The 124,191-nt window shown below is 47.0% G+C and overlaps 1 protein-coding gene across 1 annotated transcript; it reads left to right on the top strand.

Annotated features, from left to right (window-relative positions):
• The first annotated feature begins 12,051 nt into the window (after positions 1–12,051).
• Glt1d1 (glycosyltransferase 1 domain containing 1) lies at positions 12,052–85,740 on the top strand. The gene is made up of 12 exons (XM_051161424.1): positions 12,052–12,290; positions 21,610–21,758; positions 30,601–30,706; positions 36,533–36,584; positions 44,788–44,824; positions 46,787–46,843; positions 56,794–56,889; positions 57,871–57,920; positions 69,290–69,333; positions 70,280–70,400; positions 75,245–75,343; positions 85,548–85,740. The coding sequence occupies exons 1-12, from the start codon at positions 12,223–12,225 to the stop codon at positions 85,707–85,709; spliced, it is 1,041 nt and encodes a 346-aa protein (XP_051017381.1). The 5' UTR covers positions 12,052–12,222; the 3' UTR covers positions 85,710–85,740.
• The last annotated feature ends 38,451 nt before the right edge of the window (positions 85,741–124,191 follow it).

The following is a 124,191-nucleotide window of genomic DNA, read 5'->3' as shown; positions in this document are numbered from 1 at the left end:
AACAAAACAAAAGCACTCACTGGCTGCTTTTCCAGAGGTTCTGGTTTCGATTCCTAGCACTCCCAACTACCTGTAACTCCAGTCCGTTCCAGAGGCATCTTCTGATCTCCCTCGGCACTGCACACACACGGAGCACAAACCTACATGAAAACAAAACATACATACACATAAAATAAATCTCGTTATGCATGCCTTTAAGCCCAGCTCTTGGGAGGCAGAGGCAGGTGGAGCTCTTATGAGTTCTATGGCATCTGGTCTATGTAATGAGTTCCGCCACAGCTACATAGTGAGACCCTGTCTCAAAAAAGAAACTAAAAAATCCTTTTTAAAAAGAGTATAACTGATTCTTAGACCTGCTGCTAAGTGGGGCTGAATCTTGGAGTGTTTGTTAAAAGACTGCTAAGCATAAGCCAGGCATCTCGCCGGCCCACCAAGTAAAGGTGCTTGCTGCCAAGCCTGAGTTCTTTTTAGATTTTTTTATGACAGGGTAGCCTTGGTGTGCCCGTGCACGCACATGCACATGCGCGCGCGCGCACACACACATTTGTTCATGCAATGACCTCAGAGGCAAGAAGACATCAGAGCCCTTGAAGCTAGTTACAGGTGGTTGTGAGCCATTGATGTGGGTCCTGGGAACTGAAGTTAGGTTCTCTGAAAGACCAGCAAATGACCTTAATGGCTGAGTAGTCACCTTACAACCCTCAGCAAGATCCCATTTCTTTTCTTCTTCCTTTCTCTCTCTCTCTCTCTCTCTCTCTCTCTCTCTCTCTCTCTCTCTCTCTCTCTCTCTCGGTGTTTTTTGAGACAGGGTTTCTCTGTGTAGCCTTGGCTGTCCTAAACTCACTTTGTAGACCAGGCTGGCCTCAAACTCACAGCCACCTGCCTGCCTCTGCCTCCCTCGTGCTGGGATTAAAGGCGTGCGCCACCACTGCCCGGCCCACAAGATCCCATTTCTTTGGAATATCTGAAGGTAAGTGTCAGTACCCGTTAGTCAAGGGTTCTCAGTCAAGGCCAGTGTGATGGTACAACCAGAGAGCGACTGCTAGAATGTCAGGTTTCAGGGGAGAGAGGCGTGCCTTAAAACTGGTTGTGTGGCTCTATGGACAAAATAACTACGTTTTGTTCACTTTAAGTAGGAAAATTGTATGATCTGTTGACCGTGTCTTGGTAAAGCTGTTAGCGGATAGAAGTGAAGCAGTGATTAAAGAGAAAGAGGCTGATGTTGGAGAGATGGTTCCGCAGTGAAGAGTACATATTGTTCTTGCAGAGGACCTGAGCTAGGTTCCCAACACCCATGTAGGGCGGCTCGCAAACACTCATAACGCCCCTTCCAGGGCATCTGATGTCCTGTTTTGGCTCCTGAGGTGAGAGCACTGCACTCAGGTATACAAACCCACACTCAGACATATACACACCATTAAATTTTTTTTTTTTTTTTTTTTTTTTTTTTTTTTGGTTTTTGGTTTTTCGAGACATGGTTTCTCTGTGTAGCCTTGGCTGTCCTAGACTCACTTTGTAGACCAGGCTGGCCTCGAACTCACAGTGATCCGCCTGCCTCTGCCTCCCAAGTGCTGGGATTAAAGGCGTGCGCCACCACCGCCCGGCTAAAATATATTTTTCTAGTGGAGAGGTTTCACATGCAAATCTGGATGTCTTGCTGCACGAGGATGAGTTAAATGGAAGCTTAGGCAATCCTTCCTCCCACTCATTCCCCTAAAGCAAGAGTTACAGCACATTAGCCTGGGTGCAGTCTTCCCACATTCCATTGGCCCATACCTGGGCGCCACAATATGCTTTGACTAAGAATGCAACAAGAGCTGGGCTCCCTGTGGCTCATGCCAGTAATCCCAACACTCAGGTAGCAGTGACAGGCAGATCACTGTGAGTTGGAGGCCAGCCTGGTCTACAAATAGAGTCCAGGACAGGCAAGGGTACACAGAGAAACACCCCTGCCCCCACCAAAAAAGAATGCCACAGAGAGTCTTGGGCCTTGTCTGAGACTAAGACTTTAGAAGTTCAGACAGCTTCCCCTGATATGCTTCAGGTCCTTGAGCTACGCTGTCAATAATGCAGCAGCCATGCCTGTTGATTTTGGTTTTTGTTTGTTTATTTGTTTGTTTTGTTTGTTTTTTGAGACAGGGTTTCTCCGTGTAATAGCCCTGGCTGTCCTAGACTCACTTTGTAGACCAGGCTGGCCTCGAACTCACAACAATCTGCCTGTTTCTGCCTCCTCCTCTTCTTCTTCCTCCTCCTCCTCCTTCTTCTTCTCCTTCTTTTGTAGTCCTGGCTGTCCTGGACTTGCTTTGTAGACCAGGCTAGACTCCAAACTCACTGAGATCTGCCTGCCTCAGTCTCCCTAGTGCTGGGATTAAAGGCAGGCACCACCATGAGGCCATGAATTTGAAAGAAAGCAAGGTGGGAAGAGAGTACACAATGGGGGCGTGGCTTCTGGCATTCCCTCACAGTGGGAGTGGGTGAGAAGAGGCATGGAACCCTCCCCTGAGACTCCAACAGCTCTGCTTTGCACCTCCCAGGTAGCTATGTGCAGTTCTGGCCTGGCTGCCTGTGGCCATGTGATCTTGGGGAGCTGCTACAATGTACAGACGGTAGGACACCTCTGTCTATGCTATGAGAAGTTGTCAGCCATGCGAGGCTGCTTTGCTTAGCCCACACTCTTGTCAACAAACCCTCACTCATGTCCTGTGAGTAAGCCCAAATCTCACTGATTCCCCAAGTTGGATTTTGGTTTGTCATCGGTGCCCTCTACAAGGAAGGGGGTAGGCATTTAAGTCCCTCCAGGTAAACAGTCCCAGAAACAGGATGTGATAGCTGCTCAGCCTTGGCACTCAGGCCACTTCTGCATTTCTAGACTTCTCTAGTTCCCCAGAGAGTGACACTGGCAGGGCTGCTGCGCATCCCCTATAGCAAGCCACATTGTGGTCAGGGACTGTGCTCTTGTCCTCTGACTCCCCTTAGGTGCGGACAGTTGTCACGACTTCAGTTTATTCCAGGGTAGTTGTAGCAACTAAGATTCCAGACAACCTGAAAGGAAGCTGAAGACATAAATTAAAAAAAATAAAATAAACAGAGACCAGTAGTCTGGGCTCTGGTGTATTAATCCTGCTCTCAAGAGGGCTCAGGTTTCTTTTTGTTTGTTTGTTTGTTTGTTTTTGTTTTTGTTTTTCGAGACGAGGTTTCTCTGTGTAGCCTTGGCCATCCTGGACTCACTTTGTAGACCAGGCTGGCCTCGAACTCACAGCGATCTGCCTGCCTCTGCCTCCCAAGTACTGGTATTAAAGGCGTGCACCACCACGCCCAGCTCAGGTTTCTTTCTATAGAGGATGTGAAACTGTCTGCTTAGAGAGATGAGGGGGGTTTTTTGTTTTGTTTTTTGGGTTTTTACTTTCTTTCTTTCTTTCTTTCTTTTTTTTTTTTTTTTTTTTTTTTTTTTTTTTTTTTTTGGTTTTTCAAGACTGGGTTTCTCTGTGTAGCCTTAGCTGGCCTAGACTCACTTTGTAGTCCAGGCTGGCCTTGAACTCACAGCGATCCAGCAGCCTCTGCCTCCCAAGTGCTAGGATTAAAGGTGGGCGCCACCACCACCCAGCTTGGGTTTTTTTTTTTTTTTCAAGCTCTCATTCTTTTTTTTTCCTTCTGGAGAGAAATCTATGCTTCTTGGTTGCTTTTTCTCCCATGATTTAAAGTCTGGCAGTGGGTGGCCTTTAATCAGCACTCAGGAGGCAGAGGCAGGTGGATCTCTGTGAGTTCAAGGCCAGCCTGGTCTACAAAGCAAGTTCCAGGACAGCCAGGGCTACCCACAGAGAAACCCTGACTCAAAGAAAAGCAAAAACAGCAAATAAATAAATAATAAATAAAAACCTACAGGATGTGTATGAACATAAATCAGGGAAAAGGGCAGGAGGGGAGACTAGGGATAAGTGAAAGAAAAGCAACTTCCACTTCTGCTCATCACAAGCCATTCAAGATGTCAACAGATGTGCCTGATGTCATGCCCACCTGTCCTCTGCTGATCAGCACTTTTTAATCACCAGATAGATGAGGGTGGCATCAAGTTCACAGAGATCCACCTGCCTCTGCCTCTACCTCCAGTGTGCCAGGATTAAAGGTGTGTGTGTGTGTGTGTGTGTGTGTGTGTGTGTGTGTGTGTGTGTGTGTGGTGTATAAGTGCCCGTGGAGGCCAGAAGTAGGTGTTACCTCTTCTAAAGGTGAAGTCATAGGCAGCCATTGGCATCCAGAGAGTAGCAAGTGCTCTCATTGCTGAGCCATCTCTCCAGGCCCTAGTTATCCCCTTATAATTTCATAAGCAAAATTTTAGTCTTGACTGGTGTGGTGCCACACACCAGTAAGTCTAGCACTTGGAGGGCAGAGGCAGGAAAGTCAATGTCATTCTCAGCTACAGAGAGGATTTACGGGCATGGTAGGCCACATGAGAGGTCCTCTCAAAAAAAATTTTTTTTATCCTTTTTTGGTTTTTTGAGACAGGCTTTTTCTGTGTAGCCTTGGCTGTCCTAGACTCACTTTGTAGACCAGGCTGACTTTGAACTCACAGCAATCTGCCTGCCTCTGCCTCCCAAGGTTTTTTCAATCTTATTTCTATATTGAAATGAAAACCCCAGATAATTTGCAGCTAAAATGCATGCATGTGCATTTAAGTTAGACTGCTCGGAAAACATTAATGGGGACGAAGACAATGAGTAAGACTTGAAACACAGATATAAAAATAACTCAGCCCAGGCCTAGCAAGATGACTCAGTGCCTAAAGGGACTTGCCACCAGACTTGATCTCCTGAGTGGGACCTTGGGACCCATGGGGTGGAGGGAGAAAACTGACGCACACAAGTTGTTCTCTGACCTGCACACATGAACTGTGGCATGTGCCGGCCTACACACACACACACACACACACACACACACACACACACTCACACACACACACACAAGATTTAAAAGTGAAAGGAAAAAAAACTGAGCCCACACCTATAAAGAGATTTGAGACCCAGTGGGAAAGGGACAATTGTTTAATTCTGCTGGGAAAAGCTACTGAACACAGGAAAAGCAATGTCACATTTTGTGCCACTACATTCTTAGTAGAGGCAATATTAAAATGAAGGAGCCGAAATACTTTTTAAAATGAAAAGAGGTTGGCGATTTTTTTTTTAAGCCTGATGCCAGCAGAAGCCATATTACACAACTGCTTTTGAGGAGACGAAACAGGCGTCTATTCACCCCAAATAAGACATTCCCAGGGTTCATGGTGGTGGCGCACCCTTATAATCCTAACACTCAGGAGGCAGAGGCAGGTGGATCTCTGTGAGTTCGAGGCCAGCCTATTCTACATAGCGAGTTCCTATATCTAAAAAACAATCCAATAAATACAAACTTTCCAACTCATACAAATAATGCATACACAGTACACGGAGAGGGGAAAAAAGGAAACGTGAAAGCCTGGCACGGTGTCACACACCTGTAATCCCAGTACTCTGGGAGGCAGAGGCAGGTGGGTCTCTATGTGTTTGAGGACAGCCTGGTCTACAAAGTGAGTCGAGGACACAGCCAGGGCTATACAAAGAAACCCTGTCTCAAAAAAAGAAAAAGAAAGGAAGAAAGAGAAATGAGCCTTTCATAAAATATTAAGTGAAACAATAAATTTAAAATTCAAAACGAGGGTACTTTTTGTAATTTCACCTGGAAAAATGCCAGGCATTGGTAATGGAGACGCTTTGGCAGCTGGTGCAGATAGAACTCTCCTGGGGAGATTTGGCATCAGCCCTCTCTGCCCGGTTACAGGTTATGAACTGCAGACCTGGAGCAGACTTGGCTCTAAACTGTTTATTACAGTGTTGCTCAAGCAGCCCCAAGGCTTGGAAACAGCTTTGGGTACAAGTAGGTACTGATACAATGAATTCAAGCTGGGATACTTAGTAGTCAAGTCTTGGAGGGGTGAGAGGGGAGGTAAAAGCATCCATTATACCTTTTCTTTTCTTTTTTCTTTTTTTCGTGTGTGTGTGTGTGTGTGTGTGTGTGTGTGTGTGTGTGTGTGTGTGTGTGTGTGGCTTTTCGAGACAAGGTTCTCTGTGTAGCCTTGGCTATCCTGGTCTCACTTTATAGATCAGGCTGGGCTCAAACTCACAGCAATCTACCTGCCTCTACCTCCTGAGTGCTGGAATTATAGGCGTGCGGGCACCATGCCCAGCATATTCTTTTTTTGTTTGGTTTGTTTGGTTTTTGTTTTTTTTGGGGGGGGGGTTGTTTGTTTGTTCGTTTTTTGAGACAGTGTTTCTCTGTGCAGCCTTGGCTGTCTTGGACTTTGTAGGCCAGGCTGACCTCAAATTCACAAAAATCTGCCTGCCTCTGCCTCCCCCGTGCTAGGATTAAAGGCATGTGCCACCATGCCCTGCCATTATATGTGGTCTTATGTTTCTATCCTTAGCTAACAAATTGAGGAATCTTGGACGCTGATAAACAATGGGACCTATCAACACGCAGTTCTTGGTAGGCTCAGGATCTAAAGTTATAATTCCAAAGTTATAGTTTCAGTCCGCCTTGTCTATTTTTTATTAGAATTGTAAAGATTTGTTTTTATGTTTAATTATGCTGTACGTCTGTGTAGGGTTATGTGCACATGAATGCAGTTTCCCTGGAGGCCATAGATGTGGCAGGATATTTGATCCCATTGTGAACCTTGGAATTGTGAACCATTAAAAACAAAACAAACACACGCACAAAAAAACTGGCCTGCACAGGCCAGAGGTGTCAGACCTCCTGCAGCTGGAGTGCGATGTAGCAGTGAGTCACCTGATGTGTGTGCTGGGAATTGAACTCAGGTCCTCTGGAAGAGCAGTATGTACTCTTAAGTACCGAGTCAGCTCCCCAGGTCTAAACATTTTTAAAAAAGATTTACTTATTTATTTATTATGTATACAGTGCTCTGCCTGCATGTACACCTGTAGCCAGAGGAAGGCGTCAGATCACATTATAGATGATTGTGAGTCACCATGTGGGTGCTGGGAATTGAACTCAGGTCCTCTGGAAGAGCAGTCAGTGCTCTTAACCTCTGAGCCATCTCTCCAGCCCCTAAACATTTTTTTAAAGATTATTTTATTCTATTGAATTATGTGTCTCTGTGTGCATATGTACATGAGTGAGGGTGCCGCAGGAGCACAATGGCCTCACAGGCCCGTGAGCTGGATTTACAGGAGGTTGTGAACTATCTAAGGTGAGTGCTTGGAACTAAACTTGGATCCTCTGCAAGAGCGGCTTAACTACTGAGCCATCCCTCCAGCCACCACCACCTCCGCCCCCACCCAACCTTTTTGAGATTTTTTTTTTTTTTTTTTGGTTTTTCGAGACAAGGTTTCTCTGTGTAGCCTTGACTGTCCTGGACTCGCTTTGTAGACCAGGTTGGCCTCGAACTCACAGCGATCCGCCTGCCTCTGCCTCCCAAGTGCTGGGATTAAAGGCGTGCGCCCACCATTGCCCAGCTCATTTTTTAAAATTTATTGTGTATACAGTGTTCCGCCTGCATGTACACCTGCAGGCCAGAAGAGGGCACCATATCTCATTATAGATGGTTGTGAGCCACTTTGTGGTTGCTGGGAACTGAACTCAAAACCTCTGAACGAGCAGCCAGTGCTCTTAACCTCTGAACCATCTTTCCAATCTCCTCCAGCCCCTATTTTAAAGCTTTAAATTACATTTATTTATTTATTTATTTATTTTCCTGGGGGGTGTGGTGCGTGTGTGTATCAGGACATACATGAGGAGGGCAGGGGATAACTCATAGGAGCCTGTCCTCTCTATCATGTGTGTCCTGGGGATTGAATTCAGATGGTCAGGCTTGGTGGTAGGCGCTTTCACACACTGAGACATCCTGTCAGACCACCCACCACCTACAGTGCTTACCAAAAACAAACAAAACACCTACAGCCCTCCTTCTTTCATAGCAAGGATGAATGCAAAGCAAAGCAAGACAAAGATCATCACGGAAAAGGATGCTCTGGGGCCGGGGTTGGGGCTGGGGCTCAGTGGGTGGCACGCTTGCCGAGTGTGCTCAAAGTCTTGGGTTGAATCCACAGCACCACAGAAAATCATGCACCTGTACCCATAATCCCAGTGCTTTGAAGGTGGGGGCAGGAGAATCACAAGTTCAAGGCCATCCCTTGGATGCATAATAAGTGTCTTTATTTGATGACACAAGCTAGAATCACTGGAGAGGAGGAAGCCTCAATTGAGAAAATGCCACAATAAGGTCAGGCTATAGGCAGGCCTGAAGGGACTCTGGCCAGCTCAAGTGTGGCGAGCAGGGCTCTGAAAGGCACTGCCCTTCTCCCTCATCCCCTCTGTCTTGCCTAAAACCATTAAGTTACATTTCTTCCTTTTTTCTTGTTTGGTTTTTGAGACAGGGTTTCTCTTTGTATCCTTGGATGTCCTGGACTCACTTGTAGACCAGGCTGGCCTTGAACTCACAGAGATCCACCTGCCTCTGCCTCCCACATCAATCATTAATGAAGAAAGTGCCATACAGACCTGCCTACTGGCCAATCTGATGGAAGTATTTTCTCGGGTAAGGTTCCTCTTCCTAGATGACCCTAGTACATGCAGGTTGACAACAAAACAAAAACAAAAATAAAAAACCTAACCAGCACAGTGAGCTTGAAGACAGCCTGGATGACATGAGGCCCTGTCTACAAAATATACACACAAACACATGTTTTAATAGAGAAGCCAGCCGGGCGTGGTGGCGCATGCCTTTAATCCCAGCACTCGGGAGGCAGAGGCAGGCGGATCACTGTGAGTTCGAAGCCAGCCTGGTCTACAAAGTGAGTCCAGGATGGCCAAGGCTACACAGAGAAACCCTGTCTCGAAAAAACCAAAAAAAAAAAAAAAAAAAAAAAAAAAAAAAAAAAGAAGCCAGAGAAACGGAGTGTGTGAGTTCCCCAGATATGTTAATGGGAGACTCCAGGCCTTCCTGATTCTCAGAGTCCTGGGTAGAGGGTACAGAGAGTAGAACCTACCATGGCTGAGGGATGCTGGGGACAGACTACAGAGCCTGAAACAATGTCCACACAGTCATTACCCTGTGACCATCTGGATTACTGGGAACATGCTCTAAGGTCTCGAAAACATGAAAACACCAACAGAGTTCTGGTCAGCCACTGTGCTGGTCACTGTGCTAAAAATACATAAAACAAGCAGCATGAAGGATGGAAGAACCCATCATGACCTGGAAGGTATCCGGTGGGGAGGCATTGCAGTGGGAGCCTGCTGATACCGGGACAGGTCAGCAAGCACAGACTGACAGGAAAAAGGAGCAAGTTATCAAACCCATCGCCCTCCGCACCGCATACCCTTACCCCTCCAGTGGCTCACTTCTTCCACCGAGACTCCACTTTCTAAATATTCCACAACCGTTCAAAATGGCAACAGTGCTGCCAGCTGGGCATCAAGCACACCAGCCTTTGCAGGACCTTTCTCATCCAACACAGCACAGTGCTTTTCTCAGGGCAATTGGGATTGTATGTGATTTTGACTCACGAAAGGAGAATATGCTGGACAGTGGTGGCACATGTCCTTAATTCTGGCAGAGGTAGCTGGGAGTGGTAGCGCACGTCTTTAATCCCAGCACTTGGGAGGCAGAGGCAGATGGAGCTCTGTGGGTTCGAGGCCAGCCTGGTCTACAAAACAAGTCCAGGACAGCCAGGGCTGATACACAGAGAAACCATGTCTCAAAAACCAACCAACCAAACAAACAAACCCCCAAAACAAAACAAAACAAAACAAAAAGTCCAGGCATGGTGTTGAAGGCCGGTAATCTAATCCCAGCACTCTGGGAGGCAGAGGCAGGCAGATCTTTGTGAGTTGGAGGCCAACCTTGGCTACAAAGTGAGTTCAGGATAGCCAGGGCTACACAGAGAAAACCTGTCTTGGAGCCAGGCGGTGATGGCACATGCCTTTAATCCCACCACTCAGGAGGCAGAAGCAGGTGGATCGCTGTGAGTTCGAGGCCAGCCTGGTCTACAAAGCAAGTCCAGGACAGCCAAGGCTACACAGAGAGAGACCTTGTCTCAAAAAACCAAAAAACAAAACAAAACAAACAAACAAAAAAGAAAATCTGTCTCAGAAAAAGAAGAAGGGGGAGAGGAAGAAGAAGGGGAAGAAGAGGAGGAGGAGGAGGAAGAAGAAGAAGAGTGAGCATGAATGTGTTAAAACAAAAACAAAAACAAAAACCCTACTCCCTACTCTTCAGCCTCTTCCCCTCATTTATCTCTTCTCTGGTCTATCAACCTTTCCTTTTCTCTGACACACTACTGCACACCCATGCGTGCATGCGCACAGCAACCCACAGCCTGCAGCAGCACCGAGAAGAACAGTGACACAAGGACTCAAAGGTCCCATAGCAACAGAGCCATGGCTAGCTGGCCTATGAAGAGCAGGAAAGAAAAGGGACAACAGTTCAAATGTTGATTTTGACAACTGAGTCATTTCTAAAGGCGGCAGCAGCAGGCCCTCAGCTCTTCTTAAAACATCTTATCATCTTTTCAGAGTTGGTGATAAAATGTTTCGTTCTCGCCGTGCGTGGTGGCGCACGCCTTTAGTCCCAGCACTTGGGAGGCAGAGGCAGGCGGATCGCTGTGAGTTCGAGGCCAGCCTGGTCTACAAAGTGAGTCCAGGCCAGCCAATGATACACACAGAAACCCTGTCTCCATAAACCAAAAATAAAATGTTCTCCCTCATACTAGGAACCAAGAAATGATCTGAGCAAGCACTGCGATCAAAGAAGAAAACCAGATTTTTTTCTTTGCATATATTTTAAGACCCTTATGTTAGGAGCAGTACCAGCAGGCCCCCTTCCCCCGTAACCATCTCTGCATTTCCCACCGTAACATATCTGCTCCCGTGCTCTTTTCTATTGCCTACTTGAGACAATCATGAAGGACTCGACGAAAACCAAGCTAGTTAGCCACGATACTGTTTATCGTTTTCTTCTCACTTTACAAATGAATAAAATGAAGCAGCGGGCATGTCAAAGTAATGAGTTTCAAAAGATATGTCAGCCTCTCCCACCTGATGGAACACTCATATTCCAGAAACATCCAATGTAAGCTTGAGCCTAGCCAACCCTCTTGTAGTAGCACTGCCTCCCAGGTGGCACACATCTATATAATATATACACACACATATGTAATATTGGTTCTGTGATATTGCTCTGCTTTCAGTGCTGCACATATCTTTGTAAAACACCATCAGTTCACCCCGATGTCGTGTTGCCTGCTCAGGTGCACTTAGTGCAAGAGGCCCTGGGTTCCCCACCAACCTGGCCTCCCAGCTTCACACCATAGTCCTCAGGAGATGTCTTTCTCGGGCTGCAGACGTGGCTCAGTGCATGGAAGCTAGCAAGCAAGAAATCCTGGACTTGCTGGAAGCTCCCTCTTTCCCTCCCTTCCTTGGAATCTTGTGGCTGGTCTTCAACTTACAGCAATCCCCCTGCCTCGGTCTCTGTATGCTTGAATTGCAAACCTGCACCTCTGAACCTAGCTCTCCAACAGCTGTCTCTATTATGGTTTTGTTCCCCCATTCTCCGTCTCTGGAAGTTCAGGGAGTTAGTCCAGGGATGAACTGCGTGCCCTATGCCCTATATTCAGGGCATCCTAGGATCCAGGGTCTCCTTATAAATAAGGTTGTGCAGAGTGAGGCTCAAATCCCCTCTCTTCTCTCTTTGTGGGCTTGTATCCCATACCTGACTCGGTCCTGGTCTGTCAGGGAGCAGTCTCAGTCTCATAGCCACCATGTTGCATGTAGGAGCCCTTTCGAAGCCATCATGGGAGGACATACAGGGCCACCTGTGTTCTGGGCCCCCGGAACAGTGGACACCGCCCCCTTTCTGAGCTCGTGGCTGCCTGACACATGGGCTCGTGACCCTTCCCACCCGCTTGTCTCCTTTGGTCCCCAGCTCCACCCTCTCCCCCTCTCCCTTCTCCCTTCCCTCCTCCTTTCCTTTCGTGTAGTCCCCCCTCCTTCCCTTCCCGTCCCGTCCCTTCCCTTCCTTTCCCCTCCTCTCCTCTCCTCGTCCCTCCTTTCCTTCCCGCCCCTGCCCCCTCCCTGTTCCTGAACCTGTAAGCTCCGCCTGGGAGCGGCAGGCGGGACCGAATCCACCCCTACCCCGCCGCCCAGGGCCTGTGGCCCAGTTGTTGGCGGTATAGCGACATGCGGCTCCTGTTCCTGGCGGTGCTGCGGCCTCACACCGGCAACGCGGTCACGGCTGGGCGCCTGCGGTATGTTGCGGGGGCCCTGAGCATCCCTCGCCTGGGGATGCCGGGCTGGGCTGGGCGACGGAGCCGCGCGTGCACAAACGGCCGGGGCCAAGGGCGCAGGTGCTGCGCGAGGGGCCGCAGCTTTGATTCCAGCTGCCTGCCGCCCTGTCTGCCTACTGTGAGTGCCCTAGGATGCGGCAAAGGAGCAGCCCTGACCAGAGCTAGGGGCGACTGGAGGGTCAGCAAAGGCCTCGCTGCAGAGTGGCCTGGGTTGCAAAGGGGGACCCACGTGGCTGGAGAGAGGAAGAGAGTCCGGGTGCGTTGGATGGTCCAGCACGTGCGGAAATCCAGGGTCCGTGTTCTGTCCCTCGGCGTCCCGTACTTTCCATCTGGTTCTCTTTTGAATGCTCAGTTTATCTTATTTAATTAGGCCTTTTTGCTTTGTGTTTATCCGGGATGGAAGCCTGGAGCCAGGACAAGGTAGAGAAGGTGGGTCTATTCACGTCTGGCCATCTGGTTGTCTGGATCAAGCCGGGCTGCTCTGTTTCAGTGGGAGGCAGATGCTTATGTGCCCCGTCCTCGCTGGTTCCCCGCCCCCCTCCTCTATCTTTCTCTCCCCTTCCACTTGCTTCGTGAAATTTCCCAACGGCTTCCCCCTCTGTGGGTCTGTTTCTTCATCTTGGGAAAGGGCCGTTGAGGCTACTCTAGCTTTCACAGGCCACTTTCAGCTACAAAAATGTGACAGTTCCTCTCGAGATCACAGTGAACAGCCGGGCGGTGGTGGCGCACGCCTTTAATCCCAGCACTCGGGAGCAGAGGCGGGTGGATTGCTATGAGTTCGAGGCCAGCCTGGTCTACAATGCGAGTCCAGGACAGCCAGGGCTACACAGAGAAACCCTGCCTCAAAAAACCAAAAAAAAAAAAAAAAAAAAAAAATCACAGTGAACAACCAATGGAGGGTGGACGCTTTCCTGAAGTTTCTGAGGAAGAACTGGGCTTTTGACTGCGTGAGTTTCCCCTCTCTCTTATCAGTCACTCATTGGAGCTCTCTGTGGGCCAAGCTCTTTGCCTCCAAAGAAGAGAGTCAAGGAGAGTAAACAGAGAGGTAAATCATTCCAAAGTGATTGGCGCTATCAAGCAAACAAAAAGAGGCTGAGGGTGTGGCCAAGTCAGTAAAAGTGTTTGCCAAGCAGTGCATAAAACCAGGTGTGGTGATACACGCCCATTACCCCAGCTTTGGGAGGTGATGCAGGGAGGGTCAAAAGTTTAAGGTCACTCTCTGCCGCTATCAAGTTCCATGTCAGACTGCGACTTGAGATTCTATCTCAAAAGTAAGCATAGCCCAAAACAATATAACCTTCCGCGTTGGAGGGGCTCCTTCTGGCAATGCGTCCAGGCTGTGCTCTCTGCAGAAATAGCTAGCATGTAAGCAGAGACCACAGAGGAAGCCTCCAGATCTGGGAGGAGAGGTCTGGAAGGGCTAGCAATAACACAGGTCCTGAGGCCAGTGCTAACTTGAGCTCTTCAAGGGTGGTGAGAGTCAGCCAGCTGTCTTGTGTACATGATAAGAGATTTATTTAAGATTAGCATTTAAACATTAAGCACTTGTTAGCTAACATTTGACTCCGTGGGAGGGAAAGGTCCAAGAGTCCCTGGAACGAACTGATCACGGGTGAATGAAATAGTAGAAAACATGCCCGCATTTATTACGTACAAGGAGGACTTCACATAGTATAATTGCTCATTTGCCCAGAACACTGTATGCCCTTCTCCAAAGTGGAGGTGCTCGGAGGATGGGTGCCATTCCTAAGGGGAGAGTAACTGATTCAGGTGAGGCCTTAGTGTGCTTAGTGAAGCTCACGTTGCCTTGGAATGAAGTTGTAGACCCACAGAACAGCAATTGGCTGTAACTGACTCCTATGTAATATTGGACGGTATCAAAGTCAGACACATTGGGATATGACAAAGATCTGCCCATCCCTCGCGAGGTTATGGGACTTGGGGGATCACAGTGTGAGTCCCCCATAAGTGACTGCCTGCCCTCACTAAGCCAACTAAAAGAGTTATAGTCACTAATATCTAATTATTTAGCCCCAGAGAAGCCTTAATGTGTGACTTTAATATATGTAATATTTTGTTTGTTTTTCAAGACAGGGTTTCTCCATGTAACCCTGGCTGTCTTGAAACTCACTCTTGTAGTCCAGGCTGGCCTCAGATTCTGAAATCTGCCTGCCTCTGCCTTGCAAGTGCTGGGATTAAAGGAACATGCCACTGTGCCCTGCTAAAAACATGTATTTTAATGTTTAAAATATTGTGTACTTATATGTGTCTTGTGTAGGGTATGTGTGAGTGTAGAGTCACAAAGGGCCAGAAGGGGACATTGGGTCCCCTAGATCTGGTTTACAGGTGGTTGTGAGCCTTTGGTCACTGGTGCTGTAAAAACTGTGCTTTTTAAGCCTTTTCTCCATGCCTGAACCCCTCTTTTTGACATGGGTGCCAGGGATTTGAACTCAGGTCCATATCACAAACACCCTTCTCCACTGATTCATTTCCCAGGCTCCCGAGGTGACTGAGAATTTCAGTTTGTATACTAAAGGCAGAGAGTTTCTTTTTTGGGATGGCGGGGTAGGGGGAGGTTCGAGACAGGGTTTCTCTTATGTTATCATGCCTGTCCTGGACTCACTTTATAGACCAGGCTGGCCTCAGACTCACAGTGATCCAGCTGCCTCTGCCTCCCGAGTGGTGGGATTAAAGGGGTGTACCACCACCACCCCTGGCTCGCCAGAGAGTTTCTTAATAGACAGTTCTAAGAGAAGAAAGGTGTGTGTGTGTGTGTGTGTGTGTGTGTGTGATTTCCAGGTTTAATTTCATGATTGGTCTCAGGAAAAGAAGGCTCTGATTTCTAGGACTACCCTGGGGAAGAGAAATTCTGTCAGTATTTTGTTACTGTTCCTTACTCGCTTTGCACAAGAAAGGGAACAGGAAACTAGAGCATAGGAGGTCAGCTTTAGAGCTCTCGCATGGGGGGTGTCATTTTCTGAGGCCCAACATCAAGGTATTAGTAGTGCCAAGGCAGGTAACCTGTTTGTAGTCAGGGCTGGGGATGAGGCTGGGGATGTGGGCAAGACTCTTTTTACAAAAGGCTAAGGATGGTGGCAGGTAAGAGAGACTGAATCTGGAAGTCTGTGGGTATAAGAAGCAATTGGGGGGGGGGGCTGCAGATGTAGCTATGTTGGTACAGTGCTATGGCTGAGTCGATAGAGTGCTGTTGCCCAGTTGGTAGAGTGCTATTGCTCATTTGGTAGAGTGCTGTTGCCCAATTGGTAGAGTGCTTGTGGTTCAGTTGGTAGAAAGCTGTGGCTCAGTTGATAGAGTGTAGTGTGCTGTGGCTCAGTTTGTAGAGAGTAGCTCAGATGCTAGAGTGTTTGTGGCTTAGTTGGTAGAGTGTTTGTGGCTCAGTGGGTAGAGTGCTTGTGGCTCAGTGGGTAGAGTGCTTGTGGCTCAGTGGGTAGAGTGCTTGTGGCTCAGTGGGTAGAGTGCTTGTGGCTCAGTGGGTAGAGTGCTTGTGGCTCAGTGGGTAGAGTGCTTGTGGCTCAGTGGGTAGAGTGCTTGTGGCTCAGTGGGTAGAGTGCTTGTGGCTCAGTGGGTAGAGTGCTGTGGCTCAGTGGGTAGAGTGCTTGTGGCTCAGTGGGTAGAGTGCTGTGGCTCAGCTGCTAGAGTGCTGTGGCTCAGTGGGTAGAGTGCTCTGAACGGAGTGGCTTCCTCACGGCAGTGGTTGAATTGAGCAGCTGAGACATAGACTATCCACCCTTCTCGAATAGGTTTTTCTGCTGTTTTAAAATTTGTTATTATTCATATAATTTTATCTTTTGGGTATGTCTATATGCATGTATGTCTGTGTACCCCATGTGTGCCTGGTACCCATGGAGGATCCTCTGGAGCTGGAGTTACAGATGATTGCGAGCCCCTGTTTGGGTGTTGGGAACTGAATCTGTGTCCTAGAAGACCATCCAGTGCCATTTCTCTAGTCACCACCGTCACCATAGTCATCATTATTGAGGCCATGTAACTGAGGATGACCTTGAACACCTTCCCCACCCCACCATGGGAATAGGTCTGGGCTATGCTAGGCAAGACCTTGAACTTCTGATCCTCTGTCTACCTGCTGAGTGCTCGGATGGCAGGCGCCTGTGCCACCACACACCCTACCACGAAAAGTTCCCTGACTGGTGTTTCAAATCTTAATGTGACGCACCCCTCCCACAACTGGGTTCCCCAGGGATCGCAGGGCTTGCAGCAAGTGCCAGGGTATCCTCAGCTCCCAAGACCGCACACTGTCAGGGTCAGGTTGGCTTAGGGCAGAGCGTGTTGCACCAGAAGTGCCCCGGGGAGAGCTGGACTTTGTGCGGTGGGTGGCAGCTGCTCTTATGTCACCACCCAGAGCAAGCTAGTGGGCAAACATGTTTTCAGCTGAACAGTTGGGAGGGGGAGGAGGTACCTCAGGGAAAGGAGCCAATCTAAAGCCTCAGGAGAAGTGGGGGGTGGGGGTGGGGGGCAGGGAGAATGTCATTTGCAGCCAGCAGTCACTTTTCCCTTTTCTCACCACAGCTCTGCCGCTTCCCTCCTGAGGTCTGAGGCCCTTGCCAGGACTTTAGGTAGGGAGGCTTTTCCAAGAATTGATAACGGGAATTTTTTTTCAAGTTTTCTGGGTTTTTCTTTAGAGCAGTGGTTGTCAACACTGTGACCCTTTAATACAGTTCCTCATGTTGTGGTGACCACCCCAACCATAAAATTATTTTCGTTGCTACTTCATAGTTGTAATTTTGCTACTGTTGTGAGTCATAATATAAATGTGTGTTTTTTCCATAGTCTTAGGTGAATCCTGTGAAAGGGTTGTTTAACTCCCAAAGGGGTAGAGACCCACAGGTTGAGAGCTGATTTTATTTATTTATTTATTTATTTGATTTTTTTTTAATGACAGGGTTTCTCAGTGTAGCCTTGGCTATCCTGGACTCACTTTGTAGACCAGGCTGCCCTCAGATTCACAGAGATCCCCTCGTTTCTGCCTTCCTTGAGTTGCTGGGATTACAGGTGTGTGAGGTGTGTGCCACCACACCCAGCTGAGAGCTGATGTTTTATAAGAACCAACTAACTAACTAAGCAATCGACTAGCCAATTGTGACAAGCCTGGCAGTGGTGGTACATGCCTTTAATCCCAGCAGAGACAGGCAGAGCTCCGAGGGTTCAAGGCCAGCCTGGTCTACAGAGCTGGCCAAGACAGCCAGGGTTACACAGAGAAACCCTGTCTCCACAAACAAACACAGACTAAACTAAATAAAATTGCCATGACACATATATATAAGGGAGGCCAGAGAAAGAAAGGAGAATTTTGGATAAAGGTTTCGGCTCTCCGAGTGTGGAGGGCGTGGCCTTCCTCCAAACCCATGAAACTAGAACTCATCCATAGATTGATTTATCAATGGCATCAGTGCTTTTATGAGTGAGTCACCACCCAATGACTATACAGCAGTGCAACACACACACACACACACACACACCCCGACCCCTTCAACGCATGCATGAACTTCTGGTAGCTATCTCACACCCAAACCCTAATGAGGACTCGAAGGGCATCATGGGTGCCTGGGAAAGTGCAAGGAAAGAGAATGTTTTTCTTTCTGCCATAAGGGGAACGATAATAATAATAATAATAATAATAATAATAATAATAATAATAATAATAGTAATAATAATAATAATAATAATAATAATAATAAAATAAAAGAAATAGCTGCTCCTAGGTACGGTGGAAGAGAAGGCTTATTTAAGATCTGTGGGAGAGCAGGGCCAGAGTCTGAGACATCTGGGAGAGTTCAGAGTGGACAGGACCAGACTGAGCTGGGCCTTGTAGGGATAGGAAGGGGGAAGGGGTGGAGGGGGAGGGGAATCAGCAGCAAGGAGGCCAAAGGAACAAAAGGGGCGGGTAACAACTTATTAAAGTCTCTCTCTGTGTGTGTGTGTGTGTGTGTGTGTGTGTGTGTGTGTGTATCAGCTCCTTTCGTTAAAAATCTTTTGCCAGGAAACAAAAGACATAATTCCTTAATTATTCCTCAGTTAACCGTTGAATTGAGTTATGTTTTGAGAGAAGGAATGAAGGACAAAGCAACTTAAAAATGTTGTAAGTCGCCGGGCGCGGTGGTGCAAGCCTTTTATCTCCAGCCCTGGGGAGGTAGAGACAGGCGAATCACTGTGAGTTGGAGGCCAGCCTGGTCTACAAAGCAAGTCCGTCTAGGACAGCCAAGGCTATACAGGGAAACCTTGTCTGAAAAAGAACTTAAAAAAAAAAAAGTATAAGTCAGCTAGGCACCAGGGTAAAATTTCAGTCCACAGGTTACGAAGATTAAACTTATTTGTATATTTAGAATGTTTATGAGCTTGTGCAGTGAGTGTCAAGGTGCGGTTTAAAGGACACTTAGTAGAAGAAGAGCAACGGGTCATCATGACTCTTATTATCTGCGACAACGGCCTCCTTTCCCTTTCTCCTGTGTGGATTCAGCAGAGGTCACGGGTCTCCTGGGCACTCGTTCCCCGGTAGAATTCAGACTCCGCTGTCAACAGCATCTCATTTCCTCGAGCTCTCAGGAAATGGGATAGCAGTGACTCACACCTGCTCAGAGCACGTAGACTTCTGGGGGGGGTGTGGATGGGCGGGGGTGGATGGGCGGGGGGGGCGGGGCTTCCGCTCTTTGCAGGGTTGACAGGCTTCTTCCTGGTGTGCCGGGGGTGGGGTGGGGGGGGGGTTGGGGGCGGGGAAGAGGGAGCCGCCAGTGCTTCCAGGGAGAGTTGAGGATGGGGAGAACAGCACCACTGACCTACAGTGATTGCTTGGGATTGAAGAATGAAAAGGTTCTGTCCAAGTTTGTACAACGTGAGCTAGCTGTATCGTCAGTCACACCGCTTTGTAATCCCAGTTACTTGGGATGTTGAGGCAGGAGGATTGCAGGTTCGAGGTCTGCCTGGGTTACAGACTGAGTTCAAGGCCAGCCTGGCAACCTGGTAGACCCTAGGAATGCAATTTAATGACAAAATCTTGCCTCGCTTGCTTGTGTCAAGCCATAGGTTGAATCTTCTATGCTAAACAATAAGTAAATACCTAGTTCTAGCTGGGCATGTTGGCCCACAACTTTAATCCCAGCACTTGGGAGGCAGAGGCAGGCGGATCTCTGTGAGTTCGAAGCCAGTCTAGTCTACTAAGGGAGTCCAGGACAGCTAAGATAACAGAAACCCTGTCTCAGAAAACAAAACAAAACAAAGCATAACAAACAAACAAACAAACAAACAAACCAAAAAAAAAAAAACCAAACAAACTTATGTCAATAAAAATATAGAAATAATACAATGTATTTCAGTAGGTAAGCCACTTAAATCCTCAGACCTAAGTCGTGCTTCTATTTATTTATTTTTAAACACACTTTTTAAAAATTAGAACTTTTACACACACATACACACACACACACACACACACACACACACACACACACACACTATGTGTGCAGTTCCCACAGTGGCCAGAAAGGGCATTAGATTCCCCTGGAACTGGAGTTACAGATGGTTGAGAGCTGTAGATAGATGCTGGGAATCGAACCCTGGGTCCTCTGCAAGAGCAGCTAGAGTTCTCACTTCTGAGACATCTTTCCAGCTCCAGGATTTGCTTAATTTGCACAGTGCCATTAGCATGTTATGTAATGTATGTCTTTACTTTGTACAAAGAGATGCTGCTGTTCACATGTTAGTGTGGTGGACGAGTCCCACCCTGTGCCCCAGAGTGAGCATAGGAGTGTGTACTCAGCCTGATGCGTCTTCCCAAGGCATTTTTGTTTACACAGCACATTTGGATACCAGATGACCCATGCTAGTCCAGTCTTGCTTATGTTAACAAAATACTTGAGGCTGAGTAACTTTATAAAGAAAACAAGGTTTATTGTGTCCCTACTTCTGGAGGCTCATATTGGAAGACAGTCTTTAAAACTTTTCATATTGCACAGTGGCACACTCCTGTAATCCCAGCACTCTGGAGGCAGATCTCTGTGAGTCTAAGGCCAGCCTGGTCTACAATGCGAGTCCAGGACAGCCAAGGCTACACAGAGAAATCCTGCCTGGAAAAACAAAAGCAAAAAACAAACAAAAAATGTTTAATAGCCGGGAGTGGTGGTGCACGCTTTTAATCCCAGCACTCGGGAGGCAGAAGCAATTGGATCTTTGTGAGTTTGAGGCCAGCTTGTTCTACAAAGAGTCTAGGACAGCCAAGGCTACACAGAGAAATCCTGTCTTGAAAAACCAAAAAAAAAAAAAAAAAAAAAAAAAACCAAGCATGGGGGCGCGGGGGGGACACAGGCGGAGAGGTGACTTCACGTGCCGTTATCCATGGCATATCTGTGGAAGTAAGAGGACAACTTGGGGGCATAGAATTAAATTGGATTTACACCATGGAGCCATCATGCCTGCCTCTTGAAATCTTTTTTAAACAAGTGAGTGATGGGCTGGGCAGATGATTTGTGGTTAAGAGCACTGGCGCCTCTTACAGAGGACCTGGGCTTGGGTCCCAGCACCCACACGGCAGCTTAACATCATCTAGGACCCCAGTGCTGGTGGATCTGACACCTTCTGACCTCTGCAGGCACCAGCCTTACATGTGGTGCACAGACATGCGTGTAGGCAAAACACTCACAAGCATAAAATGAAAGAAATGTAAAAGAAATTGTAAATATAACTGACGGGGGAGGAGGGCTGGAGAGATGGCTCAGGGGTTAAGGGCACTGTCTGCTCTTTCAGAGGTCCTGAGTTCAATTCCTAGCAACCACATGGTGGCTCACAACCATCTATAATGTGATCTGGTGCCCTCTTCTGGCCTGCAGGCGTACATGCAGGCAGAAGACTTTATAAATAATAAATAAATACACCTTTTTAAAAAAATGACTGACAGTGACTAGAAGATGCACCTTGGCACCATCTGGAGCAAAGGGACAGTGAGCAAAGGAAACCGAATTAGAGAGCTGCAGACGGAGCCCTGAGGTAGACCCATGCCTCGGAATGTGGCGTGAGGCTCTCTGTCTTAAAGCTGTGATTCCCTTGGCCTTGATCCCCAGCCACCATGCCAGGTCCTGCAGGCTGGAGAAATGGATGGTCACTGCCACCATCTTTAAGTTTCCATCTGTGTGTTAGGTTAGACGGCCTCCAAAATAAGTGTTGATAAGCTTATAATTGGAACTGACTTAAAGCCTTAAGCAAAGTGGCTGCTCTAACTTTTCCTGTCTTTTTTTTTTTTTTTTTTTAAATAAAGGGACCACCTAGAAGCTGCAGGCCACGTGTGTGTTCTGAGAGATGCCTTTGACTTTGAAAGCCCATCTGAAATTGCCAACCTCATCGCAGCTGAGAAGCTGGACGCAGCGCTAGCCCTTCACCTCTACCGAGGAGGCCGCCTTCTGCAAGGTAACCCTCTCACGCTTCCAAAGTCACACAGGAGAAGTGCTGAAAAACACACCCAAGGACACGCAAAGACAAACTGAAGGATTAGACAAGCCCTTCTTTTTTTTTGTTTTCCTTCTGTTCAACAGTTTTCTATATTTGGTAACCTTGCCAGTTCAGAACAGATCGATACGGATGGTGTCTTTACCGTATAGATATTTGAGTGTCACCCCGAGGCCAGACGTGGTTGGGGACATGCCTGTGTTCACAGAACAGAGTCTTTCATAAAGCCGCGAAAGCCGTTGGTCAGAGCGTTTGTGTCTATGGTGGTCCCCTCACTCACCGTGGATGAGAGGCCTCTCTCTTTCTTCCCTACCTGGGTTTCTCTGTGGGCGGTGGTCTAGTTTATTTTCCTGTTGCTATGATAAAATACTCTGGCAGAAGGAACGTTAAGAGAGGATGGGTTTGCTTTTATGGCTTACTGGTCCGGGTTACACAGTTCCGGGTTACGGTCAGCCAGGCACTTCACATCTGAAGCCAAGAGAAATGAATGCACGCGCATTGTCTACAAATACTCCCTATTTACACAGTACAGGACCCCTCCCTGCCTAGGCAGTGTTAACACCTACAGTGGGCTGGGTCTTTCCGCATCATCTCAACTAAGACAGTCTCCACCCAGACGTGCCCACAGGCCAAGCTGACCTAGACCAACCCTCGCTGAGACTCTCTTCCCAGGTCATTCTAGACTGTGTCAAGTTGACGATTAAAATGAATCATCACAGGGCGTGGTGGCGCACGCCTTTAATCCCAGCACTCGGGAGGCAGAGGCAGGCGGATAGCTGTGAGTTCGAGGCCAGCCTGGTCTACAAAGCGAGTCCAGGACGGCCAAGGCTACACAGAGAAACCCTGTCTCGAAAAACCAAAACCAAAAACAAACAAACAAAAAAAAAACAAAAGAAAGAAAGAAAAAGAAACATCCCCAGTAGTTTTAGACATAGTGGCCCGCTTCTCCTGTAAAGAACATTCTAGAGAGACAAAAATCAGAAGTCACTTTTCCTTCTATGACTCAGCCTCTTAAACCACCTTAATGTCAGGCATAGGGACATGTGTCTATGGTTCCCATCACTCAGAAAGTAGAGGCAGGAGGATTCCAATTTTGAAGCCAACTTAGGCAAGTACAAAGTAAGTTTTAGGACAATCTAATAACACCCTGTCTCAAGAAAGAAAGAAAGAAAGAAAGAAAAGAAAGAAAGAAGAAAGTCTTTCAGTGAATTCAGTGTCTTGTCAACATCCAGGTAGCAGCTACTAGGCAGGACATCAAGACAAGGAGGCGACCATCCCGGAGTGTGGCCATGGCTTGTACTCACACCTCTGTTTATGGTCATCTCCAGCTGTACATGGCATAACCGAGGGCACACACATACCTATTCTTCATCCTGACTGTTACACGTGACACATCTGAGGCCTCCCTTCCCACAGCACAAGTGCACATCCACCTCACCCCTCCATTTCTCCTTTTTTCTTTTTCTTAGTGTGTGCATCATGGTGTGTGCATGTAGGTGTATATTTGGCTCTCTATGTACCCACAATGAGGTTGGTGTCTTTCCTCGACGGCTTCTCTGCATTGCTTTTATTTTTATTTTTTATTTTTTGGCTTTTTTGAGACACAGAGGGTTTCTCTGTGTATCCCTTGACTCACTTTGTAGACCAGAGTGGCCTCAAACTCACAGTGATGCACTTGCCTTTGCCTCCTGAGTGCTGGGATTAAAGGGGGTGCGCCACCACACCCGGCTCTACATTATTTTATTAATTTCTTTCATTAACTTATGGATCTTTTGTGATGGTGGGAGTGGCCACAGTGCATATGGAGGCAAGAGGGCAACTTATGGGAGTTGGTTCTCTGTTCCTACCATGTGGGTCTCAGGGATTGAACTCAGGTCAAAAGGCTTGGCACCAGGTGCCTGAACTACCCAAAGCCATCTTGCCAGTCCCTCTGCCTTATGCTTTTAGACAGAGACTCTTTATTTTTTTTTTAATTTATTTTTATTTTTTATGTGCGTTGGTGTTTCGCCTGCATGCATGTCTGTGTGAGGGTGTCAGATCATGGAGTTACAGACAGTTGTGAACTGCCATATAGGTGCTGGGAATTGAACCCAGGTCCTCTGGAATAGCAGTCAGTGCTCTTAACCGCTGAGCCATCTCTCCAGCCCCAAGACAGAGACTCTTAACTGAACACAAAGGTCACCAGTTTGGTTAGGCTGACTGGGCAGTGGGTTTGAGGATCTGCCTATATACACCCTATACCCCCTGCCTGCCAAGGCTGGGGTTACAGGGATGCATTGCCATGCCTGGGTTTCTGTAGAGGTTCAGGTCACAATCTCACATGGCAGAAACTTTACCAACTCAGTCAACTCCTTGGCTAGCCTCCTTTTTTGTTGCTGCCTTAGTCCTGCATATCTCAGGCTGGCCTCATTCCCACTATGTAGTTGAGGTTAGCTTTGAACTCTGATCTCTTGCCTCCACCCCCCAGAATGCTGGGGTCACTTGTGTACCTTACCGTACCCGGCTCCCCCAAAGTCATCTGGAGACTTCAGTGAACAGACATTTAAGTTTTCTTGTAACTCTCACAGTGAGGAGTCTGCACAGACACTCAGCATATGCCTGTTGAGCAGGACAATTGCTGTCCCACTGTTGTGACCCTGCCTGACCTCCAGAAGCCACTGTGTCCCAGGAATAAGGACAGCGCTCCCAAAGGACTTATTTCAAGGGTCTCCGGAGATGGCTCAGCATGCAAAGCATTTGCCCTGTGAGTCTGATGACCCAATTTTAGGTCCTTAGCACCCATGTAACGCCAGGTGACCTCAATGGTCCACAGCAGTAATCCCAGTATACAAGAGGCAGAGACCAGCTCTCCGCATCAAGCTGGCTAGTGCCACTAGTTGAATGGGATTAAGGGAAAGACCCTGCCTCGGTGTATACAATGGAGAGTGATTGAAGAAGACATCTGACTCAGCAGTCAGGAGCGCTGACTACTCTTCTGCAAGTCCTGAGTTCAATTCCCAGCAACCACACAGCAGCTTACAAACATCTATATCTACACCTGTAGTCCCACGTGATCAAGATGCCCTCCTTCTGATATGCAGACATAATCCAGACAAAACATTTGTATGCATAAAACATAAATAAATAAAACTTTTAAAAACATTTATTTATTTATTTATTATGTACACAGTACTTGGTCAGCATGTACGGGCACCAGATCTTATTATAGATGGTTGTGAGCCACCATATGGTTGCTGGGAATTGAACTCAGGCCCTTTGGAAGAGCAAGCAGTGCTCTTAACCTCTGAGCCATCTCTCCAGCCCCAAATAAATAGATCTTTAAAAAGATTACTGGCTCAATTCCTACCTTTCTTTGTGGTTCATACTATATGAACCCTGAACTAACTCAAGGGATTTGTTCTTCCCTCCTGGGGATGTGCGTAAAATACTCCCCCCCGTGTACATCAATCAAGTTTTCAAGTGTTTTATGACAGACTTTTATAGCTGTTCTTACTAAAGACGGAATACAGCCAGGGCACTGTTCAGGGTGCATTCTGGGAACTCTCATACGATTTAACTAGGCTATAAAACATACAACTTGGGAGTTAATTTGGGGCAGGTGGTAGTGCTTTAATGGAGTCTTAAGAATATGCACTAGGGGCCTGGAGTGATGCCTCAGCAGTTAAGAGCACTGGCTGCTCTTCCAGAGTACCAGGGTTCAATTCTCAGCACCCACACAGTGGCTCAGAATTATCTGTAACTCCAGTTCTAGGGGATCCAATATTCTCATACAAACATACATTTAGGCAAACTACCACTGCACACAAAATAATAATATATAAAAAATATGATCTAGGCTGGAACATAATAAAGAAGCACATAGGGTCACGTGGCTAAGATTAACTAGCCTGTGAGGACATCCCATGACCGGGCACTGTTTGTTCTCTTCTTCTCTCATGTTAGTCCCAAGAATCGAACTCAGGTCTTCAGGCTTGGTGGCAAGTCCCTCAACCTCATGAGCTATCTCACTGGCCCATGGTTGACTGTCGTGTGTGTGTGTGTGTGTGTGTGTGTGTGTGTCCCCTGCTTCTACCCCCAACAAGGTTTCTCTGTGTAGCCCTGGCTGTCCTGGAACTTGCTTATAGAGCAGGCTGGCCTTGAACTCATATTCACAAGTGTCTGCCTCCTGAATGCTGGGATTAAAGGTGTGTACCACCTCTGCCTGGCTTGTCTAGCCCAGGTAGGCCTTGAACTCAGGATGTAGGTAAGGTTGACCTTGACTTTTGGTTCTCTTTCCTCTTCCCAAATGCTGGAGTTATAAGGGACAACACAACACTCAGGCTTTTGAGATAAGCTCTTACAGTTTTATAGCCCAGGCTGGCCTAGAACTCATTATTTAGCCCAGGCTGGCCTTGAACTCCTGACAATTCCCCTACCTTGGCTCACAGTGTGCGCCAGCCCACCCAGCTTCAGTTTTCTTACTTGAAATAAAGTAAAAACACCTTCCATCTTTGCCAGGTCTTCCACAGCAATCAGTTATAAGTGATGACTTTTTTTTTTTTTTTTTAGTTTTTCCAGACAAGGTTTCTCTGTGTATCCTTGGCTGTCCTGGACTCACTTTGTAGACCAGGTTAGTCTTGAACTCACAGAGACCTACCTGCCTCTGCCTCCCAAGTTCTGGGATTAAAGGCACACACCACCACGCCTGGCAGATTTTTTTTTTTTTTTTTTTTTAGGGAGTGATGGTTTGAGACAGGATTTCTCTATGTAGCGTTGGCTAATGTTTTTGTTTTTGTTTTTACGTGTCAGGATGTTTTGTCTGCATGCATGCATGGATGTTTACCACATGCATTCCAGGTATCCATAGACTCTATAAGAGGGTATCAGATCCCCTGGAGATGGAGTAACATACAGCTGTGAGCTGTCATGGGGGTGCTGGGAATAGAACCTGGGTTCTCTGCAAGTGCAGCCAGTGCTGTTTGCTGATGAGCCATCTCCAGCCGCATTATTATTCTTACGTGTGGGTGTTTTGTCTGCGTGTCTGTGTAGCCTGTGTGCATGTCATGCCTGCAGATGCCAGAAGAGGGCACTGGAGTTCCTGAACCTGGAGCTATAGACAGTTGAGTCCATATGGGTGTTAGGAATCCTGGGTCCTCTGGACGTACGCCTGATGCTCTTAACCACTGGCCCATCTATCCAGCCCTGAATGATGACATCTTATTCTCATGTTTTGTCTCTGTCTTAGTTTGGGTCTCTTGTTGTGAAGAGACACCATGACTACAGCAACTCCTGTAAAGGAAAACATTTAACTGGGCCTGGCCTATACTTTCAGAGGTTTAGTCCATTATTGTCATGGCAGGAAACGTGGCAGCGTGCAGGTGGACATGGTGCTGGGAGAGCTGGAGTTGATCCTAAGGCATCCAGGAGGAGACTGTGTGCCACACTGGGCGGAGCCTGAGCATAGGAGACCTCAAAGCCCACCTCCACAGTGACACACTTCCTCCAATAAGGCCACACCTCCTAATAGTGCCACTCACTATAGCCAAGCATTCAAACATATGAATCTATGGGGGCCGAACTTGTTCAAACCACCACAGCCTCATACACAGTATGTGATGACCTGTTTTGGTTTTTGTTTTTTAAGATTAATTTATTATGTATACAGTGCTCTGCCTGCATGTACCCCTGTAGGCCAGAAGAGGGCATCAGATCCCATTATAGATGGTTGTGAGCCACCATGTGGTTGCTGGGAATTGAACTCAGGACTTCTGGAAGAGCAGTCAGTGCTCTTAACTGCTGAGCCATCTCTCCAGGCCTAGTTTTGTTTTTCAGACAGGGTCTCACTATGTAACCTTGGCTGACCTGGAACTTACCCCACTATGTGGACCAGGCTGACATTAGACTCACAGAGGATGCTGGGATTAAAGACATGTGCCACCATGTGCCTATGTGTGATGAGCTGAATTCTTTTAGGCTGAATGTGATCCAGAGGCCAGGAGGATCTGAGTTCGAGGCCGGCCAGGTCTGTGTGGCAATTTCAAGTTGGAATTTCGCATTTGCATCCAGATTCTGTTTAGAGTCCTAGAGTTTCAAAGACTTTTTTTAGCCAGGTGGTGGTGGCACATGCCTTTAATCCTGGCACTCTGGAGGCAGAGGCAGGCAGATCTCTGAGTTCAAGGCCAGCCTGCTCTACAAAGACTGACTTTAGAAGCTGGTGATCATGAGGGAGGGGCCATTGCCTGGTGTCTTAGTTAGGGTTTTATTGCTGTGAAGAGACACCCTGACCACAGCAACCTTTATAAAGGAAAATGTTTAACTGGGGCCGCCTTACAGTTCCAGAGGTTTTAGTTCATTATCATCATGGCAGAAACATAGCAGCATCTAGGCAGACATGGTGCTGGAGAAACCAAGAGTTTTACACCCGCAGGCAGCTGAAGGAGACTGGGTAACACACTGGGCATAGCTTGAGCAAGTAAGACCTCAAAGCCCACCTCCACAGTGACACACTTCCTCCAATAAGGCCACACCCACTCCAACAAGGCCCCACCTCCTAATAATGCCACTTCCTATGGGCCAAGTGTTCAAACACATGACTGTATGGGGGCCATACCTATTCAAATCCCCACATCTGGTGACCTCTAGATGCCAGGATCTAACAGCTTGGGCTACATAGTGCTGCCCACTCCTGTAGACTTTGAGTGCTCTGAGCTGCAGGTGAGAGGGTGACAAATAGGGTCCTGTCCTGTCATCAGCCACTGCAGCTTCATTGGAGTTTCTTGGTCACCTTCCAGGATTGGTGAGCTTGGCTCTGATAGATGACGATGGGCAAAACTAAAAGCAAATGGATGTGAAAAATAGTCCCGGTGATGCTGGGCATGGAGGTGCACGCCTTTAATCCCAGCACTCAGGAGGCAGAGGCAAGCAGATCACTGTGAGTTCGAGGCCAGGCTGGTCTACAAAGTGAGTCCAGGACAGCCAAGGAGACACAGAGAAACCCTACCTCAAAAAACAAAAAACAAAACAAAACAAAAAAAAGTCTTAGTGATGACAAGTGGAACTTGGCATGATTAATCTCAGCATCAGTATTTGTTTGTACATATATTTACTTGTGTATGTATGTGTGGGGGGCTGATAATGATGATAATGCTGGGGAGAGATCTTTGTGGATGGCAGAGGACAACTTGTAAGAAATTGGTTCTCTCCTTCCCACCATGTGGGTTCCAGAGATGGGACTGAGATCTTCAGGCTTGGTGACAATAGCCTTTATCTGCTTGCTAACCCATCTGGCCAGCCCTCAGTTCAGGTTTTTAATAGTGACCCCTGCTCTCCCTCTGGAGAGTGAACAGAATGAAACTGACACCAACCAGCCTGATCTACAAAGTGAGTCAGGACAGCCCAAGGCTACACAGAGAAACCCTGTCTTGAAAAACAAACAAACAACTGACAGCAAAACACATCACCCCTAGGAGCTGGGGCTGTACCTCAGCAGGCAGAGTGCTCGTCAAGCATGTGTAAAAGTCTTGCTTTCAGCCTCCACAGAGAAGTGAACTGGGTGTGGCAGCACTAGTGGGAAATCTCAGCCCTCTGGCCAATCCTAGGTGGAAGCCTGAGGATCAAGAGTTCAAGGTCATCCTCAGGGTAATGACAAGTTCAAGACCACCCTGCCTGAAAAACGTTGAGCCAGTGAAATGACCTACAGGGGGGATGCAGTTTTCTCTCCAAGCCTGGCCACTTTGATTCCCAGAACACACAAAGGTGAAAAGAGAGCTGACACCATAAAGTTGCCCTCTGGGCTCCACACCAGCACTGTGGCAAAAGCAGGTTGTCACACATCACACACACACACACACACACACACACACACACACACACACCTCTCTCCCTCCCTCCCTCTTTCTCTCTTGCTTGTTGGGAGTTGGTCTGGTGCTATGTATTCTGATGTTAACTACTGGCTCCCAAGATCTAGTTGCTGCTCAGAGGAGCAGAGTCTCACATACATACACCTGGCCTTGTTCTGTAAACCTTGCCTAAGATTATTCCTGTTTGACCACTAAAAAAACTGATACCTAGGCAGGGCCAGAAGAAGGTAGGCATGGCCTAGGTTCTCGGGCTTTGAGGGAAGAGTAAGATCTTGGAAAGGAGCAGACTGGTATTGGAGGAAGAAGGAAGCAGAACCACCACCGAGATGGCTTAGGTGGAGGGAAACACATGGCCGATCGGCATGGATGCAGGAAAGCAGCCCAGAATTAGCAAGTATTTTGGAATTATGGGTGGATGGTAGCTCAGATAGAATTTATTAGAGCAGATGATGTGATATGGGGGCTTGGAGGAAGGTGAGGATAGCTCTGGAGGTAACATCTGCCATGCTCCAGGTGAAATAAGGCTATTCTAAAATCTATCAGGTGTCTGTGTCTTTATTGATTGTGATAGCGGGTTAGGTATCTACAATATCTGTTCAGTATAGCTGTATAATATCTATAATAGCTTTAATAATTATAAGGCTAATAATAACCATTAGCCATATTTTATATTAACTAGATCTCTCTCTCTCTCTCTCTCTCTCTCTCTCTCACACACACACACACACACACACACACACACCACATCTGGGAGTGGTGGTGCATACCTGTAATTACAGCAGCCCTGGGAGTGCTGAGGCAGAATTGAGAGTCCCAGGCCAGCTTTGGCTACAGAGCTGCCTTTCAGACAGACAAGCCACACAGTCCTGTGGTACAGGAACCTCTGCTTTTGCCTCATGGCTGAGGCCCAGCTGTCAGGGACGCCTCCTGTTGCGCAGTCTGTTCCATGTGTCATCATTTTGCAGGTCACGGCATTCCTTTCGGGGTCATCTTTGGTGGGACTGATTTAAATGAAGATGCCAATCACAAAGAAAAAAATGAAATCATGGGAAAGGTTCTGGAGGAAGCCAGGTAAGGCCGTGGGTGCTCTTCTGTGGGAAGGTTTTCATCTTACCAGGGAAAACAACCTCACACTCTCAGTCATGAGGCCTTTGCCAGGCACGGTGGCTCACGCCTTTAATTCCAAAAACTTCGGAGACAGAGGTAGGTTGATATCTGAAAGTTAAGGCAAGCCTGATCTACATAGCAAGTTCCTGGATAGCCAGGGCTACATAAAGAGACCCTGTCTCAAAACAACAACAAAATGAAACTGGCCCTTAGTATAGTTTTGTTTTGCTAAAAATTCTCATTGTAACCAAACAAGGTTACAATGCACCTGGCCTACTGTTAATATCACACGAGCATTCCAGAAGGTTCTGTATAGAGCTGGTGTGTGTGTGTGTGTGTGTGTGTGTGTGTGTGTGTGTGTGTGTGTGTGTGTGTATGCTGAAATAGGCTCTTTTGTAAACTCAGGCTAGGTCTTGACCTCTGGGTAGCTGAAGATGACCTTGAATTCTGCTCTTGCCTGACCTCCTAAGCATTGGGACTATGGAAATGTAGCATGGTTCAGGGCTGAATAGATGATTTAAAAGAGCAAAGGAAGCCAGGCGCGGTGGAGTATACCTTTAATCCTAGTACTCGAAAGGCAGAGGCGGGTGGATCTCTGTGAGTTCGAGGCCAGCCTGGTCTACAAATAGAGAGTCCAGGACAGTCAGAGCTGTTACACAGAGAAACCTTGTCTCAAAAAAAAAAAAAAAAAAAAAAAAAAAAAAAAAAGAAAAAAGAAAAAAAAGAAAACAGAAAAAGAAACCCAACCCCCCCAAAACCACAAAGAAACCCTGTCTCGGAAAACAAAAAACAAAACAAAAAAGAACAAAGCAGGCCTAAGCTAGGTTTCTCAGTCCAAAGGTCACCCTTGTAACTGTTCTGCAGTATGGCTGTTCACTATTTGGTATGCCTCCTGTCTGTGCTGCCTTGTGAGTTCTATAAAGCATTGGAGAGACAGTTACCAGTGGGGTTCTGTATCTTGGCTTAACCATCCAGGACCAGAGAGCCTCCAAGAGCATGGCTCTGTTGGATGCAGTGTGCTTCTATGGGATAAAGCACCCGATGGTTCTGTGGGGATAGTATGGGACCAGCACCTCCTGACCTATGTGAGCACTGTGTGAATGTGGAAAAACACTCATACATAGAAAATCAAAATAAGTATATCTTCAAAAACAAAACAAAACCAAGAAACCAAATACAACAATGACAACAACAACAACAACAACAACAACAACAACAACAACAACAGTACTTAGGACCAGAGTTCCCTTCCCTGTACCCACATTAAGGTAGTTCCTGACATAACTGCAGTATAACTCTAGCTCCAGTGAATAGGCGCCCTCTTCTGGCCTCCATAGGCACTGCACTCACATGGTGCAAACACACACACACACACACACACACACACACACACACACACACACACACACATCCCTTAAAAATAAAAATGACCCACTAGTGCAGATTTCTTACTACTATTTGCACATTCTAAAAACACATTACCTTTCTGCTTACATAGTTCATGCTGCACAGCCTTGTGGAAGAAAAGTAATTCTATTTACTGAAAACATTATTGAACAAATCCATCTTGCAGTGTTATCATTGGGGTTATTTATTGCATTGTTATTAAAACAAATATTGCCTTTTTTATTGGGGGGTTATTGATTGAGGCCAGTGGGCAAGAGAGACACATGAATCATGAATGTCTTGCTGATACCACATGACTCATGTGTCTATAAATGAGAGGGTATTGGGCTTGTCTGGCTTTATAGTGAGCATTTAATTTTTAATTAATTAATTTATTTACTTATTTTTTTATTTTGGTTTTTTTGAGACAGGGTTTCTCTATGTATCCTTGAGTGTCCTGGACTCACTCTGTAGACCAGGCTGTCCTCGAACTCACAGCAATCCGCCTGTCTCTGATTCCCAAGTGCTGGAATTAATGGCATGTGCTACCACTACCTGGCTGAGCATTTCATTTTTAATCAAACACTTTTTAAATAGGTGGGGTTTTTTTTTCTATAGGGGCTATGCGAATTTTTTTATTATTATAAACTTTCATCCTATACAGTATAGTTTTTTGGTTTTTCTTTTCTTTCCTTTTTTTTTTTTTTAAGATTTATTTATTTAAGTATACAGTGTTTCACCTTCATGTATGCCTGTCTACCAGAAGAGGGCGCCAGACCTCACTGTAGATGGTTGTGAGCCACCATGTGGTTGCTGGGAATTGAACTCAGGACTTTTGGAAGAGTGGGCAGTGCTCTTAACCACTGAGCCATCTCTCCAGCCCCTGTTTTGCTTTGTTTTTTTCAAGACAGAGATTCTCTGTAACAGCTCTAGCTGTCCTGGAATTCACTCTGTAGACAAGGCTGGCCTTGAACTCATAGAGACCCGCCTGCCTCTGCCTCCCAAGTGCTTGGATTAAAGGCGTGCGCCACCATCACCTGACCTATACAGTATAGGGTATTTTTTATTTAAAGATTTATTTATTTATTATTTGTACAGTAAGTATTCTGCCTGCATGTATGCCTGTACACCAGAAGAGGGCACCAGATCTCGTTTTAGATGGTTGTGAGCCACCTGTGGTTGCTGGGAATTGAACTCAGGACCTTTGGAAGAACAGACAGTGCTCTTAACCTCTAAGCCATCTCTCCAGCCCTACAGTAGAGCTTTAAATCGTAATTTTGGATTAGGTTTCCAGCTTCTAAGAATTATGATGTAATAAGTGCCTAAAAATTATATCATAAATATCAAAATTAAATGACATGTATCTGAAAACTGGGATCAATTACTTTCCAGGTACATTTCTGAAAAATAATGCCTATCCCTTACTGTTTATTTAAAAAGGTGTGTATGGGTGTTTTCCTGCATATGTATCCGGCATTATATGTGTGTCGTGTTCTTGGAGGCCAGAAGAGGGCACCAGGTCAAAAGGAACTAGAGTTACAAATGGTTTTAGCTATCATGTGGGTACTGGAAACTGAACTAAAGTCCTCCGAAAGAGCAGCCAGCGCTCTAACCACTGAGCAATCTTTCCATCTTGGCCCCAGTTTTATCATTACATGTTTTAAGATACATCCCGTGTAGGAGGGTGGGAACCTTTTCTACCTATTTAACCCCTTCTGTGACTTTGTGCTGTGCTGTTCGCAGGTGTGTCTGAGTCTGACCTTGGCCTTTTGTTCACATTAGATCTCTCGTTCTTTTCCTCATTGCCAATACTGGTTCAATCTTTGCGTGTACTTTGTACTTGGCATGGATGTCAGTTTGTCCTGCAAGTCTCATTTCTGCATTCTTTTCTAGAATGGTTGTTACTCAGTGACATGCGTAGGTTTTTTTTTTTTTTTTTTTTTTTTTTTTGAGACAGGGTCTCTTTGTATAGCCTTGGCTATCCTGATCCAGGCTGGCTGCTCAAACTTACAGAGATCCTCCTGCCTCTGCCTCCCGAGTCCTGGGATTAAAGGTGTGCGTCACCACGCTGGGCCCTGCATGTTTGATTTTTGTCTTAGTTGGGATTACTATGGCTGAGATCAAACACCATGATCAAACACAAGCTGGGGAGGAAAGGGTTTATTTGGCTTGTGCTTCCACATCATGGTTCATCATCAAATCAAGTCAGGGCAGGAACCTGGAGGCAGGAGCTGATGCAGCCAGAGGCCATGGAGGGATGCTGCTTATTGGCTTGCTCCTCATGGCTTGCCCAGCCTGCTTTCTTTCTTTCTTTCTTTTTTTATTTTTTATTTTATTTTATTTTATTTTTTTGGTTTTTCGAGACAGGGTTTCTCTGTGTAGCCCTTGGCCATCCTGGATTCACTTTGTAGACCAGGCTGGCCTTGAACTCACAGCGATCTGCCTGCCTCTGCCTCCCGAGTGCTGGGATTAAAGGCATGCGCCACCACGCCCGGCTTCTTTTTTTTAAAAAAAATATTTTATTTATTTCATGTACATGAATGCTCTATCTGCCTGTACCCCTTTATGACAGAGGAGGGCATTAGAAGGTGTAGATGGTTGTGAGCCACCATGTGGTTTCTAGGAATTGAACTCACGACCTCTGGAAGAGCAAACAGTCTCTTAACCACTGAGCCATCTCTCCATCCCCGTCCAGCCTGCTTTCTTATAGAACCCTGGACCACCTGCCCAGGGATGGCACCGCCCACAGTGGTCTCTGCCTTCCTCCATAAATGACTAATTAAGAAAACGCCCTACAGGCCTGGCCACGGCTTGATCTTAGGGAGACATTTTTTTTTTTTTTTACCTGAGGCTCTTTCCTCTGTGATGACTCTAGCTCAGGTCAAGATGACATAAAATCAGTCAGGACAGTATCTCTATCAGTTACTCTTCTCACTGCTGTGACAAAGCACTTGACGAAACACTTGACAAAAGCATCTGAAGGAAGGAAGGACCCAGGTGCAGTGCACACTTTTCACCCCAGCACCCAGGCAGATGTCTTTAAGTTCAAGGTTAGCCTGTTCTACATAGGGAGTCTCAGGCCAGTCAGGACTACACAGAGAAAACCTGTCTCAAAGCAACAACAACAACAACAAACAAAGGAAGGATTAATTCTGTTGTTTTGTTTTTTATGGTTTTTCGAGACAGGGTTTCTCTATGTTATCTTGACTGTCCTGGACTTGCTTTGTAGACCAGGCTGGCCTTGAACTCACAATGATCCACCTGCCTCTGCCTCCCGAGTGCTGGGATTAAAGGCTGCGCCACCACGCCCGGCTGGAAGGATTAATTCTGGCTCACTGTTTGAGGGTACACAGTCCACTCCAGTCCAGTAGTGTGAGGCAGGTATGGTAGTAGGCATATGAGGCTGCCGGTTACGTAGTATCCCCAACTCAGGAAGCAGAGAACAATGCTGCTCTGGCACTCAGCTCACTTCCTTTTATTGGGCGCCTCAGTTCCACTCCTCCTTGGCGTGGTGGTGCTCATAGTGTGGGCTTTCCCAACTTAGGTTTTCTAATCTAGAAACCCCCTCAGAGACATGTCCAGAGACTTGTCTTTTAGATGACGCTAGTTCCTGAGGGTATGCATGCGCGCCGCGTGATTTTTAACAGGTAGGCGTTCTCAATACCAGATCTGGGCGCTGCAGCACACAGCGTTCCCTGGTCAAGCTCCTGGAGGACTCATAGTATTATCAGCTATGCCATCTATTGAATTGTCATTTTCTGATCTTTTTGGAGGGGGGAGGTGGAGTTCAAGACAGGGTTTCTCTGTGTAGCCTCGGTTGTCCTGGACTCGCATTGTAGACCAGGCTGGCCTCGAACTCACAGAGATCTGCCTGCCTCTGCCTCCTTCAGCGCTGGGATTACAGGTGTGTGCTACCACAACCAGCTCTGGCCTTTGATTATTTATTTATTTATTTATTCGTCCATTTATTTATCTATGTGCGTTGGTGTTTCACCTGCATGTCTGTCTGTGTGAGGGTGTTGGATCCCCTGGAACTGGAGGCACAGACAGTTGGGAATTGAACCTGGGTCTTCTGGAAGAACAGCAGCCAGTGCTCTTCTTCACCTCTGAGCCATCTTCCCCAGTCCTGGCCTTTGATTTTTCATCTCTGCTTCCCCAGTACTTTTTTTTTTTTTTTTTTAAGAATAAGCGGCTTTGAGCATCACTGAGTTTATTCCCACACACACCTTTCTCTGCTGTGGGTGGAGATGGGGCCTAATGGGCAGTGGCCAGGAATAATGACAACGGATGGAGCCGAGAGCAGCATCCTCCCCGTCTCATGAGCGGCTGGGCAGTGAGTGCTGTTCCACAGCTGTGCTAATTGAATTCCAGCCTAATTGGCTGTTATCTCTACCCATTGACCAGGTTTGCCGTGGCTTTCACAGAGGCGATGAAGGACACAGCACAGGTGCAGTGGGTACGTGCTCTTCCCTTGTCATTTCAGTGGGGTTTGGGGACAGGGAAGAAGTCTAGTGGACCACGGTGGCACGTCACAGGTGTGTGCTGCACTTCTCCAGTGTGGGTGCCCTACAAAGACACAGGGTCTCTCTGTGTTAGCCTTGGCTTTCCTGGACTAGCTTTGTAGACCAGGCTGACCTTGAACTCACAGCGATCCACCTGCCTCTGCTTCCCGAGTGCTGGGATTAAAGGCATGAGCCACCATGCCTGGCAAGGAATAATTTTTTTTAATCAATTCTTTGCAAATTTCATACAATGTATGACAAACTTTTTAAAGTTGAAAAGACAGTGTGTTTGGGTATTTTTTGCCTGCACGTGTATCTAACTACCACAATGCATGTTTGTTGGGTGCCTGAGCTTCCTGGAGCTGGAATTACAGACAGCTGGGAGCCATCATGTTGGTGCTGGGAATTGAACCCCGGCCCTCTGCAAGAACTGTCGGTGTTATTGGCCAGTGAACCACCTCTCCCACCCCATACAATGTATATTGATCACGTTCATCCCTCTCAACTCCCCTTCCCAGGGCTACCTTCCTTCCCAACCCACCTAGCGTTGCATCCTCTTTTGCCTTTTAAAGCCTTGGAGTCCAGTTGGCTGCCCATGTACTCTTTCATGCCGGAACTGCTCCGAAGTGTGCTCAGCCTACCAGGGACCACATGTCAAGAGAAAGCCGACTCGCCTTTCCCCAGCAGCCCTCCGTTTGCCAAAAAAGCTCCTCAGCAAGGAGTAGGACTTTGTGCCTTCCTCTCCCTCCTCCATGCTGGGTTCTTTGTTTGTTTTTGTTTGTTTTTTTGAGACAGGGTCTTTCTGTGTAGCCTTGGCTGTCCTAGACTCACTTTGTAGACCAGGCTGGCCTTGAACTCACAGTGATCTGTCTGCCTCTGCCTCCCCAGTGCGTGGGATTAAAGGCGTGCGCCACCACGCCTGGCTCCAGTCTCTCATACACACACACACACACACACACACACACACACACGCATATATATAATATTCTCTGTGTGTGCTCTGGCTTTACAAACACCAGAAGAGGGAATCAGGTCCCATTACAGATGGTTGTGAGCCACCATGTGGTTGCTGGGAATTGAACTCAGGACCTCTGGAAGAGCAGCCAGTGCTCTTATCCTCTGAGCCATCTCTCCAGCCCCTCTCCAGTCTCTTAGTACAGCTTCGAAATGGTCTGAGTCCGACTGGTACATTCATACACGTGGAAGACACTTCTGTGCTCACTAAACAAAGTGTCGTGGCTATCTCTACGATACCCTGGTATGAAATTTGAGTAGCGCATTGACCGGGCCACAGTTTAATAGCGATCTGTTTGCTATGTATAGATGTTTTGCCCGTGCGTGTGTCTGTGCACACCACATGCGTGCCTGGTGCCAGTGGATGTGAGAAGACAGTGTACAGGGTGTTAGATCCTCTGGGATTGGAGTTACAAATGGTTGTAAGCCACCATGTGGGTGCAAGGACTCAAACCCAGATTCAGTGGAGGAGAAGCCAGGGCTCTTAAACACTGACTGAGTCATCTCTCCAGGGTCTCTCTGTGTAGCCTTGGCTGTCCTAGACTCGCTTTGTAGACCAGGCTGGCCTCGAACTCACAGAGATCCATCTGCCTCCGCTTCCCAAGTGCTGGGATTAAAGGTGTGCGCCACCACCTTTGGAAAGCCATATTATTTTATTATTTTTTTAAATTAATTTATTCTTGTTACATCTCAATGTTTATCCCATCCCTTGTATCCTCCCATTCCTCCCCCCCCCCATTTTCCCATTATTCCCCTCCCCTATGACTGTTCCTGAGGGGGATTACGTCCCCCTATATTTTCTCATAGGGTATCAAGTCTCTTCTTGGCTACCTGCTGTCCTTCCTCTGAGTGCCACCAGGGAAAGCCATATTATTAATAAATCATTTTTGGAACAGTCTTATGTTGTGGTCCTGATTATTCTGCTTCCGCCTCACAAGTGCCAGGGTCACAAGTGTGCAAAACAAGCCTTTTTGTTTGTTTGTCTGTTTGTTTCTTTGTTTTGTTTTTCAAGACAGGGTCTCTCTGTGTAGCCTTGGCTGTCCTGAACTTGCTTTGTCAACCAGGCTGGCTTCAAACTCACAGCGATCCACCTGCCTCTGCCTCCCGAGTGCTGGGATTAAAGGCGTGTGCCACCACCACCCGGTTTACCATTTTCATTTTAATCTCATGGGTGAAGTTGCAGGCATGTTGCCTGTTCAGCTGTTTGTCGGGCATTCACTTAAATCCCAGTGGAGGCTGGTGAGATGCATTGCTCAGCAGGTGATAGGTGCCCTTTCAGCTTGATGACCTGAGTTCAGTCCCTAGATCCCCCATGGTAGAAGGAGAGAACTGACTACCTCACGTTATCTTCAGCCTCCACACATGGCCCGCAGCACATGCACACAAAGGCCCTCCCAAAACAAATACATACATATGGCTAAAAACAAAAAAACCCCAAACCCAGTGAACTGTGGCAAGGCGCTTCAAGAAAAACAACTTATTGATTACCAGCAATAAAGTCAAAATTTGAAGCCAGAGAGAGAGAGAGAGAGGGAGAGAGAATTTTAGCAAGCTGTGGTAAGACCGCTCAGGGGCAGAAGAGTGAGGCAGGCAGGGTGCCAGCTCAGTTTCCCATACTACCCGGCTTCAGCCAGATCTGTGCTCTGGCCGCCTTCTTCCAAGAATAGTAACCAGGCATTTGAGAAAACAAGCAAACACTGAAAGGCTGGATACAGCTCAGGGCTTAAGAGTACTGCACGGCTTTAATTCCAGCACTCAGGAGGATGAGGCAGGTGGATCTCTGTGAGTTCGAGGCCAGCCTGGTCTACAAAGCGAGTCTAGGACAGCCAAGATAACATAGAGAAACCCTGTCTCGGAAAAAACAAACAAACAAGAAGAGTACTGACTCGCCTTACCGGAAGCCCAGCTTTGATTCCCAGCACACAGGTGGCAGCTCACAACCATCTTTAACTCCAGTTCCAGGAGGTTGAAGGCTCTGTTAAGATGTCTGCAGGCCCCAAGCATGAATGTGGTATACATACATACAACCAGGCAAAACCTCTCATGTGCATAAAATAAAATAATTAAAACAAATGTGTTTAAAAAAAAAAAAAGAGGACTGCAGAGATAGGTCAGCAATAAAGAACACATACTGCTCTCGAAGACCTGAGTTCGTGTCCCAGTTACCAGCATTAAGTAGCTCACAACTGCCTGTTAAGTCCCCATCCAGGAGATCTGACGCCCTCTTCTGGCCTCCATAGGCACCTGCACTCATGTTGCACAGACACTCACACCCACAAATGTTCTATAATTTAAAATAAATCTCTACTCCTGCCTTTAATCCCAGCACTTGGGAGGCAGAGGCAGGCAGATCGCTGTGAGTTTGAGGCCAGCCTGATCTACAAAGTGAGTCCAGGACAGCCAAGGCTAACACAGAGAAACCCTGTTTCATAAAAAACAAAAACAACAAACAAACAAAACTAAAAAAGCAAACCCAAAAACAAATCTTTAATTAAAAAAAACAAAAAACAAAAACAAACCAATAAGGAAGGAAAAACTGTAAAGTAGCCAAGATGACTTGGTCCCGAATGAGGATGTAAGAAGTACTGACACAAACCTAATAAAAGAGGAGATTAACTTGTTTTCATAGCTTAAAGGCTGGGGGACAGTTATTAAATTTGAAAGTGAAGCTTTTTTTAATACGCATTTTTGTACAGGATTGGTGGGTGGATTTTGCAATAAAGTTCAGCCCAATACCTTTATCTGATTCAATTTCTCTCAAATACAAATATGTATAAATAACATAAAGATTTCTTTCCCCGCTGCGTTTATGGAGTTCTCTTGGATAGATTTTTGAGGAGAGACTTTGATTCGTGTACCGTGAACGGGAATAATGTGTTTTGAACAACTCGGTCCTTAATCTTCCTGGAGGAAAAGCCAGCTTTGGTTTTTAATTTTATGTTGTCTGTTTTGAAGGCAGGCTTGACTCAGGCTGTAGTTTTGTTAATCTTATCTAAGTATTACCAAAACATGACCAGATATCAGCAATCCTAGTTTAGAAAGATTTTTTTGTTTCTAGTGCTCTGTGCTTTCTTTCCTCCTCCTCCACTTTTTTTTTTTTTTTTTTTTTTTGAGGGAGGGTCTCACCATGTATCTCTGGCTGACCTGAAATTCCCTATGTAGACCAGGCTGACCTTGAACTCAAAGAGATGGGCCTGCCTCTGCCTCCTGAGTGCTAGGATTAAGAGTTTTGGAGCCACTACCATGTCTAGCACTTTGTGACTTCAAAAGAGAGAATATGGAGGCTGCAGAGATGGCTCAGTGGTTAGGAGCACTAGCTGCTCTTGCAGAGGACTCAGGTTCAATTCCCATTGTCCATAAGGCTGCTTAACTGTCTGTACGTCCAGTCCCAGGAGATCCTATGCCCTCTTCTGGCCTCTGTGGGTACTGCATGTGCATGGTTTCTCTTCCCTCCCCTCCCTCCCTCTACCCCGTCTCTGCCCACCCCTTTCCTTCTCCTCCCCTCCCCTTCTCTGGCATTTTTAAAAAGAGAATATGCATATATACAGATATCATGTATATAAATGTAGTTTTAAGCAGAAAATCCAGTTCAAAACTTAAACCTGTATTTTCTCCACCTTCATTTAGAAAGGTGATTAAGTTGGGTGTGGTGACATGCTAAACCCAGAACTCCTACTATTCTCATTAGAAGTCCACTTTCTGAGCTGGGCACTCTTTCCTTCTGTCTTTCTTTCTTTTTTGGGTGGTGGTGGTGGTGAGACAGGGTTTCTCTGTGTAGCCTTGGCTGCCCTGGACTCTCTTTGTAGACCAGGCTGGCCTCAACCTCACAGACATCCGCCTGCCTCTCTGCCTCTGCCTCCCCGAGTGCTGAGATTAAAGGTGTGTACCACGGTGCCCGGCTAAGAAATAAACTTTCTGATACACGTATAAAAAGTCAAGATGTCCCCTTTAGGTCCCTTTTCTACTCAGAATTAATCAAGCTGGCTACTGAACCCTGCAGTGGGAAGAAATAGCTGCTGCACTAGCACCCTTGTGAATTTGTCTATTCACTCATCTCTCAGGGCTACTTCTCTGGGATCTAATGAAAGCCTAAAATGCTAAGAACGGAGGCTGCCTTATGTGCTATTTTAAGAAGAAGGGGGAGAGCATTAAGAATCCATTTTAATGCCCATGGGAACTTATTGCTTAATTTGACTAATCAGTTGATATGAAAAGGCAATATCCCGTTAGGTACATGTTCTGAAAAGAAAAAGTGTGGCTTTGTAAGAGACTCGTTTTATAGAAAGAATAAAACTAACACCGGGGCAGGAGGGGGAGTGGCAATCTTGGGGGCGGGGCTCTCCGCTGTACAGCGCCTGCCTAGAACCCACCGGGGAGGGGCTGGGGCTTAGTTTGGTGGATGAGGGATGGAGGCGTGGCTCAATTATAGCACTTGTCTCTGACACCCCCCCCCCCCCCCGAGTACCACAAGATAAAGGAGAAGTCAGAGGAAAAGAAAGATTAGGCTACAGCTACGAAAAGACCTCCCGGTCTCCAGTTAGTATAATAAAAAAAAAAGCCAAATCTTCTGATATTAAACGTCCTGCACGTGGGAACTACATTAAAAGTTCTTGTAATATAGATGCCGTGTCTAAGGCTCAACAGGCGGCAAAAATAATAACTTCGGCTTGAAATTACAAAAATGACTCCCGCTCCGTAGCTCTCTTAAAAGAACGTGTATATAATGGTTACAAATTGCTCCGAGGAAATCACCATCCATCCACACAGTGTTCACATGTTGTATCAATGCAGATCACACACAGACTGGCACTTCTGTGAGAGGCTATTTACTCGCTTACATATAAATCTCTTACAAAGCAAGGAGAGAAGCTAACACAGGAAAACAAGGCGGGGTCTCACCATGAAAACATACGCGGGCGGGGGGGGGGGGGCGGGAGATTCGTAACGCATTTTTATAACTGGCCTGGGGGTATAACTCAGTAGGTAGTGTGCCCCTTAGCATGTGCAACCCCTCCCTGCCCCCCAGTTCCATCCCCTAGCCCCACACTCTTGGTGGTGTGCCTCTGTAATATTACTCAGGAGTGGAGAATCTGAAATTAAAGGGCACCCTCAGCTACCTAGCTTGTTTGAGGCCAGCCCCAGCTACAGGAGGCCCCATTTTAAATACATAGGGTGGGGGTGGGGGTGGGGCAGGGAAGACCTAGGATGTGAATATGGTCCCAAGTATGGAATCTAACAGTGGAGAGGCTTCGAGCCTGAAGATGAGTGGTTTGGAACCCTGGCAAAAGCTGGGCTCGGGGCATGGCACACAGTCTACGGAGACATGTCAGTTCAGGCACAGGGCCACTGGAGGTCCTGAGAGAGTCCTGCTCCGAAGCAGTAAGGCCCTGAAGACCACAGCCCACCTTGCAGGTTGACCTAGCATGCCTTTTGAGCTTGTTACTGTTTTCTAATTTATGTGCTAGTGAGGGCTAGGGTACCACAGGATAACTTGCCTGTCTCCATTCCTCATTTTGTGTTTCATTTTGCAGATGGCCTCAATTACTTTAAGTGGGAGATTTTCGTCTTGTTTTGTTTTGAGGCAGGGTCCCTCTTATAGCCCAGGCTAGCCTCAAACTCAAAGCAATCCTCCTGCTTTCATCTCCGAAGTGAGGAAACTATAGGCCCATGCCACTGTGCCTAGCTGAGAAATTTTTGAATTATTTCCTTGTTAAAGGCTTGGGGCGAAGGTGGTTCAAGGGATTCCCTCAGGGACAGCTGTGCCTGCTGGATGATGCCTTGAGTAGGACAGGGAAGGCAACCCCCAAATGCAGCGAACCTCAGTGTTCTGGAATGGAAGCTACTCTTCCTCTTACCAGTGGCTGGTTCCGCATCTTACCATGGAGTGTCTGCCTGTCCAGGCTGTGTTACCACAGCTTGCTCCCCCACCTGGCAAATTAGTTTGAGGACCAGTGTACGTACCCCTTACGTGTCAGGCCTTGCTTTGTTAGCGGTGCGCATGCATATGTGTACACGCTCCACACACGCATGTGCTTCATCTGGCTTCATCAGACTAATTAGATCACAAGATAAGCAATGTTGGTCCCAGCTGCTCACCTCCATCCCCTCCTCTCACCTCCAGAGGTCTGTGTTTTGACTACAAGCATCCGCCGTGGGACAGAGGATTTCCTGCCCCTCTGCAGCTCCCACCTCTGTGTCAAATGTGACATTTAAGGATTTCTGTTTTTTTTTTTTCTTTTGGTCTATTTATTTATTATTATACAGTGCTCTGCTTGTGTGTACATCTGCAGACCAGAAGGCATTGTAGATGGTTGTGTGCCACCATGTGGTTGCTGGGAATCGAACTCAGGACCCCAGGAAGAGTACAGTTAGTGCTCTTAACCTCTGAGCCATCTCTCTAGGCCCGACCCCCCCCCCCCTTTTTTTTTTTTCATTTAAGCATTTCTAGGACCTGGAGAAACAAACTCTGCCACTTGGTGGCTCTGTACACTTTTCACCAGGAAATGCCACGATGAATAAGAAGTTGGTATCTAGGTACAAAAGGGGAAAAGGAGAAAGGGGAGGAAGGATAGGATTGAAGGAGGGGAAGAGGACAGACGGAGGGAGGAGTGGAGGAGGGAGAGTGCAAAAGTGGGGACCTCTGCCTCTGCCTGGATTCTGGAAACACTGAGGGCGCTGCCAAGTCTTGAGGTCAACCTATCTTTCCCATTGGCCAACTCTTGTGGTCTTTGGCTCCTCCCTCTCCTCCTCCCCTCTCCCTCCCTGTCCCTCTCCCTTTTCTTTCCCTCTCTCCCTCCTCTCTCCTTCCTCCTCGGACCTGAAACAAAGTTACTGACTGCCACTTCCCACCCACCTCTGCTGCAGCGCAGGTGCAGGCGCAGATGCACTCCTGGGCTTTGGGACTTTCCTGCTGACAGCCCCATGAGGCTGCATTGAGATGGATTTCTTTCTTTGTTCTTCTTAGAGACTCTGTGTTATTAACAACAAAGCCCATTAGGAGTGGAAGTAACTCTATTCTCCTTACAGGCCCTTGTGGGTGGCTTAGAGATGTTTCCAAGAGGATATTTATCTTAATCTCTAAAATGTATAGAATGCTTTGGACCATCAGATTAACTCTCCCCATTTTTCTTCCCCTTTCAAAAGCCACATGCTACTGGGAAGATCTTTGTCCAGAGTCAAGGTAAGAAATGATACATATATACATACATACACACATACATACACACACACAAATATTTATATATATATTCTATAGTACATTTAATACATATACAACTTATTACATTTTGGTTTTTTGAGACAGGCTTTATCTGTGTAGCCTTGACAATACTGGACTCACTTTGTAGACCAAGCAGGCCTCGAACTCACAGCAATCCTCCTGCTTCTGCCTCCTGAGTGCTGAGATTAAAGGCGTGAGCCACCACCACCTGTCAATTTATTACATTTATTTTTCTCATTTGTGTTCACATATACAACACACATATGAAAGAGGACAACTTTCAGTATTCAGTTCTCTCTCTCTCTCTCTCTGAGACAGGGTTTCTCAGTGTAGCCTTGTCTGCCCTGGACTCTCTCTGTCTCTCTGTAGACCAGGCTGGTCACAGTGATCCACCTGCCTCTGCCTCCTGAGTGCTGGCATTACAGGCATGCACCACCACGCCCAGCTTCTTCCTCTTTGTTTGAGACAGGGCTACCACCACCTGACTTGGCTGTCTCTTTCCACTATGTCAGTCCCAAGGATTGAAGTCAGGCTTGGTGGCAAGTGCCTTCACTTCAGCTATGGAGGCATTTTGCTAGCCCCCAGACACTCCAAACTTGAAGAGACTGTTGGCTGATGAGATAATATAGTTTCTGAGATGTACTTAGAACAAGTAGGAGAGGATACATTTCTATTGTTTTCTAACATTAGAAGAAAAGACAGGGCCAGGCATGTTGGTGCACGCCTTTAATCCCAACACTCTGGAGGCAGAGGCAGGTGGATCGCTCTGAGTTCGAGGCCAGCCTGGTCTACAAAGCGAGTCCAGGACAGCCAAGGCTACACAGAGAGACCCTGTCTTGGAAAACAAAAGCAAAACAAGACAAAAACAGAAACAAACAAACAAACAAAAGTGGGATGGTGCGAGTGAGACAGGTTGGTACAAGTGGGATGGTGCCAGCGGGACCGGATGGTTGTGAGTGGGGATGATGTGCGCGGGATGGTTGCGAAAGGATGGCAAGCAAGAGGGATAGGATAGTGCTGGTGGGATGGTGCTGGTGGGATGGTGTTGGTGGGATGGTGTTGGTGGGATGGTGCTGGTGGGATGGTGTCGGTGGGATGGTGTCGGTGGGATGGTGCTGGTGGGATGGTGTTGGTGGGATGGTGTTGGTGGGATGGTGTCGGTGGGATGGTGTCGGTGGGATGGTGCTGGTGGGATGGTGTTGGTGGGATGGTGCTGGTGGGATGGTGTCGGTGGGATGGTGTCGGTGGGATGGTGCTGGTGGGATGGTGTCGGTGGGATGGTGTCGGTGGGATGGTGCTGGTGGGATGGTGTTGGTGGGATGGTGCTGGTGGGATGGTGCTGGTGGGATGGTGCTGGTGGGATGGTGCTGGTGGGATGGTGTTGGTGGGATGGTGCTGGTGGGATGGTGTTGGTGGGATGGTGCTGGTGGGATGGTGTTGGTGGGATGGTGTTGGTGGGATGGTGCTGGTGGGATGGTGCTGGTGGGATGGTGTTGGTGGGATGATGTGACCAGGGTGGTGCAAGAAGGGGGGATGGTGCTAGTGGAATCCACAGGTTCATTCAACCTCTGAGCTTAGGGGCCCATGAAACTCCGTTGTCGTGCTCGGGAAATTGGAATGATTTTGTAAGAACCAAAACCTCGGGCTGGAGAGATGGCTCAGAGGTTAAGAGCACCGGCTGCTCTTCCAAAGGTCCTGAGTTCAATTCCCAGCAACCACATGGTGGCTCACAACCATCTATGATGTGTTCGGATAGATGCCCTCTTGTGTTTCGCCGGTGTATATGCAGGCAGAGCACTGTATACATAATAATAAATAAACAAATCTTTAAAAAAAAAAAAAAAAAAGAACCAAAACCTCATTTCTCTCTCTCTCTCTCTCTCTCTCTCTCTCTCTCTCTCTCTCTCATACTGCTTCCACCAGGAATTGCAACGATACCAAATGCCGACTTTAACTGGAACACCTTCCTCCGGCAATCAGGTAAGGAATGGCTCCCTTCCTGAGACTTTGCCAGAAGCATCCCCTGCCATCTGCCCCTGTTTGAAACCGTCTTGCTGGACCCTGCTTTTCTCTTTCTACAATGCTTTGTGTGACCCCCCCCCCCCCCCATTCTTCATGCGTTTGCTTAGATGGGTTCTTAGGAATATCCTCAACAGTGGGTTTCTGTGTGAGACTGTACACTTAGCATCTGAGCTCCATGCACCCTGCAAGACTGTTGCCTGCCAAGGTGGCATCAGGGCACAGCCTATCGCTGGTGTCGGGGAGGGGCTGTTTCCAGCCTGTGGTGGAGTTCAGAGAAACGTAGCCACTCTCTTTGGCTTCCACTCACGGTGTGAAATAAGCTCAGCCATCATGCTTGAGCAGAAGTTCACTGTGAAAAGGATTTTAAATATAGGCTGCTTATAAAAAAGACCTGCACTATATGATGTTTTTTAGGATCAAAAGTTTCCAATTAGATTGCCACCCCAGACCCTCTGGGTTGTAAACAGGCAAGGCTGTCTACTGACACGAGATTTGAAGACAAGAATTTGTCTGTTTTAACCCAACATGTTTTCCCAGATGGCAACAGGGCTGTTTAGTGTTGGTTGCCTGTGTATGCTCATTCAGGTGTGTGCCCGTGGGTGTGTGTCGATGCCGGAGGGCAACCTCAGGTGTCATCCTTAGAAGCCATCCATCTTGGTGATTGAGACACTGCCTCTCAGTGGCCTGGAGCTCATCACCAAGTAGTCCAGGATGGCTGGGCAGTGAGCCCCATGAATCCTCCTGTCTCCCCAACCCTGTGTTTAGTAGTGCTTTCAGGGTCCAAACTGTGGGACCCCAGGAGTGGGGGTGGGAGGGGGAATTGAAGCTATAGGCTTTTGCTGTAAACTCCCAAGAGTCTAAATTTGAAACCCGCTCCCCATTCACAGCTGATGTGAGGGCACCCCCCAAGCCTATTTTCACCCGCAAAAGGCTCACCCAAAATCTCCACCACAGACGGCATATCGGCCTTCATTTCCATGGACAAGAAAAATCCCAAGCACTTTCTTAGAAAAAATTTCCGTAGCATGCTCATCAATCCCCGTGACAGTGGCATGGCTGTTCCCCCACATTACAAATGAACCCCCGAGACCCCATTGCTTCTTCATGTCAGCATGTGGGTACAATTCATCAAAACTAAGCGGGGGGCAGGGGGACCGTTTACATTGCCTGCCTTAAGGTTATTTCAGTTTCATTATATTAGGACATGATGGAGGCGGGACTGAGACCCATAATTCCTGAAAGCTGAATGGCTTTTCGTCAAACCCCTTAGTCTCAGGGTTGATGTTTGGACTTGCAGTGGAGTAACGGAACAGCCAGGAGATTTAAAATACTCCACTGAAAGCATTTTTTTTTCCCCATGAGGCAACTTGGCTACCACTGTTCCATCTCAATGGGAACAGTTAGAAACTCTGTTTAGAATCCTCGGGTGCACGCAGACGCTGGCTGTGGCTGGGTAGTAGCCGATTGCAGGAGGGAAGACAGCTAAGCAGGGGAGCCCTTAGAATTTTTCTGTGGGTTTTCCAGTCAGGTGTGAGTTCCCGTTTGTATAGTTGATCGTCTCAGTTGAGTTTTGGTCTTAGTGGATAGCCTGGCCCGTTGTCCCTTCTCTGTCTCATCTGGCACTTCTTTGAGCCTCAGATGATGAACAGAAGATGTAATGTATTTGATATGGGTTCTGAGTGAGCAAATGCCCACTGAGGGTGTGGAGGGTGGGCAGGTAGAGTAGATCCTCGTGTGACGATTCAAGTTGGTGAGTCACCAAAGTTTATAGCCTGCTCCTCAAACATCTGATTATATATATATTAGTTTTTCGAGACAGGATTTCTCTTATAATCCTGGCTGTCCTGGACTCACTTTGTAGACCAGGCTGGCCTTGAACTCACACAGATCCACCTGCCTCTGCCTCCCGAGTGCTGGGATTAAAGGCGTGTGCTGCCACCACCACCTGGCCTGATATTATTTAAAAAAAAAAAAAAGATTTAGTTATTATTGTTGGGTGTGGGGGTACATGCCTGTAACCCTACACTCAGGGAAGCAGAGGCAGGTGGATCACTGTGAGTTCAAAGCTAGCCTGGTCTACAAAGCAAGTCCAGGACCGTCAAGGCTACACAGAGAAACCTGTCTCAGAAAAAACAAAGCAAAACAAAATTCTTTTTGTTTTATGGGTATGAATTTATGGGTACTTATGTCTCTGCACCCTGTATATACAGAGCACGTAGAAGTCAGGGGACTGGGCTTCAGATCCCCTGGAAGTAGAGGTACAGGTGACTGTAAGCCACCATGTAGGTGCTGGGAACTGAACCTGGGTATTCTGGAAGAACAGCCACCGAGCCACCTCTCCAGCCCCTGATCCCACTTTCACAGTGCCCTCCCTTACCCAGCATGTTGCAGAGTTTCTGACACTGCTCAGTAAGGAATCTCCCAGCCCAAGCTCACAAATCAGTGTTGCGTCAGTTCAAAACATCAAACCAGTTCTATGCCACCAATTGTCCCTATTCAAGCGATTAAGTGAGCACTCCTGTCTAGGTAGCTTACGGGCAGTCCACAGAAGTACAGTGGCTTCCCGTGTGCTCTTTATGGCTGGCTCTTCTGACCAGAAAAAGAGCATCTTTACCAAGCTCCTCATAGGGTCAGTGAGGTTCCCAGTGTTCTTAAGACAGTGTTCTGGGATCTATTTTATTTTATTTTATTATTGTTATTGTTGTTTATAACTGCCAACAACCCACACATCTAAAGCAAAGGACCTCACAGGCCACCATCCCCAGAACCCCAGAAAAAGGACAGCTTAGATCCATGAGGTTACTCACTCCAGTTTTTTTGTGTTCTCCTGTCCTACCTTCATTTCCTGTTGCTGCACTAAAAAGCAGCTTCAGAGAGAAAGGGCTTCTCTGAGCTCACAGTTCCGGGTGGCAGCTGGCCATTGAGGGGACGTCTTGGTCAGAACTTGGACACGGCTAGCTGGTCACGCCGCACTCACCACCAAGAGCAGAGTGAAGGACGCACACACGCATACATTCGTTTTGCTTCCTTCTCTTTATACAGTCCAGGAGCCAAGCACAGGGAATGGCGCTGCCCACAGTGGGCTGGGTCTTTCCACTTCAATTAATGTCATCAACACAGTTCCCCACAGGCATGCTTACAGGTCGGCCTCTACAATCCCTCACTGAGACTCTTCCCAAGATATCCCAGAGTGTGTCGAGTTGACAAAATAGCCATCGCCCATTTTATCTTGTTTATATTGCTTATTTATATCATCATCATCATCTCCCTCGCACACATTCCGTCTGTCTGTCCGTCCGTCTGTCTGTCTGTCTCCACATATACCCCTATGCTTGTCTATCTTCCTTTTCCTCCTTTTTACCATTCCTCTTCCTCTTCTTTGAAACAAGGTCACAGGTAGCTCAGCTTGGCCTTGAACTTGCTATGCAATGGAGGCCGGTCTTGAACTCCTGACCCTTCCCAAGTGCTGGGACCACAGACTTGTGCCACCATACCCGTTTCTCCTCCCACCCTCCTTCAACTCTCTCAAACCTGTTTGTTTTTCTATGTGGTGGAGACGCTAACATCCTAAACCCCCCTTCCTTGTGTATTTCTAACAAAACCCACTTGGTTTTCCTATAGGGTGAGGGCGCTACTGAAGCTCCATTCTTGTTTGTTTGGTGTTTGGTTTTTGTTTTTTCCAAGACAGGGTTTCAAGCTGGGCAGTGGTGGCGCACGCCTTTAATCCCAGCACTCGGGAGGCAGAGGCAGTCAGATCACTGTGAGTTCCAGGCCAGCCTGGCCTACAAAGCGAGTCCAGGACAGACAAAGCTACACAGAGAAACCCTGTCTCGAAAAACCAAGCCAACCAACCAACCAAACAAAAAAGAATGTAGCAGGGTGTGTGTGAGGGGGTAGGGGTGGGGGTGTGTGGTGGTGGTGGTGGGGTGGGCACGTTTTGTTTTGGAGCTAAAAATATGCCAACCTATGTTAAAGACACACACAACTGCGTTTGTGACAGGGTTGGGCTCACACCTGCACCGATCATTTGTTATAGTGCAGCATGAACACAGGCAGGCTGCAGGCACAAGCTCTGATGTACACAGTGAACGCGAGTCACTCAGGCTTTAGGTAGCACCTGCTTTACTCAAGCTTCCTCAGGCCCATCTCTTTCGGTCCCCTTTTAAAAACTGAAAACAAGCAGAACACTTTCCCTTAAGGCTGCCAAGGGCTGGGGGGTGCCTGCCAGGTTCTCAGCCTTCCTCCTGCTACGACCCCCAGGCATAAGGTTATTTTTGTTGCTACGTCATGATTGTAATCTTGCTACTGCTGTGAGTCATAATGTGGATTATTTTGGGAGATAGAGGTTTGCCAAAGTCACGGGTCACGATCCACAGGTTGTGACCGTCTGTGCTAGATGGCGTCCAGTCGCACCCAACTGTGCTGGACTCCAGCCCTCGGCTCTCCGATTGGGTTTTTGGAGTGTTCATCTGTTTGTAAGGGAGCCTTCTCTCTGTGGGCAGGACATGCCAGTTTCTTTTCTGAATTTTCTTTCTTTATTCATTTTTTCCCCCCTTTTTATTTCCAGAAGAAGATCAGGCAGGGAATGCCCTCATCTGTCACTCTCTAATTTAGTTTCCTGAATTCTCATTACATTTAATCTCCAGCCCAGCAAGATGATTTGAGAGGTGCAACGGATATAGGATTTACTCCGTCTCTCCCTCCAGGGTCTTCTGGGTCAGGAGGCTCAAAATCAATTTAGAGAGTTGGGGGTGAGCACTTTAAAAAATTGACTAGAAAATATCAGGGCACCTAGCACGAAGTCCATCAGAAGGATGCATTTTTTAAAATTTTATTTTCACTTAAATAACATTTTTGAGAGAGGGTTTCATGTAGCCCAGGATGGCTTTACATTTGCTGTATAGCTGAGCGTGGCCTTGAACTTCTAAATCCCCCTGCCTCCACCTTCTGAGTTTCTAGCATCGTGGGCATGTGTCACCATACGTGGTTTATGCCTTGCCGATGAGAGGATCCAGAGCTTCCTCCAGGCTAGACACGCTCTCTGCTAATTGTTCTATGGTCTCATCTGGTAGATTTCTGAGGTAGCTCCAAAGGACAGTAGATGGAAAGACACAGGAGTCTAGACGGACTGCGTTTATGGGTGCACACAGTGAGAGGGCGGTCCCTTTCCCGAAGGGGAAAGGGGGCAGAAATAATTGCAGCGTGTAGCTCTCATTTCTTTTCTGTAGCCCCTACCTCCCAGAGTTGCCAGCTCAAGGTAGGACAGGCTCTCCCAACAGATGACTGAGCAAGGTGGAGCGAGATTATCTGTAACTTTGTAGGAATCCTGTTTTGAGGGCGAGTCATTCTATCATCATCCACCTGTAGTTTGGAGTGTGTTTGAGTTTCTTAAATTTTATTTTTATATATGTGTGTATGTGTGCTTTCATGTGTATGAGTGTAATAACATGAGCCTGTCTGGTGCCCACAGAGGCCAGAGGAGAGCATCAGATCCCCTGGAACTCAGAGTTTCAGGTGGTTTGATGCTGCCCTATAGATGATGGGTACTGATCCCGTGTCCTCTGCAGGGGCAGCGAGTACCCTTAACCACTGGAGTCTCTCCATCCCCTGGAGTATGTTTTTCATTGTGTGTAAGCACCGTGTCTGACACACAGGCCTCACGTGTTCTCAGCATATGTTCCTGTGAGTTATAGGCAGGATCCTGTGGAAATCAGAGCTGGGGGGGGGGTGTCCATGGACCAGCCTCTCCCCAGGGCTGTCTTTCCAAATCATCTGGGTCCTAGAGGGTACAAGGCTAGATTTCCCCAGTACCTCCCAACTGGGCCAACAGGAGTTCAAGGGGCTGTTTTGAGAGGTGGTCCAGGAAGGGATGTGTGTCCTCAGCACCCGTGTCACCCCAGGGACACATGAGAGTTGCTTTAGTAGGTGCAAGGTCTCCCCAGGCAATTTTATAAGCTCCTGGAATGCCATCTTGGTGCAGGATTTGGATTACGTATTTACATTTTTCTCCCAATTCAATGAGACCACTTTCCCACCTCAGGGGTCCTCATGACTGGCCCACTGCTTCCCTTTCCCTCTTCTTTCTGTCATGGATTGAACGTGTGTCCCCCACATCGAGGGCGTGAGCAAAATGAAGTTGTTGGACTGTCCCATCGCTGACTGTAATTTCTGAGTATATGAACTACTGTGTGTATGTATACACATGTTGTACATGCACCTGGGTGGCGGTGTGGGGTGTATCTAGGTGGCATGTGGGTTATGTCTGTGAATACACAGACCCTGCGTGTGGGACTGAGGTCTCCTGCTTTAGCTAAGGAGCCTCCTCCCTGGTTTTCCCATGTAAAGAATTATATTTAACTTGAAATGAATAAGCAAGTCTTTTGAAGGTAATTTTGATCTCCGTTCCCTGCAGACCTTCAGGCTGAGGCTCAGGTACACACTAGGCTGCCTTCTCATTCTGACCTCTCCTCCCCTTGGATTTTATTAAGGAGAATAGCTTATCATTTATTAAAGACAATCGCTTGACTCCTGGCCTTGCATTCCGGTGCCTGAATTCCAATTCTCTGACCTTGAGACTACATTTTGCCCATAGCTTCGGGCTCAGGCTTTAGTCAAGTATGCACTCACTGTAGTCTCTCTGCTGAGATTAGTTCATGAGATTCAGGGTATGGGGCCAGGATATAAAACCCTCAGCACAGCCTAGTGATATTGTCAAAGTTAATTCAGAGACTGTAGTGACATTTTATGTTTATATTCATTATTCAATATATATATATGACATTTTCATACATGCATATGATACGTTTTAAAAAAATATTTTCTTTTATTTTAAGTTATAAATGTGTATCTATGTGTGGGTGTGTGCACTTGGGTGCAGTGCTCAAGAAGGCCAGCAGAGGGCATTGAATCCTCTGGATCTGGAGTTGTAGACCCTTGAGAGCTGCCACATGGGTGCCTGTAACTAAACTTGGGTCCTCTGCAAGATCAGTAAGCACACTTAACCATCATGTTCCCTCTCCTGGCCCAACATTAAAGTTTCTTGAACATATTTACCCTGAATTTTCTTCCTTTTTTTTTTTTTTTTTTTTTTTTTTTTACCCTTTCCTTTCCTTCTTTCCTTCCTTTTCTTTCCCTTTGTTTCTTTCTCTTTTCAAGACAAGGTTTTATTCTGTAGCCCACGCTGGTCTTGAACTCAGTGTAACCTAGGCTGACCTCAAACTTGTTATCTTTCTGACTTAGCTTAGGATTGAAGGCTTGTGCCACAGCACCTGGCTTAAAACTTGTGGTGTGTGTGTGTGTGTGTGTGTGTGTGTGCGCGCATACGCACGCGCGCTGGGGATCAAATCAAGGTGTCTCGGTGTATAAGGCAAGCACACTGCCAGTGAGCCATGTCCCTGGTCCCAGTGATTGCTTTTAAGGTTTTTCTACAACAGGGTCCTTACTCTGTCAGTGTGGTTCTGTCCAGAGTCATTCTTATTAGTCTGTTACTTTTGCTGACCATGTCCCTCATGCACTTAGCTATAGGTATGACGCATATGCCATTTTCATTCTCAGGGTTAGGTAAGTTCAGAAAATGGCTTGTATTTAAAAAAAGAAAAAATATCCATGTTGGAAAAGTCATCCTTGCACAGCATGGTTTTATGGCTAGTTATGCAGGCTGTAAATGCTGATATTTTAGATTAGCTTTTATGCTAAGCCTATTAATAATTGCTATTAAATCAATTATCTACCAGTAGCCATAAAACACCTCAAGAGCTCCTGGATGCAAATACCTATGGCCGTTTCTCATGATTTTTGTGGGTATGAATTGTTGTGATCTTGTGGCTCTGCTGGGTGGCCTCTGTCTGTTCCGTGCACATCAGTGCCTGAGGCCCAGCCTCACTTCAAGTCTGGGACCTCACTCTGCCAGGGTGAGTCTCTCTATCAAGACTTTTTCCCAACAAGGTTATGTAACCAGATGACTAGGGAATCACAAGGCCTCTCATAACCAAGGCTCAAAGGTCACATATGGCCACTGTCCCTGCATTTTGTTGGTCAGGAAGGTTCCCGCTACATTTGGAGGCCAGAAGTGAGCCTCTCAGCTTCAGTTGTCATGGGAAGAGTCACCAAGACTGGTACCTATCGCTGGCCCTACATCAAAGGTATGGCACTCCTAAGCCATGATGATGACAAATGATGATTGTGATGATGATGATTTAATGTATTGGTGTTTTGCCAGTATGTATGTCTGTGCACTACATGCTTGCACTATCCATAGAGGCCAGAAGAGGGCGTGCCACATCCTTTGGAACTAGAGTTACAGATGAGTGTGAGCTACTGTGTGAGTCCTGGGAACTGGACCTGGATCTCTGCGCAAGGGCAGCCAGTGCTCTTAACTTCTGAACCATCTTTCCAGACCCTTTCCCTCTTGGTCTTTTAAAAAGCTATACAGAGATCTCAGTTGGCAGAGTGCCTGTCTAGCATGCAGGAAGCCCTGGGTTGGATCCCAACAGGGTGCGGCCGAATATGCCTGCAATCCTAGACTTGAGAAGTAAGAGTCAGGAGGATCAGGAGTTCAAGGTCCTCCTCAGCTACAGAACGAGTTCGTGGCCAGCCTGGACTATTATAGAAGATACCATCTCATATACTACACACGAGAAACAAAATATAAACAAATGAGAGGAGAGAAAAAAAAAATCCAGAACACTCGGAAAACATATAGTTCTACTTTTAGAACTGTTACAGTTTTCTGAGGTAGAGTTGGCAAGTCCAACTGGCACATGCAGAAAAAAACAACAGGACGGAGAGACGTATGTGTGTTTCCTATTCCAAGGGACATATGCTCAAACCCACTATGCATCCATGAATTTCCAAGCCATCCGTAAGCCACTTTTTTAGTTGCATAAAGAAACACATTAGCTGGGTGGTAGTGGCCTACCCTCCCTCCTTTAGTTAACTTATTCACTTTACATCTTAATCATAGCTTTCTCCCTCATCTCTTCCAGGTCCCACCCACCCCCCCCCCCCCCATCCCATAGTCCTCAGAAAAGGGGCACCTTCCTCCCTTACCAACTGATCACAGACTATCAAGTCTCTTCAGGACTGCCTGCATCCTCTTCCTCTGTGGCCTGGCAAGGCCTCCTCAAAGTGCAGGCAACAGAGCTCATATTAGAGACAGCCCCTGTTCTCCTTACTAAGTGACCTATGTGGAGACTGAGTTTCCTATCAGCTATCTCTGAGCAGGGGGCCTGGATCCTCTCCATACCTGGTCCTTGGTTTGTGCTTCAGTCTCCTTGGGGTCCCCTGGGCCCAGATTTGTCGGCCCTGTGTTGGTCTTCTTGTGGAACTCCTGTCCCCTCTAGGTCCTTCTATTCCCCTACTCTTCTAAAAGACCCCTGTGCTTTGCCCAAAGTTTGGCTATGAGTTTCAGCATCTACTTCGATCCCCTGCTGGGTGGAGTTTTTCAGAAGACATTTATGGAAGGTGGCACACACCTTTAATCCCAATACTTGGCAGGATGAGGCAGGCAGATCTCTGTGAGTTTGAGGCCAGCCTGGTCTACAAAGTGAGCCCAGGACAGCCAGGGCTACACAGAGAAACCCTGTCTAAAAATAAAGAAAGGTAGGAAGAAAGAAAGAAAGAAAAGAAAAGACTTCTCAATGAAACTGTGCCCATGTCCTTCCTAGGACTTCTGACTCCTATCACTAATGCCTGGGTCAGCTCCATCCTTCCCTCTTTATGACAGAGACCTTACATCTCAGAGGTAAAGTAAAGCTCAGATTTCTCTACGCTTGGAGAAACTAACATGCAGCAAGACATGTGAGTTGGGGACCTCTGGTCTGCTCACCTCAGTGGTGTCACTCACTTGCTGTGTAACTTCGCTGAACCTCCCATGTCCACTGATTGTGTCCTGCACTCTTGTATTGCAGAGATCGACCAAAATGCTGACAACCTGTACGTGTTCCTTGTCATATGTGGACTCAGACCTGTGAAGGATCCTCTGTACTTGGTAGATGCGTTCTCAGGTATGTGTTATCCCCCCCTCCTTGGTGTGTGGATTTGCAAGCAGAGACGTGCCTTTGGCTTTGTGCTCTTACTGGGTGCCCAAGCTGGCCTTGAACTCTCAATTCTCCTGCTTTAGCATTCCATACACAGGAATTACAGCATAAGCCACCTTGCCCCGGGGGACCCCTTTTCCCTTTTCCTTGATTGTCACTTTGGAAACAGCCAGAAAGGGTAATTTATGGGATTACTATCTCTGTGCAGACTTGCAGTTTTATGTATGAAAGATGTCAGACAATTTGGAAAGAACTGTAAGGCTAGCCGGGCGTGGTGGTGCACGCCTTTAATCCCAGCACTCGGGAGGCAGAGGCAGGCGGATCGTTGTGAGTTCGAGGCCAGCCTTGTCTACAAAGTGAGTCCAGGATGGCCAAGGCTACACGGAGAAACCCTGTCTCGAAAAAAACCAAACAAAAAACAAAAAACAAACAAACAAAAGAACTGTAAGGCTAAATTATTGTTTTTAAAAGATCCTACCATTTATTTATAAAGATCCCTTCATTGTTATTTTATGTGTTTGCCTGCCTGTGTGTATGTTTATGATATGTGTGCAGTACCTGTGGGTACCAGAAGAGGGCATTGGGTCCCCCAAAACTGGAGTTACAGGCAGCTGGGTGCTGGGAAACAAAATCTGATCCTCTGCAAGAGTAGCAAGTGTTTTTAACCACTGAGCCATTGCTCTAGCCCCGCTCCCCCGCAAAAAACCAACCAACCAAACAAACAAACAAAAAAACGCAACCAAATCTTTAAGTAAAAGCATGCAGTGCTGCATATAGGCGTTCTAAGTAAAGGATCCTGGCTAGCACGGATGAATGCTTACTGACCTAAGAGCACAAAACATATCATGGGGGTAATTTGTAGTTAAGTTGAGTTGTCTGTGTCCCTACCCCCCACTGTGACTTGAAGCCATGTTAGGTCCATTCAGTGTCTTTCTTTTTCTTCTCAAGAATGGCATCAGGAAGCACCCAATGTTTACATGGTGATTGTGGGTCCCGAGGTGAGTCCAAGTACCATGAATACCCATCTTTCCTATTGACCTTTGCTTTCTTTTCCTTTTTTTTTTTTTTAAAAGATGTATTTATTTATTATGTATACAGTTTTCTGCCAAAAAAGATGTATTTATTACGTATACAGTGTTCTGTCTGCATGTACACCTGCATGCCAGAAGAGGGCACCAGATCTCATTATAGATGGTTGTGAGCTACCATGTGCTTGCTGGGAATTGAACTCAGGACCTTTGGAAGAGTAGCCAGTGCTCTTAACCTGAGCCATCTCTCTAGCCCCTTTTCCTTCTTTTTTAAGTTGTAAGGACTTTCACTTTATTATTTTATTTTGTTAATTGTGTATGCCACGGTCGTGTGTGTGTGTGTGTGTGTGTGTGTGTGTGTGTGTGTGTGTGTGTTGCTCCATGTGTGTGCAGTTCCTACTGCGGCCAGCAGAGGGCATTGGATTCCCCCTATACCTGAATTCACAAGTGATTGTCAGGTGCCCAGTGTGGGTGCTCTGAATGGAACCCAGGTTCTCTGCAAGAGCAGCGTGCACTCTGTGTAGCCATCTCTCCAGCCTCTCTTCTACTGACTTATAATTCATTTTCTAAAACTGGTTTATGTTCCTCTTCTATGTATGTAGGCCGTTTTTTTTTTCTCTTTAAGAAACCAAAATAAGTTTGACTTTTTGTTACATTTTACTATTTATTTGTGTTATGTGCGGGGGTGGCCATGTGTCATAGCATGCATGTACTGGTCAGAGAACAGCCTTAAGGGGTCTTTCTACCATGTGGGATTGAACTCAGGTGTCTGGCCTGATGGTAAGCACCTCTATTGCTGAGGTAGGTTCTTTGGCCCATAATTTGCCTTTTTTTTAAAATAATGAAAAGAATGGGCTGGAGAGCTTGCTCAGCCATTAAAAGCACTGACTATTATTCCAGAGGACCTGAGTGTGGTCCTCTGCACCCAAATGGCAGTTTACACCCATTTGTAACTCTAGTTCCAAGGGGTCCAACTCCCTTATCTGGCTCTTTAGGTAATACATACATGTGGGGCACATGCATACATGGAAAAATATTAAAAAACAAAAACAAAAAACCACCTGGGTCATATCTCAGTGGCAGAGCACTCCCCAAACTTGTATGTGCGAGGCCTTGGATTCAGTTCCCGGAACTATACCATGTGGGTATGCATACATACCCACGCGCGCGCGTACGCGCGCAAACACACACATACACACACACTGAGAGAGAGAGAGAGAGAGAGAGAGAGAGAGAGTTAAAGATTATAGCTGTTTTCCTTTATGGCTTTACTTACTGTAAAGATTACAATTAATTCAAACTAATTGACTGCTGCAAAGGATAAGTAGATAATTCTCATGGGGAAACTGGCGGGTCATAGAAAGAGGACACTTGTCTTAAAATACACAAGACGAGAAGTTTATCTGAGTCAGTGCAGAAGCCAAACTCTCTAATTGGTCCAAAAAATTCTGAAGCCCCTTAGCTGCTCAAACTGCAAATGCACAAGTGCTCTTAACCCAGTGTCGGATCGAGCTGCTGGCCTCTGGTTAGGGACCCTGCTGTTGGGAGCAGGACCCTCACGGTGGTGGCTGTTGCCAAGGAAACTGCCCCTCTGTGTCCTGTGTTGACTCTTGGTGGACGGGGAGCGTCCATCTCCTGTGCCTCCTATTCCTTGCTCAGCACTGAGGCCACACCTCATGCGTGTGGACTTGCATTTGCCCCGAGCAGTTTGGAAAACAAAGTGTACCCTGTTCTCCTAGCCTGATGGGATCTGTGTGGCCATTACAACCGTGTCTTCATGTGGCTTCTATTCCAGGCTTCCCACTGTGCGTCTGTTCTTCCCAAACTCCGCTGCTGGGATCTTTTCTTGCAGTGTGATGAGATGAGTCCCCTGGGAGGTAGCTATATCGAGGGGATGGAGGGAGCCCTCATCAGTGTGATCAGTGCCCTTATAGAAAAGCCCCAGGGAGCGGCTGCCTTGTTTTTTTCATTGTGTGTGGACACAGCAAGAGGCCAACCTCTATGAACCAGGAAGCACACCTCACCAGATGCTCAGCCTGCTCTACACCCTGATCCTGGCTTCTCGCCTCTCTGCTTCTCTGCTAAGTTTGTAGGTCACCCAAGATGGCTACCGCTGCAGCACCCATCTGAGCTAAGACAGATACGTCATCTGGAGTACTAATTGGGATTCTCCCCTGTGCGTTCCGAGCCACCTCTCCCATCACCATGTTTTGTTTGGCCAAACGGTGATAGGCAAGCTGGAAGGTTTTTGCTAACTGACACTCTGACGGGGAAGGTGTATGCAAGCCCATCTTGGTGAACCAGTGAGATTATTGGTGTTAATTACGAGAGGGTGGGCTTGTATCACCAAAACCCACCTCAGGCCCAGTGATGATGCATCCTCATGGCTTCCTGCCTAACATGCAGGCAGCTCCACTGAAGAGTCCTTGCTTCCTGCTTCTGTGACCACAGGAGGCCCCGTGAGTCCTATAACTTTCTTATGTCTTTCCTAAGCCTCCAGTCAGGAGGAAATGCTTTAATCGGAAGGAAACAGATTTTCCATATGTTAATGGAGTAGCTGGCCTCACGTCCACTCACTTCTTCGGAGTCTAGTGACCGCTTTGTACAACCTCTCAGAGCCTCATCTATTTGTCCTATTCTGGGTCCCTGTGGACCTTCCCCGCATGCATTGCTGTTCTCTGTGTTCTCACAGACTTCGCAAATAACCTTCTTTACTTAGAACAAGGCCAGAGATGCTACTAAAGACAACCAAGAGGGGAGGGGCTGGTAAAATGGCTCATGGGTAAAGACACTTGCTGTTAAGCCTGATGACCTGAGTTCAATCCCAGGGAGCTACATGACGAAAAGAGAGACCCAATTCCCAGACGTTGTCCTATGGAACATGTGCAGCCACACACATAAAACAGATTTAAAATATACGTCATACACACATACAGAAGCTGCGCAGCCACATCAGAGGCCACTGGGAGAAGAGATTCTAGTGTCAATTTCATGATATATTACACTATATAACAAACACCAGAAGTCCCTTAGTCACCGGGCGTGGTGGCGCACGCCTTTAATCCCAGCACTCGGGAGGCAGAGGCAGGTGGATCACTATGAGTTTGAGGCCAGCCTGGTCTACAAAGTGAGTCCAGGACAGCCAAGTCTACACAGAGAAACCCTGTCTCGAAAAAAAAAAAAAAAACCAAACCACAACACAACACAACAAAACAAAAAGAAGTCCCTCAGTCTTCAGAAGGAAATCCCAACGCTTTAAACTTTCAACGTCTCTTTAAAAATATTCAAGTCTCTTAACTGTGGTGTCCTATCAAATTCAAAATAAGCTATGCGCTTCTTATTTCAGGAGGGACAAACCAGGGCACAGTTAGAATCAGATCAAAGCAAAACCAAACTCCAACAATATAAATGGTTCAGTGTCCAACAGCTGGGACTCTCATGAACCAGGCTCCAAATGACTTGGGGCAGTCCCAGCTCTCTGGTTCTGCCAGTGCAGCACACATAACCTGTCCTGCATACTCAGGTTAGCTCCACCCCACCCCTTCCACTGTCCCTGAGTGGTCGGTTCACTGTCCGGTATCTCCAGTATTCTGGGATTCCACCCCCCTCCCCCCTTGCTGCTGAGGCTTCATCTTGCCAGTGATCTCTCCCATTGCTGAGCCTCAGTCTCTCCCCATGAATCCCTCAGTCCTGGGGTCACCACTGAGGCTGTATCTTTACCAATATCCTCTTTCTAGCCTCCTTTTAGGACAGGGGGGGGTCTCATCTTCCTCTTAATGTTTTGACCCTTTAATACTGTTCCTCATGTTGTGGTGAACCCCCCAACCATAAGGTGATTTTGTTGCTATTTCATAGCTGTAATTTTGCTAGTTTTATGAATCGTAACGTAACATCTGTGTTTTCCAGTGGCCTTTGGTGACCGCTGGGAAAAGGTCATTTGACCCCGCCCTCCAGAGGGTCATGACCCTGAGGTTGAGAACCACTGCTTTAGGGACTCTGCCTCTGCCCCCATGCAGCAAGCCTCAGATTTCTTTTCCATGACTCTTTGGAGCCTGAAGCCTCTGCCACGGCTGAGGGTACACCTCCACCAATGGCCTCCTGACCTCTCTGAAGGAACTCCAGCCCTGCCACAGCTTGCTCTCATGAGCACCCTCAAACCAGGACCCTGTGGGAAATTTCCACATCTTACTAAATTTGCTTGCTTGCTTGAGATACAGCTGTGGCCCCTGGAGCACAACTTTTGGGTGCTGACCCCAGGGCAACACCTTCTAGAAGACTTCTCTTGGACAAATCACTGCTGACCTTCCTGTCTCAGCAAATCAGAAACCACGGACTTGAGATTTAAAACGTCTCAGGAAACTGAGTGAGGTAGCACAAGCCTTTAATGCCAGCACCCAGAGGCAGGTGAGCTCGAGGCCAGCCTGGTCCACAAAGGGAGTCCAGGACAGCCAAAGCTATACAGAGAAACCTTGTTTCAAAAAACAAGCAAACAAAAGTCACAAGAAGGAAGGTCCTGGTAGAGTCCCTGAGAGACTCTCAAATCCCCCTAAAGTAATCAAGCCAGGTCTCCATAGTCTGCTCTGTTCTCAGCATTATCCTCCAATCTCCCACAGGAGCAGCCCAAGCCTCGAGTACACACTGGCTCCTCCACCCCAAAGCTCCCAGATCCTTCCACAGTCCACCCTGCCCCCAATAACAGGTCAGCTCCATCACAGTAAGATCCCACCTCCTCCTATTCCAGTTCCTGCCTTGATAAACACCATAACCAAAATCAGCTTGGGGTGGGGGAGGGAAGGGTTCATCTGGCTTACAGTTCACAGGCCATCGTCAAGGGGAGCCAGGGCAGGAACCGGGCCGTGGAGGAAGGCTGCTTACTGGGTTGCTTCTTCAAGGTTGTCTCAGTCTGTTTGTTTGTTTGTTTCTCGGTGTAACAGCTCTGGCTGTCCTGGAATTCGCTCTGTAGACCAGGCTAGCCTCAAACTCACAGAGATCCACTTGCCTCTGCCTCCCAAGTGCTGGGATTAAAGGCCCGGCCTGCTTTCTTATATAACTCAGGACCACCTGCCTAGGGGTGACACCGCCCACAGTGGGCTGGGCCCTCCGCACAGACTTGTCCACAGGTTAACCTGATGGAGTCAGGTCGGTGCCGCTCCCTCCTGAGATAAAGTTCTCCAATGTGGGGCCTGACTCAGGTGGGGCTCCTCCTCAGGTGTGCCTTTCTGACCTCTCAATACAGATTTTTTTTTTAAACCTCTACATGTCTATAATGGTCACACTCGAGTGCTTGATTTATTGTTGTTCTGAGTCTGGCATGGGAGAAGACGTAAACCATTTCGGACTTGACTTTGAGTATTTACATGCTGATAAGGTGGGTTTGCCAAGTGTCCGAGAGACAGGACACATGAAAATTCTTGTTTTATTTTTTTATTTTTTATTTTTTATTTTTTATTTTTTGTTTTTTGTTTTTCTTTTTTTTTTTTTTTTTTTTTTTTTTTTTTTTTGGTTTTTCGAGACAGGGTTTCTCTGTGTAGCCTTGGTCATCCTGGACTCACTTTGTAGACCAGGCTGGCCTCGAACTCACAGCGATCCGCCTGCCTCTGCCTCCCGAGTGCTGGGATTAAAGGCGTGCGCCACCACGCCCGGCTCTTGTTTTTTGTTTTTCGAGACAGGGTTTCTCTGTGTAGCCTTGGCTGTCCTGGACCTGCTTTATAGACCAGGCTGGCCTCGAACTCACAGCGATCCACCTGCCTCTGCCTCCCGAGTGCTGGGATTATAGGCGTGTGCTACCATGCCCGGCTGAAAATTCTTGTTTTAACGGCCCAGCCAGAAGATGATTTTATTGCCACCTCATAGCCCCATTCATGCAAGGGACGATGGTGAAGACACTATGTAGGCTCCAAAAACAAAAACAAAAACAAACAAACAAACAAAAAACCCAACGGCTCCCAGCCCCAAAGCCTGCCAGAGGGCTAAAAGCTCACTGGGAATGGCCAGGTGCCTGGAAATGAACATAAGATGCTCACTGGGACAAGTATTACTTAAGGCTGAGTGCTGGGGAGGAAAAAAAGAGCCTCTCCCACCTTGCCTCTTTGATCTGCCTGTCAGGGCTCAGGAAGAGGGTGTCAGGTTGTCTTTTCCTAGGGAGAGGACCTCCATGTGAGGCCACTCACCAGACCCTGTTCAGTGAGGAGAAGTGACCATGAGCTGTGAGCAGGCGGGATGAGATGGAGGGGCCGAACAGCAACAGCCACAAGAAAATCCCAAACTGATTATGTGTAGACGCATTTTGTTTTCAAGTCTTACCTCATTTTAGTTTATGTATATGAGAGTGTTCGGCCTGCATTATAAATATGCAGCACTTGGGTGTCTGCCGAGGTCTCACTGCCGTTACCTGGTGGCCTGTTAGCAAACTACACCCCCTTCTCTCGGCCAGACCTGCCTCTGTGTTGTGAGAAAAGCTAGGTCATACGGCTGTGTGAAGGGTTGCCTGCCCCCTCATTGACTTTGGGGACAGCTACCTGGCTGCTCTTGACTTAACCATGTGCCTCAGTTTCCCCATCTGCAAAGCAGGAATTACGAAGACAGTAATACCTACCTTCCTCCTGGTTTGCTGGGTGAAAACTTGAGCAGGTCCTGCCCTCGGGGTAGTGTCCCAGTGGATACAGGAAGCAGAAGGCACCATTAAAGCCAACGTTCCCTCTCTGCTCTCACTGCTGGGATCTAGCTCTAGCTGCAGGATGCTCTGAGGTCAGCTCCGGGTTTCTGTTAATGCTCCTTTGATCTCTCAGTTCCTCGGTTTGAGAGATGCACGTGTTCCAGCTATCAGTGCACGTTGTACGGTACCCTTCCCAGCTCTCTGATAAGACACACTGGAGCCAGAAATGTTTGCTTTAGGCATGACAGGCCTAATGGCTTTGCCCAGTAACTTCTTATAGCAAAGATTATTTCCCCTAAGCCCTGGAGTTGAAACAATATATTTTGTTAGAAAATAAACAAGCTTGAAAGGGAGAAATGAGAATTTTTTCCCCCTCTCTGTCGTTTTCAATGCTTTTTTTTCCTCCCTTAAAAATTTCATTAAATAAAAACATCCATTCTTCTTCTCCTCTTTATCTCGCGTTTTGTTCCACTCGGCTTCACTAAGAGATTTGAAAATGAACTGAAGTGGAAAGTAAACCCAGGGAAGGCAGCGTCAATTGTGGTTTCATTTTAAGACTCGCTCTTCGTTCTTTAACTACATTCCAGCCTCGCACTTCAGCCGTCTCAGAACAGGACTTGTATCCTTGACAAATTATCTTTCCCAGAATAGTTCATCATGAGAGCCAGTGCACGCTAAGAAAGACAAGAAGAAGACGGAGTAAACCAACGCACGGTATTAGCATGAAAATTAACATGTAGAACGAAAGACTTTTTAAAAATTGTATTTGTGTGAGTGTGTGCATGTGCATGCACGTGTGAGCACCCATGACATAATGCGTGTGTCTAGAGGTCAAAGGACAACTTGTAGGAATCATTGGTTTTTTTTCTCCTACAGTGTCCAAGGTTTGGGGAGCTCCCGGGGATTAAACCTAGGTCATTGTGCTTGGTGGCAAGCCCCTTTGCCCATTGAGCCATCTTGCCAGCCCAGAAGGAGGCTTTCATTGGAGGATTTACTCTTCTTACATCGTCATAGGCTAGGCTTCTTATGGAATCTAGCTGCTTACTAATTTGAGCACGAGGCCTCAGGAATGGGAAGTAAAATAGGAGTTCTCATGTCTGGGACTGTTCCAGTCACTACATGACAGCCAGGAAAGGAGACTGATGCACAGAGGGAAGAGGCAGAGCTATCATAGATGGTGACTCCCCGGGGTGGCAGGTAGCAGGCAGGACAGTGGGGATAGGGGGCGGGGGGAGATGGAGGCGGGTGGGGAGGTGTTGCTTCTGGATTAAAAGCATCTCAGAAGCTGGGTGTGGTGGCGCACGCCTTTAATCCCAGCACTCCGGAGGCAGAGGCAGGTGGATCGCTGTGAGTTCGAGGCCAGCCAGAAAAAAAAAAAAAAAGCATCTCAGAGATGTGACACCAGCTGCATCCCGGAGGATGACTCTGGAGACTGGGACACAGGTTGGCCAATGGGGGCCAAGAGTGAAGAAGGTGGCAGGAATTTTATGGACCTTTACAGCGCGCGCGCGCACACACACACACACTGTCCAGGAAGGGTCAGGTGTCCTCCACTCCCAAGCCCTAAGCTGGAATTATGAGCATACACTATAACACCTTGCTTTTTTAAAGGTTCAAATCATTTATGTGTATGTATGTGTGCCTGTGTGTGTACGCATACACATACATACTCGCCACTTGAGTGTAGGGGCTCATAGAGCCAGAAGATGGTGTTGGATCCCACGGAACTGGAGTTACAAATGATGGTCTTGAGTTGCCCAGTGTGGATACTGGGACCACCGTTCCTCTGCATGTGCTATGAAAGCATTGAGCCATCTCTCCAGCCCTGACACCTACCTGTGCTTTTAAAATGTGGGTTCTGGGGGACTGAATTCAGGTCTTTACGGTTGCAAGGCGCACACTTTACCAACTGGGTTATTTCTCCAGCCTCTACCCCTTGAACTTTCTGGGAGTCATCTGATGAGGCCATGCAGAAGAAGAGAGCTTGGCTTCTAGTCTGCCTAGACTGGAACACTGGCCCAGCAGTTCTGCTCTGTGACAGTGGTGGAGTTACACAGCCTCTCAAGTCCTTCTTGGTGAAATGACATTGTTGCTAGAATTAAGTTACTGGTTGTAAAAGGCTTTAGCATGTTCTTCTGGCTTAGCTGGCTACTGAGGATTAATTATTAATGGCTACAACAGCAGCAACTTGTCCATAGCTGTGTCTCTCTGCACAGATCTTCCTAGGGAAAGTTAGAAAGTTACAAATTCCTTTTTTTTTGTTTGTTTTTTTTGTTTTTTTGTTTTTTGTTTTTTGTTTTTTGTTTCCAGACAGGGTTTCTCTGTGTAGTCCTGGCTGTCCTGGACTCCTATTGTAAACCAGGCTGGCCTCAAACTCACAGGGATCCACCTGCCTCTGCCTCCCAAGTGCTGGGATTAAAGGCGAGCACCGCCACCACCACCATCACTCAGTGGAAAGTTACAAATTCTTATGCATTCATGTTTGATATAATGTAGCCCCATAAATTTCCAGCCACATAGCGACCCCAGGGATGGCAGTAAGCCTACCCCCATTCTTTGTGATCTTGGGCAGGCATCCTAGCAGTCGGAAGGACTCAAGGTGCACCATACAGCACTTCCTGTCAGAAGAAAGCGGAGCGAGAGTGTCCAGATGATGGCTTCATGTCACCCGGCATTATAAGCTAGCGGTCCCGGCGTTTGCTTTCAGGCAGCCAGCATGCTTGTAACTCATGATGGCTATTGGCAATGTGCAAATGAGAACAGGAATTGAGTCTGCTTTCCTTGCAGCTCTGCTGGAGCCACAGTCGGGAGGGGCTGCTGGCACCTCACACTCATGAGCTGCCTTCACACCCTTGCTGTGTCTTTGAAGCAATGAATGTCTAGGGTTTACAAAGAAAAGTTTTTAAAATGTATTTATATTTTTATTTGTGTCTGTGCATGCAGATGCCATTGAGCCGTCTCTCTATCTTCCTTATTTCTCTTTCTCCCCACCCCCTTTTCCTTTTTTTTTTTTTTTTTTTTTTTTTTTTTTTGAGACAGGGTCTCATTGGGTAGCTCTAGACAGCTCATTATGTAGACCAGGCTGGCCTTGATCTCACAAGAGATCTACCTGCCTCTGCCTCCCAAGTATTGGGGTTAAAGGTGAGCACCACCATTCCTGGCTCTGTTTGTTTGTTTGTTTGTTTAGTTATATCCATTTACTTACTTATTTTGGAGGAGGCACGTGTGCCATGGTGCATATGGGTCCTGGCGGTCTAACTCAGGTCAGGCTTGATGTCAAAGCATCTGTGCTTACTGAGCCATCTTCATCTTGCTTGATGGCTTGATGGTTTTGGCTTGAAGAAGGGGCTTTCAATTGTTCTAAAACAGCTTCCACGGCAGATAATAGCAGTCAGGCGGGGAGACATTGAAGGACCAGACTGTTGGAGTTAGCCATGTCGGATGTCTCTGTAAAGAGTTTGTGTTTGGGTTGAAACACGAGCACCTGTCTCAGAAGCAAACTGACCTTGAACTCTGTCGGTAGCCAAGTATGACCTTGAACTTCGGGTGTACCTGCCTACACCCCCGAGTGCTGTACCACAGGTGTGCACCACCACGCCTGGACTAGCATAATGCTGCTGTGCAGTCATTGTGTCTGAGTAATATTCGAATGCATAGACACATTTTGTTATTCATCGGCCGAGGGGGCGCGTCCTTGATTTTGAAACTCTATTTCTGAGAAGGCTCCCTGTAAAAACAAAACAAAACAAAACAAAGGGGGGAAAAAAGGCTTTAATTCCATGAGCTGCTTTGTCAGAGGCTAAGGCTTTCCCCCTCATTCTCTTGAGTGCTTTTGTGACAAATTCCACCTACGTCATCTCAGCAAGCATGCCTTTCCCTGCGAGATCGGACAGTTACATTGTCCCATCTGTAGGCACTCTCCACTGTCCTTTGGTTTTCCCTGGGCTCAACTCTCATAGAAGGTGGCATCCATAGTCTGGACTTGGACTGTTCTGTTTGTCCTTAGGCTCTTCCTTTCTGCACTATTGGATGGGTTCTGTCCTGTTTCGGATCCATGGCCTGAGGACTTAGATTTAGACAAGGCTGACCCCAGCTCCAGGCAGGAGCTTTCAGATATCCGAGGTTGGCCTGGAATTTGCCATGTAGCGGAAGATGACCTTGATCTTGACCTTGAGCTCCCGATCCTTTAGCCTCCGAGGCTCTCATCATCACACCTGGCTTATGCAGTGCTTGGCGTTCGAACCCAGGGATTTATGCATGCTAGTTAGTTGCTCTACCACTTGGCCCCACCTACGGGGTCAGGCTTTAAAAAAAAAAATTGTGTGTGCATGTGTGTGTATGTATGTGTGTTATGCATATCATGGTGCATAAGTGGAGGCCAGAGGTCAACTTTTGGGGGTTCGTTATCACCTTTAACCAAGTGAACAGACTTTTGCAGCAAGGGCCTTCACCTGCTGAGCCACGTGCCAGCCTAAGGGTCAGACTTTTTTTTTTTTAAAAAGTGTTTCTTCCTCTAATCGCAGCACTTGGGAGGCAGAGGCAGGTGGATTACAATGAGTTCCAGGCCACCCTGGGCTACAGAGTGAGTTCAGGACAGCCAAGGCTACCCAGAGAAACCCTGTCTCGAAAAACAACACAAAACAAACAAATGACAAAAAAGTGTTTCTTGTCCCTCTTTTCCCAGGTAGATCCTGCGTTTACAAGAGAAGTGAAAGACCGGGTGAGGAGGTAAGAGTGGCAGGCAGGTGGCACCTACAGGCAGCTGGCGTCTTACACACTAAGAATCCTGAGTGGCAGAGTGAGCGGTTCAGCAGTCCCAGCTTGGCTACCTCAGACTAAGCAGGTGACAAGTGCTGCCTTCTGTAACGTTTCCCGTGAGCCCTCAAGGTCATGCTTTGGGCTCCAATATAAAGGCAAATAAATGGACACACTCAAAGTGTAAGACTCTTATCTCCCTAGTCATCTGCAGAAAAGCCAGAGCAAACCACTTTGCTTCTAGGTCAGGTCTCACTGCCTATCCAAGCCTGGACTGGAATCAGAAGCCTCCTATATGGTAGGATTCTGCATGTGTGATTCCATACCTGGCTTAGTGAAGATCACTTGAAGATGATTTTTTTTCCCCTTAACTAATGACACTGGCCAAAAAAGGAAAAAAAGAAAGAAAGAAAGAAAGAAAGAGAGAAAAGAAAAGAAATCATTTAAAAGAACAGAGATTTTAGGACTGGAGAAATGGTGGCTCAGTTGGATAAGAACACTGGCTGCTCTTACAGAGGACCCAGGTCCAAGTTCCTACCACCATCACAGTAGCTCACGTAATTCTAGTTCCAGAGTATCTTGATGCCCTCTTCTGGCCTCTATGTGTACTGCAGTCACAGGGTGCACATACATACATTCAGGCAAACATTGACACACATAAAAAACAAATGAATCTGAAGAAAGATTTGGGAGAGTGAGGACACTTTCTTGTGCTTGGCTGGTGGAGGCACAGACTGCTATAGTCTCTTTGGAGATAACTAGTCAGTGCATTTGTCTAAATTGCATTTTCCCCCCTTTCAGGAAGAAGGGACTTAGCTTTACAGGCTGTACAAATTGAGTGTCAATTGTACACATAAAATTTGGGCAGGACTATGAGAAAGGCTGAAACAGCTATGCTCTCCCTGCTCTGTTCTTTCAGGGCTGCAGGGGTGCGGCTGATCCGAGAGATGTGCCAGGAGGACCTGCATGCTGTGGTAAAGAGCTGCTTTGCACTGGTCAACAGCTCAGTCTCCGAGGGCATGTCGGCCGCCATCTTGGAGGTAACCACAGCTCGGAATGCTGAGGATGGAGCACCAGACGTTCTTTCTCTCTTCTCTTTTTTAAAGATTTATTTTTTAAAAAAATGTATGTGTGTGCACATGTGTCTGTGTGGGAGTATGTACAAGTGAGTGCAGCTGCTGGTGGAGACCAGTAGAGGGCATCCAGATACCCTGGAGCTGGACTTGCAGGTGGTTGTGAGCCTCCCCACGTGGGTGTGGCTCTGCATCAGCTGCTCTGAACGTACATGACATGGTTGCGTGTCATTTTCCTGTTCAGCAAAGAGGCCAGCTCTACCTGTGCGCTGTGATAAGTGTCAGCCTCCTCAGCAACTAAGTTTGAAACCAGTGTAGAGAAGGTGCCCAACACTCTTCTATATGTAAATACACATTCCCCTCCCCTTCCAATTTCTAAAGAAGAGGTCAAACGCCTGGCGTCTGCTGAGTGGTTTTATTTTTTATTATTTATTTATTTATTTTTTTAACAATTAAGCCATGTTTATTTCACCCCTTAAAGTAAACCTAGATGGGAGACACAGTCCTCAAGGACAGCCGTCCCCTGCTCCGTGGCGCTCTTTGACTGGTGGCATCCACAGTATCCATTCTCCCTGAGAGCATAGTTATGCTGCCCTTCCCCTGGGACAGCTTCCAGTCCCATCCATTAGAGATCAGATTCTGTTGGGAAGGGGCAGCTGGATGGTGTAGCTGATTAGTGATGCACACACTCTTTGGTCCTGCGGATCCTATTACAGGAGGTGAGGAGGCTGAATCAAGAGGAAAAACAACTATGATTTATAAACATTTTCATGTAAAATTTGCATATTTGAAAGGAGACACCTGGTCATTTTCTGTGTTAAGTCCCAGTTGGTGCTGTTGAGTTTGTTCTTTATTCTTTTATCTCAGCAAATGGATGATCTTTTGATAGGGGAAAATCAAGCTCTTATTACTCTTCAAGCAAGGAAATTTTTCCCCTTGTGGATCAGAGGAACCCAGAGGCTTAAAAAGGTTGCTCCAGAGTGTTGCACCTCAAATTGAAGTGAATATTTTTTTTTCTTTTCCTTTTACCCTTTTCCAGAAATAAAGCAGGTGACAGGGTTGTCAGAATCTTACAAGATTGACTTGTGCATCTTTAAAAAAAAAAATGCTTTTTGGATATTTATTACATGAATATTGATTGTTTTGCTGATTTTGTATTTTGAGTTTCTGTTTCATTGCATGAGATTGACAGTGATGGTAATGATTATGTGCCCCTGGTACTGTCGTAAGAACTTTATAGATTGTGTCTCTAATCCTTGTGTCTTGCAAGGTAGTTGAAACCCTTCCCGTTTTATGGTTGAGAAACTGAATCATTGACTTACCCAAGGCCAGAAGTACTGCTACATGCAGAGCTAGGATTCTGACCCAGGCCTTTTGTTGCTATACCACAACTTCAAAGGCCAGTTTCAGTTTTCTTGTGGTATATAGTGGTAAAAAGGAATAGGCAGAGTGTGATAAATAAAAAATTGAAAGAATGAGTTATTTGAATCTTTTGGATAGACAATATTAACTGAAAGGTAAAACAGTTTAAGAAGAATTGTGGTGTTTGCATTAAATTGTTAGGCTTTATTATACTAAAAGTCATTTTCAAAAGATGTGCTGAGTGGTTTTATAAGCAGCACACCCAGCTCTCTCTGCGGGCGTGACTGCTGTGGGGACTTGGCTCACCTCCTAAGAAAGGCAGCTGCTAGCAATTCTGATGCCCTTGAAATGTCGATGTGGCACTCGGTTCTTTGAGAAGTCAAAATAACGTTTGGGCTAAGGGCTCTGAATGAAGTTGATTTTAGGGGGCGTGGTAAGCATGCCTCTCGCTTCAGAATCACTTCAGATGGCCAGTGCGTTAATCACAGAGCACACGCCCATCACTGGTCCAAGAACTGAACGTTTGCCCCTTGGCTAAAATACACGCTTCTCACTGAAAACTCGTCAGAAGCAAATCTCAGCCGCACGCACAACGACCGCGTGATTACCGCTAAAAGCCCGCCAGGCCCCTCCCATTTATAGTGTTGATTTGAGGCCCCACATAGAAATACCTTAAAAGAGGGGCATGGGGAGCTGGCTCAGTCAGTAAAGCGCTTGCTGGCTAACCTCAATCCCCAGGACCCACAGGAAAGACCAAGCGTGGTTGCCTGTGAGTGTAAGACCAGAGCTGACGAAGGTGGAGGAGAGGGGAGACAGGCAGACCCCTGGGGCTCGCTGGACGCTTGAGCCTCATAAAGTCTGAGCTGCAGGCCAGTGGGAGACCCTGTCTCAAAAAACAAGGCGGACCATTCTGAGGAAAGTCAGTCCAAGATTGTCTGTCTTCTGCACATCCACACCTACCCCTCCACACACGAAAGGTGTAAAAAGGACGGCCTTCATACCCCAGCCTTCCTGTCTGGAGCACTGGCATATAAGTGCGGTCACACACAGACAAAACCTCTGGGTCACATTGGAAGAGGGGCTATGATCTAAAGCTAAGAAGAGAAAGGAGGAGAAAGCTTCAGTTTAGCTAGTAGCACTAGCCCTAGTGATTGGAGAGCCTTGAAGGACCTTGTAAGGACGGTTCAAAACACACGAACCATTTTGGTGCCAGTGTGTGTGTGCTGGGGGCGGGGTGAGGAGGAAGGAGAGAAAGAGAGAGGGAGCTAGATTGATTTTTATGTGGGTACACAAGGCAGGACCATTCCTTATCCTTTTGAAAAGCCAACGCTCTTTTTATCTTATTTATTTATTTATTTATTTATTTATTTTGAGACAGGGTTTCTCTGTTATCTTGGCCATCCTGGATTCTCTTTGTAGACCAGGCTGGCCTCGAACTCACAGCGATCCACTTGCCTCTGCCTCCCAAGTGCTGAGGTTAAAGGCATGCACCACCATGCGGCCAAAGCTATTTTTAAATGTCAGAACTAGAAGGATTTAATAAGGGCACTTATCTGGGATGTGGAAGCTGCCAGAGGTGAGGAATTTTGCAGGGGGCTAGGCCATCTTTTGCACAGAAGAGCTGTGTCACCGGCCACTGGCCAACCTCACAGAAGAAAACACTCTTCACTCAGTTCTGTGGGTTTCTATGGACACCTTCAGATCAAGTCCTGTCCCCACTCTAACTCACTGGAGGTGATCACTCAGAATGGTCGCTCACACCACAAAGTCTAACTGAATCCTATTTTTCTTTGAGAAAATATAGATAGGGCAGTTTAGCCTCAGGTGTGACCCAGGACTGCACTGCCTGCAACCTTCACAAGCCACACACGTGGGTGAGCTGTGCACCCCTGAAGCCTGGCTGTTCTTTTTTTTTTATGGGGTGAATGTTCCGGTAGCTGAGTTTCTCATGACTTCTCAGCCATGAGAAGTTTCAGCCGGGCAGTGGTGGCACACGCCTTTCATCCCAGCAATCAGGAGGTGTGTGTGTGTGTGGGGGATAGGCAGGCAGACCTCTGTGTTCGAGGCCAGCATAGTCTACAGAGCTAGTTCCAGGACAGTCAGAGCACACAGAGAAACCTTGTCTCACCTGCCCACCCCCCAAACCTGTTTCTATAAGTCCCAGGCAGCTCTAATAAGGGGTGGGAGGCTGGCTGCAGAGATGTTAAAGGTGGGGGGGAGAGAGGGTATAGGAAGAGTCTGTTCACCCACAAGAGGAGCTTGAGTTGGTGTGGGGAGGCCAGGTAGGTCTGTTTTTGGAAGGGAAGCTGTGCGTCTTGTGTCCTGGCACCTCATGTGTCCGTCCCAAGTGCCAAGCTCACCCCCTCTGTCTTTCTCTGCTCACTCTGTGAATCTGCTCTGAACGCAAGCGTGTCTATTTCCAAACACTGTCTAGCGCGCGGCTTTGCCAGCTGCCGCGCTATCGGGACCAGCTTCTCAGTATGCTCAAATTCTCAGAGCTTGTCTGTGCTCAGAATTTGCCATAAAAAAAAAAAAAAGATTTTTCATTTTATTTTATTTTAAATAATGTATGCTCATGTATTTCTGTGTGGGGGTGTGTGTTTGTGTGTGTGTATGTGTGGGAATGCCTGTCGTGACCTGAAGAGGGCGCTGAAGCCCCTGGAGCTAGAGTCACAGGTGGTGGGCTGGAGAGATGGCTCAGAGGTTAAGAGCGCTGTCTGTTCTTCCAGAGGTCCTGAGTTCAATTCCCAGCAACCACATGGTGGCTCACAACCATCTATAATGTGATCTGATGTCCTCTTCTGGCCTGCAGGTGTACATGCAGGCAGAACACTGTAACAGGTGGTTGTGAGCTGTGTCCAGCTTGGGTGCTAGGAGCCAAACTCTACTCCTTTGCAAGAGCAGCAAGCACACTTAATCCCCCAGTCATCTCTTCAGCCCCATCCACCTTAGTTTTGGAGATAGGGTCTTTCACAGCCTGGAGCCTGACAATTAGGCTAGACTGGCTGGCCAGTCAGCCCCATGGATCCCCCTGTCCACACTCAGTACAGTATTTGGATTGCAGATATGCCCTTCCATGCCTGGCTATGGTTTTTGTTTTTGTTTTTTTTTTAAAGTGAATCCTAGGAGGTTGAATTCAGGTCCTTATGCTTGCAGGGCAAATACTTTCCCACCTAAGCCATCTTTTAGCCCCCTTGCCTGACTCTTTTTTTTTTTCTTTTTTAACACTTATTTATTATATACAGTGTTCTGCCTGCATGTACACCTGCATGCCAGGAGAGGGCACCAGATCTCATTATAGACAGTTGGAAGCCACCATGTGGTTGCTGGGAATTGAACTCAGGTCTTCATGCTTGCAGGGGCAAACACTTTGCCACCTACGTCATCTTCCATCCCCCTTGCCTGACTCCTAAATGGCACCCTCCCTTTCACTCCTCCCATCTTCACAGGCAATGGATTTGGAAGTTCCCGTGTTAGCCAGGAACATCCCCGGCAACTCGGCTGTGGTGGAGCACGGAGTCACAGGACTGCTGTTTTCAAACCCTCAGGTAAGGAGAGTCTTTTCCCCATGTTTGCCTCGGTAAGTGTGATGTCTGTCTGTCTGTATGAAGAATGCCTGTGAATTCGGGGTTCTTGGAAGCCTCCCAGGCCCTGGTGGAGGCAGAGCTACCCAGCATGCTCTGTGCTTCTTCTGTTCTCACCCTGGAGAGACACACAGCATCTAGAATCTCAGGGCACTTCTGACCGGAAGAATTTAGCCCAGTTGGCTGAATGCTTGCTTGGCGCGCATAGACCAGGCCTGGTGGTGCACACCTGTCACCGAGCATTCAGGGGCCAAGAGGATCATAAGTTTAAAGTCAACCTCTGCTATATAGCTAGTTCAAGACCAGCCTGAGCTACATGAGACTTTATCTAACAACAACAGTAACTAACCCCAAAAGAATAAACAAACAAAACACAGATGCACAAGGACTTTGCCTGCAAGTGTCCTCCTTAGTAGTTGTCTGGGGCGAGCTAGAGTAGAGGAGAAGGACCTCTAGGCTCCTGATGCATTCTGGGAGCTGGAGACACAGCTTCCTGCCTCTGTCCCTGTTCAGGTCCTCTTGGGTGAGTACCAGCCCCTATGAGTCACTTACAGTCCCGGGTTGTCCCGCCCCCCAACCCCACCCCCAGACCCGCCCCTTCCCCCCCAAGCCGGCACTTCAGAACTTAGAATTTACTTGCAGAATGTCTTTCAATCCAGCATCTTCACCACGTTGGCCCTACCGGAGGATGTTTAGAACAGCAGCCCTTCCTGGCTCTGTGCGGGGAGAGTTGTGATTCTTCACACTCTGAAATAAGTGTGCGAGACACGGATGTCTCACGTACTTTGTTTTCTCCATCGTCTCCATCAGACCGTACCCAGTGCATGGTGGGATACATTGCCCTGAAAACAAATAATGCAAAACTTTACGGAACTTCAGGCTGGGGTTGTTTTAGTTTTAACCGTGGGACTCAGACTTTGGGCTGCAGGGAGGGCAAGAGTAATTTCAAATCTGCGTTCAAATATGTATGAGAATCAGCATTTCATTTATTAAGAAGAACTGTCCTGTCAGACCACCAGCTTTGGGAGTTAAAATATGTATTTGCAATGCATAGGACATAAATAATGTGTAAGCACAAATGCTCTTTGAATTCAAGCTAAATCTAGCTACTTGGTCTGTGTTAGCTATTACTCCTTAATTGAGAACAAAAAAGAAACAGATCTTTCCATGTAGGGCTGGAGATAAAAGACTGAAGAGTTTAGAGAGATGGGGTGGGGTGCAGTAGAGACTGTATAAGAGAGTGGGGTACATGGCCAGGAACCTTGGGCAGTCTGGGAGCCCTGTGGACAGGCAGCAGCAAAAAAAAGTGGTCTTGGTTTGTAAACACTGAACTCTGCCAGGCACTGCGTAAGCTTGAGGGAGGGCAGGGGCAAGGGAAACCCGTGGACTGTGCAGCATAGCTGAGTGTGGAGACTGAGGAAACATGGCTGTATTCACCATGAGAAAGAGGACCATTTTTATGTTTTGTTTCTGTTTTTCAAGACAGGGTTTCTCTGTGTAATCTTGGCTGTCCTAGACTCACTTTGTAGACCAGGCTGGCCTCGAATTCACAGCAGTCTACCTGCCTCTGCCTCCCAAGTGCTGGGATTAAAGGCTTGCGCCACCACGCCTCTCATGAGGGCCATTTTTTAGATGCTGGGGAGTAGCTCAGTTGGTAGAGTGCCAGCCTAGCATGCATGGAGCTCTGGAGTCAGGCACCAGCACTGTATGAAACTGGACATGGTGGTGAGTGTGTATAAATCCAGCGTTTGGGAGGACGAGAAGTTCAAAGTTGTCCCTGGGGAAGGCTATGTGGTCCAGGGTGCCGCGCCACTGGTTTTATTTGTGGCCACCTTTCTGTCTCCAACCATCTCCCCCCGAAGGGGGGGTTTAGAGGGCTCATCCCTTCAGAGTGGTTTCTGCTCCTGAGAAATGGAGACCTGATGCCCATTTTTAGGATTTGAACCTCCACATTATGCAGTTCTCCGGCACCTGAGATAGCACCTGCCATTCTTTGACGTTGAATAGTAAAAGTTGGAACCGTGCACTCCCCCGCCCCCACTCCTGTGACAGCCACTTGCAGGCGCATGGGGAGGAATCTGGAAGGAAGGGCTGTTTTCTTTTTTTTTTTTTTCTTTTTTGGTTTTTCGAGACAGGGTTTCTCTGTGTAGCCTTGGCCATCCTGGACTCACTTTGTAGACCAGGCTGGCCTCGGACTCACAGCGATCCACCTGCCTCTGCCTCCCGAGTGCTGGGATTAAAGGCGTGCGCCACCACGCCCGGCTGGAAGGGGCCGTTTTCGTTGTCTATTGCTGTCATAAATACCATGGCCAAAAGTAACTTGGGGAGGAAAAGGTTTTATGTGGCTTGCACATCCTGGTCGCACAGTCCATTTCTGAGGGAACTCGGAGCACTGACTCATGTAGGAGCAGGAGCAGGACCATTGCTGACTGGCTTCTTTCCTATTGTTTGCTCAACCCCCTTTCTTACACAGTCCAGGACCACTCACTGGTATTTCCCAGAGTGCCTTGGGCGGCACTCACTTTGCCTAGGGGCAGCACCACCCGTCGTGGGCTGCTCCCTCCCACGTCAATCAGCAATCAAGAAAATTCTTCACAGGCATGCCCCACAGGCCAATGGAAGACAATTCCTCTATTGAGGGTCCCTCTTCCGAGGTGACTCTAGTTTGGATGACAGAAACTAAAGCTGACAGGGTCTTTGCTTTGGGGACCATATAAGGAGAACCTCCTTTATCTCTCTCTGTATATCTATGTCTCTATCTGTATCTTCATCTATCTGTATATCTAGATTTAGTATTTATATCTAATATATATATATCTATCTAATACCTAGATCTATTTTTCTAAAAAGTTGATGGCTAAACATATTTCACTGTTGTAGGGACAGAATTAATGTCTCTTTTTATATACCTCACCTCTGAAAAATTTTCAATTTAAGTGAAGCTTTCCAAACCCGCTCAGCATTGATTTCTCATTACCTCAACAATCTGGTTATTTCACCATTTAAGAAGGAAAGAGTCCAGTGACTTTCTGAGGTGCTTTTATAGCTTAGTTTTTATAGCTTCAGAATTAAGATCCATACGACATTTAATAGAAGCTATGAATTCATATTCTGCCAGGTTTGGGCTCTTCAAGTGTGGCTCACACTTACCTGCTAGAAGGTTTTCTATTCGTTCTTTAAACAACTGTAGCGAAATAAATTTTGGAATATTAATGGTGGCAGTTGGTTACTGTTCACGAGGGACATGCTAGATTCCAGCTCCTATCCTTCGTGGTCAGCATGGCTATGTTTTCTTTTCTTTTTTCTTTTCTGGTCTTTTTTTGTGTAGCCTTGGCTGTCCTTAGAACTTGCTTTCTTAGACCAGGCTGGCTTTGAACTCAGAGATCTGCCTGCTTCTGCCTTCCAAGAGCTAGGATTAAAGGTGTGTGCCACCACTGTCCAGTCACCTTGTGTCTTTTTCTTTTTGTTTTGTTTTGTTTTTTTCGAGACAGGGTTTCTCTGTGTAGTCTTAGCTGTCCTGGACTCGCTTTGTAGACCAGGCTGGCTTCGAACTCACAGCAATCCACCTGCCTCTGCCTCCTGAGTGCTATGCACCACCATGCCTGGCTCGCTTGTGTCTTCTTAAAGATGTGTGTGTGTGTGTGTGTGTGTGTGTGTGTGTGTGTGTGTTCTTTTTTTGAGACAATGTCTATGTAGCCCAGGTGGTCCTCAAACTCACTATATAGCCAAGCATGACCTTGAATACCTGACCCTCCTGCCCACCCCACCCTCATCTCCCCAGTGATAAGATGTTAGGTGGCTACCACCACCCTGAGTGTATGCAGTCCTGGGGGTCAGGGCTCCCTGACTGTACCCTACCTACTGAGCTACATCTGGTCTCAAGGCTGATGACTTTCTTTTTTGTTGTTGTTGGGTTTTTTGTTTGTTTTTGTTTTTGTTTTCAAGACAGGCTTTCTCTGTGTAGCCTTGGCTGTCCTGGACTCACTTTGTAGACCAAGCTGGCCTGGAACTCAAAGTGATTCACCTACCTCTGCCTCCTGAGTGCTGGGATTACAGGCATGTATGCCCCCCCCCCCACTTGGTTGATAACTTTCTTAAAGACAATGCCTTTTTCTTTAAGCAGCGATGACTTTGATTGCCTTTGGGGAAAGCAAGGCACTCTGGGAAATATCAGTCTCAAACTTGTGTCCGGACTGGGAGGTAGTGGTACTTGGAGGGGGGGGGGAGGAGGAGTGTCTTGTTCCCATTTGAAATGCACAGTGGCTCATAGGCATGTCTACTACATACTGTTCCTTCCTTCATCCAGAAAATGGACGTAAGACTGGCTGCCCCTTTTGTGGAAGTAGCAAATGCTGTGCCAAGTCCTTGAAGGAGATTTTTTTTTTTTTTCCTTGACGGAGATTTTGAATGATCGAATCTAGGCAGTGTCAGTTTTCAAATTTAAATTTAGAGCCAGCCAGATGGCTCAATGATAAAGGCGCTCATGCACCACTGAGCCTGAAGATTTGAGTATCAACCCTGGGACCTACGAGGCAGGAGAAGAGAAGAGAACCAGCTCCCGCAAGCTGTCCTCTGACCTCTACATGATATTTCTTTCTTAAAAATAAATAAATAAATAAATAAAGCCAGTAGGTGTACAGAAATAAACAGAAGATAGTTAAACAGCCACTAAGCATCCACTTTCCTGTCCCCATGCATTTGGATGCTCAGCCGCCCCAGTAGGAATAAGCCACGGTTCTAGTGTTGGACACAGGGGCCCTGGGCCTTGGCTGGCCTATGGGAGGGATCCAGCCTGGTCTATCTGTGTGGTCTGCAGGCACCAGGAAGGGTTAGCTCTGGGGATCCTGACAGTCACACTACCATGAGAGGCTTGAGAGAGTGGATCTGTGTTCCAAGGACTGAAGTCCTGCAAAGAGCCCAGCCCAGGTGAGAGAGGCAGAAATGGTCTTGGGCATGCAGACAACCCCCCACTCCCACCCTGCACAAATCCTGATAGTTTTCATCTCCTGTCTCTTTGACTCAGTCCTCCCTTCCTTTCTCCATGCCTTCATCCTCCCCTCCCTCCCTCCCTCTTTCCCTCCCACTGTTTCCCCCTCTTTTCCTTCTGCTCTCCTTTTGAGAGGAGTTCTGACACTTTCCCACCTAGCAGTCCCCCACAGCGGATTCTCGCCCTTACTCATCCTGGTTCATCTGTGGAATGCACCTTTCCTGTCTGAGGCCCACACCCATCCGCCCTTTGCTGGAGGCAGATGGCACAGTGTGGCCGAAAGGAAGCCCCTAGTGACCCATGGAGCCTGGGCTTGCTGAATGTGGCTGGAAGGCAAGAGCCACCAGATGGGGCTCATGCCTTAGATAAAAATGGAAGCTGCACTTGGGGTGAGTTCAAGCCTCGACCTCAGCATCACCTGGACTCAGTGTGGGTACCAAGGCATTGGGGGTGGGGGTGGGGAGGGGCAACATCAGGAGAATCCTGCTTGCCAAGAATGCTCCCAAAATATGAGGGAGAGGATGTGCATGGTGTCCCCACCATCGCAGCTTTCGCATAGTCACCTGCCATCTTGCAAACGCTGCCTCTGTGTTGCTGCAAAAACCAAGAGGAGTTAGAGATGTGCTTGTGACCCTGGAACGGGCTAGTTGTCGCCTAAAGGGTTGGAAAGGGAAGGGTTCTCTTTCGGTTCCCAGGTATGTGGCAGATATAATGGCGTCCCTGCCCCGGGCTGTATCAAAGCAGAATGGTGAGGCTCTGTGTGAGTTCACTGTAAAGAAAATACTAGCTGGTGAGCACACTGGAAGTCTGCAGGTGTCTGAGCTGTCCCTTGGAGGACCCCCTTGGGCTGTCACTGGCAGGGTGATGACTGAGGAGAAGATAGAGACTGCAAACAAGCTCAGTCACCTGCTTGGTGCCTCTGCTTGTGTTTCCTACTGTTGCCAATTCCTGTAGGCTCTGTGTGTCCCATCTCTGCCAGGCAGCACCCGGTCCTACCTGGTTATTTATTTCAGCAGCCAGTTCCATCGCAGCACCTTTTCTGGCCCCCCAAGCAGCCAAAGGAACTTGTTTGAAATAATGAAAATTCAGTCCCATCCACCACATCTGAGAACCCTCTGTTTCCCATGCATAGGGGCTAATGCACATGCTAGATCGCTCTGGGGGCCTTTATTTTTATTGACTCACAGTTTTTTGTTTATTTTTTAAAAATTATCCTTGGCTACCTTCTGAGGCACTTTTTTAAAAAAAGATTTTATTTTTATATATTTAATTTAATTTTAATTTATGTCCGTTGGTGTGGGAGTCTCAGATCTTGGGGTTACAGACAGTTGTGAGCTGCCATGTGGGTGCTGGGAATTGAACCCGGGTCCTTTGGAAGAGCAGGCAGTGCTCTTAATCACTGAGCCATCTCTACAGCTCATTGACTCACAGTTTTTAAGGGCTAGAGCCCACGATGGTATAGATAGCATGGCGCATGGGGAGGGAGCAGGAAGCTGAACACTCACATCTTTGGCTGTGGATTCATTTTTACCAGCCCTCCCGCCTCCACCCCCAACTCCCCTCCCGACTAGTCTACTTTTACCAGCAAGGCTGTGCCATCTAGACCTCCCTAAACAGCGTCACTAACTGGGACCAAGTGTTCAAATGCCTAAGACTGTGCAGGGGACATTTTTCTCACTGAAGTTACCACCCTGGTTACCTGTAGAAGGCCTGCTGCTACCCTAGCTTAGCGTCTATTGGTGGTTGATGGCTGTGGGGGAGGGAGAGTCATTCTTCTTAGCAGTGTGTGGCTACTGGTAGGTTGCTCATAGCCCAGTGCATGACCCTACATCATATGCTACTAATTTCAGTGCGTTATTTATTTTTTTTAAAGAGGGAAATTAAGCTGGGAAGATGTATTGGGGCGGGCGAGGGTGGGGGGACAGACTATGAGGGAGCTGGAGCCAGAAAGTATATAGGATTGAGATACTTTGTATATATATATGAAATTATTAAAAGATAAATTTTTAAAAATTTTTATTAAACTGGGTGTGGTGGTACATACCTTTAATGCCAGCACTCGGGAGGCAAAGGTAGGTGGATCACTGTGAGTTCAAGGCTAGCCTGGTCTACAAAGGGAGTCTAGGACGGCCAAAGCCACACAGAGAAACCCTGTCTCAAAAAACCTAAAACAAAACAAACAAAAAAAAATTTTTTTAAGAAGGAAAGGATACACTCTCCACCAAAATAGAGGATAGCATGGAAAGAACGTAAACTCCAAAAGCAGTCCTTTACTTATCTGAAGACAAAAATGATACTTCTTTGTGTCACTTAAAAAACAAACACCTTCATGCCAGTGCCTGAGCAAAGCTCTGCACACTTGCAACCTTGGAGGCAGCTCGGTCCGCGCCTTCATTTTGCTTTGTTGGAGGTGCCCTTTGTAAGTATCCATGCTCACTCACTTCTAAGCTCTCCGAAGAACTGGGTTTCTTTTTTTCTTTTCTTTCTTTCTTTTTTTTTGGTAGTTTGAGACAGGGTTTCTCCATGTAGCCTTGGTTCTTCTGGACTTGCTTTGTAGACCAGGCTGGCCTTGAACTCAGAGATCCGCCTTCCTCTGCCTCCCTGAGTGCTGGGATTACAGCCATGAGCCACCACACCCGGCAAGAACTGGGTTTCTGGTTTCTGTACATGTTTTTGTTTAATTTTCTTTGCCTTTTACTGCTCTCCATCTGTGGCTTTTAAGAGTGCATCACTGATCCTAGAGAAAGCCCCTTTCTCAAAGTCACTTCTCCTGCTTACGTCAGAGCCGGGGGGTGGGGTGGGGTGGAGGTGGGGTGGGGGAGCGGGGCTTGCTCTGTTGTCTGTCTGTCTCTGTCTCTTTTCCTTCCTTCCTTCCTTCCTTCCTTCCTTCCTTCCTTCCGTTCTTTCTGGCTGGCTCTTTCTCTTCTTTCCTTCCTCCTCTTTCCCAGTGCTCTTTAGGCCAGCCATAAGGTACATCTGATGCTTCAAGCCCTCTTTCCCCAGATTTCATTGCTGAGAAAACACACACACACACACACACACACACACACACACACACACACACACACAGTGCTTTCTCAGAGCCTCTCCGCCATCCTTCAGGACTCTGTTCTAGAACTGCCCTGCATTCTGCAGCAGCAGGAAGCAAAGGGCCCTGGCTTCAGCCCAGTCCTCCACATCAGATATAAATCACAGATACAGCCAGCATCATAAAGTAATATTCCCAAGCACTAAGCCCTCAAATAATTTTAATACGAATGCTATTCTGCCACGCAGTGTGAATAAGTGCGTTATGTTTTTATGGTGAAAAGAAAAACCAGCTCACTAGAAAAATATGTATACATGACCACATAAAAATAAAATCCCACCCACATAAATGTTGCTATTTATATTGCCAGCTATAAAAGGCATTCAACGTTTAATTAACAATAATTTTGAGAATCTGTGGGCATTCCTTCTAGATAGTAAAGTACCGTCTGTGTTAATCTAGGGCACTGGTTGGACTTTGCTCAAGCCAACGGAGAAAGAGAATAGTAGTAATTAAGTGTGTATGAGTTCCTGAGTGAGTGTCTGTGTGCATGCACGGGTGATTGTGCATACATGTGTTTGCATGTGGGTGGTGGGGCGCATGTGGAGGCCAGAGAGCAACATTAGCGGCTGCTCCCCAGCCACTGTGCACCTGTTGCTTGTTTTGGTATGACGGGGCCTTTCATTGGCTTTGAATTCACAAGTAAGCTAGGCCCCGTTGACCAGTGTGCCCCAGGATCCACCTGGCTCTGCCTCCCAGGCACTGAGACTACAAGCGTGTGCCACCACATGGTGGTGCTGGGGATGGAACTCGGGTCCTCACGTTTGCAAGGCAAGCGCTTTTCCCGACTAAGCCATTGCTCCTACTCCTGTCAGCATGAGATTCTGTAGCAGTTGCCACCACTGCCCTGCCTGACAGCCCTGCCTGAGTTCCATCTGCAACCCTCCCTTGCTGTCTCCCTCAGGCAGGGGAGTGTGAACTTAACCCAGGCTTCCTGGCTCAGCACTTCCCGAGACTTCGACTCAAGTGTAATAAATAATGAATGATCCCCCTCCTCTCCCTAAACAAGCTTTGATATCAGAATACATCTTAATTTTTCTAATTAGGAAGGGCTTTGAAATTAAGTGCTGGTCAGCAGGAGGCCCTTGGTGCATCAATTAATAATGCACTCGTGGTCTGAAATGAAGCTGCAGGGGATGAGGCAAGAAAACAAAAAAACGCAGGGCCGCCCTGTGCTCTGCACATGCGGCCTGAGGGGACAGTGGCCTCTGCTCCTTCACAGGTGGTCACCGTGAATTCAGAGGTGGTAACTAGCCTGTCCAGAACCACACAGTCAAGTGAAGGGGTGCAGAACTCGAACACAGAGTTGGCCCTGAATCCCAGAGCTTCCTTGTCTACCGGGCATTGCCCCTGGTGTGAAGAGGTTCTCTGGGCCCAGTGTGTGAGGCAAGGGTCTCTGGAAGACTGAGGGTCACTGAAAAGAAAGGAGATGGGTTTTTTTTTTTTTAAGTTCTTTCCTTAGTATTTATTAATTATACATAATAACAGCATTCACTGAGTGCTGGGGTTAAAGGCGGGTGCTACCTCACCCAGCTGCGTGCTGCTTCTTGTAGGTACGGGTCTTTAGAGCTGCAATGAGAATGGAGTGAGTACATGTTTGTGGACGTGGGACCATCGTGTGTGTGTGTGTGTGTGTGTGTGTGTGTGTGTGTGTGTGTGTACAAATATATTATATTTGTGTCTGTGTCTACATATACACATATTAACATTTTTTATCAGTTTTTGCATAAGTATGCATGTGTGTGTGCATGGATGCAGGTGTGAACATGCCACGGCATACACATGGAGGTCAAGTGACAGCTTGTGGGAGTCAGTTCTCTCCAGTGTCTGGGACCTGAGGATGGAACTCAGGTCCTTAAGCTTAGTAGAAAACAGCTTTACTTGCTGAACCATCTCGACACCTGACGTGAACAGTGTTTCTTAATCCCAGTGCTTGCACTACTCTGACTGCCCCCACTCCCTGAAAGTGTGTTTCTCTAGGCTATGAGGCAGCAGGAGCTGGTGCAGACACAGGCTTTCCGTTTCCGGCGGGTCCTCAGGTTCCCCTCCACCCGTCACTCATGCGTGTTTCCCACCCACTTCCTGTCTTTCAGGAGTTCATTCAGTTGGCAAAGAGGCTGGTTAGCGATCCTGCGCTGGAGAAGGAAATCGTGACCAATGGAAGGGAATACGTGAGGACGCACCATTCCTGGCAGGTGGAGAGAGACACCTACCAGCGCCTCATCAGGAAGCTGGAGACGAGTGTGGAGGGTTAAGTGATGGAACTCTGTGCTTGCCACACCGGTCCCCAAGGTGTCCAGCTCTGAGATGGGACCTAGTCCTGGACCACTGGCGTCCTAAAGTCCTCACCAAACTCTCCTATGTGGCAGAAACAGTTCTGGAAGTGCTGACAGCTCAGTTCTGGGTGGGCTTATAGCTCACTCCTGAAAGTGCTTATGGCTCAGTCCCAGAGGTGCTTTTTGGCTCAGTCCCAGATAATGTTTGCAGCTCTGCACAGGACATGAAGGTGCATCTCAGGGCCTCTGGGGGAGTGTTCCGAGAACTGCTTTTACAACTTATGGAGGCTTATTTTTAAGCAACCACAGTGCAGACCCTTCCCCTGCCTTCAGAGTGTAACCTTTGCCTGTTCACAAAGAAGAAACAAAAAGGCCAGGACTGTCAACTGAGTGGAGACGGCAGGATTTTTCATATAATCTTGATCTGATGGGCACGTGTCTTCCCTGACAATCCCCGCCCCCTTCCCCCCCCCCCCCCCACTGCGCTACCCTGGAGAGGCAGCGAATGGGTTGTACCTGGACCTGTCATTCCTCGCTGGTGCACCTGCAGGCCCTGCCCACTCCTATCACATGACAGGGAGCCTGGAAGATGATTGGATGGTCCCTGTGATGGAGACTCGGACCTTGAATTCAGTGTGGGCCTCCTTCCCTCTTAATGCTAGGGAACTGAGCAAAAGTGTTGACTGAGTCACAAGACTCCAGACAATGGTGGGACCCAAGATTGTGACAGGAGGTCACTGGGGGTACTGGGAGGTCAGCCTGGGGTGGGGGCGGGCTCTTTTGATGGGCTCTCCCCACACCAGCGCTCTGTGTGCAACAAGGCTGTGCTGCTGTAAACATGGCTTGGAATGGCCACCTGTGCGGAAGCAAGGAGCTTGGAGGAGGAGAAAAGAAAGCAGCCAAGGGCCACACGTGCAAAGAAAGTATCAGGCGCCCAAGGAAACCAAGAAGCAGGGAGAACCCATATTGTCCTTGTTCCAACTCTGAAGGCACATCCCGGGCCTTTATCTTTTCTTTAAAAAAAAAAAAAAAAAAAAAAATGGAAGCAGCAACGTCTCATCTTAAGAGAAGCAGGGTGGAAAGAAGCAAAGTAGAAGCCAGAGCTTCAGAGATGAGAGCAGAGCATGGTTCTGTAGGGTGTAATTGGGCTTTATGTTCTGTACCTCAGATCTGGCACACTTTCGTGAAGGCTCTGAGCATCTGGGGGCGGGCTGAGCAATGCACCCATTTCCTTTACCTCTGGCTTGATCTGGGGTCCCACCTCTCTGGGCGCAAATGGGGGAGTAATGAATCCTGAATCCTGGGGGCAGCTCTTCTGGGACCAGAGTTCAAATCCATCTCATGAAGGGCCTGCAGGTCTGGTGTCAGTGTTTACCAAGTGGGATTCAAAGGTCAGGTGCCATGGTTGTTTACAAAAGCGGGATGTCCTGGAACGAGCGAGTGCCGCCTCCTTTGCCTGGTGATGACATCACTGCCTGACCTCCATCACGACGGCATCACTAAGCTACATCATCTGCAAATGTGCACTTTGGGGAAGGGAGGGTTCGTGGTCAATAAAGCCTGTCGCCATACCATCAGCCAAACAAAAACAGCCTCTGCTTATTCATCCTGGGAGCACCTCTTGTGGGGAGCAGTGCCCCCCAACCCCCTGTCATGCATGGTGTCCAATGTGTCTGATCAGAGGGGTTTGGCATAAACTTAACACTAAAGTGTGACAGCTTTCCCTTTCAGTAACAGACACTTTAGTAACAGATAAAGATGAGAGGTTACTGCAGGATCTCCGTTTAGAAGTCCTAGTCTACACCTGGTTGGCTTTACTGCTCTGAGCCTGTGACAAAGAAGCATTTCAGGAGGAATGGCTGGCAGAGCAAAGCTGCTCCCTGTGGTTGGGAAGTGAAGAAAAGTAGAGGCAGAGGTCCTAGAACCCCGTCAAGGACAGTGACCTTAAAGACAGCACAGTAGGCAATGTCTCTTATAAAAAGATTCCACCTCCTCCGACCCGCACATTGCAGCTGTCCTTTCAAGTGAGCCTGTGGGGTTGGCTGCGGCAGGCCCTCCATGGGGAGACGCCCTCGCCACCACGCAGGCCCAGGAGAGAGGTTTGCAAATGTTTGAACACTTTAAGTGCCTTGCCTTTGACAGAAATGCTCGGAATTGCTGTGGGGCCTCCCTGGATGGGTTCCTGGTCCCGTTTTGTGCCGCCGCCTTGGCAGAGCACGGCAGGCTGGCGAATGCATAAGGCACCGAGATGGAATGGCTAGTGGGTCAGAGTTTGAGACTCAGTAAGGGGTTGAACTCATCCTTCTGTGGCAAAAAACAAAACAAAACAAACAAACAAACAAACAAACAAAAACAGCCAGAGACAGAGAGCGAGCTCGCGCATGGGTGGCTGGGGTGGGAGGGGAACGGGGTAGGGGGAGGGGGGACGCACTGGAATTACGTTTCTGTGAGAAACCCATTCCTGATAGTGCTCTCCTCCCCCATTAGCCCCAACTCCCATCTCCACTGAGAACTGCAGTTCTATCATGGCTGAGTGCCGTGGACCACCGCTGTAATCTCAGCACTTGGAGGCGGCAGGAGGGTGGGGGTGGGGGATCTGGAGTTCAAGGCCAAACTTGGCTACATCGGAAGGTTCAGAGCCAGCCTAGGATACAGGAGTCTTTCTCAAAAAGACCCCTCCACCCCACCCTACAAAATATTCAGACTCTGGGGACACGTTTCCCGGGAACACCTTGGCAACGTCTCCCTGTCCTTTCTCTTCTCTTCCACTTTATTCTCGCTTCACCACTCCCGCCCTGACATCCCTTTAGAGCAGTGGTTCTCCACCCTCCTACTGCTGAGACCATTTAATACAGTTCCTTGTGTTAGGGTGACCCCCAACCATAAAAACTATTTTTATTGCTACTTCATAACTAATTTTGATACCGTTTTTGAACTGTAATGTAAATATCTGTTTTCGGACGGTCATAGGTGACCCTTATGAAAGGATCTTTTGACGCATCCCCCCCCCCCAAAATGTTCAAGACCCACAGGTTGTGAGCCACTGCTTTAGAACATCAGTGGGCCCAAGGGGGATTGAAATACTGGGAAAGTGGTCTACCCAAGGACGGACACTCAAAACAGCAATCTCGAGACAGGGTTTCTCTGTGTAGCCTTGGCTCTCCTGGACTCGCTTTGTAGACCAGGCTGGCCTCAGACTCACAGCAATCCACCTGCCTCTGCCTCTCAAATGCTGGGATTAAAGGCGTGCGCCACCACTGCTGCCCGGCTGGGGCCAGGATCTTTTAAAGACATTTTTTCCTTATTATTATTGTGTGTGGTGTGTTGGCTATGTTGAGTGGAGGAGACATGCCACTGCGTGCATACGGAGGTCAGAGGATAACTTTTAGGAGTCGGTTCTCTCCTTCCACTGTTCAATCCCACTGGGGGATTGAACGCAGGTTGGCAGGTCTGCATGGGAAACATTTTTAGCTGCTGAATGATGTCAGTGGCCCAGAGACCAGTATCTTATGGGAGGTAAGAACATTCTGAGAAGAGCCGGGCTATGATTGGTTCTGAAGGGCGAGTCTCCAATTGAGGACTGGCTAAGTCTCTTACACTGAACAAACTTAGTTGATGTGGCTGTAGTTGAAATCATGAACACAGAAACAAGAAATACTTCACACAAAACAGGTAAATAAGGAACAACCATGTGACCAGAGCACAAAGATGCCTTCCAGACTGCTTCTGCTCAGGCATGCCCAGTTCCCTGCACACCCTGGCCTTCTAACTGCTCCCTTTCTCTCACAACACTTTCAGCATGTCAGGCCCTCACGGACTGGGACACAATTAACTTTCCATATCTCTTCTCTTTCTAGTCACCAGGACAGAATCCCTAACAGAAGCAACTGAAGTGAGGTCAGGTTTCCTTTGGCCAGGGCACTCAGTCTGCCATGGAGGCTGTGGTGGCTCTGTCTGTGGCAGGGGGAGCATTGGCCTAGCTTATTCCTACTATGGCTGATCAGAGTGCTGGGGTGGGAAAAGCTATGCCAGACCATTATCTTTGGAGGCATGCTTCCAGTGACCACCTCCCTCCATTGGCCGTGACTCCAACCCCAAGGTTCCACAGCCTCTCCAGCAAGTGCCATCAGCGGGGTTGTTCAACACACAAGTCAATGTGGCTGGTTCTCACTCAACTGCAGTGCTCCCTGACCCCCATTTTGTCAGCCCCAGCACTTCCTAACTCTTTCCTAACATTTGCAATTCTGCCTTACAGTGCAAACAACACATTAGTTACTTATTTAGATTTGTTTTCGTTTATGTGTATATGTGTGAGCCTGCATGGGTGAATGTGCATTCAGAAGCCTGCAGAGGCCAATAGAGGACATCAGAGTCCCTGAAGCAGGAGTTACAGGTAACTGTGGGTGCTTGGAACTGAACCCCAGTCCTCTGCAAGAGCAGTAGGTACTCTTAACTGCTGAGCCATCTCTCCAGCGCCTGTAGTAGGATTTAAAGTGTTTTAAACGTTTTAAACACTCACCAGAGGGACCAATTTAACAGGGATATGGAGGAGGATTCTGGGGACATTGTGTCTGACAAAACAAAACAAAACAAAAGGAGCTGAGGAGGTGGCTCAGTATGTAAGAGCACTTGTCACGTGAGCATGAGGACCCAAGTTAAAATCCCAACACCTACGTAAAAAGCCAAGCATGGCAACTGTTGTATGATTTTTCCTAGAAAATAAATTATTCACTTCAGGTAGAAAACTGATGCCAGACTAATGTACAAATACCACCAAGGCCCAACTTGGCAAAACAATGAGGTTATTGGGGTTACTTATAGGAGTGTGGGTGAGGAGTTACATAGGAGCATAAACGACTCACTGCAAAGGCCAGCCTGGGTACTTTTCAGTATAAGGTTCAAGCCGTTTAATAGGTCAGAGTCTCCATATAACTTGGGAAAGGAGAAGCTTTGTGCCTCTTCTCAGTTTCAGGGTCTTCTTGAGACTTGGGAGTTGCTTTCTTCCTGAGTTTTAAGAGCCTCCCTCTAGATTGGAATGTTTCAACACAGGAGAAATTGCTATTATATATATATATATATATATATATATATATATATATATATATATATATATGTAAACACAGTGCTCTGAGAAGGCCAGACATGAGGGTCACTGAGGCTTGCTGGGCACCACACTAGCTCCAGGTTCAGAGAGAGAGAGAGGGAAGGAGAGAGGGAGGGAGGGAGAGAGAGAGAGAGAAAGAGAGAGAGATTAAAAAAGAATAATGCTGGGGCTGGAAAGATGGCTCATTGGTAAACAGTATTGATAATTCTTCTATTGGTCCTAGGTTCAGTTCCCAGCACACACACAGGAACACGCACAACACACACCAGAAAAATCCCAAAATAAGTGGTGGTTTTAAACAGTAGAGAAAACAATTTTTTCCTTCTCAAGTAACAAGCCTCACTGGGAGGATCCAGTCTTCTATGGGGTGGGAGACCAACACGTTTTCCAAGTTGCTCTTCTTCCCCCTTATCAATGTGGCCATTACTAGCTCATGTTGTGAGGCTGCCTGTGCTCTGCCAATCATGCCTGCATCCCAGGCAAGAACAAAGAAATGTATCCTTGTCTTCAAGACAATTCTTACTTTGGGTCATATCCCATATAGCCACATATAGCTGCAAGGGAAGCTGAGAAATACAAACTCCTAGATCCAGTCGAAAAGTTGGAATCCATGACTGGGGAAGAAGAGAGCGATGGCATGTGTAGGGTAACCCTTCTCTGGCAGCAGCCATTGCGACACACTGAACTGAGATGCTGGTTGTGGCTGTAGGCAGCCTGCTCTGTATAATCACTGAACGCCTTTTAATGTCAAGAACAGTGTTTTGCTGGGCTTTAATTTAGACCTTAAGGTCACAGCTCACCTTTTCTTCATCACATGCTCATTTGTAGTCCAAGTTTCTCCACCAGTGCGTTGTATTGATTAGCATCTCAAACTTTGCCATTCCTAAATTAAGAACTCGGTGTAAGAGAGAATGTGATTTTTTTTTTTTTTTTTTTTGTGGCCTGAAATGTCCCTTTGCTTCAGGTGAAGCACAGCCCTGGGAAACAGTAAACTAAACCATATTGATTGCACACCGACACACGCTCCCCTCTCAATGTCCTCATGGCAGTCTGAAGTGAGCCAGAATTTTGTTGTGTGTGTTGAAGGGTTCTGGGCATTGAGATCTTTTCCAAAGAGATCTACCAGCCAGTGTCTACTAAAGTCACTAGTACACACTAAAATGAGATTCACTGGGGGCTGGGGAGATAGCTCAGGAGTTAAGAGCACTGGCTGCTCTTGCAGAGGACCAAGGCTTTTTGTTTTTGTTTTTGTTTTTGTTTTTGTTTTTGTTTTTTTTACAAGAAAACATTTTATTTGATGCAGAAATTCTAAGGTATAAAAACATCTTACAAATGTCAGCCATGACTTTAACTATCATCTATTTACAGAGTCTGCACAGTAAAATAAACCACCACTATCTCCAATGTAAAAATATGGCACACTGCTAAAGGTTTTTTTTTTCTTGGTTTTTCGAGACAGGGTTTCTCTGTGTAGCCTTGGCCATCCTGGACGCACTTTGTAGACCAGGCTGGCCTCGAACTCACAGCAATCCGCCTGCTCTCTGCCTCCCGAGTGCTGGGATTAAAGGCGTGCGCCACCACTGCCCGGTGAGAGGACCAAGCTTTGATTCCCAGCACTCACAAGGTGGCTCACAACTGTCTGTAATTCTAGATTCAGGAGCTCTGACATCTTCTGACCTCCTAGGGCACAAACACACATGCAGGTAAAACACCCAAACTCATAATATAAAATGAATCTACAAAAGTTTTTTTAAATGAATGCAGGGGGCAGGGGAGATGGCTTGGTTGTTAAGACCACATCCTGCTTTTTCTTACAAAGGAGCTGAGTTCAGTCCCCAACACTTATTTCTTTTTTTTTCTTTTTCTTTTTTTCTTTTTTTTATTTTTTCCCAATACTTATTTCTGACAGTTCACAGCCACTTTTAACTTCAGCTTCAGGGGATCTGATACCCTTTTCTGGACTTTGGAGAACACACACACACACACACACACACACACACACACACAGAGAGAGAGAGAGAGAGAGAGAGAGAGAGAGAGAGAGAGAGAGAGAGAGAGAGAGAGAGAGAGAGAATGAGATGTAAGCTGCACAGTATAAAGACCACAGCTTGTTGACAATATCATGGCAGGGATTCTGATCAATGACTAGACGTTTTCTCCGGACAGACCTCATAGGCTACCCTACTGTTTTACTGTGTCTGTGTGAACACCTGTTTGCTTCTGGGTGCAAGAGAACACACCAACACTGACTTGGGCACTTTTTGTATATCTGTACCCTCACGTCTGACCATAGTTTATTGTGGAAAATTCACACTCACGACTTTTCTTCAATTGAGAGCTGAGACAGGCAGGGCCCCGTCTGACATCAGAGTCAGTTTCTAATTGGGTTTTTTTTAATGATTCATTTTATTATCTTTATTTATGGGTATGTGTGTGGGTATGTGCATGTGTGTGCATTGCCTAATGAAGCCAGAAGAAGGAGCTGGTGATCCAGGTGGTTGTGTGTACCCAATTTTGTGCTGGGAACTGAACTGAGGTCTTTTGAAAAAGCAGCACACATTCTTAATCATGGAGCTGAGCTGTCTGCTCCAGGACCTTGAGTCAGGTTCTTTTCCGAGACAGGATTTCTCTGTGTAGCCCTGGCTGTCCTGGACTCACCTATAGACCAGGCTGGCCTCGAACTCACAGAGATCCACCTGCCTCTGCCTCCCAAGTGCTGGGATTAAAGGTGTGTGCCACCGCACCCGGCTTCGAGTCAGGTTCTTGACTTTGGATTTCAGAAGAGGCTTTTGAATGTCAGCTTAAAGAGTAGCTATCCTGAATGCCAAAATCTGAATCACAAAGTAGAGCCTTGGGGAAGAAAGGTTTTAGCCTTCAAATGCAAGGTCTGAAAGTGTCTCAGAAGCTGTCTGGAAGCCCTAGGCATATCTGGGGTTTAATTGTCAGACTGGAGAGAAGAGAAACTCTCCCTCTCTCCCTCCCTCTCTCTCTCTCCCTCTCCTCCTCCCCTCTATTACAAGACAGAGAATATTCTTTTTCTTACACGGAAAGGTGGCTGGAGAAATTGGTTCACATACACTACATGAAAATTGTCCTTGCTCAAGATAATTTAAAAACAATCTAACAGTTTTGTAAATGGGGGGGGGGGAACTTTCTGAATTTTCATTAGAGAAAAATTCACAGCCGAAGCAGATTCTTGCCCTCTGGGCCCCATGCACAGGTAAGAGGGAGGATTCCACAGTCCTGCCATGCTTCTGTTGGTCATCGTTGCACACCATCATCATGCACATGTGAGATGTGTTCTGTCAACAAGTTGACCCTCTGTCATGGTGGCCTATTTGCTCCACCCACTACCCCCAATCCAAAGGGTGAATGGTATAAATATTCATATAATATAATAATAAAATTCCAAATGTTGGGGGCTTGAGAGATGGCTCAGAGGTGAAGAATGGATACTACTTTTGTAGAGACCCCAGTTTGGTCCCCAGCACCCACATCAAGGGGTTCACAATCTCCTTTAACCCCAGCACCAAGCTCCCTGGCACCTTCTTCTGGCCTCCAGGGGCCACCTGGACTCATGTACACTCGGAGAGACACATACATTAAAACATCATTATGTAAATGAAATCTGGAGGTTTCACCTCATACATGAATGAGGAAGATGAAGAAGCCAGTGGCAAAATTCAGCAGGTTTATATACAGGCTTAAGACATGAGGAGCCCTGTCACAGGCACTCTTCTATTGTTGTGAAGACACAGACCTATACAGGACACGGTCATTGGGACTTACAGTTTCAGAGCGTTGGTCTGGGACCAGCGTGGCAGCATTCAGACTGGCGTGCATGGGGCTAGGGGCCAGCCTGGTCTATCTATACCCAATGAGGCAGGGCTACATAGTAAATATACTGAGACCCTATCTATAAACAAACAAACAAACAAAAAACAAGTAAGATTGTTCATTCTTAGATCTGGCAGTTTCCGCTAGGCTAGCCTTGGCTCCACACTATACAACACCGTCTTATCTTTAAAACAGTTTAAAGATAAGTTTGTTGGGCTGGATTGTGGTGTGAGAGGCTAGCTAGCTAGGAGGTATGCACAACCTCTGGGCTGTAAAGAGCCAAGGATAAGCTAAACTACAGCTGAACAGGAAATCACAAAATTAAGTTAAAACCTTAAAATATTTGAGTTTTTTTCCCCTGTAACTTGATTGTGTAGTTCTTGGGTCCAAACGTTGTAGATGACAATGTTATGTGGAAATACCAAAGGTGGCACACACCTTGTAGCAACTCAGTTGGGACAAGCTAGGACGTGAGGGTTGTGAAGTGCACTAGTACCGCACGGGCGGGTCACAGGTGACAGCTCTCCATTTGAGTTCCGTCAAGCATGGAGCTTGGTGAGGCACACCAAGTCTCTAGGTTCTGTGGTGGCCAGCAATTCAGCAACTCCTTACACCGGTCTCCCTCTGCCTTGGTTAGACCTTTGTGCCTGAGACCACACTTGGTAGTCTGAGACTTGCAATCATGAGTTCTTGGTCTCAGGCAAAGAATGCTAATTGCGTATGGATGGATGTCAAGTGTTTACTCTCTCCTTCGCTATGAACAGAAGCATGGCTTTGCTCAGGGAGGCAGTGTGCCTAAATGACAACGCTGCGTAGCTGTAGTCTGAGTCTGCAGGTGTGACCTACAGGCTCTGAGTAGAATCACCTGGAGTGACACTGTGAGAGACAGGAGCCCTTCCTTATTGTTGTGCAGAATTCAGCTATGATGGCTGGTACTCTGGCAGATATCTTGGAGGCATTAGGCAGAGAAAGAGGCGACAGCGGGGATGTTCCATGGTATTTTTTCCATGGCTGCTATAACATTTCTGTTTCCAGGGAAAATAAATCTGTTCTCATGTATTTTTTTTTTTTTTAGCCCTTTGTCACAGAGAAATTTGAGCATACCTAATAGCAAATGGAATAATACAACACTGTGTCCATGTAACTGTCACTCACCATCTACAAATGGCTGTCAGTCACAGCCCCATGGGAACAACACTAAGGAAGGGGTGTTGTAAAATTTTTTTCTTATATTGATATAGCAGTAGATAGGAAAGTCACAGCCTGGTGTAGGGGGGGAACACATACCTTCCATAAGCCTGAAGACACGGAGGGGGTGTGGCTTACCTGGAGAGGAGCTACATACAGGGGGCCCTTGATAAGAGATGCAGCTTTCTGGGTGTGTGTGCAGGTCTCCTGGCTCCATGGAGAGACTTGACCTCTCATTCCTCATCGTGTTTTCATGCTGGGCCATCAACGGTGGGACCCACTCAGGGGGCCCAGAGAAGCAAGGCAGGTCCATCTACACCAGGAGCCCCTACAGGCAGATGGTGGGGTAGAAAAGAGGGCAGAGTGAGTCCCTGGGTGGAGGGAGTTCCTCAACTTAATTCATATCCAACACTTTTGTGACAGGTGACTACATTTCTGGTGATTTCAAGCAACAGACTCTGCCTGCTCGCAGTCCTGGAATGAAGGTGTCACATCCCAGGTTCTCGGGGAGGATACTCAGCCAGGTCCTCGCAGTACCAGCCCATCCCCGGCTTACGGCCCCATTGCTCTGATTCCTATCTCTGGCACTTGCATTGTCTCTCTCTGTGTTCCTGACTTGCCCATCGCTCTACCCAACAAGAACTCCTCTTGGGGTTCACCCTGCTCCAGCAGGATGCCACCTCTATTGTGTTTGCAGAGATCTTTCTAAACATCACTGTGCGCTGAAGTTTGGGACATGCATCTTTGGGGGGCACAGTTCAATGGGCCTCCACAGTACACATGATTCTTTTTTTTTTTTTTTAAAGCTTTATTTTTTTTTTTAAAAAGATATTCATTTGTTATGTATACAGATTTCATTATAGATGGTTGTGAGCCAACGTGTGGTTGCTGGGAATTGAACTCATGACCTTTGGAAGAGTAGTCAGTGCTCTTACCCTCTGAGCCATCTCTCCAGCCCCACATGATTCTTTTTTAAGCTGAGTTACTATCACCTTTTCATGTATCAACCATACCCTTACAGACAGATGATCACAAGACCCAGGATTTTCTGCCATTCTTGTGTATGTGGAATACTGAATAAAAGCCCCAGGGTTCAGTGGGACGGAGACTCGAGGACAGCAGGGGCTACGGCATCTCCCTAATCCCTGACTCAGCTAACACACTCACTTTCTGCCCTGTGGGACCAGAAGGGCTATCAAACATGGATTTGTCACCTTGGCTTTCATGTGACAGATGGCAAGAACTCTGGCGGCTCAAAACAATACTTAAGGGCGTAAACGTGTTAACATCACCAGCTCCCATGGCCTCATGAGCTATAATTTTCAATTTGGGGTAAACCATGGTTCAGAGCAAGAGTCAGTGTCTCTCCGTAGAAACACTGCATCACTGACAGAACTGTCGCAGGAATACAGCGTATATACAATGTATAGATAGAAAATAGACTAACATCTAAATAGTTATCTAAGATGCATATTTAATGAATATGCCAGAAATTATAATGCAGAATTTATCACAGCTCCCAAATTCATATCTATTTAAATGATACTTATAAAGTTATAGATGATGGCTTTAAGTGCATAGCATAAATAGCAAGATAAATAATGAACATAATAAAGACTTGAGCATATATGTGTACAATCCAATACACCCATCCTCAGGAGCCTTAAAAATATGAATTGTCTTCTGCCTAACCATTTTGTTTGTAGGGATTTATCCAAACAATGCAATCAGAGATGATTAAAGAGATTTATGTGGAAGACGGTGCCATCAGGACACCAACTACAATGGTAGGAGATTTGAAACAATGCACACGGACTGAGATAATAGATTCCATAATTAAGCAATTGTTTTGTTATAAAATCAGATTGTGGATGGCATTACCCAGCAAGGAAAAACATCACCAGTGAGGCTGAGTGTATGTAAGTGTGTGTGTGTGTGTGTGTGTGTGTGTGTGTGTGTGTGTGTGTGTGTGTGTGTTAGGACTGTTTTACTACAAATGACACTTCCTGCCCATGAGTTGGAACTCAAAGGGGCATCCTTATATTAGTTGATGAAGCTTGGGATGGCATCTCAATTTTTTTCAAATATATGTTTTTGAAATGAGGGTTTGTCAAGCCCAGCTCTGGGTTTGATTGGTATGTTTCAACTCAAAATATAAGACAGAAGAACCAAAAAGGAAGATTTTTGGCATCACCCTTAGGCCTCCCCATGTATGTGCACGTACATTCCACACACATACATGGGAATGCATACACACATCTAAACACGCATGCACATGGGCAAGCATACTGCACGTATAAGCACACAACGAAAACAAATTATATTAAAAACAAGGGGATAGCTGAACATAGTGGTGCATGCCTGCTGTCCTAGAATGTAGGAAGGTAAAGCAGAAGGATTGTATGTGTCTGACCAGCTTAGGCTAAGTGGCAAGACTCTGCCTCAAAAACAAACAGTAGCTGGGTGTAAGCAGCACACGCCTTTAATCCCAGCACTTGGGAGGCAGAGGCAAGCAAATCTCTGTGAGTTCGAGACCAGCCTGGTCTACAGAGAGCGTTCCAAGGCAGCCAGAGCTACCTAGTGAGATCCTGTCTCAAAAACCAACCAACCAGCTAACCAAACCAAACCAAGCCCAACCAAAACAAAAACAACAGACAGATAACAATAAATAAGGCAAAGTGAGAAAAGTAGCCACTAACTATGCATTGCCTCGTTCCTCAGTGACTCAGGGACCTATGTACACACACACTATGCAATGAAGAAGCTGTAGGCTTGGGATGGGCCACCTATTTCCCAGGTGTCTCACTGGAGAGATAATGTCTCCCAAGAGATCTTGAGGTCTTCCAGAGAAGTTACAATTGAATGTCCTTTTTAAAACAACTTCATGGGTGGGGCTAGGATGTAGCTCAGTTAATAGAGTGCTTGTCTGGCACACCCAAGGGTTTGATCCAAGCAGAAGCCCAGGCCTTCACTTCAAAATAAGAGCCCTGGAGTCTTGAAAGGGAGGCAGTTTATTTTATATCCTTGAAAGTCCAGCAGGAGCTCTGGGTAGATGGAGGTGGAGAACAGTCTTTATAGCTCTAGACAGGCTGCTGCCTCTCTTTCCTCATTAGCTGATTAAGGAAGAGGGTACAATCTTATATCAACTATCTTTATCTTTCCTACTGTTTTTTTTTTTTTTTTTTTTTTTTTTTTTGGTTTTTTGAGACAGGGTTTCTCTGCGTAGCCTTGACTGTCCTGGACTCACTTTGTAGTCCAGGCTGGCCTTGAACCTACAGCGATCCGCCTGCCTCTGCCTCCCGAGTGCTGGGATTAAAGACGTGCGCCACCACGCCCGGCATCTTTCCTGCTCTTGCTTATATCTTCTCTTCCCCTCAACAAAAGCCCTGGGTGAATCTCTCTCCCTCTCCCTTCGTGCTTATTGGAAAACTTAACAGGTGTCCCAGTGCTGACAGGGGGGAGTGGACACAAGTCCCCAACCCTAACCAAGACACTACGTCCAACTGACATCACATGCAAAGGAAAAACTCATTTTCTCCAGCAGAGTCTCACTGGGTATATAAAACACACTGAAGGTAGGCCCTGTGCCCAGAAGTAGATGGCCAACACATAGTGTTGTTTTTATAGTGGTGTTTTATTTATTTATTTAATATATATGAGCACTCTATCTGCATGTACACCTACATGCCAGAAGAGGGCATCAGATCACGTTATAGATGGTTGTGAGCCACCATGTGGTTTCCTGGGAATTGAACTCAGGACCTCCAGAAGAGCAGTTAGTGCTCTTAACCTCTGAGCCATCTCTCTAGCCCTATAGTGGTGTTTTTATAGACTCCTTGTTTCACTGCTTTGTTTGGCACCTTTTTTTGTCTTACAAGTCTTTTGCTTGTGGTTTGGGTGTGTGGGGGAAGGGGCAATAGCTACGCTAATACAGGTAATTCCATAGCTGGCTTCCCAGGGTCCCAGTGTTTTCTGTTTATCTGTATCTATATCATAAGATGACTCAAGGTATATTTATTTATTTTGTTTGCTTGTTTGTTTTGTTTTGTTTCCAGACAAGGCTTCTCTGTGTAGCCTTGGCTGTCCTGGAACTCACTCTGTAGACCAGGCTGGCCTCAAACTTATAGAGATCTGCCTGATTCTGTCTCCCTCAGAGCTGGGATTAGCATGTGCCACCATGCCTGGCTGGTATGTTTGGTTTTTAAAAGGAACCTTTAGATTTTCTTTCTTTTCTTTTTTCTTTTTTTTGTTTTTGGCTTTTTGTTTGTTTGTTTGTTTTTTGAGACAGGGTTTCTCTGTGTTAGCCTTGGCAGTCCTGGATTCTTTGTAGACCAGGCTGGCCTCAAACTCACAGTGATCCACCTGCCTCTCCCTCTCGAGTGCTGGGATTAAAAGTGTGCGCCACCACACCCAACCTTTCTTTTTTTTAATTTAAAGATGTATTTAGTTTTTATGTATACAGTGCTCTGCCTGCATGTATACCTGCAGGCCAGAAGAAGGTACCAGATTACATTACAGATGATTGTGAGCCACTATGTGGTTTCTCGGAATTGAACTCGAGACCTCTGGAAGAGCAGACAGTGCTCTTAACCAATGAACCATCTCTCCAGCCCCTTAGATTTGATTTCTTACAGATCCCCAGCACAACATAAAACCAGACATGGTGTCACATACCTGTAATCCTAGCACTGAGGCGGTAGAGGCAGGAGGATCATGAGTTCAAGATCATTCTTGCCTGCATAGTGAGTTCCAGACTAGCCTGGGCTACGTGAGACCCTATCTTAAACAGTAACAACAATGACAATAAGAATAGCAGTCTGTATATACTGTTTGTCTCTTTTTGCTTCTGGATGAACTCACTCATTATGATAATTTCTAGATCAATCCATTTGTCCACAAATTTCGGGAATTCCTTGTTTTTAATAGCTGAGTAGTATTCCATAGTGTAAATGTACCACAGTTTCTTAGTCCATTCTTCTACTGAGAGACACTTATATCAAAACACTAGTCCAAGGGATACGTACCATGAAAATCTTTCTTACCAAGAAAGTGGGTCAGAGGAGAGGACATCCTATTGAGACTTTAGGCAAGAGTAGCATGGAAGAATGGGGAAAGAGTAGGACCCACAGGGTCCTGGAAACCTACAAGAAGAACTTTATGACAGGCGGATCTGGGCCCTGGGGTCCTCCTCAAACTAAGGCACCAGCCAAGGAGGATACAGGCAGTAAGCTTCGAACCCCTACCTAGACCTAGCCAACGAACATGATACTCTCCACCGTTGAGTGGAAAGTGAGATCTGACTCTCACACGAACTCTGGTACCCCTTTTCTGACCACGTCCCCTGGATGGGGAGACCTGGTGGCAGAGGAAGGATAGCAAGTTACCAAGAAGAGACTCGATATTCTAAGAGCATATATAGGGGGAGGAGGTCTCCCTCAATCACAGACATAGGGGAGGGGAGAAGGGGAGAAGTGGGAGGGAGGGAAGAATGGAAGGAAACAGGGGAAGGGCTAACAATCGAGATGTAATATGAATAAATTAATAAAATTAAAAAAAAAAAAAGAATAGCAGCCGGGTGTGGTGGTGTGAGCCTTTAATCCCAGCACACAGGAGGCAGAGGCATGCAGATCAATGTGAGTTTGAGACTAGCTGGTCTACAAAGTGAGTCGAGGACAGCTAAGGTGTAGGAAGGATTGTAAGCTTTGTCTCAGGTGAAAGCAGTCTTGGTGAGCTTTGCCCCTTAGAAACACCATGGATACATTGTGATAGACTGGATGGAGCCATCCTGGGTCTGAAATTCAGGAAGTGGACTTTAATCTTCATGGGTGTTAAAATGGAAATACGGTGCCAATTCCCACCCAACCGGCCCTTCTCAGCCCAGGTAAAACCAGCATCTCCCTGATGAGTCAGAGGTGCAGTGCTCTGTGGAATCCTCATAGTTGGTGGCAAGCATGCCCAATTGGTTAACTGCAGACATTTGAAGTGCCAGCTTCAATCCAAGGTCATCCAGAGTGATCTAAAGTCTTGGTGGGCAGCCCAGGAGTTAGCAGCTACACGAAGGTAAGATTCAATCTCTGGGACCTAAAGTTGACTTTCTTTTTATTTTTCTGTTTTTGTTTTTAACCTTGCAATGTCAGCCATTGGGAGTAAAGCGTCTCTAAGAGGAGGCTTCATCTCTCCTGCTGGAAGGTGATCATGGGGAACTCAGCTGGAAAGGGACAATAGCTCCCTTTCTGTATGAGTGGTTTATAATCCAAGCTAACACCAAGCTGTGTAATTAATAGCTCATTATAATTGGAAGTGAGAGCTTAATCTGTCTTGCACGCTCTTGTCCTTCTACCCATAGCTGCGGCTCCACTGGTGAGTGGTGAAGCGCAAAGACAAGGCTGTGTTTTGGAGAAAATCTCTTTGGCTAATCTTCGTCATTCTTCACGTTCCCATGAAGAAAAAAAAAAAGAGAGAGAGAAAGGAATGGTTTATAAATGGGTTTGTCACAGCTGATGGGAGCTTCCATGTGGAAATCAACTGTTTAATGTCTCAGCGGGAGCTGAGAAGTTTTTATTAAGTCACCCAGTGCAACTTCATCACTGTGGGGACAGTGCTCTTTCCTAGGTTCTTTTGGGGTTGGACGCAAAGTCACTAGGAAGTGAAGGGCTCTGAGTGGTCAGGGCAGGTGTCTTGGAAGATGCTTTCCAAGAGCTATTCCCTACAGATTTGCACCTAACTGATTGCAGGGTTTACCTTTCTCATGGTTTGCTCCTTCCCAGAGAATGGTTGGAAGTATCTTAGTTACTTTTCTATTGCTGTGAAGAGACATCATGACCACAGCAACTCTTATAGAGAAAGGCATTTAATTGCTTGGGGGCTGGCTTATAGTTTCAGAGGTTAGTTCATTATCATCGTGTTGGGGAGTGTGGCGGCAGGCAGGCAAGCATAGCACCAGAGCCTAGATTTTGGACTTCATATGGCTATTTGCACTTATGAACTCTGAGAAGCCTTGGCTATCTGCACAGATGGAGGTGGGGTAAAGGTGCTCTCCAAGGCCCATCCTTTACTGAGGACTTGTTGGCAATTGGTAGTGGTTTGGGGAGAGAAAAATCACTCTTTAATGAGGGTGCCACGATAAGTTCCCCACTCTCCAGTGGGGTGACGTGTACACATGATGATATGGGTGACACTAATTGGATTTAGTAGGTTATCAGAAAAAAGTAAGTTTTAAATTGGGAAGGGGTGCTTTCCCAGAAAACATGGAAAGAGTAGTAGGGGATAAATTCAGGAGTATATATTATCACATTCTATTTTATGTAGATGTATATATATTTCACATGTATGAGATTCACAAGAAAAATTTTTAAATAGTTTTTTTTTTTTTTTAAAAAAGGAAGCAGCTGGGTGTTTTGTTTTGTTTTTTCAAGACAGGGTTTCTCTGTGTAGCCTTGGCTGTCCTGGACCCACTTTGTAGACCAGGCTGGCCTCGAACTCACAGCAATCCACCTGCCTCTGCCTCCTGAGTGCTGGGATTATAGGCATGTGCCACCACGCCCGGCTGAAGCAGCTGTTTTTGATGACGGACTGTGTTCTAGTGGATAGATTCAGACTATACTGCTTCCAACAAGTCTTGAAAAAGTCAATTCTGTCGCTGGCTTGGTGTGGCAGAGAAGATGAAACAGATCGAAGGAATGCCTGGTGTGTTAGGTTCAGTGTCTGGTGGGTGTGTCTTGGTCCCCCTGTTGTCTGGCCAGTTAGTCCAGGAGCTGCTTTCTTTAGGATGAGAAGGGATGGACCTTGTGACCAGAGGTCCTGTTTCTTGATCAGGGTGGCTAGAGGTCGAATTTCCACTGGGTATTACAGTTAGCTCTTTTGGGAACGAGACTGCGGGTCTCCAAAGGCAATGGAGACTTGGAGCCACACAAATGTTAGAGCTCCTTGTTTGAGCTGCTGTGCTAAGTGTAGTAGCAGGAGCTGGCGGATGTCTGACGTCCACTGGCAGCGAGTCCAGTGAGGTGTGTGCCCAGTGGTGCTTCACCAGGAGGCAGCACCGAGCTATGAGCAGGGGTTGAGCAGGCCCCAACCACTGCAATAGGCAGTGCTGCTATTGCTGTCTGACCACTGGGCACCTAGCAGTGGGTCCCCTTGGAATAAATGGAGTCTCAGACTGTCATAGTGGAGGAATGGAGAGCAAGAGCGCATAAGACACCCCAGGCCCCAGCAAGTCAGCCAGTTTTTATTTATAAACCTTCGGCAGCGGGGAGGGGTTTTGTGAGTTAATGTGTCTGATTTACTAGGGCTAAGGGTACCAGGATATTTAATCTACATACAGTGGTACAGTAGCTCATTTACATGCAGTGACATGGTCGGGGGCAGGTCCCATCACAAGGAGAAAACAGTCCTTAATTATCCTACCTGTGAGGGGATGACTTTTAGCTACAATTAAAGGTCATTTGCTGGAGGCTAGGATCACAGCATAGGGTGGGGTACTTCCAAGAATTCCCTGTGCTTACTGGTCAACTTCCTTATCAGGAAAGGGGCGTGCTTGTAATCTTCCCTGAAGGCTGTGACCGACCTTACAAGATCTGGGATTACCAGATCAGGTGGAGTCAAACCCCCACAAATGGAGTCGGCCTTCACAGGCCAAGCATGAAACAGCTATCCAGAGAAGTCAACCTTATCCATCAGAGTCCCAAGACGGGGTGTGTGTGAAGGGAAGCATTTGTGAGAAAGGAGGATGTCTTTACTTGAGATAGGACTGCTCAGAAGGATGCAGTTCACAATGCCAGGGGACCATGGTGCTCAAGTTGAAGAAAGAGTAAGTGAAAAAGCCCTGTGGTGGTGTTATACTGAGATTGCTCAGTGCAATACCAAGATCACCCAGATCACAAGACCCCCCCCCAAAAAGACCACCAGGACTTGATACCAATGCAACATACATAGGGTTCTGTATTATGGGCTCAGAGCTTCGGATCACAATCCTTTCTGATGCAGCAGGACAGGAGAGTGACCCCGAGCTTCAAGGGCAATGAGCTTATAAAGGGAAGTGGGGGTTGTAGGTCACAGGAATGTCGATCTTTAGGCAGGTTGGGTGGAGGCTGACTCTGGAGGGGAAGTCTTTTTTATCTCAGAGGAACATTGGGAGCTAATTGTATGTAATCACTCTAATGGAGTTTCTGGGGACTGCTGGCAGGTGTCATTCCCAGAATGAGGGAGAAGAGTCACCTAGGGGACAAGTTCTCATACAGAGCATCATTAATTGCAGAATATACATTACATATAGAATATGGTAGCCGGGCGTGGTGGCGCACGCCTATAATCCCAGCACTCGGGAGGCAGAGGCAGGCGGATCGCTGTGAGTACGAGGCCAGCCTGGTCTACAAAGTGAGTCCAGGATGGCCAAGGCTACACAGAGAAACCTTGTCTCGGAAAACCTAAATAAATAAATAAATAAATAAATAAATAAAATATGGCATTAATTTTGCCCTTCCAGTGGGAAGGGTCTTGGGGGTGTGGAAGGAATGGGAGTCAAGTGCCACTGAGGGTCAGAGGTGGGACATGAACTCAGATCTTACAGGGTCTCAGCTCAGAGGTGCACTGAGCTCCGGTGGTCACTCCCTGTGTAAGGGAACGCTAGCTACGGGATCATACCAGGCAGGAGAGTGGCAGAATCACGTTCCACTGTGAAGAGAGTGGGAGAGCAGGTGGGTACAGTGGTGGGTTGTGTAGAGCTGTGGAGGAGACAGAAGCTGCCAGACTCCGGATGCCTTTGAAGGTAGAGCAGGTGTGAGAGGTTAAGTCAGGTATGTAACGCAACACAGGAAATAAGCTGTGGGACCATGAGCAGCTGAATGGGGGTGGGGAAGCCACCATTGTCAAGGATTGGGGTGTGGTTAGTGTCTCTTCTTCCTTTATTGTCAGCTATAGGAAGAATATGATTAATTAATATTGATTGTCAGCTTGACGTGATCTAAGATCACCAAGGAGACAAATCTCTGGGCATTTTTATGAGGAAGTTTTGAGATTGGGTTGAGGAAAGGAATACAGACCCATGGCTTAGACTGAATAAAAAGGAGAAAGAGAGCTGAACACTAGTGTCAACTGATGTTTGTTTCTGACTACAGATACAACATGGCCAACTGCCTCATGCTCCTGCTGCCATGCTTTCCCACCATGATGGACTGTGGCCCCTTGAACTGTGAGCTGAAATAAGCCCATTTCACTTTAAAGTTGCTTCTTGTCAGGTATTTTGTCACAATGCTGAGAAAAGTAACTAATACAGATGGCAATTGTTCAGGTCTGCTTTGTTGGCTTCCCTTGCAGCTGGGTGTGAGTGAGCAGGTGGCCAGATTCTGGTCAGATCAGGTTGAAGGCCTCTTTGGAGGAGCTTCCAGGAAGATCTGATTTCTATTGAGAGGGGATGAGTCTCTTTCTCTGTCTTCTTCTTATTGTCCAGAATGACCATGTGATCATCGGTGCTTCCGAGGTTATCATGTGCCTATGAATGAGAAGTGACTTAGGTATTTGAAGGAATTATTATTATTATTGTTGTTGTTGGTGGTGGTTTTTTAGTTTTTTTTTTTTTGTTTCTTTTTTTTTTTTTTGAGACAGGGTTTCTCTGCGTAGCTCTGGATGTTCTTGAACTCACTCTGTAGACTAGGCTGGCCTCGAACTTGCAGAGATCCACCTGCCTCTGCTTCCTAAGTGCTGGGATTAAAGGTGTGCACCACCACACCCAGCTCCAAAGACTCTATCATTAAGTCATCCTGTTAGAGCGGTGCTCATTGTATTCATGTGAACGTCATTCTGAGCTTTCTGTTCCACACAGTTGACCTTGTTTTGGAGGGGAGAGATGACCATAGGAAAGAGGCCAAGCATCTATGAGCCTAGGAAGAGTCAGGTGGCCTTCTAGATATCATTGTGCCATTGTCAAATGGATCTCCCCAAAGACATATAGAACTCATTAGTGAATTACTAACCTTCTTGCTGCATATAAGAAATACGTCTTTCCTATGCCCCAGCAAGAAAATCAATTTCCTTATTAGCTTTCTGAAATTGGAGAATAGAAATTGGACACAATGCTCTAAGCAAACATGTTTTGCCATTCTGGCTGTTATAAATTAGCTGGCTACCTTCTCTGCATATGCCTAGGGACTGAGCAACCTCTTGTTCCTTCCAGACAGCACTAGTCATAGGAGCAAAGGACCCAGTGGAAAATAAGAGGACTCCTAAAAAAGCCCTTGCAAGCTTCAAAAAAACACTTGCACTTTTCTAGAGACACAGGTGGGCATCAGTTGAGTATGAGAGTGTGTTCACATGAATCTAGATTTGCAGAGGCTTTAGAGAGAAGAAAAAGTAACCTAGCATCCAAAGTGTCACATGACAGTTTTCTTCCTGTGTAATCATTTCTCTAGACAAAACATCTTTGTTGCTCAAATTTAATCCATTCAAACCTTCACCGACATTCAAAAGGGTCTGAACCATTTCCAGACACTCATAAGAAATATATAGAGGTCCTGCAGTTACTGGAGTTTGGAGGGAAATAGAACAAGATGCAATAACTAATGTAACAAAAACAGATCCATTGAAACATGTGTATATAAGCTGGCCCATGCATGCACACCATCACAGGAGCCTCCAGGGCTTAAGCAGAGAGATTGCCCATGGGCATATGCAAATGACTACTCTTTTCATAAATTCACTTGACAACAGGAATGTGTAATGTTAATACTTAGCTACTATGACTCCTAAAATTAGTGTGAGGGACCCTGGAGGTTTGGGGCACATGTTTTCTACATATATATTACTTGACCTTTATGTAGTGGGGGGAGCCAGAAACACAGCTCCACACAGGAATTTACTTGATCCTTCTGTGAACACTGTGAGTCATGAGCTATGAGCAAGTAGGCTACTTAGGCAGGTGTTAAAAGGATGTCTTTTGTCTCTGGGCCCTTTCTGTGTCTCTGATTCCCGGCTGCCATGAATTGAGCAGCTTTGCTCTACAATATGTCTCCTGAATGACACTTTCGATGAGCATATCCCAGAAGCAATGGAGTCAATGGCATACATCAAAGCTGCTGAGACCATGGGCTATTCTTCCTTGGTTCCAGGCACTGCTTTCCAAAGAGCAGTACACTACAGTACCCTGGATCCACACATTCCTGGAGGATGCAAAGTAAGCCCTCACAGGAAGTCTATGATGTTCATGAAGGCTGAACAATTTCAAGGTCTTGTCTCATCCTCCATCACATGTAAGGGTATTCAGTCTATACAGCTAATTTCATGGTGGTTTTGGGATTGAAAGCCCAGCTTCCTTTGGTATTTGGGTCACAGGTGAACATTGGTGTTGGTGACTAAGTACACTGGTCTGCTCTTTCAATGGTTCTCATTTTTTCTTCCCTACTAGGGCTTTAGTCAGAGAAGTCTGAAGCATGGAGTCAGGCAGAAAGGTGGTATACCTGCAGTGACAAGCCACAGGGGCAGGTGTATGGCCTTGTATGCTTCTCAGCATGGATATTGCTTGGTTCATCTGGAATGAGAAAAACTATATCGCCTAGGGGGAATGGGATGTAGTGGGAATAGTGCCCTAGTTTCAGTGCTAAGACACTCAGACCAAAATGCAATCTAGGGAAGGAAAGGGGCTATTTCAGCTTATAAATAGTTAGGGCAGGAAGTCAAGCAGGAACTAAAGCGAAAGCCATAGAGGATGTTGCTTTCAGGGTCACGTGCCTGCTTATGCTTAGCTAGCTTTCTTATACAGCTCAGGACTCTCTGCCTAGGGAATGGTGCCACCCACAGTGGGCTGGGTCTTCCTACATCAATTAGCAACCAAGACATTGTTCCATAGACACGCCTACAGATCAATATAGTCTGAGAATCCCACAATTGAGAGTGACTATTGGCTGTGCCAAAGTTAAACAAGACAAGCAGTGTCTCCAAGCTCAAAAATGCATCTGTCCTTCATTGTGGAGGAGCCCAGGATGGATTGATGGAGGACAAGGATCCTTGTGGTGATACAGACTCCTTGAGATGAGGCCAGCCTAGGCCAGGCAGCTTATAGATTTCTGAGCAGGACCAGGCACTATCCACCAATCTTGATTAAGAGAATAGAATTGCAAACTCATGGGCCATAACCATCATAAGCTATTACAATAAGTTATAACTAGCTAACTCTATCACATGATCACAAATCCTGTATTTTCTGGCATATAAGATGACCCCCAATTTTAACTTTAACTTTTTGAGTTAAAATATAGAGTTTGCTGCACAGGTTATGCATTGGAAGAGGGGTAGTCTTATACAGCGAATATATTCCAAATTCTATATTTTAACTGGAAAAGTTAAAGTTGGGGGTCATCTTATATGCCAGAAAATACAGTAACATAATAATAAGTGGTAATTTTAAGTCTTTGTTACCTGGTGCTATAACAAAATACTTGACAAAAGCAAGTCAATGAAGGAAGGAAGGGTGTTTTTAAAGTCACACTTTGAGGGAAGAGCCCATCATGGTGAAGAAGGCATGAGGCAGGTCATATGGCATTCACAGTCAGGAATCATGGTGGGAAGAATGCTGGGACTCATCTTACTTTTCCTCCTTTTTAGTTAATTAGGGACCCCGGCCCATGGGATGGTGCTGCCCACATTCATCTTCCTTCCTCAGTTAAATGTTTGGGGATGTCCTTACAAGACATATATCGAGTGTTTTCTAGGTGACTTTGAGTACTGTGCAGCTGACAACCATGTCACATGATTGTCACATGTCACATGACTGTCATGTCACAGTTTTGTTTAGCTCTCTAGGACTTTGTGTGGTTTGTTAAGCAATAACAAGTGATGAAAAGATGGGTTTCTTCTTGCACTTTGGCCAGATTCTGGAAAAAAAAATCATAGAGATGCTGCTACATTGCTGTGGACATTTTCAAATGGAGTCCCTCTGCTGACTTGTAATGCAGATTTGAGCTAGGGCCCATGTGCTTATGAAAAACAAGCTGAGTTGACATTTTAAAATCAGGACATTTTATAAGAAATTTTGGTTTCAACCTCTTTCAAGAAATGAAAGACCTGTCAGTGTTTCTCCCTAAGGGCAGCGGTGCACAGAAATGAGAACCAGCTGTCGAATCTGCATAGTGCCAGCTCCCATCCTTTCCCCTGGGGTCAGGCACAGGGCTACAGATGGACATTGCACTGTTGGGTTTTTAATCCTCCCCTGAAGCCAGACCTCTGTAGGTGAGCCCAGGTCTGAGATAGGTTCCTCTGAGACCAGACGAACTATGACACAGAGAGTCAGCTGGCCCATGCCTGACACTTGGAACCCTCTCTGATGTTATCACCATTGCTGGGGTCTTCTTTGGAACCCAGTGTGCCCTGTAGGCATTCAGGGTGTTGATTCCTGTGAGGAGACCTTCTTCTGCCCATGCCTCTGCTCCTCCATTGTGAATGTGGGTCCATAAAACAGCGAGAAGCTGGTTAGAACCAGACTGGAGGAGTCAGGAAACTGGCATAGTCCTGCATTTCTAGCACTGAAGAGGTGGAGGCAAGAGGATGAGGAGTTCGAGGTCATCCTTGGCTACAGAGCAAGTGTAAAGCTAGTGTGGACTATAGGAGACTTTGTTTAAAATAATAATAAGCAAATATAACTGGGTGTAGTGGTTCACACCTACAATCCCAGTATCTGGGAAGGCCAATGCAAAAGGATTGTCCAGAGTTTGAGGTCAGTCTGTATTAATTTAGTGAATTCAAGATTTAGGATAGCCTAGAGAGCAATAAGACCCTATCTCAACAAAACAAAAGCAGTGTTCAGCAGTTAATAGCACTGGCTGTGAAGACCCGAATTCAGTTCTTAATATCCATATGGCAGCTCCCAGGTGTCTGTAACTCCAGATCTGGCAATACAATGCCTTTTGGTCTCTGTGGGCACCTACCTATGCTTGGTATACATATATTCATGGGGCTAGAGGGATGGTTTAGTAGTCCTATTCCAGAGGACCTGTATTCTGTTCCCAGCATCCATGTCTGATGACTCACAAGGGCAGTAACTTGAGATCCAAATCCAGGGAATCCAGCACCCTCTGTGTTCTCTTGGGTATTTTACTCACACGTACCCTACCCCTTACCCCTCATACACAGAAAATCAATATTAAGCAATAAGATTCATGTTCTTTCTATGTTCAGTTCTATGGATGGTAGTACCATGTGCATTCTAACTTGTACCATGATCAAGATTCCAGAAATTTCCAGATGCTGCCCTTTGTCCTCATACCAATCTTTTTAGCTCCATATCTCAGGCATTCCTCACTTCCTCTCCCTTAGTATAGATTGTGAGGGTTTTATTATTTTTTTTAAAGGCCATTGCAGAAATGGAATCATGTGATCTTCAAGCCTTGAGATTGGCTATGATTATTACTAATAGTGAAAAATTGGATCTAACTTAAAAGCACAGCAGTAGGAGAATTCTTAATAAATAGTTATTGGCATCCTGCGACCTGCCGTGCAGAAAACATATGCTAGAGCTGTCTGTGCTGGCAAAGGCAGACGTCTAGACATAGAAAGAGGCAGGCAGATATTCCGAGTCCACTGTCGTTCATGTTCCCATCCCCCATCTATAGGTTCTGTGTAGATACAAAGGAAGGACTGGAGGTATGCACACAGGACAGATGTCAATGGACACCCATCCACAAGGCTCAAGGGTCAACCTGTGTTCACTCGTACTCTGTACCCGTCACCCTTCCTCCCCACTCTTATCCCACCTTCAGGTCGAGGCTATATTGAACCTCTAGTCTATAACAGATGTTGCAGGGAGGTCTCCAAAAAGACACTTCATGCTCTCAGTGTCGGTATCAACTCAGCCAGCTGTGTCCTGCTGTGCAGAATATCCCTTGCGACGTCACAGATATGTAACCCTGAAAATGACAGCGTGGGACTCTCAAATCCACACCAAGGTACTTTCTCTGGTCATTTGTTCTGTTTTTTTCTTTTCTTTCTTTCTTTCTTTTTTTTTTTTTTTTTTTTTTTGTTTGTTTGTTTTAGACAGAGTTTCTCTGTGTAACAGTCCTGGCTGTTCTGGACATGCTTTTGTAGACAAGGCTGGCCTTGAACTCACAAAGATCCACTTGCCTCTGCCTCCAGAGTGCCACAACGCCTATCTGGGTCACTTCTTCTGGGAGAAGCCAATGGGGAGGAAAAGCCTTTGCCTGCAGTTTGGATGGATGAGAGACCTTCCAGAATCCTGAGTGTTTTCCAGGCCCCAAGCCTTCGGATGAAGAAGCTACACCTCGACTGAGGCCTTGTGAGAGACAAAGTCAGTGTTGACTCCTGACCATGGGAGCTATTTGTGGTTTCAGGTGAGTGAGCTCTGGGAAATTAGTTGTGTGGATATGTAGGTTACCTCTTGCTGTGTAACAAGTGTCCCCAGTACAGCATCTGGAAACCAGTACTAGGGGTCTATCCAGACATTGTGGCACAGGGTCACTTATGAGGGTGTCACCATGGTGCTGTCTTACAGACACTTCAAGGCCTATGTGGCGATGGTGGCTTCCAGGGTCACACAGGTGGCATTGATCAACCTTGTTTTCTGGGTAGAGGGGCTTCCACAATGTTGCTTTGTGACCTGGCTCCTGGCTTCCTCTAGAACAGTGGTTCTCAACCTTCCTAATGCTTTGATCCTTTATTTGCAGTTCCTCATGTTGAGGTGACCCCCACCAGCCATAAAAATTTCATCATAAAATCATAACTGTAATTGTGCTACTGTTACAAGTTGTAATGCAAACATCTATGTTTTCTAAGGGTATTAGGTGACCCCTATGAACGGGATCATGACCCAAAGATGGAAAACCACTGCTCTAGAACAAGAGTGAATTCTTGTGTCCCGTACTTCACAACTCTCATAGATTGTGTAGCTTCAACAATACATCAGGAAGGTAGAAACTCAAGGTCAGGGGCTCAGAAAGAGTGTGCCTGGTCCAGCCTATCTTACTAAAATTAGGATGGCTGCCATTCTTGTCTCCTTACATGGTGTAGGGAGAGATGGGAGGATGGGCAGACACATTCTGGGAGTGGGAGAAAGAGTCAGAGAAGAGGAGGAGAGGGGCGACAGAGAAAGAAGGAGAGCAGAGAGATAGTGGAGGACACGAGTGTAAAGGAAAAGAAAGAAAAGAGAGATGCACACGTACAGAGGAGAGAGAGACAGAGGGCAACAGAAAGAGAGAGTGGGAGAGAAAGAAAGAAAAAGAAATGAGGGAAGGAGAAAGGGAGGAGGGAGGGAAAGAGAATGAAGTGTGGATGTCCTTTTCATCTCTGTTTTTTAGGGCTATTTATTTGATACACATTAGTATTTTTGCCTGCATGTGTGAATGTGTACCTGTGTACCTTCCTCACGCCTGGTGCCCGTGGAGGCTGGGATAGAGCATCAGGTCTCCTAGAACTGGAGTTATGGACAGCTTTGAGCCACCAAATGTGTTCTGGTGATCAAACCCGGGTCCTCTGAAAGAGCAACAATTGCTCTTAACTGCTGAGCCATCTTTTTAGTTTCCTCTTTTTTTTTTTTTTTTCAAGACAGGGCTTCTCTGTGTAGCCTTGGCTGTCCTGGACTCCCTTTGTAGACCAGGTTAGCCTTGAACTCACAGTGATCTGCCTGCCTCTGCCTCCCGAGTGCTGGGATTAAAGGCATGCGCCACCACCGCCCGGCAGTTTCTTCTTTTTTATCCAGTAAAGACACAGTCTTATAATGTAGGGCTTTGACTTATACACTTTGGAGGGCACCCGACCACATACATAATGCTGCCCAAGGGCCCTCCCTTTTATACCCTGATATGGAAACAATGCCCCATCACTTCCACTGCATTTAATTGTGGCACCCATGTAAAGAGGGAAGGCTCCCGGTGTAGATAGAGTGAGGTAGTGAGGTAGGTACCAGAGAGGGCATCCTAGAGACGGACTCCACAGCGTGGTGCATGGCAGCACAAAACAGCTTTTGGCAGCCAATTACAGCCCACTAGCTCAGAAGCATCTGCACATCCCACCATGTACAACCAAGCCATTCTGTAAATTAATCCCTTGAGCGAGCAATACGCTCACCTGCATACATGCAAGCCCTTCAAATCTAAGCCAGTCATGGCTTTTTGACTCATTTCTAGTAGGTCGTAGGGTTTCTTCATGTAAGCAGGAACAAATACAAAATACATTCTCGCTCCCTCGACTTTTATTTACGCACAGTTGCCTGCCGTCTACACTGTATCGTAACCTACTTCTCACTCTGAGTCGCTTCTCTTTCTCCATCAGTATGAGATCTTTCCGTTCCTTTTTTTTTTTTCCCTCTAGATATGCAGCATGCTATTACATATCCCAGTAAATGGTTCGATGCACTTTATCCAAACAATCTCTTATGAATGAGCATATGGTTTCTTCTCCATCAGTTACAAGAAAACACGGCCGTTAAATATTCTTGGGCATGTGCGAGTCTTCCAGTGAAGGAAACGCACAGGTGTGGGTGGAGGGTCAGAGGGATATACAGCTGTAAGCCGATGGCTGTTGCCAGGTGCGTCCACATGGAGCTTGTATCGGTTTGTGTCTCCAGCAGCGACGTGTGAGGCCCTTGCTTCCCACAGTTTCTCCAACACAGCATGTTCCTGTGCATTGGGATTTGTGCCAATCTGCTGGGGGTAAAAACACACTACTGCTGCCTGCTTTTAATTCACACTTGGGACATTATGGAGTCTGCCTCAACCTCTTCTTTATGTGTTTGGATTTTGTTTTTTCTTCTTTATTTCTTTATACTGTCCTTGTGAAAATGACATTTCTAATTCTCTGTTTTTCCCATAGCAGGTGTTTCCCTAGAAAGACCCAGGCCCTCATCTTACCCAGAATGTTCCGTTCTTATCTTACCCATAATGACCAGGTGACTGTCTTACCCAGAATGCCCTGGTCTTTAATCTTAGCAAGAATGCTCTGGTCTTTATCTTGAATGCCCTGGTCCTCTCCTTACCCAGAATGCTCTAGCTTTCAACTTAATCCAGATTGCCCTGGTTCTCACCTCACCCAGAATACCTTGGTCCTCACCTTTAACCATAATCCTTTTTTTTTTTTCCCCCTAAAGATTACCTTGAGGAGCAGTATGCCACTAAGAAGACTCACAGAATTCAGCAAGCTTTTACCTTTGTGGTTATAATTTACTATGGTGGGAGGGGTCAGATCAAAAGCAGCCAATGGGAGAGATGCTTGGGCAGGATCTAAGAGAGCTGAGCTCCCCATGAGAGCTGAGTGGACAGCCACAGAGCCAGCACACACAGCTCATGTGTCTTACTCCCCAAAAGGCCAAACAAGTCTCAAAAAGCCTACGATTTACTCTCTGGAGGTTTCATTGGACATTGGTCTTGCAGACAGTAGATAACCACACTGCCAGGGCTCAGGCTCACCGCTGAGAGTTATCACCACTTACATTGACCACACTCAATAGCTGACCATATTCACCACTGACCAAGCTTAGAGCTGACCAAGCTCAGGTGTGACCAAGATCACGGCTGACCATGTTCACATCTGACCACTCACCAGTGACCATGTAGCTAGCCATGCTTGTGGCTGATTTCACTCACAGCCTACCATGGTCACAGATGACCACACTCAGATCCAAACTGATTGTATCCTCAGCCCTTCCATAGGTTGAGCTGATAACTGAATGTTCTTTTCTCTACCATAAATCCACTTACTATTTGGTGGTGGTGAAAGGTCCCAGGTAACCAAAGCCACCTTGTAGTAGGAAAGCCATTCCCAATGCTCAGATATGATTTCCTGGGAGTCTGCCAGAAGGATTCATAACCAAGGTATAGTGGTTTATGCCTGTCATCCATCCCTGCACTTAGGAGATGAAGCAGGAGGAATTAAAGGCAAGGCGCTGCCTGGCCTATGTGGGAAACTTAGTTAGACTGCCAAACATGACAAGTTGGAAGTGTAGCTCTTTGGTAGAGTACTTGCCTGGTATTCTTTTTTTCTTTTCTTTTCTTGTTTTGTTTTAGAGACAGGGGTTCTCTGTGTAGCCTTGGCTGTCCTGGACTCACTTTGTAAACCAGGCTGGCTTCGAACTCACAACGATCCACCTGCCTTTGCCTCCCGAGTGCTGGGATTAAAGGAGTGGGCCACCATGCCCGGCTATTGCCTGGTATTCTTAAGGTCTAAGTTCCATTCCCAGTTTCATACACGCATGCATGCATATGCACACACACAGACACACATGAGGAGGAAGCCAGGAGGGAAATAGTTCCTTTGAGAAAGGAAACTATGTCACTAACAACCACACTCTGAGATTTTGCTCTTGCTTCCGGAGTTGGCCCAAAGTTCCCCTATACATAAAGCCTGAGAACAAGTGAGAATTAACCACCCATTTCCTGTGCTTTCAAACCAAGGCCATGGCCCTCTGTCATTAATGCTAGCCTTTATGCTTTAAAATTCATTTTCTTTTGAAGTGTGTGTGTTCTGTGAGTACAGTTACCAAGGAAGCCAGAAGGGGGCGTCAGATCTGCCTGTTGGTGGATTTACAGATGGCTGTGAGCCACCTGACATGGATGGTGAACTCAGGCCCTCTGTAAGAGCAGCAAGTGCTGGTAGCTGCTATATCACCAGCCCCGACCCTGGCCTTTAATATAACTGAGATAGTCTAAAGGATCCGTGATGAGGACTGTGCTGCAGAGCTTTTTCTGAAATCCCCATCACTTTCTCACTCACTGATCTTGCCTCCGATCTCTCCAGCTCAGCCCCTTTGTTCCTCAGCTCCAGCAAGCCCTTTTCCGTTTGTTTGTTTTATCAAGATAGTGTCTCTTGGAGCCCCAGGTGCCCTTGAACTCTCTAAGTAGCTGAGTATGACCTTGAATTTCTCATTTTCCTGCTTCTACCTTCCAAGTGCGAGGATTATAGGCACCACCTGATTTATGCAGGGCTGGGATTAAGCCCAGGCCTTTGTGAGTACAAGGGATACAGGCTACCACCTGTGCCACATTCCTAGCTCTCCAGTTAGCTTTCCGTGTTGCATTCTTTTAAGTCCTTGCTGTCAATCTACCATCCTTGTGGGGAGGACAGCTGATCTTCAGCCAGAGCTGAGTCAACCTTTCCCTTTTTTTTTTTTTTTTTTCTTTTCTTGCTTCAATGCCATGGTTCCCAGCAGCCCTCCATGCCCTCTGCTGTCTCTCTATGAAAGACACTGACCACAGGCCATCCCAACTCTTGCTCTGCCTCTCGCCTGTTTCCAGGTGTTGATGGAAACGCACACCTTTGCCCACAAGTCTTAGCTACATTTCTGATCCTTCTCTTCCATGGACCCTCAGTGCAGCACCAAAGCAACCTGCTTCTTGCTCGTTGAGCAAGTTAACAACAGTGAGAAAACAACCTTTTACGCACTGAACCCCAGCTCTTCAAACTTACAGAGTCCTTCCTATGTCAGGAATGAGCTTTCAAGCTCTGGGCGACAGCCACCCTTCCCCTCCACCGGCTACTGGCGGGCACTCATTACACAGTTTGCCTCTTGCCCTTTTGCTATCTCTTCTCCTTTGCTGGCAAAGGTTGGAGGGTAGACCTGGCTTTCGAGGTACCCAGGATACCTCTTTCCTCTGCATTGTCCTTCAGGATGGTATCCCAATCATTCCCCCTTTCTGCCCCTTGGCTGTACCTCTCGTTTGATGCCACTGAACAGGATAGCTCTTGTCCAGGTTGCCTGCGATGTCCCTGCTGCTGAATGCCGCGTTCAGCTGTCTCTTGTAGTCTGCCTTTAACAAGCAGGAAAACAAAACTGGTTATTTCTTCATTCCCCTCCTATTCCTTTTGTGTGTATGTGTTTGCACACATGTGCTCCTATGCGTGTCTGTCTGTGTGTGTGTGTGTGTGTGTTGGTGTGCATGCATGTGAGAACATTGAGGTCAAAGGTGGACATTGGGTACCTTCTTCAAGTGCTCTCCACATTAATAATAATAATAATAATGTTATTATTATTATTATATTTAACAACAACAATAATAATATAATAATAATTTTGAGACAGGGTCTCTCACAGAACCCAGAGCTCATCATGGGTTTAGCCAGACTGGCTGGCCAATGAACTCCTGTGATTCTCCTGTCTCTGCCTCTTCAGTGCTGGGATTAAAGTAACTGACCAGTGCAAAGTGTGCTCAAGTGTGAGCCTTCCTCTCCTGTAAGACTAAGTAAAGTGCAGGTGCGATGGAGGGCATCCTACCACACGGTGGATTGAGGGGCAGAATGTCTCCTCTTTTACTCTCTCCACTTCCTGAGCATCCTCATTCAGCTGGTGGGGGGTGGGGAGCGCAGGGAGAGACTGTGGCTAGCAGCTTTCTTAGCACCTGTCACTTCTGCAGCCCAGTGGCCAGGCCTCAGCCTCCAGAACGCTGTGAGCTTGAGTTGAACTGTGTTCCCAAGAGCAGCCTGTGCCTTTAAATGACCACTCAGGTCCTCCCACAGCCATGAAACTCACTAGCTTCGTCTCCTTGATGTTCTCTCCTGTCCAGCAGGACCAGGTCTATCCTATTGGCTGAACCCGTGTGTTTCAGCATTAGCTATGATGGATGAGGCTCCAGGTAGCCACGGGGTTCCCTCACCACACTTGCAGCCCCCCAACTCCGGAGTCTTTACCAGATCACTCCTAAGCACTTCCTTCGCCTCGAACTGCTGCTCAGTATTTTTAGCAAGGCCGAAAGTTCCCTTAAGCATCGTAATTATCTCCACTGGAGCTGTCAGGCGCGTTTACAGTTAAAGACGAAGGCGGCCTGCCGCCGTGGTGATAACAGGGCACAGCTGCAGAGGAGAGCTTTCGAGGCTGCTTTACATATGGACTGCGGGCCGCGATTGTCCTTCGGGGAGCCGTCCAGGCATAATTTCTCTTCAGTAGAATGGAGTAAGTTATTCTGACCCATACGGCTTGCACCTCGGGAGGGAAGAAAATAAATCCACTCAGTGGAGAGTCTTCGCTCGTTAGTGTGTTCTGATGCGACTCCGGGGCCGGCTAGTCTGAAGATGGCAGTACTGGCCTCCGCAGACATACACGAACCATGAGGCATCGGAGTGCTTTTTTGGAACCTGTAGGCTGCAGGAAGGAAGAAGGGAGCCAGAATCTTCTCTGGTTGGAAGACATCACCTTCGAATAGGGTGGGCTCTGAGGCAGGTGGGCTGACGTGATGATCCAAAGCAGTGAGATCGCCCCAGTTTGAGGTCAGACTTTTCTGGCACTCAGTGTTTCCACCCTTAGCAAGTTTCTGACTCTTTCTATACCTTAGGAAATATCTGTGTAAAATGAAGTCAGGGGCACTTCAGCAGAGACTTTTGGAATTAAGTGGGTTCTCTGCCCACTTACGCTACAGAAGCAAAGGGCACTGATCACAGTGACTGAAAATTCGGAGGTTTACCTCAGATCATACGCTGGATGTGTCAAGATGTCATGATGTTTCTAACCTTTGAGATCAGCGTGAAGCAGCAACTCTAGTCTGGATGGCGCTGGTCTTGAGTTGAAGGGAAGGAAGGGCCAGGGTGGGCCATGCGATGGATTTTAAAGAAGGATTTACTTAGTCATTTTATATCACGTGTCTGTCTGTGTATCTGAGTGCATGTATGTGCACTGTGTGCATGCAGTTTGCACAGAAGCCCCAGAAAAGGGCATTGGGACACCTAGGTGTGAGTTCTTCCTACCTCAAAAAATTTAAAACACAACACAAAACACACACACACACACACACACACACACACACACACACACACACAAAGAGAGAGAGAGAGAGAGAGAGAGAGAGAGAGAATTGCATCCATGTACCTATCTGTGCACCAGCAGCCCACACATAGCCTGTGTCTCACTCTCACTCTTGGTGGATGCTAAATGGTCTCAAACCTAGTGCATGCTCACTCTGCTTTTTCTTTTCTTTTCATTTGTTTATTTATTTGCTTACTTATTTATTTGAGTGTTCTATTTGCATGTATAACAGAAGAGGGCACCAAACCCCATTATAGAGGGTTGTGAGCCACCATGTTGTTGCTGGGAATTGAACTCAGGACCTCTGGAAGTGCAGCCAGATACTCTTAACCACTGAGCCATCTCTCCTGCCCTGCACTCTGCTTTTTCTATACCTATGTATGCACAATAAATTGTGTAAACTAGTCACAGTAAGAGGCTAATAGTAAAGTACTTGTCATATAAGCCTTGCAACTTGGTTTCAACCCCCAGAATGCTTTGTTTTGTTTTTTTTTCCAAAGCCAAGTGTAGGGGCTGGAGAGATGGCTCAGCAGTTAAGAGCAACTGGCTTCTCTTGCAGAGGGCCAGGGTTCAATTCCCAGCCCCCACATGGCCACCCACAACCACCTGTAACTCTAGTTTTAGAGGCTCTGACACTCTGTTTTGACTTCCATGAGCAGCACTAGGCACACCTGTGTAAAGATAGATACACATGCAGGCAAAACATCCATACATATTAAAAAATAGTTTAATCCGAGCACTCCGGAGCAGAGGCTGGCCAATCTTTGTGAGTTTGAGGCCAGCCTGGTATACATAGTTGAGTCCAGGACAGCCAGGGATATTACATAGAGAAATCTTGTCTCGAAAGAAAGAAAGAAAGACAAAAAGCCAGGTATAATGGTACATATGTAAGATCCCAGTGCTGGGTAGACAGAAGTGGGCAGATCTCTTAGGCTTCCAATGAGACCAGAGGCAGGGAGAGACCCTGTCTGGAGAACAAAAGCAATCCTGTGAGGTGTGCAGTGGTGAGGAGAGGCAGGTGTACACAGAGACACAGGGAAACTGGTGCTGTGTCTAGGAGGGAAATGACCCAGCATTTTGTAGAAATGTGTTTGGCTACAGATCCCTTGGATTTCTGGTTTTAGCTGTGTATGTATGCATCAATATATGTGTGTGTAATACATACACATGTACCTATACATACGCCCATTCCCCTCCTTCCTTGTTAAGTCTGTGTGTCATGTGTGCTCCAGTCACCATACATCTGTGTGTATGTGTGTGTGTGTGTGTTGTTAAAATTCTTTTCCTAGGGGAGACAAAAGGAGCATTACCCCCTCGTCTCTCAGTCATCCTCAGGTCCCAATGACAAACAGGTGTGATTCCACCAAAGTTTACCCTGAGGAGTTCATGGATGGGTTCATTAGGATTTCTTATAGAGCCTGAGGGCAGGGTTACTGGCTGTCTTAGTCGATGCTCTATTGTGAAAAGACACCACGACCACGGCAACTCCTATAAAGGAAAGCATTTTTAACTGGGGCTGACTTACAGTTCAGAGGTTTAGTCCATTATCGTCATGGCGGGAAGCATGGCAGACAGCACATAGGCAGACAAGGTGCTGGACAAGGAGCTGAGAGTTCTATATCTGGGTCTGCAGGCAGGAGGAAGAGAGTGACTTCAGGCCTACTGTGAATATTTGAAACCTCAAAGCCCACCCCCAGTGACACACTTCCTCCAACAAGACCACACCCACTCTAACAAGGCCACACCTCCTAATCCTCCTCAAATTGTGCCACTGCCTAATGACCAAGCATGCAAATATTTGAGCCTAGGGAGGCCTTTCCAATTCAAACCATGACCCCATGACCCCGGCAAAAGCTTGGGTGGCCTTAAAGCACCCAGCTTGGATGGCGGCTCCCACATGGCCCTGAAGTGTTGCCTCCTCCCTATGGGCTCCAGCCCCTCCCCAAGGCCATGAGCAATTAGGGAAGAATTACATACAGCTGCTTAGAAGTAGAAGTTGAATACGCAGGGAAGGTTCCATATTCTCCCTAGCCCACTTCTTCCAAGGGGCAAGGTAAATGGTCATTAGATGACCGGATGGGATGATCTTCGGTGAGCAAGTTCAGCTGGACTCCAAGATATGGTGTTAGTTCACCTCTGAGGATAGCCCTGCACAATACTGTGTGTCTGTGCCCTCTTGCTGCTAGGTGTGTGTGTGTGTGTGTGTGTGTGTGTGTGTGTGTGCTCTCACTGTCAGGTGTGTAGAGGGGCAGCATCATAAACAAAGCAGCAAGGTACAGAGGAATGGTGACTCTGAGGAACTTGGACTGTATCCCACGTTTCCTCCCCCCCTGCCCAGGCAGGAACCTAGCACACCCTACTTCTGGCATCTCCAGAGGAAGCTCCCAGCCACCAGGGCTTCTTCTTCCCCTCCCGTGTAGCTATAGATTTTGGTTATTTCATGGTCGACTGAAAGAAGCCCTTCATAGAAGCCTGCCTGGAAGAATGAACACATTCGAGGCCTCTCTCTCTCCTGTCTACTTTCCACAGGGCAGGCAGAGGTTCTCAGACTCAGGGACAGCACATCCCCAGGGACAGGGCAAGTCATTCCTTGCACATGCTTCCAACGCAGCATTCTACCGCTGCACACATTTCCCCAGTGCAGAAAGTCTCACAGCCACAGTGTCCATCTGCCTTCACATACTAATCACGCTGCAGGCCGTTCCTGCTCAGAAGCACCAACAAGGGACTATAAATTGCAAATTGAGTGTGTAAAGAAAGACACCCCCCTCCCCCCCACCCCCCAACCCCACCCCTCTGTCTCTCCAGCAATGAGAGGCTGGCTTGGTTCACGTGTGTATAGATCCGCAGTGGGGGCTGCGGGTTTTTAGATGGAACCTGTGAATTTTATTAATTAGGTTTTTTTTTGGTTTTTTTTTTTTGCGGTGGCAGGGGGTAGGGTGGGGTGGGGCGGCAGTGGGGTGACAGGTCCTGGCTGCAGATGCCGGAAAGCCGTAGCTTCTAAGAGCTTCACAGAGCTCTCCCACTCAGCTCTCCCACAACCATTCATCTCTTTATTGCGGGGCACTGGCTATCAGGCTTGGCTAGTGGTGAGATGTCCCTCTCAGTGTCTGAGAGCTGGAAGGAGGCAGGGCCTTCCAGGAAGAGCCAAGAGCCATCTTTATCATAGCCTGGGCAGAGATGGCTGGCCAGCTTGCTGGAGGGCAGGTGTCCTGCCAGCATGGCCACAAATGTGATAGCCAGGCCCACTGGCCCTAGGCTGGCTTTAAGCAAGGGGAAACCTATTAGGGTCCAAAACCTTGTCGTAGTTGCTGTAACTTAGAGGGACGGGAATTCAAGGTCATTGTGTTCCTCCCACAATTGCCTTCTGATTCAAAGTCCCACTGCATTCCTCCTGTGCTTACTTACCTTGTAAAGTCCAGTGTTCACAGTGGCTTTGGGATACAGTATCTACTCAGGTGGCACCAGGTACAAATAAGTGGTACAAATACATGTAAGCAAACATTCACACATAAAATAAAAATAAATACATCTTAAAAAAAAAAAAAAAAAGGGTGGCATTGGTGTGAACACATGCTGCAAACCAAGACACAAACCTGCCAGGGGGATGAGCCAAGTTGCTGCTATGGGTCCAGTGAGAATGGATTTTCTAACTTGAATATTGAACAGGACACAGAATGTAGTCATTGATCCTAAAATCATCACAGAGCCCCACCCTCATCCAGGAAATCCCAGATCCTAGACATCAGAGTTGGGCACTCCCCCCAACCCCATGTTCTCATGGCACCTCTATGTGCCACATCCCCAGCCCCTCCCTGGAGGATTCTATCCCTACCCTCGGGGTCACATGCACAAACCACCACTGAGGGCCTATCAGGTCCTTCTAGGACCCAGGACAGTATCCAAAGGACTGGGGGAATTGACTGGGGCAAAGAGGGTGGTGCTGGGAGATAAGGACCCTGGATGGACCAAGTGACCAGGATTTCATAGCTGTGGCAGAGGCTGGAATGTTACTGTAGTACAGGGATCAGCTCTGCGTTTGGCCAGGGTCTGTGGTCTTTACAGATCTCTCTCTGAGTGGCTTGTGGAGCAGGGGCCATGTAGAAGTTAGTGCAGAGGACTCAGCTATGAGACAGGGGCTTCCTTCTCACAGTGTCTAGAGAGTCCTAGTGCCTACAGAAGGAAGGAAACACGATAACAGAACATTCTAGAAGATCAGTTGTCCATCCCACGAAACCTCCTGACCTGACCAAAGGGCTGGTTGACATCTCTGGGCCATGACTCGTGGAGGTGGCCTAGGGCTGCGCATGCCAGGTGTCAAGCTCCACTCTGTAAGGGTCTCCAACCCAACCCAACAATAGCAGTCACATGACTCCCGAAACTGACCGCCACAGACCTACTTGTACGAGTTCCCCATTAACTGAAAAGTAAAACTCTGTCTTCTAAAACAAAGGTCATGTCTGAGTATGTTTTTCTGGTTGTTCATGGGACAGTAGATTGTGGATTCTGAAGGCAAAGGACTAGAAGCCACTGACGAGAACAAGGGGGCAAAGGCTCACCTTTGTTCCGACCAATTAAAAAAATGGATACCATGCTAGGAGTCTTAAAGGTAG

Source organism: Acomys russatus, chromosome 19 (assembly GCF_903995435.1).
Source record: "Acomys russatus chromosome 19, mAcoRus1.1, whole genome shotgun sequence".
NCBI lineage: Eukaryota > Metazoa > Chordata > Mammalia > Rodentia > Muridae > Acomys > Acomys russatus.
Note: the sequence above shows the minus strand (reverse complement) of the source record. Positions and strands in the feature narration are given on the sequence as shown.

Bases quoted from the DNA above. Each gene is read 5' to 3' on its own strand.
- Glt1d1 (XM_051161424.1), top strand. From the start codon at position 12,223: ATGCGGCTCCTGTTCCTGGCGGTGCTGCGGCCTCACACCGGCAACGCG. The intron at 46,844-56,793 runs GTAAGGAATGGC...CTTGTATTGCAG, and splicing joins CACCTTCCTCCGGCAATCAG to AGATCGACCAAAATGCTGAC. The intron at 57,921-69,289 runs GTGAGTCCAAGT...CTCTTTTCCCAG, and splicing joins TGGTGATTGTGGGTCCCGAG to GTAGATCCTGCGTTTACAAG.